A 144,179-nucleotide genomic window follows, 5' to 3' on the forward strand; every position below is an offset into this window, starting at 1 on the left:
CTCTAGCCACCCCGAGCCACATGCAAGCGCCTCTTCCCTTACCCGCTGCAGCAGCACCTCAAGAGCATCAGACATGGTGAGTGACTCCTTGCTTTCTTCTCCCTCTAGTAACATATTAACATAGTAACATAGTTCATAAGGTTGAAAAAAGTTCCATCAAGTTCAACCTATATCCATAATGAGTCCCTACTGAGTTGATCCAGAGGAAGGCAAGAAACCCTCATACTAAAGGTAACAATTCCTTCCCGACTCCAAATATGGCATCAGAATAAATCCCTCTCCAGACATGTTCCCTGTCATGTACCCCTACACTCCTATTCTGTCCATCCCGGGGTTGTCTTTGCGATGAAGACACAAGGGGAGATTTATCAAAACCTGTCCAGAAGAAAAGTTGCCCAGTTGCCCATAGCAACCAATCAGATTCTACAATCAGACCTCTACAAAATGAAAGAGACAATCTGATTAATTTCTATGGGCAAGTTTTCCTCTGCACAGTCATTGATAAATCTCCCACACACTCTTTAGCAAAGTTTCAAGCATGGAGGAATTCCACTGGCTGGATGTGCTTAGTATGGCACAGGCCTTAAATGGGTATTCCGCCCCTAGACAAAGGATAGGGGATAAGATGTCAGATCGCCGGGGTCCCACTGCTGGGGACCCCGGGGATCGCTGCTGCGGCACCCCGCTATCATTACTGCGCAGAGCAAGATCGCTCTGCACGTAATGACGGGCAATACAGGGGCCGGAGAATCGTTACATCACGGCTCCGCCCCTCGTGACGTCACGGCCCGCCACGTCAATACAAGTCTATGGGAAGGGGGCGTGGTGGTCGTCACGCCCCCTGCCATAGACTTGCATTAAGGGGACGGGCCGTGATGTCATGAGGGGCGGAGCCATGCCGTCACGCTGCTCCGGCCCCTGTATCGCCCGTCATTACGCACAGAGCGAACTCGCTCTGTGCAGTAATGATGGCGGGGTGCCGCAGCGGCGATCCCCGGGGTCCCCAGCAGTGGGACCGCGGTGATCTGACATCTTATCCCCTATCCTTTGCATAGGGGATAAGATGCCAGGGGCGGAATACCCCTTTAATGATGGATGCTTTAGGGCAATTGCCCTTTCTTTCTAGACTTTTTTGTAACTATAAATGGTGTCTTATGAGTCAACACTCAAACACTGTTACTTATGTTCCCTTTTTAACCCCTATTTTACCCAGTCTGGTCTTTATTTCAGGATACTCAATTGAATACGTGTAGGACTGAAAAGACGTCGTGACCATTGCATTATTGAAAACTAATCCTCTTATTACTAGGAAAAACCCACAGAATTTGCTCCAGTTCTTTATTTCTATTTTCTATGTTCTGCCACGATGACACATTCATACAGCAGGTTCTGCACAGATAATACATAGCCTTGGAATATTGTGCATTTATATGATAAACCTTCCTACTCGTTCATCTCATAAGAATGGCTTTATGCAATGCCTTACAAATGAGTGGAGGCATGTGACATGATGATAGGGTAACCATGGCAATACTACGCATAATCCTTACATTCATCATCTGAGCATGTATGAAAAGTGCTGAGATGCCAGTTCTTTCCTAAGTTTGATGGGTGGAAGAAATTGTCTGACAAATACATAAGGCCGGTGATCATATCGTGACAGGTAATTGTAATGATCGTCCCAGACACAGCAACGTTATTAGTTTCTACTGTGATGCAACCCCAAGAGCGCCATCATCTGATGTGATACTCTGAGCACCGCCTGGATGGTGGGCAGGGTGGTGGGCAGGATGGTGGGCAGGATGGTGGGCAGGATGGTGGGCAGGATGGTGGGCAGGATGGTGGGCAGGATGGTGGGCAGGGTTCATAAAATTCTGAGATCTAAATAAAGGTTGCAGTATGTTTATAGTTTGAATCTTGTCTTCATAGCATTGGAATAATCATAATATTGAATTATTTACAAAAATATGTTTTTCAGGAAAAAGAAACAGAGCTAATTTCTTCCAAAAACAGCACCTCCCCTGTCCTCAAGTCGTGTGTGGTATTAAAACTTGGCTTTATTCATATCAATGCAACTGAGCTGCAATACCACAGAAAACCTGAGGACAGGGGTGGTGCTGTTTTTGGAAGAAATGAACTATGTTATTGCTAATTCTGGGTAACCCCCTTTAACAGGAATTTTGTTTTAACTTTTGGTGGCTGTTTTTTCTAATATTTTCTATTTTCACTTATATTTTAAATATTCCTAAGTTTTATCATTAACCTGTTAACGAACATGGACGTCTATACTCCATGTGCCCTTAACGGGGTATGGCACAGGCTCCAGACTCGAGCCCGCGTCATACCAGCTGGCCCCCAGCTGATTCCTGTAGCTGGGAGCCGGCGTTAATAGCCAACATCCGGCGATCGCCACGGGCAGCTATTAACCCTTTACCTCTCCTTCACTCCTGCCTGGCAGGACCAGGCTTTAGCAATCAATCGCAGAGCACACAGATCAATGTGGTTTTATGGGACCACAGTGATCTGTATGAGGAATCAAATGATTCCTCCTAAAGGTCCCCTAAAGGGACTTAAAGTGTAAAAAAGAAAAGTTTAAAAAAAAGATTAAAAGCACACACATTAACCCCTCCCTTATTAAAAGTTTAAATCACCCCCCCTTTTCCCAAACTCCATATAAAATATATATAAACACAATAAAAATAAACATATGTGGTATGGCCGCGTGCGTAAATGTTCAAACTATAAAAATATATTGTTAATTAAACCGCACGGTCAATTCCAAGCGTATTTTTGGTCACTTTTTATACCATAAAATAATATTAATAAACAGGTGATCAAAAAGTCTGATCAAAACAAAAATGGTACTGCTAAAAACTTCAGATAACAGTGCAAAATATGAGCCCTCATATAGCCCCATACCCAAAAAATAAATAAAAAAGTAATTGGGGTCAGAAGAGGACAATTTTAAATGTATACATTTTCATGCATGTAATTATGATTTTTTTTTCAGAAGTACGACAAAATCAAACCTATATAATTAGGGTATCAATTTAATCGTATGTATCTACAGAATAAAGATAAAGTGTTAATTAAAGATAAAGTGTTAGTTAAAATGTACTGCATAGAAACAAAAGCCCCCCAAATTTACTAAATGGCGTTTTTTCTTCAATTTTGTCGTACAATGATTTTTTTTTTTCCACCATAGATATTTGGGTAAAATGACTGAGGATTGAATGGGTTATGATTTTTAAAAGGTAAGGAGGAAAAAACTAAAGTGCAAAAACAGAAAAATGCTTGGTCCTTAAGGGGTTAAACACTGGTGCCCATAGAAGGCTTTCTGCTCCATAGAGATCACTTCTCTGTAGTCATTAAATAATAATTATAGGCAGTATTACAATCAAAGTTAAAGTTTAGTCTAAAGGGGCGACACGCCTTCTTTACCGTGAGGACTGTGAATTTATGGAACGGTCTACCTCAGGAACTGGTCACAGCAGGAACAATTAACAGCTTTAAAACAGGGTTAGATACATTCCTGGAACAAAATAACATTAATGCTTATGCAGAATTTTAAAACTACATCCCTGCCCCTTATCCCCTTACACCCTTCACTTCAATTCCCTGGTTGGACTTGATGGACGTATGTCTTTTTTCAACCATACTAACTATGTAACTATGTAACTACTAAGGTTGATGGTCTCAGCTCACTTCTTCCCCTTTCCTGCTCTTTGACCTTTGCACCGGTCACAGAGCATGCCCACAACACTCTCTCATAGAAGTCAATGGGAGAGATTTGTCAAAACTTGTCAGCTATAACATTTAAACAGTACAAGGAGCTTAATAAAATCTGTAAAAATGTAATAAAAACAGCAAAAATTCAAAATGAGAGACAGGTGGCCAAAGAAAGCAAAACTAATCCTAAATATTTTTTTTAGATATATAAATACAAAAAAAACAAGGACAGAGCATGTAGGACCCCTTAATAGTGATAATGGGGAGGTTGTCACGGGCGATCAAGAGAAGGCGGAGCTACTGAATGGGTTCTTTAGTTCTGTATATACTAGGGAAGAAGGAGCTGACATTGGACAGGTCAGTGCTGGTAACACATCATGTAATGTACTGAACTGGCTTAATGTAGAGATGATACAAGGTAAGTTAAGTAAAGTAGACATGTGCAATTCGGTTCGGCACGAATGTCTAAATTAACGAATTTTACCGTTTTCGTGCATTCGGACCGATCCGAATGCACGAAAACATATTTTGAACATTCCCGAATAGCCACGATAATACGAATACATTCGTTATTTCCCGACCCTACTGCTGTAAATAACGAATACATTCGTTATCTGTAAACGAACGTGAAGAATTCATTCTGATAACAAATATAATAAAAAGGATATAGATAGTTTGATTTTTCGGATACATTCGGTATTCGGGTACATTCGGTAAATCTTTAGTCTTTTTTTGGACTTTAGCGATCCTAAAAAATTATGGAGATACCTTTTTTATAAAAATTTCGTAGGGTATCATAAAAAAATCATAATAAAAAAGATACAGTGGTGATGGAAAAAATTGTATCTAATGAAATGTATCATTTTTATTATGAAATGTTTATTCATTTTTAAACAGGGATCAATTTATGTGAGCGGGTAAAGCACTAAAAATGTAGCCGACAATAATTAAAATGTAGTGTGTGCGTGTTTTTCACTTTTTTTTAAAACATTTTTTAGGTAGTACTACTACTCCCAGCATGGAACACACTCTTCCATGATGGGAGTAGTAGTTACCTGTACTAATTGACAGATTGCAGGGGTCCCTTGCGATCATCTTGTATAATGTATAGATGCGGCGGCTGCTCTTCTATGGTCCCCTGCACTCACGTATATGTACACATATTCATATTTCCCGCAGAGCTGTGATTGGCCAGATGGTTCCAGCCAATCACAGCTCTCTTTGAGAAATAGGAATATGTGTATATATACGGCCGTGCAGGGGACCATAGGAGAGCGGCCGCCGCATCTATACATTATACTGGAGGATCGCAGAGGGTGTCAGGAGTGATACCCGCAGTGATCTTTCCTTTACTACAAGTACTAATACTCCCAACATGGAGTACACTCTGCTCCATGCTGGAAACTGTAGTACCTGTATTAATAGACAGATCGCAGCGGGTGTCAGAAGTTACACTCGCTGCCATATGTCTATTAATGCAGGTACTACAGCTCCCAGCATGGAGAGGAGTGTGCTCCATGTTGGGAGTATTAGTACCTGCAGTAAGGGACAGATCCCAGGGATGTCACTCCTCCTGACACCCGCTGCGATCCTCCTGATGTGAATGTCGGGATCAGCTGTTCTCAGGGCTACAGAGCCGGGAGAACAGCTGACGCTGAGCCGTAGGTATACATCGTATATCTACTGCCCAGCAAGAACTTACAGTGAGCTTGCAATGTGTATACAGTATACACATTGCTGGCTCACTTAACCCCTTGCTGAGCTGTGCGCTATGCGCAAGCCCAGCAAGGGAAGAGTTAACTTACACTGCTGGACAGTGTAGGTTAACCCTTTGGGCGGTATACACTATATACAGCTATCTATAGATAGCTGTATACAGTGTATACAGAAGACGAAGTCCAGCTTACTTCCCTCGAGTCCCGGGCGGGGTTCGTGTAGCTCCGCCCCCTAATGACGTCATTAGGGGCGGAGCTACAGAAGGGAACAAGGCTAATTAATCTGAAGCTCTGTTCACATTGTACGTTATGTATAATGTGAACAGACCCTTCTGGCAGTGTCTACCCAGACAGGGAGACTCCAGCTGTTGCTAAACTACAACTCCCAGCATGCCCAGACAGCCAAAGGCTGTCTGGGCATGCTGGGAGTTATAGTTTTGCACCAATTGGTGGCTCCCTGTTTGGGTAGACATTGCATCATGGGTGCTCTCCCCAGCGGACAGCGGCAAAAATGTCATAACCAATTTTTTGTGTTTTTTTCTTCTCGTTTCAGATCCGTGTATGCAGAGGATTACTGCGGATTCGATGGATTACGGCGGATTATTTATTTTTTCCTTTAATAAAATGGTTAACGAGGGCTGTGGGGGAGTGTTTTTTTAAATAAAATAATTTTTCCAATGTGTTGTGTTTTTTTTTTTTTTATTGAATTTTCAAGGTTAGTAGTGGACGCTGTCTTATTGACGGAATCCATTACTAGGCCAGGGCTTAGTGCTAGCCCCAAAAACAGCTAGCGCTAACCCCCAATTATTACCCCGGTACCCACCGCCACAGGGGTTCCGGGAAGAGCCGGTACCAACAGGCCCGGAGCGTCAAAATGGCGCTCCTGGACCTAGGCGGTAACAGGCTGGCGTTATTTAGGCTGGGGAGGGCCAGTAACAATGGTCCTCGCCCACCCTGGTAACGTCAGGCTGTTGCTGTTTGGTTGGTATCTGGCTGAGAATGAAAATACGGGGAACCCTATGCGTTTTTTTTTTTAATTTAAATAAGAAAATTTAAAAAAAAAAACGCATAGGGTTCCCCGTATTTTCATTCTCAGCCAGATACCAACCAAACAGCAACAGCCTGACGTTACCAGGGTGGGCGAGGACCATTGTTACTGGCCCTCCCCAGCCTAAATAACGCCAGCCTGTTACCGCCTAGGTCCAGGAGCGCCATTTTTGACGCTCCGGGCCTGTTGGTACCGGCTCTTCCCGGCACCCCTGTGGCGGTGGGTACCGGGGTAATAATTGGGGGTTAGCGCTAGCTGTTTTTGGGGCTAGCACTAAGCCCTGGCCTAGTAATGGATTCCGTCAATAAGACAGCTTCCGCTACTAACCCTGAAAATTCAATAAAAATAAAAAAAAAACACAACACATTGGAAAAATTATTTTATTTAAAAAAACACTCCCCCACAGCCCTCGTTAACCATTTTATTAAAGGGAAAAAAAATAATCCGCCGTAATCCATCGAATCCGCAGTAATCCTCTGCATACACGGATCTGAAACGAGAAGAAAAAAAAACACAAAAAATTGGTTATGACATTTTTGGCGCTGTCCGCTGGGGAGAGCACCCATGATGCAATGTCTACCCAAACAGGGAGCCACCAATTGGTGCAAAACTACAACTCCCAGCATGCCCAGACAGCCTTTGGCTGTCTGGGCATGCTGGGAGTTGTAGTTTAGCAACAGCTGGAGTCTCCCTGTCTGGGTAGACACTGCCAGAAGGGTCTGTTCACATTATACAAAACGTACAATGTGAACAGAGCTTCAGATAAACTAGCCTTGTTCCCTTCTGTAGCTCCGCCCCCTAATGACGTCACCACTAGGGGGCGGAGCTACACGAACCCGGCCCGGGACTCGAGGGAAGTAAGCTGGACTTCCTCTTCTGTATACACTGTATACAGCTATCTATAGATAGCTGTATATAGTGTATACTGCCCAAAGGGTTAACCTACACTGTCCAGCAGTGTAAGTTAACTCTTCCCTTGCTGGGCTTGCGCATAGCGCACAGCTCAGCAAGGGGTTAAGTGAGCCAGCAATGTGTATACTGTATACACATTGCAAGCTCACTGTAAGTTCTTGCTGGGCAGTAGATATACGATGTATACCTACGGCTCAGCGTCAGCTGTTCTCCTGGCTCTGTAGCCCTGAGAACAGCTGATCCCGACATTCACATCAGGAGGATCGCAGCGGGTGTCAGGAGGAGTGACATCCCTGGGATCTGTCCCTTACTGCAGGTACTAATACTCCCAACATGGAGCACACTCTGCTCCATGCTGGGAGCTGTAGTACCTGCATTAATAGACATATGGCAGCGAGTGTAACTTCTGACACCCGCTGCAATCTGTCTATTAATACAGGTACTACAGTTCCCAGCATGGAGCAGAGTGTGCTCCATGTTGGGAGTATTAGTACTTGTAGTAAAGGAAAGATCACTGTGGGTATCACTCCTGACAGCCGCTGCGATCCTCCAGTATAATGTATGAAAGCGGCGGCCGCTCTCCTATGGTCCCCTGCACGGCCGTATATATACACATATTCCTATTTCTCACAGAGAGCTGTGATTGGCTGGAACCATCTGGCCAATCACAGCTCTGCGGGAAATATGAATATGTGTACATATACGTGAGTGCAGGGGACCATAGAAGAGCAGCCGGCGCATCTATACATTATACAAGAGGATCGCAAGGGACCCCTGCAATCTGTCAATTAGTACAGGTAACTACTACTCCCATCATGGAAGAGTGTGTTCCATGCTGGGAGTAGTAGTACTACCTAAAAAATGTTTAAAAAAAAAAGTGAAAAACACGCACACACTACATTTTCATTATTGTCGGCTACATTTTTAGTGCTTTACCCGCTCACATAAATTGATCCCTGTTTAAAAATGAATAAACATTTCATAATAAAAAAGATACATTTCATTAGATACAATTTTTTTCATCACCACTGTATCTTTTTTATTATGATTTTTTTATGATACCCTGCGAAATTTTAATAAAAAAGGTATCTCCATTATTTATTAGGATCGCTAAAGTCCAAAAAAAGACTAAAAAGATTTACCGAATGTACCCGAATACCGAATGTATCCGAAAAAAACAACACGAATACCCGAAAATATTGCCGAACCGAAATTTTTTTCCAAAACGAAAAAACGAAACGAAATTAAACGAAAATTTTTCTAGTGCACAAGTCTAAAGTAAAGTAAATGTAAGCAAATCTCCAAGACCGGATGTACTACACCCAAGAGGTCTTAGAGAGGTAAGTTCAGTAATATCTGTACCCTTGTTCATGATATTTAGAGATTCTCTGGTGTCTGGTATTGTGCCAAGGGACTGGCGCAAGGCGAATGTGGTGCCAATCTTCAAGAGGGGCTCTAGGTCTTCGCAAGGCAATTATAGACCGGTAAGTTTAACGTGCATTGTGGGTAAATTGTTTGAAGGACTTATACGGGATTACATACAGGAATACATAGGGGATAATAGTATTATAAGTGATAGCCAGCATGGGTTTACTAAGGATAGAAGTTGTCAAACCAATCTAATTTGCTTTTATGAAGAGGTGAGTAGAAGCCTTGACAGAGGAATGGCTGTGGATATAGTGTTTCTGGATTTTGCTAAAGCGTTTGATACTGTCCCTCATAGACGTCTGACAGGTAAGTTAAGGTCTTTGGGTTTGGAAACTTTAGTTTGTAACTGGATTGAACACTGGCTCATGGATCGTACCCAGAGAGTGGTGGTCAATGATTCGTACTCTGATTGGTCCCCGGTAATTAGTGGTGTACCCCAAGGTTCAGTACTGGGCCCGCTGTTGTTTAATTTATTTATCAATGATATAGAGGATGGCATTAACAGCTCTGTTTCTATCTTTGCAGATGACACTAAGCTTTGTAGCACGGTACAGTCTATAGAGGATGTGCATAAGTTACAGGATGACTTGGATAGACTAAGTGTCTGGGCATCCACTTGGCAAATGAGGATAAATGTAAAGTTATGCATCTGGGTACTAAGAACATGCATGCGTCGTATGTCTTAGGGGGATTAAACTGGCAGAGTCACTGGTAGAGAAGGATCTGGGTGTACTTGTAGATCACAGACTACAGAATAGCATGCAATGTCAGGCTGCTGCTTCCAAAGCCAGCAGGATATTGTCATGTATAAAAAGAGGCATGGACTCAAGGGACAGGGACATAATACTCCCCCTTTATAAAGCATTGGTACGGCCTCACCTGGAATATGCTGTTCTGTTTTGGTCGCCTGTCCATAAAAGGGACACTGCGGAGTTGGAAAGGGTGCAGAGACATGCGACTAAACTAATATGGGGCATGGAACATCTTAGCTGTGAGGAGCGATTAAAGGAGTTACAATTGTTTAGTCTTGAGAAGAGACGTTTAAGGGGGAATATGATAAATGTATATAAGTATATAAATGGCCCATACAAAAAATATGGAGAAAAACTGTTCCAGGTTAAACCCCCCCAAAGGACGAGGGGGCACTCCCTCCGTCTAGACAAGAAAAGGTTTAGTCTAAAGGGGCGACACGCCTTCTTTACCATAAGAACTGTGAATTTATGGAACAGTCTACCTCAGGAACTGGTCACAGCAGGAACAATTAACAGCTTTAAAACAGGGTTAGATACATTCCTGGAACAAAATAACATTAATGCTTATGCAGAATTATAAAACTACATCCCTTCCCCTTCTCCCCTTACACCCTTCACTTCAATCCCCTGGTTGGACTTGATGGACGTATGTCTTTTTTCAACCATACTAACTATGGTTAATGAGCTGGTCCTGGCATATTAATGAGCTGCTTTATATTCTTCTTCACAGAATTCTTAATGGAGTGCTAAATGGATTAAAACTCTTCACGTCAAAAGTTTCATGCCAAAGCAGCACAAGAACCTTTGAAAATGTGGGGAGAGAAAAAAAAGTGTAATTAATATTGTTGTATGTGTATATATATATATATATATATATATATATATATATATATATCATCAAAATGTGAAGGATGTGATTAGTTTGGTGACAAAAGAATATAGGGAGGTATCAGCAATTTGCATAGGCCTTTATACACTGCTCAAAAAAATAAAGGGAACACTAAGAGAACATCCTAGATCTGAATGAATGAACTAATTTCCATTGATAATTTGTGTGATTTTGTTGTCAGCACATTCAACTATGTAAAGACGAAAGTATTTCACATGATTAGTTCATTCATATCTAGGATGTATTATCTTAGTGATCCCTTTATTTTTTGAGCAGTGTATCAGCAACTTGCTGATACCTCCCTATATTCTTTTGTTACCAAACTAATAACATCCTTCACATTTTGATGATGTCTTAACTCTTTTTGGTCTCCAAAATTTGTTCCTGAATGCAGTGTGTGGGCTTCTGTGTTCACGCCCGCCCCCTCAATGAAAGTCTATGGGAAGGGGGCATGACGGCCATCACACCCCCTCCCTTAGACTTGCATTAAGGGGGCGGTACATGACATCACATGACGGGGTAGGACATCACAAGGGGGTGGGCGTGAACACGGAAGACTGCACACAGCGTTCAGGAACTCAATGTTCCAGATGCTGGGGAGCGGACTAACCCTTTAAAACAAGTCAAAATGAGGCTCAGTAGTGTGTGTGGCCTCCACGTGCCCATATGACCTCCCTACAATGCCTGGGCATGCTCCTGATAAGGTGATCTCCTGAGGGATGTCCTTCCAGACCTGGACTAAAGCATCCACCAACTCCTGGACAGTCTGTGGTGCATGTGAGTGGATGGAGTGAGACATGTGTAATGTCCCAATACAGAACATAGTCCTGTACTACACTTAGGCCCTGTCAGGTTGAGTCCCTCAGTGACCTGGGGGCTCTCCTGCAGTGTCTCCCCTGCTGTTAGTACAATTTTATTTATTGTAATAGGCATATATTCGGTATGCTAATGTATAGACAGTATGGAGAACTAATGTAATTGTCTAAAGGACCTTTGAGATGTCACATGTTATGTTTATGTTACCCAGAGAGTCACCAGCTTAACACATGACCCGCAGCTTGACCTATGGGCTTCTAGTTCAACCCCCCTTTATAAGGAAGGGAGGTGCTGCAATCGCTCTCTTCTCCTCTCTTCTCTTTTGGCGCTCCTCCTACTGGGGTACAGTCAAGACCAGAAGTCTCTGTGCTAGTGTCCAGTTACCTGGAAGGCCTCAAATCTACCTTCACCTCCAGTAAGTCATGTCTGCTGTTGCTACCTACAGTCCAGTCAAGCCTAAAGTCAATACCTAAAGTCCATTATAAGTATAATTGGTCCTAGCAAACTGTGAGGTCCTTCTGTGTTCCTGGCCACCTCTCTGGGATTCTGGCCGAGCTGTACAGACTATAACAACTGTCTGACCTCAGTAAATCCTCTGTTAAACCATAAACTGGTCATGGACTCTCATTTCACTGCCTAGCCATTGGGATAGCGGAGATATCATTTGGGTGGTTCCAGATATCCAAAAATCACTCACGAACATTAGGGGTTAATAACATCTTGCCCCTGGGGTTAATACCATCTGCCCCATCCACCAACACCGCTGCACCAAATTATCCCGCCATTCATCGTGGCTCATCACACATAATGTCCCAGATGTGCTCAATTGGATTCAGGTCAGGGGAAAAGCAGGCCAGTCCATATCATCAAAGCCTTCCTCTTGCAGGGAAAAAACAATCACCTCCAAGGAAGGGTGGAACTCAGGTGCTGAGGGACCAGGCAATTTTCAGGACAACATAACATTTATTCCCAGTATGCGACGTGTTTCGCGCATAAGCGCTTCATCAGCAGGAACTGCTGACACACTCCAGCCACATGAGGTCTAGCATTGTCTTGCATTAGGAGGAACCCAGGGCCAACCGCACCAGCATATGGTCTCACAAGGGGTCTGAGGATCTCATCTCGGTACCTATTGGCAGTCAGGCTACCTCTGGCAAGCCCATGGAGGGCTGCCCCCCAAAGAAATACCACCCCACACCATTTCTGACCCACCACCAAAGCTGTCATGCTGGAGGATGTTGGAGGCAGCAGAACCTCCATGGCGTCTCCAGACTTTGTCACGTCTGTCACATGTGCTCAGTGTGAACCTGCTTTCATCTGTGAAGAGCACAGGGCACCAGTGGTAAATTTGCCAATCTTGGTGTTCTCTGCAAATGCCAAACGTCCTGCAGGGTGTTGGACTGTAAGCACAACCCCCAGCTGTGACGTCGGGCCCACATACCACCCTCATGGAGTCTGTTTCTGACTGTTTAAGTGGACACATGCACATTTGTTGCCTGCTGGAGGTCATTTTGCAGGGCTCTGGCAGTGCTCCTCCTGCTCCTCCTTGCACAAAGGCGGAGGTAGCGGTCCTGCTGCTGGGTTGTTGCCCTCCTATGGCCTCCTCCACGTCTCCTGATGTACTGGCCTGTCTCCTGGTAGCGCCTCCATGTTCTGGACACTACGCTGACAGACACAGCAAACCTTCTTGCCACAGCTCGCATTGATGTGCCATCCTGGATGAGCTGCACTACCTGAGCCACTTGTGTGGGTTATAGACTATGTCTCATGCTACCACTAGAGTTAAAGCCCTGCTAGCATTCAAAAGTGACCAATGTTACGCACCTGTATGTGGGGCTGTCACGAACTGGATGTGGATCCTTCCCCTGTCTGGTTGATGACTCGAACCGTATCGGGGAGCGGAGTCTAAGGTGCCGCTGGTCTTCACCAGAGCCCGCCGCAAAGCAGGATGGATTTGCAGCGGCAGGCGACACCCAGGTCGCTACCCCCGACACGGCACGACCACACAGGTAACTGGGCAAGGCGAGGTACAGGAGGATGAGGCAGAGGCGTAGTCAACGTAGCAGAAGGTCAAGGCAGGCGGCAAAGGTTCGGAGTCAGTAAATGTAGCAGGAAGGTCTGGAACATGGGCATGGCAAAAACAGGCTATGGGAACTCTTTCTCTTAGGCAAAGAGCACTGAAGATCCGGCAGGGGTGTGTGGGAGGTGCAACAATTTATAATGTGCTGTTCAGGTGCATTACTAATTATGGGCACACTGGCCCTTTAAATCTCAAAGCACTGGCGAGGGCGCGCTCTAAGGGATGGGGCCACGCGCACCGAGGCTGAGAGGAAGTAGCAGGAGCGCGGGCCGGGACCCGCATGCGGGCGCGTCCCGCGATGCGAATCCCGGCCCCGCCGAGAGACGGGGATACAGGGATTCTGCGCTCCCGGCCCGGTGCTTGCGGCCGGAGTGCAGAGTGTAACAACCAAAACATCAGCCAGGAAGCATAGGAACTGAGGACTGGTCTGTGGTCACCACCTGCAGAACCACTCCTTCATTGAGGGTGTCTTGCTAATTGCCTATAATTTCCACCTGTTGTCTGTTCCATTTGCAGAACAGCATGTGAAATTGATTGTCAATCAGTGTGACAGTGTAATTTCACTTGGAGTTACATTGTGTTTTTTAAATGTTCCCTTCATTTTTTTGAACAGTGTACAAGTCCTGACAGCATTTACACAGCTTTACAAAAAAATACTGAACTGAAGCAGAGTGCTCTATGATCAGCTAGCTTCAGGTTTAGGGACTTTTCATTGCCATTCCTTTTACTAAGTGTTTTTCAGTAAAGTGATTTTGCATTTGCGGAGCATTAAAGAAAGCCATTCACTTCTTCTCATGGTTGTTCACAAATAAATAAATAAATAACAATAAAAAAAAAACTTGCACTTTTCCTTGTATACGACTACCGTATATACTCGAGTATAAGCCGAGTTTTTCAGCACGATTTTTCGTGCTGCAAACACCCCCCTCGGCTTATACTCGAGTGAACTCTCCGCCCTCAGTGGTCTTCAACCTGCGGACCTCCAGTTATTTCAAAACTACAACTCCCAGCAAGCCCGGATAGCCATCGGCTGTCCGGGCATGCTGGGAGTTTTAGTTTTGAAACATCTGGAGGTCCGCAGGTTGAAGACCACTGCGGCCTTCGTCATCATCCAGACCCCCCCCCTTTTGTTTTGTACTCACCTCCGCTCGGTGGGAAGGAAGGGTGAGCTCGTCCTGGCCATCTGTGCTGCAGGGACCGTCCGGTGGGGAGGGATAGTCGTTCCGGGCTGTCCATCTTCACCGGGGGGCCCCTTCTCCGCGCTTCGGGTCCAGAATAGTGACGTTGCCTCGAAGACGACGCACAGGGACGTTCATAAGCAATATCCCTGTGCGTCGTCGTCAAGGCAATGTCACTATTCTGGGCCCGAAGCGCGGAGAAGGGGCCCCCCGGTGAAGATGGACAGCCCGGAACGACTATCCCTCCCCACCGGACGGTCCCTGCAGCACAGACGGCCCGGACCAGCTCACCCATCCTTCCCGCCGAGCAGAGGTGAGTACAAAACTAAAGGGGGTGGGGGGGGGGGGGGTCTGGATGATAACGAAGGCTGCAGTGGTCTTCAACCTACGGACCTCCAGATGTTTCAAAACTACAACTCCCAGCATGCCCTGACAGCTTTTGGAACATCTGGAGGTCCGCAGGTTGAAGACCACTGTTAAAGTTAAATCAGACATTGACAACCGGTGATGATGAAGGGGGGGGGGGGGATGGATGACAGGTGATGATGATGAAGGAGGGTGTGGGATGATGACAGGGGGATGATGACAGGTGGTGATGATGAAGGGATGATGATGAAGGGAGGGATGATGACGGGGGGATGATGACAGGCGGGGATGATGAAGGGGGGGATGATGACAGGGGGGGGATGATGACAGGGGGATGATGACAGGTGGTGATGATGAAGGGGTGTGTGGGATGATGACAGGGGGATGATGACAGGCGGTGATGATGAAGGGGGGGTGCGGGATGATGACAGGGTAATGATGACAGGCGGTGAAGATGAAGGGGGATGATGAAGGGGGGATGATGACAGGGTGATGATTAAGGGGGGAGATGATGACAGGCGGTGATGATGAAGGGGGGATGATAAAGGGGGGGAAGATGACAGGGTAATGATGAAGGGGGATGATAACAGGCGGTGATGATGAAGGGGGGATGATGACAGGGTGATAATGAAGGGGGGGGATGATGACAGGGTGATGATGATGAGGGTGTTAATGACGGGGTCTGGATGATGACGGGGGTCTGGATGATGACAGGGGGGGTGATGAAGGGGGATGAAGAAGGGGGGAAGATGACAGGGTAATGATGAAGGGGGGATGATAACAGGCAGTGATGATGAAGGGGGGATGATGACAGGGTGATAATGAAGGGGGGGATGATGACAGGGTGATGATGATGAGGGTGTTAATGACGGGGGTCTGGATGATGACAGGGGGGAATGATGTATTTCCCACCCTAGGCTTATAGTCGAGTTAATGACTTTTCCGGGGTTTTTGGGGTTAAATTTGGGGCCTCGGCTTATATTAGGGTCGGCTTATACTCGAGTATATACGGTATATGTATATGGGCTGAGTTTACACAGTTTTTTAAACCAAACCCAGGAGTGGAACAAACACAGAAAAAAAAAGAAAAGATTTGCACTGTTTTCTTTGTGTCAGTTCTACTCCTGGTTTTGGTTAAAAAATACTGAGCAAAATGCAGTGTGTGAACATAATCTTAAAGGGGTACTCCGGTGGAAAACATTATTTTTTTTTTTTTTCAAATCAACTGGTGTCAGAAAGTTAAAAAGATTTGTAAATTACTTTATATTTATGAATCTTAATCCTTCCAATACTTATCAGCTGCTGTATGTTTCACAGGAAGTTGAGTAGTTCTTTTCTGTGTGACCACAGTGCTCTCTGCTGACACCTCTCTCCATTTTAGGAACTGTCCAGAACAGGAGCAAATCCCCATAGTAAACCTCTCCTGCTCTGGACAGTTCCTGAGACAGACAAAGGTGTCAGCAAAGAGCACTGTGGTCCGACAGAAAATAATTCCAACTTCCTGTGGAACATACAGCAGATGATAAGTACTGGAAGGATTAAGATTTTTAAATAGAAGCAATTTACAAATGTGCTTAACTTTCTGGCACCAGTTGATTTAAAAAAAAAAATATAGTTTTTCTCCGGCGTACCCCTTTAAAGTAATTTACAAAGGAAAAGTGCAATAGTGTATTACTTGAAAACTACAAATGTCCTGTAACAGTCTATGGCTTTACATACGGCAGGAAAGCTGTGACATTATTCATCATTATTTCATACAAATTTTACATATTGTTAAATATTATGCCACTGTGTGCTTTATGACAATGGTTATAGTTAGGGATCGACCGATATCAGTTTTTTAGGGCCGATACCGATAATCGGTGGAGGTTAGGGCCGATAGCCGATAACTTATACCGATATTCCGGTATAAATTATCGGCTATTTATCCCCCCTCGACACCGCTGCAGAGCATTGATTTAAAGCGGGCGCTTTAAATCAATGCACTGCAGTGGCTTTTGCGGTGCCATAGGCCGCCGCCGCCACCACCCGCTTCTCTCCCCCTACCTGTCAGGGTGGTCCGGGCCATCCATCGTTCCAGTAGTGTCCGGGGGCGTTCCGGGTGGAGGGTGAACCGTCCGGGCTGTCCTTCTTCTCCAGCGGTCCTCTTCTCCACTCCGGGCGGGCTCCGGCCTAGTACGCTGCATAGACGCCGCTGCGCAGTGACGCCCGTGCGCAGCAACGCACCTGACGTCACGGCGTAGCGGCGTCTATGCAGCGTACTAGGCCGGAGCCTGCCCGGAGTGGAGAAGAAGACCGTGAGAGAAGAAGGACAGCCCGGACCGGTTCACTCTTCACCCGGAATGCCCCCGGACACTACAGCAAGGATGGATGGCCCGGACCACCCCCATTATGGGTAAGTTTAATTTTTTTTTATTGACTCGGAGGGTGGGGGAGGGGCCCGACCGGTATAGCGGTATGGGCAAAAATCCATACCGGTATACCGCCCAGCACTACGGTAGGGGGTGTGACGCGGTGCGGTGGGTCGGGGGGCAGTCGCGGTGCGGCGGGTCGGGGGGGGGGGGGGGGCGGTCGCGGTTGTGGTGGGGGCGGTGCTGGGGGGCGGGGCATTATCTGCTTATCGGCAAGGTAATTGCCGATACCGATAATGCCCAAAATCGTGATTATCGGCCGATAATATCGGCCATACCGATAATCGGTCGATCCCTAGTTATAGTTACTAACTACAGTATCTGGTAAACTAACAGTAACAACATAAAAAATAACAGGAAACTCCAGAGGGAATAAAATCCTAGCACACCGGACACCAGATTCATCCATTAAATGTATTAGTTTTGTTCCAAAATTCTTAAAATTATAAGGTAGACCAGTGTTTCCCAACCCAGGTGCCTCCAGCTGTTGCAAGACTACAACTCCTAGCATGCCCGGACAGCCTTTGGCTGTCCGGGCATGCTGGGAGTTGCAGTCGTGCAACAGCTGGAGGCACACTGTTTGGAAAACAATGAGGTGCCCCGGCCGGAGCGAGATCCCTGACAGTGACCGTTGCGTTATTGAAAACTAATCCTCTTATTACTAGAAAAAAAAACAGAATTTGCTCCAGTTCTTTATTTCTATTTTCTATGTTCTGCCACGATGACACATTCATACAGCAGGTTCTGCACAGATAATACATAGCCTTGGAATATTGTGCATTTATATGATAAACCTTCCTACTCGTTCATCTCATAAGAATGGCTTTATGCAATGCCTTACAAATGAGTGGAGGCATGTGACATGATGATAGGGTAACCATGGCAATACTACGCATAATCCTTACATTCATCATCTGAGCATGTATGAAAAGTGCTGAGATGCCAGTTCTTTCCGAAGTTTGACGGGTGGAAGAAATTGTCTGACAAATACATAAGGCCGGTGATCATATCGTGACAGGTAATTGTAATGATCGTCCCAGACACAGCAACGTTATTGGTTTCTACTGTGATGCAACCCCAAGAGCGCCATCATCTGATGTGATACTCTGAGCACAGCCTGGATGGTGGGCAGGATGGTGGGCAGGATAGTGGGCAGGATGGTGGGCAGGATGGTGGGCAGGATGGTGGGCAGGATAGTGGGCAGGATGGTGGGCAGGATGGTGGGCAGGATGGTGGGCAGGATGGTGGGCAGGATGATGGGCAGGATGATGGGCAGGATGGAGGGCAGGATGGTGGGCAGGGTTCATAAAATTCTGAGATCTAAATAAAGGTTGCTGTATGTTTATAGTTTGAATCTTGTCTCCATAGCATTGGAATAATGATAATATTGAATTATTTACAAAAATATGTTTTTCAGGAAAAAGAAACACCGAGCTAATTTCTTTCAAAAACAGCACCACCCCTGTCCTCAGGTCGTGTGTGGTATTAAAACTTGGCTTTATTGACGTCAGTGCAACTGAGCTGCAATACCACACACAACCTGAGGACAGGGGTGATGCTGATTTTGGAAGAAATCAGCTAGGTTATTTCTAATCCTGGGTAACCTCCTTTAACAGGAATTTTGTTATAAACCTGTTTTTTTTTTACTTTTGGTTGATGTTTTTTTTCCCAAGTAACTTATATTTTAAATATTCCTAAGTTGTATCATTAAACACTGGTGCCCGTCTCTGCTCCATAGAGATCACTTCTCTGTAGTCATCTCATAATAATTATAGGCAGTAGAGATGAGCGAACTTACAGTAAATTCGATTCGTCACGAACTTCTCGGCTCGGCAGTTGATGACTTATCCTGCATAACTTAGTTCAGCTTTCAGGTGCTCCGGTGGACTGGAAAATGTGGATACAGTCCTAGGAGACTCTTTCCTAGGACTGTATCCACCTTTTCCAGCCCACGGGAGCACCTTAAGGCTGAACTAATTTATGCAGGAAAAGTCATCAACTGCCGAACCGAGAAGTTCGTGACAAATCGAATTTACTGTAAGTTCGCTCATCTCTAATAGGCAGGATTACAATACAAGTTAAAACTACTAAGGTTGATGGTCTCAGCTCACTTCTTCCCCTTTCCTGTTCATTGACTTTTTGCACCGGTCACAGAGCATGCCCACAACACTCTCTCATAGAAGTCAATGGGGGAGATTTGTCAAAACGGCCAGAGAAAAAGTTGCTGAGTTCTTTCATTTTTGAAAAGGCCTCATAAAAATGAAAGAAGCGATCTGATTGGTTGCTATGGGCAACTCAGCAACTTTGGACAGGTTTTGATAAATCTCCCCCATTGAATATAATGGCCCTGATTTACTAATAGTGGAGTTTTGTTTGTGTTTTTTTCCCTACAGATATTTTTCCACGGTATTTACTGTTTCCCTACTTTTTGCTTTTTTTACACATGTTCTGATCTGTCGGGTTTTCCTCAGCTCAAATCCACCACATTTTCTGTGGAAACCTTAGTAAATATGTTGGGATTTTTCACCATGGCCCTTTTTCGGATTTTCTCAGTAAAATGGAGAGTTGGTTGAGTTTTTTCCAATTCTGGCACAAATTCTGACGCAGACAACATTTCTGTCTCACTACCCAACAACACGTGTCGGGTTTACAATAGTAAATAAGGGCCAATGAGTCTTCTCCTCGGGTTCTTTTTATTTTCCATGTGGTTTTTGCGGCAAATCTTTGACCTGCTAAAAAGCAATAGATCAGGAGAGATGGATACACCTGCAATCATGTGCAGAAAATAGAAAGAATAACAATCTATAACTAAAATAAATGGGAAAAAATTATTAAAATCTGGTTTAAATTTAAAGGGGTACTCCGGTAGAAAACTTTTTTTTTTTTAAATCAACTGGTGCCAGAAAGTTAAACAGATTTGTAAATTACTTCTATTAAAAAATCTTAATCCTTCCAGTACTTATTAGCTGCAGAATACTACAGGGGAAATTATTTTCTTTTCTCTGCTGATATCATGACCACAGTGCTCTCTGCTGACATCTCTGTCCATTTTAGGAACTGTCCAGAGTAGGAGAAAATCCCCATAGCAAACATATGCTGCTCTGGACAGTTCCTAAACTGGACAGAGATGTCAGCAGAGAGCACTGTGGTCATGATGTCAGCAGAGAGCTCTGTGTTCAAAAAAGAAAATACATGTTGTAGTATTCAGCAGCTAATAAGTACTGGAAGGATTAAGATTTTTTAATAGAAGTAATTTACAAATCTATTTAACCTTCTAGCACCAGTTGATTAAAAAAAAATATTCCACTGGAGTACCCCTTTAAAGAGGACCTTTTGTCAATCCCCCAAAAAATCAGTTTTTACCATTTTATATTCTCTGGTGCCCTAATTCAAACAGAGTAGGCAAAGCAGCTTATTAATATTCCACCGATCCTGGTTAATGAGCTGGTACTGGCATATTAATGAGCTGCTTTATATTCTTCTTCCCAGAATTCTTAGTGGTGTGCTAAATGGATTAAAACTCTTGACACATTGTCATATTTAAAACTCTTCATGTCTAAAGTTTTGCGCCAAAGCAGCACAAGAACCTTTGAAAATGTGAGGAGAAAAAAAACTGTGCAATTAATATTGTTGGAACAGAAATTACAGTATTTTTTTTTTTTATATCCCCCCCCCCCCCCCCCACCAATGTGCTCTCCAGAACACATAACCCCTGATCTGATTCCAGTAGTGTCTTAACTTTTTTGCTACACACGAGACATAGGGATTTTACTATTTGGCTGACTAACTGTACTTTTCACCGAAGAGTCGCATAGGCAGGAACTTTATTCCCACCCATTCAACATCCTAATCTCACCCTCTCAGCTTGGCATTCACTAGGTATTTTGCAAAAGTTCCTTCCCATCTGATGCTTAAATAAAAAGGAGCTATAAAATCATATAAAAAACTCAGGTCCTCTTTAAAGTGATATATTGCATATGCAGTAATTCTGTGACGCTTCTGTATAGGGTAGTTACATTATGCACCATGATCGTGGTGCCTACACACATTTTGGAGGCCAAAGAGAGTTGGGACATCATCAAAATGTGAAGGATATGGTTAGTCTGGTAACAAAATAATATAAGGAGGTATCAGCAAATTGCATAGGCCTTTATACACTGCTCAAAAAAATAAAGGGAACACTAAGAGAACATCCTAGATCTGAATGAACTAATTGTATGAAATACTTTTGTCTTTACATAGTTGAATGTGCTGACAACAAAATCACACAAAAATTATCAATGGAAATCATATTTATCAACCCATGGAGGTCTGGATATGGAGTCACACTCAAAATCACAGTGGAAAACCATACTACAGGCTGATCCAACTTTATGTAATGTCCTTAAAACAAGTCAAAATGAGGCTCAGTAGTGTGTGTGGCCTCCACGTGCCCGTATAGCCTCCCTACAATTCCTGGGCATGCTCCTGATGAGGTGGTGGATGGTCTCCTGAGGGATGTCCTCCCAGACCTGGACTAAAGCATCCGCCAACTCCTGGACAGTCTGTGGTGCAGCGTGGCGTTGGTGGATGGAGCAAGACATGATGTCCCAGATGTGCTCAATCGGATTCAGTTCTGGGGAACGGGCGGCCAGTCCATAGCATCACTGCCTTCCTCTTGTAGGAACTGCTGACACACTCCAGCCACATGAGGGCTATCATTGTCTTGCATTAGTAGGAACCCAGGGACAACCGCACCAGCATATGGTCTCACAAGGGGTCTGAGGATCTCATCTCAGTACCTAATGGCAGTCAGGCTACCTCTGGCAACCCCATGGAGGGCTGTGCGGCCCCCCAAAGAAATGCCACCCCACACCATTGCTCACCTACCGCCAAACCGGTCATGCTGGAGGATGTTGCAGGCAGCAGAACGTTCTCCACGGCATCTCCAGACTCTGTCATGTCTGTCACATGTGCTCTGTGTGAACCTGCTTTCATCTGTGAAGAGCACAGGGTGCCAGTGGCGAATTTGCCAATCTTGGTTTTCTCTGGCAGATGCCAAACACCCTGTGGTTCAGTATTAACCTTTCTTTTCTAGGTCTGTACATTTTTATTAGTCTACCTTGCAATTTTAAGAATGTTGGGAAAAATCGAATACGTTGTATGGAAGAAGCTGGGATTTTACTCCCTCGGGAGTTTCCTGCAATCGGCTGCAATGTCCTGTGCATCTAGCCGGCTCGGTCCTGGATTTACCATTTGGAGGGGTGAGCAGATAAGATTTCCTTTTTTTGCCATAACTACATAATACAGTAGTCAGTTCCATTGACCTTTTTCTCAAATGGTTTAAAAAAAAGAAGGCCAGTATTACCAGTTTTTGCTCATTTCACCTTTCCAAAAATGGAATATGAACCCCAAAACGATACAGATTATTGTGCACAGAGAAAAACTTTTTTTTCCACAGCTCCAAAAAGATGGGTGCTGGTATAGTGACAGAAAATGTAGAACAACTTCACATCGAGAACATTTTCTGACATTGTTATGGGCCTATATTTCATTTATTGCCAGAGTTATGTGACTACCTTGGCCACAAAACAGCCAAAGATCGTGGTTTCCCTGCCTACAGCGCAGCTAGAAAAAAAAAGGTAAATGTGTTCATGTTTTGACATGCAAGTTGCATCCACCCACCTGTCATAGATTTTAATTTCGGGAGTCGTAGCAACTTGCGCATTGTGTTGGGACCACTTTTACTATCATTAGCAGGCAACACTATGATCTTTGGTCAGAAAACTTGTCACGGCCAAAGTAACCTTTAGCCCTAGTCTAAAAGAAGATGTCTCATGACAGATAACCCTGTTAATATTAGACTGCTCTGACAATGGCTCCCGAAATCCCCTTTTGATTGTTCTCGGGGTATTTGCCATCAGCCGAATATTTCCACTGTAGGAGCTTAGATTGCAGCCATTCAGATGAATGGCCACATGTGTAATATATGAATGTCCAGACTCCACCAAAATGAAGGCCACTGAAAAGCATTGGCTAGAACATTGTTTCACAACCAGTGTGCCTCCAGCTGTTGCAAAATAACAACCCCCAGCATGTTCTAGTTGTAGTTTTGCAACAGCTGGAGCCACACTGATTGTGAAACACTGAATGGCAACTTCTTAAAGGGGTACTCCGTTAGAAAACAAATGTTTTCAAGTCAACTGGTGCCAGAAAGTGAAACAGATTTGTAAATTACTTCTATATAAAAATTTTAATCCTTCCAGTACTTATCAGCAGCTATATACTACAGAGGAAGTTGTGTAGTTCTTTCCAGTCTGACCACAGTGCTCTCTGCTGCCATCTCTGTCCGTGTCAGGAACTGTCTAGAGTAAGAGCAAATTCCCATAGCAAACCTCTCCTGCTCCAGGCAGTTCCTGACACGGACAGAGGTGTCAGCAGAGAGCACTCTGGTTAGACTGGAAAGAACTGCACAACTTCCTCTAGAGCATACAGCAGCTGATAAGTACTGGAAGGATTAACATTTTTAAAGAGAAGTCATTTACGAATCAGTATAATGTTTTTTTTTTTTTTTTTTTACCGGAGTAACCCTTTAATGCTTCTATTAAGTCCCAGCTCATATAAGAGTTATCCCCCATATAGAATCAGAAAGGTTTTCTTCATAACTGCTTTATTTTACAGACCAGTATATGACACAACTAGCATTTTTGTACTCGGAAAGCAAAAAAAAAAAAAAAAAAAGAAGTAAAAAATTAAGATAAAAAATTGAAAATTGTTTCAAATGTAGAATTTACAGCATTAACTTGTTAGCAGACAGACAATGAAAATCATTGGCCACATCTGGAAGGAAACAAGTGATCGAGATGAAAAGGGAAAAAACATTAATTCACAACGTCGATGGTCTCTTCTTGCACCAAGGTGTTTTCAGTTCCACCGGATTTGGAATGGTTAAAATTTATGGATCCGTACAGTTTAGCAGAGTCCTTAGCAGCAAAGGCCTTCCTCCTGTAGATTTCACCTTTCCACATGGATATCATTAATAACACTGACAACACGACCCCTCCAAGAGTGAGAAGGCAGAGTCCGGCAATCACGCACCTGTCCAAATGTGCCCCGATAATGGCGTTTTTCTTCTCTATTTTTTCCATTTCTCTAGCTGAGATGGAACCTGGATCTGATCTAGTGTCTCTCGGGAATAAGTATGAAATTATAACAAGAAGGATCCCGGTGATGAGGAACGTTACGGCACTGATGAAGCCATAGTCTACAGACTTCCCGGAAGCTTCAGAGGTGGCTTCGTCATCGGACATAATAGACACCTCTTGAATGCTATCTTGTTGGATTTCCCTGTCAGCGTTTTGATGCGTATGGCCATGGTGGCCATTCTTCAATGATGGATGGGTCCCGTGTTCTATGTTCACGTTTTCATCAACATAAGTAAAAGAGGTCTCCAGTTCTTCCACGCAGCACACCTTCCTTCTTTCCTTACCATGATCTTCTTGGGATAGTTTGGGATAGGAGACTTCGTCAGATGTCGCCAAGGATATGGACTCGTATTGATCTGGTGACAAGGCAGTGGTCACGCAGTGGTTTTCATAGCAATAGGCTTTGGGGTCTTTGCCGTTGTAGGCCCAGTCCACATTGTTGCACTCGTCGAGCCTTTGTGGTTGACCGTTGATGTGAAGAAGCTCCATGCAAGCTATGGATTTCTCTATAAATCATAGAAATCTTTAGCCATGACTCTTGAAGATCTATTGAAGAAAGGAAAACACAAATGATTATCTATTAACACATATTCTAGTTATCAGAGTTTTGGTTCATCTTTTTTTTTAACAATACATTTTTGGTTTATGGATTAACTTGATCATCCACAATAACATACAAAGGATGGACAAAGACAACTAAGGCTAGGTTCACCCTACGGAATATCTGGGCAGAATTTCTGCTGGAGATTTAGCCAGCAGCACTAGGACCGCAAGAACTGCATTGCCGTCCCCATAGACGACAATGCATTTCTGGGTAGATCTTTTGGGAGATCTGCTCAGAAATGCATTGATATCTATGGAAACGGCAATGCAGTCCACGTGGTCCTAGTGCTGCCGGCTAAATCTCCGGCAGAAATTTTGCCCAGAAATTCCACAGTGTGAACCTAGCCTAAGGGTCTATTCACATGGCATAATTTACGCTTGCGGAATTCCACCTCAAATTAAAGCCCATAGACTATGGGATTCCGCACTCCCATTCACACTTCTGAATTTCTCCTTGCGTAATTACGCTAGCAGAATTCCACAAGCGGAAATTCAGAAGTGTGAATGGGAGTGCAGAATCCCATAGAAGTCTATAGGCTTTAATTTGAGGTGGAATTCCGCAAGCGTAAATTATGCCGTGTGAATAGACCCTAAGGCTTCTGTGCAAAAACAGCATGTGAGACACTTCCTGCCTACATGCCTGAAGCCCATCTCTTTGCATATTTATATAAATAATGATTTAAAGAAACAACACATCTGATATATATTATACCTAGATAGTTTTATTCTCCCTGCATTGACATAAAAATTGACTACAAGGTTGTTGGTACACATGCATGCTGTACTAAGACGGCACGTATTTTCATCTAAAGTAAAAAAAAGAAAAACTAATTCAAAAAGGAAAAGCGTATGTAGACCAAAGTATCAAAAACTCATTAAGCTTTATTAGTACAAAATTCACAAAAATAAGACAAACACTTAAAAACACATAAAATGAGAGATACAACTCCAAATCCACAAGGGCAGGAAGGGGGGGATCTGGTCAGGGTACATCAGATTCATGTGTACATTGCCACAGGTACAGAGATAAGTAAGTATTTGGGAAATACAACAAAATGCCCAGAGTAAATAAATCAGTAAGCCAGGAAAAGGTAATAGCCCCATGATAAGGTGCATAAAGCTAAGTGGATTTCACCTGTAAAAAAATATATGTGCAGGCTGAAACTGAGGACGTTATTTTATGACGGGAGAAAGTAACGGGAGAAATAGTGCGTGGACTATTACTCCCGTTACCTCTCCCGTCACAAAATAACACCCGTTATTAATAACGGGCTGTGACGGGTTAAAACGGGTAATATAAAAATCCCATAGACTGTAATGGGATTTTGTAACGGCTGTTTAACCCGTCTGTTTGTAATGGTTTTGTTAACGGGTTGTTAACGTCCATTTTTTTCAGACAAGGATATGTGTATCGCCACCTGCCGCCCTCCGCGCTTCACTTTATTCTCCATAACCTCCGAGGACAATGACATGACATCATTTTTCTAAAATAGCCTGTGAGCAGCGATCATGCAGATACTTGGACAGCATGGCTTCATTACATCAGACGAGCATTACATCATTTCTCTCTGTACCGATTCACATTATATTCCATTCTATATGCAAGACGCTGGGCACCTTTTATTCACTCCGTACAGGACGCTCAGTACAGTTGAGCAATGTCTCGCTCTATTTTTATCACAGATGTGAGCCAAGAACATCAATATGAACACTGAGCTATACGTCTTCCTGAAATCTGTCTTGCATTTTTCTTTCATGCTTTCTGCTTAAATCCATCTAAATGGGTCTTGGCACATATTCAAAAAACACATAAAAGTGGCATATTTACCTCAAGCCTTGATGTTCCCTGGCAAATTCAGGACAAGGTTTCAATTTGATTAACATTTTTTGAAGAGACAGAGCAGAAGAAGAATAGAAAGTAAAAGCATGAGCGTACTTAAAGGGAAACTCCACTGCCTTAACCTACTTTTGGTAGTTAGTTCTGTGGCTATATGTTATTATGGCTTTTTTTCATGTTGCTAACGGTTCTGTATGTGGTGTTATACTTACCTTTTTTCCAGACCCAGAAGCTGGTTCCTTCATTTGCTTCCTGCCTTGCCTCGACCACTTTTTTTTGCTTTTCTTCCGCCGCCATCTTGCCATCGGGACGTCACCGTGGAGGGTGGTGTGTTGGAGGCCGGCCTGCCCCTCACTCCGTACGTGCCCGCCTCCCGCGCAACGGAATCCTCTGTCGTCATCAGCCTTCGGGTGTCTGGGCATGCTGGGAGTTGTAGTTTTGCAACAGCTGGAGGCACCCTGGTTGGGAAACACTGCCATAGCAAACCTTCAGGAGCTGTCCAGCACTCCGGAACTCAGCTCTGGCCATGTTAGGGTTAACAAACCCCCAGCGCATCAGGCCCGATGCTGACATCACTATGGCACATGCGCAGATGATCCTTTGGAGCAAGGACCAACTGCGCATGCGCCCATCACGGCATCTGATTCGCTGAAAGCAGCCCAATCCACATTCAGCTTAGAAGAAGCTGAAAGTAAGAAGGGTGCGCTGATGACGACAGAGGATTCCATCACGCAGGAGGCGGGCACGTATGGAGCGAGGGGCAGGCCGGCCTCCAACACACCACCCTCCACGGTGATGCCCCGATGGCAAGATGGCGGCGGAAGAAAAGAAACAAAGTGGTCGAGGCAAGGCAGGAAGCAAATGAAGAAACCAGCTTCCGGGTCTGGAAAAAGGGTAAGTAAAACACCACATACAGAACCGTTAGCAACATGAAAAAAAGCCTTAACAACATATAGCCACAGAACTAACTAACTGCCAAAAGTAGGTTAAGGCAGTGGAGAACCCCTTTAACCCCTTAAGGACCAAGGACGTACCGGTACGTCCTTGGTCCTGCTCTTCTGATATAACGCGGGGTTACACAGTAACCCCGCGTCATATCATGGCGGGCCCGGCGTCATAGTGAAGCCGGGGCCCGCCTCTAATAGCGCGCAGCGCCGATCGCGGCGCCGCGCGCTATTAACCCTTTAGCCGCGCGCTCAGAGCTGAGCCGCGCGGCTAAAAGTGAAAGTGAAAGTTCCCGACTAGCTCAGTCGGGCTGTTCGGGATAGCCGTGGCTAATCGCGGCATCTCGAACAGCTGACAGGACAGCGTGCCTGCCTCCTCGCTGTCCGATCGCCGAATGACTGCTCAGTGCCTGAGATCCAGGCATGAGCAGTCATGCGGCAGAATCGTTGATCACTGGTTTCTTATGAGAAACCAGTGATCAACATAGAAGATCAGTGTGTGCAGTGTTATAGGTCCCTATGGGACCTATAACACTGCAAAAAAAAAGTGAAAAAAAAAAGTGAATAAAGATCATTTAACTCCTCCCCTATTAAAAGTTTGAATCACCCCCCTTTTCCAATAAAAAAAAAATACAGTGTAAATAAAAATAAAAATAAACATATGTGGTATCACCGCGTGCGGAAATGTCCGAATTATAAAAATATATCATTAATTAAACCGCTCGGTCAATGGCGTGCGCGCAAAAAAATTCCAAAGTCCAAAATAGTGCATTTTTGGTCACTTTTTATATCATTTAAAAATGAATAAAAAGTGATCAATAAGTCCTATCAATGCAAAAATGGTACCGTTAAAAACTTCAGATCACGGCGCAAAAAATGAGCCCTCATACCGCCCCATACACGGAAAAATAAAAAAGTTATAGGGGTCAGAAGATGACAATTTTAAACGTATTAATTTTCCTGCATGTAGTTATGATTTTTTCCAGAAGTCCGACAAAATCAAACCTATATAAGTAGGGTATCATTTTAATTGTATGGACCTACAGAATACATATCAGGTGTCATTTTTACCGGAAAATGTACTACGTAGAAACGGAAGCCCCCAAAAGTTACAAAACAGCGTTTTTTTTTCAATTTTGTCGCACAATGATTTTTTTTCCCGCTTCACCATAGATATTTGGGCAAAATGACTGACGTCATTACAAAGTAGAATTGGTGGCGCAAAAAATAAGCCATCATATGGATTTTTAGGTGTAAATTTGAAAGAGTTATGATTTTTTAAAGGCAAGGAGCAAAAAACGAAAATGCAAAAACGGAAAAACCTCCGGTCCTTAAGGGGTTAAAGGGAAACTCCACCTTTAAAAATATAAAGAAGATTCTGCATTTTTCATATAAATGGTCTTTGACTTTTCAGCATATTTATACCAATATAATATTTAAAGTTGAAACAAAAGCGGACGGCAACTCACTAATTCACGGTGTCTTTATTAACAAGGCTGGGTGCATACAGCTGGTGCGTTCCAATAGAGCAACGTACCGCGAAACATCGCTCTATTGGAACGCACCAGCTGTATGCACCCAGCCTTGTTAATAAAGACACCGTGGATTAGTGAGTTGTCGTCGGCTTTTGTTTCTTCTATCTGCATTGGGACAGCCTTTTACTGCCTTTGGGACTGAGCACCGCTTACGGATTCAAGGCTCTGGGCAGTTACGTACCCATAGGGGGAATGGCAGAATTAGATTGGACTTAAGAGAGGTAGTGCCAGCACTTACATCTTCTCTGTGACATTCATAATATTTAAAGTGAATATAAGAAACTGAAAAATGCTTTTATTAGTTTTTTTTTCCTACTTCCCCTCCCTCTTAAACTTATCAACCCCTCTGAAAAATGACAAAAATCTGTCTGGTGAAGGATCAGCACACTGAGGTTTCAAGTTACGTGCTGCCTATAGATGTCTATTGTAGAGGGGTAGAAAGAGTGAGTTACAGATTCAAAGACATTCAGAGGTGACCGGAGAGGGTGCAGCTTAAAATGAGTGTGGCATTTCACCCCAAGGCTTGATGCACAGCTTACACTGCTCAGTACTGATCTTGAATGTCTTCCACATTGCTGCTGCTACTTCTGAAGGTGTGCTATAGAGATAGAGGGGAGCTGCAACTCCTCTTCTGTGTATGTCCAGTGTATAGGAGACATCATATCAGCTAGTCTAGACCCAATAGCTTAGGGACAACTGTAAATTTGGCACAAAGCCTGGAGAGGTAAAAAAAAGGCTAAAAATTATGTGTTCCAAGTTATATAATAGAAAGAAATAGTGCTACTCCTCATGTATACACATAACAGCATATCCCTAAAAAGCTTGCAAGAATAAAATAGATGTATCTATCCCTAGTCTTCACTAGTCACAGGTAAAGAGAACCTCTCACATTAAAATGCACTCATATCTGTAGGCATTATGTTATAGAGCATTAGGAGCTGAGCAGATGATATATACAATACAGTGCAATCTGCAGGTATGTTATAGAGCAGGAGGAGCTGAGCAGATGATATATACAATACAGTACAATCTACAGGTAATATGTTATAGAGCAGGAGGAGCTGAGCAGATAATATATACAATACAGTGCAATCTGCAGGGATGTTATAGAGCAGGAGGAGCTGAGCAGATGATATATACAATACAGTACAATCTACAGGTAACATGTTATAGAGCAAGAGGAGCCGAGGAGATGATATATACAATACAGTACAATCTACAGGTAACATGTTATAGAGCAAGAGGAGCTGAGGAGATGATATATACAATACAGTACAATCTGCAGGTATCATGTTATAGAGCAGGAGGAGCTGAGCAAATGATATATACAATACAGTACAATCTGCTGGTAACATGTTATAGAGCAAGAGGAGCCGAGCAGATAATATATACAATACAGTACAATCTGCAGGTATCATGTTATAGAGCAGAAGGAGCTGAACAGATGATGTATACAATACAGTACAATCTGCAGGTATCATGTTATAGAGCAGAAGGAGCTGAACAGATGATGTATACAATACAGTACAATCTGCAGGTATCATGTTATAGAGCAGGAGGAGCTAAGCAGATGATATATACAATACAGGACAATCTGCAGGTAACATGTTATAGAGCAGAAGGAGCTGAGCGGATGATATATAGGATTGTGGATAAATATTAAGAATAACATGTCATTTACTAATGGGAATCTCTTCTCAATTTTGTAGCCAAGTGGGCAATGCTACTCAGTGACATATACACAGATAGCTGTCAATCACTGGATAGGACCACCCACCTGACTAATTAGCCCATTTTGAGCAGAGATTTCCATAAATAAATAACTAGTTATCCTTGAACATTTCTTAAAAAACTATATATCAATCTGCTCATCTCTTCCTGCTCTATAACATGATGTCTGCAGATTGAATGGTATTATTTAAAGGGGTACTCCGGCGCTTAGACATCTTATCCCCTATCCAAAGGGTCATGATCGACAGTAATCATACCCGGAGCGAACACGCTCCGGGGACTGATTTTAAACGGGGTGCGCGTGCAAGATCATGGGGGTCCCCAGCGGCGGGACCCCCGTGATCAGGCATCTTATCCCCTGAGCTGCAATAACACACACAACCTGAGGACGGGGGTGGCACTATTTTTCAAAGTGGTATGGAAAGATGGTTTTCTATTTCTGGACAAACCCTTTAATCTGACGGGTTCTCTTTAAAAACAATTTTAAAAAATAATTAAAAACAACACAAAATCATATAAACCAACATCTCCAGGTGCAGTATTGATGTCAACACATTTCAAACCTTATACACCTCAAACCTGAACATGAGTTCATATTCAAGACCATTAAAGGAGATCTGTAGTAGTAATTTTTCAGAATCCCCTGTGCCCGGGCTGCAAAAACAAAACAAACTTTAACTCACCTTCCAACGTTCCCCCATTGTGCCGATGTTTGTGTCCCGGTCCTCCGATTCCAGTATTCTTTCTGCTTCTTGGGGACAAGGGGGTCATACTGTGCTCAGCATATCGTTGGCCGCAGCAATGTCCTGCCTCGGCCAGTGATAGGCTGAGTGCACTGTCATGTAAGGAGCCCGGGCGCCATCTTCTCCTTGCTGCCTGGGCTTGTTACATGGCAGTGTGCTCCGCCTATCACCGGCCAAAGCGGAACATCGCTGCAGCCGGCGATACGCTGAGTACAGTATGACTCATGGTCCCCAGGAAGCAGGAAGAAGACTGGCACCGGAGGACAAGGACAGCAATATCGGTGCAATGGGAAAATGTCAAAAGGTGAGTTAAAGTTTGTTTTGTTACTTTTTGCAGCCCGGGCACAGAAAAATGACTACTACAGATCTCCTCTAAGATGAACCTGTGGTAGAGATTGGAAACGTGTTGCTGTCAATAACATGGAGATTACCTGTTTATATGACTTTGTGTTGTTTTTAATAATTCAAATAATTTAAATAAGTTTTCAGCTGTGAAGACGTGTGCTGGATATGCTCATTTTTCTCTTGCACGCTCTCTTACAAGCTTGGGTAATTTCCCTCTGCACTGTCCATACCAGGTGATTCATGTGTAAATGATATTCACATGCCTAGACTGTGGTCATGTTTTTTTTTTAGCATTTTTTTAATTTTTATATTTGTGTTATATTTTGCCTTAGATTGTATCCTGAAAATTCACCTAAAACAACATATGCTTTAGGGTAGGGCCACACGTGCCGTATTTTGCTGCGTATTTGCTGCTGTGTATTTTCCTACCCATTGAAGTCAATAGGTGTCAAAATCAACTGCAGAAAATATGCAGCAGAATACTGCACTGCAGACAAAATAACTTATCTACTATTTCCAGGATATGGGACCAGGCTCTAAGTGAGGAGCAGGTGCAGTAGATGGTATGCGCTCCATTCATTTCTATAGGAGCGTCGAAAAGAACCAAGTACAGCACTCTGCATCATCGGTGCTCTCATAGAAATTAATGGAGAATGTGCCATTTACCAGTACACAACTGGCACTGCTCACTGAGAGAGCTGGGGTCCCGTCCTAGGTGGGGTCCCCTCCCCTCCCACCCCGCAATCAGCTACTTATCCCCTGCGGAATCTTCGCTTACAGAATTCCACAAGTGGATATTCTGTCTGTTGGCGGCCACCAAAATACTTGGGCGGTAGGACCGCGCGGCAATGAGCTATCACCATTGATAGCAATGCAGGACTTGCTGACTTTCGCGCAAAAAATGAACATGTTCATTCTTTGTGCGGATCAATTTCAGCGGCGGAATTGTCCGCCGTTTAAATTCCTCAGTGTGAACAGGTCTCACGGAAGACCCACATACTCTTAAGTTGCATTAGTACAGTAAAAAACAAGAGGTTGTAAAGTCAGCGCTCCCTTTAATCTCACTTTTAAATTTAAAATAATGGCTGCACCTGAAGGATAAAGGAGTGATTAAGGCAGGTAGATTTATTTGGACAATCTGAAAAAGATAACAAGCATCCGTCAAATATATTAGTAAATAAAAATAAATTGCCGCTGCTAATGGTTGCGCGTTTAATCGGCGGTTTAATTTTTTGCATCAAAAAAGTACAGAGGAGCTTTCAGACCAGGGGTTCTCAGCTTGTGGTACGTTTACCCCTAGGGGTACGCCACAGGTTGTGCGGGGGTATGCCAGTGCGCTGACAAATACCGGCCATGCATTGGTATGGGGGAATAATGGCACAGGGGGATTAAGATGGGGGGGATTATTATCCCCCCTCCCTCCATCTTAATCCCCTTATGCCATTATTCCCCACCTCCCTCTGATCCCCTTGCACCATGACTTATTTTGTCCGTGGGTATCCCTTGCGTGTAAGTTCCGCGCAAATTTACGCGCAAGGGGTACCGTGGACATACTTTCACCCTCTGGGTGGTACAGTCGCGAAAAAGGTTGAGAACCACTGTTTTAGACTCTTCATGCACAGTATAAGGTAGAGCTTTCTAGACCAGTGTTTGCAAACCAGGGTGCCTCCAGCTGTTGCAAAACTACAAACCCCGGCATGCCCGGAAAAGGCTGTCCGGGCATGCTGGGAGTTATCATTTTGGAAAAGTTGGAAGCACCCTGGTTTGGAAACACTGCTATAGACTACACTGCTCAAAAAAAATAATGGGAACACAAACAACACAATGTAACTCCAAGTCAATGACACTTCTGTGAAATCACACTGTCCACTCAGGAAGAACACTGATTGACAAGCAATTTCACATGCTGTTGTGCAAATGGAAAAGACAACAGGTGGAAATTATAGGCAATTAGCAAGACACAACCAATAAAGGAGTGGTTCTGCAGGTGGTGACCACAGACCACTTCTCAGTTCATATGCTTCCTGGTTGATGTTTTGGTCACTTTTGAATGCTGGCAGTGCTTTCACTCTAGTGGTAGCATGAGATGGAGTTTACAACCCACACAAGGGGCTCAGGTAGTGCAGCTCATCCAGGATGGCACATCAATGCGAGCTGTGGCAAGAAGGTTTGCTGTGTCTGTCAGCGTAGTGTCCAGAGCATGGAGATGCTACCAGGAGACAGGCCAGTACATCAGGAGGCATGGAGGAGGCCGTAGGAGGGCAACAACCCAGTAGCAGGACCGCTACCTCCACCTTTGTGCAAGGAGGAGCAGGAGGAGCACTGCCAGAGCCCTGCAAAATGACCTCCAGCAGGCAACAAATGTGCATGTGTCCACTCAAATGGTCAGAAACAGACTCCATGAGGGTGGTATGAGAGCCCAACCTCCGAAGGTGGGGGTTGTGCTTACAGCCCAACACCGTGCAGGACATTTGGCATGTGCCAGAGAACACCAAGATTGGCAAATTTACCACTGGTGCCCTGTGCTCTTCACAGATGCAAGCAGGTTCACACTGTGCACATGTGACAGACATGAAAGATTCTTGAGATGCCATGCCATTCTGCTGCCTGCAAAATCCTCCAGCATGACTGATTTGGCGGTGGGTAAGTAATGGTGTGGGGTGGCATTTCTTTGGGGGGGCCGCACATCCCTCCATGTGCTTGCCGGAGGTAACCTGACTGCCATTAGATACCTAGATGAGATCCTCAGACCCCTTGTGAGACCATATGCTGGTGCGGTAATGGTGTGGGGTGGCATTTCTTTGGGGGGCCGCGGTTGACCCTGCGTTTCTCCTAATGCAAGACAATGCTAGACCTTATGTGGCTGGAGTGTGCCAGCAGTTTCTGAAAGAGGAAGGCATTCATGCTATGGACTGGCCCGCCCGTTCCCCAGACCTGAATCCGATTGAGCACATCTGGGACATCATGTCTCACTCCATCCACCAAAGCCACGTTTCACCAAAGACTGTCCAGGAGTTGGCGGATGCTTTAGTCCAGGTCTGGGAGGACATCCCTCAGGAGACCATCTGCCACCTCATCAGGAGCATGCCCAGGAATTGTAGGGAGGTCATACGGGCACGTGGAGGCCACACACACTACTGAGCCTCATTGTGACTTGTTTTAAGGACATTACATAAAGTTGGATCAGCCTGTAGTGTGGTTTTCCACTGTGATTTTGAGTGTGACTCCATATCCAGACCTCCATGGGTTGATAAATTTGATTTCCATTGATAATTTTTGTGGGATTTTGTTATCAGAACATTCAACTATGCAAAGACGAAAGTATTTCATACGATTAGTTCATTCATTCAGATCTAGGATGTGTTATCTAAGTGTTCCTTAAATTTTTTTGAGCAGTGCATTTAAATGGGCACTGTCAGATACAAAAACTTTTGACCAATAGGTTTTGCAATTGCTTTCATTAGAAAACTTCCAGTATTTCGTACTGAAAAAGCCAGTCAAACAACTGCCCCCCTGCCTGCTTGATTGGACACATACTAGTCCTGCTGTGTCCATGCATCATCACCTGTCTCCTGGACACAATTCCTTGATTGACAGTTGTGAGCGCAGGGCTCACAGCTGGATGAAAAATCCTCCCACTGTCATCTTGTGTCCCGCTACTGTCAGTGAGGACAAGCTGGGAGTTGTAGTTTTGCTAATGCTAGGGGAGATGTGAGCAGACAGCATATTGAGGGAGGGGGCGGAGACCTGCACAGTGAGGCCACACCCCCTCCCTTTGAGAGGAATTCAGACTAGTGAGCTAAATTAAAAGTGTAATAAAAAAATAAACAAAGGTGCTAGACACATAAAAATTAGATGTACATGGTCAGGATTAGGTACTGAGTCATATATTTAAAAAAATGTTTTGTTGGATCTGACAGGTACGCTTTAAGAAGGTTTAGGAAGGATATAAAAGGGATAGATGCTCTCTGGACTCTGGAGCAATGGACTTATAGTCATAGTATCACAAGCACACAGGCTAAAAAGCAATCTCTGAAACTGTTCTATTTCCAGTATGTCCTTTTTTGTACTGGTACATAAAATTACACCGCATATTTAAGAGCTTCACAGCAATACAACACACATTAATTATTTATATCCCAGTCTCTTTCTCATATACATACATAAATGATGCCCTCTCTCTATATATCTATGTGTGTGTGTGTGTCTTTGTCTCTACCTCATATACATACATTAATGATGCCCTCTGTGCCTGAAGAGGAAAAAAAAAAATTATACTTAACGAGACCAGGTACCTATGATGTACAGAGCTCTCCTCTTCAGCTCTGCAGCCTATGAACCGCAGTGCTGGGATTCTGTGGCTGGCACGATGACGTCACATCATAGCGCTGGCCAGCCGTGGGAAAGCGCAGAGGCTCATAGGCTGCAGAGCTGAAAAGCCTGCTGCCTATGACAGTGAATAGAAAACTGACAGCCCGCTTTGCCATCCACGGTATTGCTTTTGCATCTAGCGAAGGCTGAGGTAACACCATAGTGGGAGATTTTTTTCACGCTTGGTGGTGTCACCCCGCCTGGGGGTGTCACCCGGTACAGTCCGCAAGAACCTAGCAATGCCGATGCTCAGCTGCAGCTGCACCAATTTTCTGCCAATGTGTGAACTTGAACTTGCCTTAAACTTGTGGATGTGACTTCATTCACCATGGCTGCTTCTAAGATATAGCATTATATGCCAAACATCTGAATAGCCAAGTAATACATGAACACACCAGATCCTACACCAAGGGTCAAGTCCTGGGGAAAAAGTGTGGGAACTCACCCAAGATTTTCACTCAATGGTTGGTGCTGTAGGACTCCTGCTTATGGGAACAGTGTTTCTGCAGTGGAAAAAGTGCAGGAACTTTGTTCTCATGTGTACTGAGCCCTGCCCTAGTCTTTGGATCAGGGAGGGAGTCCTGGGATTGGTTGTATTTCCTTGAGAAACAAACAAAATAAGATCCCGCCACTTCCCTTTCATAAGATTCCTATAAAATGGCCCCACAATATTGTCATTCAGTGTCCAGATAATACGGCCATAAAATGCCTAAATAATACTGACATACTGTATAAAAAATACCACATAGGACCAACACAATAGCACCATTTAATACCTAAATAAAGCTGCCATTCAGTGTCCAAAAATACTGCCATTAAATGCCTAAATACTACTGTCATATTGTAAAAAAAAAAAAAAAAAAAAAAATACTACATAGTACCAACACAATAGTACCATTAAATACCTAAATAAAGCTGCCATTTAATGTTAAAAAATAATGCCATACTGTGCCTAAATTGTGGTATTAATAAAAAAGTCTCTGGGGATCCAGGGCAGTAATGATATACTATGTAGGTGTGGTAACGTGGTGTGATGAGGGCAGATGTTGTTACCCTAGGGGCAGATTGCATTAACCCCTTGCATTTGTTATGCCAGGGCGTGGTTTATCCTTGATACCACCCAAAGGTATACCGCTAGATCCTGGGCTAGGCACGGGGGGGCAATAATGACTTTGACGCCAAGTTACGGATAACGGTAGCTTTACTGAGGGTAGACAGATGGTAAAGTCCATACAGTTCAGCCAGGGCCAAATGAGGTAATCAAGCACTCAGAGACCTTAAGGGCTTGCTGGGACTTGTAGTAGGACTGGACAATTTAATGCAGACCATGCTGACTTGACAGATGGCAGGGACGGACTTGACTTGACTGAAGACTAACAAAGCTATGACTGTAGCTTACTTGAATTGATGGTGGCTGCAGGACATGACGTTGAGGCCTCCAACACTCTGGACACACACACTAGGCACGACTGACCTCAGCAAAGACTTATCTCCAAAAAGAGCGAGCTAGCTCCACCCAGGGCTTATATGGGGGAGACTAGCATGGAGCCCATGGGTCACTTTTGGAGTCACCTGGTCAATGATACCTCCTGGGTAACAATCATATGACACATCACATGATAGAACTCTTGAAGCAACAAGACATTTTATAATACATTACAATGCAGAACATATGTACAGGGTGGAAACAAGTACAAGGAAGCCCAGGGGACACTGAAGGGAGGCTGCCAGACAGGGCAGCAAGAGTACGGGGTAACATCTCCCATACTGGGCCACCACATAGGTTTCTGTACCTTTGTGTGACATCATACTTTTATACATGAAGAAAAATCATAGTATTCTCTATTTAATGCTTTGTGGACACGATTTTTACCTACAAAGGTCTATGGAGACTGAACAACAGAACCTTTGTAGATGAATCCATGAGAACCCAGTACAAAAAATGCAAAAAAAAAGGATACATTAGTTACCCTTTTTGCCATGTTGTGCATTTTTATATATGGTTGTAAGGAAAAATGAAAATCAGTAAAGATTGTACAATGTTGTACACAAAAGATAAATATATAAATGTATATTGAAAAAGCAGAAAGTTTTTGTTTGATCATACAAAATATACTAGGTCACACCAACAACCAGATGACACCTTGGCTAGCATGTTACTGTTGGCATTAATAATATATCAGATCTGAATGATATACTTAATTAGCATGAAGCTTATTACTAGCACGTAAAGTTCCTAGCTGATAATGAACTATGCGGAAAAGTGTACAAATGGCAGGAGGCTCTAGTACCCTGTTGAGCCACCTCTAGCCTGGATACAAGATGAAATATGGTTTAGCATGGGGGCATACAGGTACCATATGGCATTCTGTGGCACATTTGCCCACAGATATTGCAGCTGGTCCTTCAGATCCTGCACAATCGTCAATTCCCAAATCTGCTTCACCAAAATGCATGATGGGCAATATATCTGGCAACTGGGAAGGCCAAAGAAGTGTTGATACCTGGAGGCATTTCTGGGAAACCCTTTCTGTGTGTAGGGGAGCATTATGCTGCTGGTTGGAAGCCATAAGAGACAACACATGTGCCCTCAGGACTATTTAGTTGACCAACACATGTGCCGCAACTACCTTAGAGAGGTAAGTTCAGTAATATCTGTACCCTTGTTCATGATATTTAGAGATTTTCTGGTGTCTGGTATTGTGCCAAGGGACTGGCGCAAGGCGAATGTGGTGCCAATCTTCAAAAAGGGCTCTAGGTCTTCCCCAGGAAACTATAGACCGGTAAGTTTAACGTGCATTGTGGGTAAATTGTTTGAAGGACTTATAAGGGATTACATACAGGAATACATAGGGGATAATTGTATTATAAGTGATAGCCAGCATGGGTTTACTAAGGATAGAAGTTGTCAAACCAATCTAATTTGCTTTTATGAAGAGGTGAGTAGAAGCCTTGACAGAGGAATGGCTGTGGATATAGTGTTTCTGGATTTTGCTAAAGCGTTTGATACTGTCCCACATAGACGTCTGACAGGTAAGTTAAGGTCTTTGGGTTTGGAAACTTTAGTTTGTAACTGGATTGAACACTGGCTCATGGATCGTACCCAGAGAGTGGTGGTCAATGATTCGTACTCTGATTGGTCCCCGGTTATTAGTGGTGTACCCCAAGGTTCAGTACTGGGCTCGCTGTTGTTTAATTTATTTATCAATGATATAGAGGATGGTATTAACAGCTCTGTTTCTATCTTTGCAGATGACACCAAGCTTTGTAGCACAGTACAGTCTATAGAGAATGTGCATAAGTTACAAGATGACTTGGATAGACTAAGTGTCTGGGCATCCACTTGGCAAATGAGGTTCAATGTGGATAAATGTAAAGTTATGCATCTGGGTACTAATAACCTGCATGCATCGTATGTCTTAGGGGGGATTAAACTGTCAGAGTCCCTGGTAGAGAAGGATCTGGGTGTACTTGTAGATCACAGACTACAGAATAGCATGCAATGTCAGGCTGCTGCTTCCAAAGCCGGCAGGATATTGTCATGTATCAAAAGAGGCATGGACTCAAGGGACAGGGACATAATACTCCCCCTTTATAAAGCATTGGTACGGCCTCACCTGGAATATGCTGTTCAGTTTTGGGCACCTGTCCATAAAAGGGACACTGCGGAGTTGGAAATGGTGCAGAGACGCGCGACTAAACTAACATGGGGCATGGAACATCTTAGCTATGAGGAGCGATTAAAGGAGTTACAATTGTTTAGTCTTGAGAAGAGACGTTTAAGGGGGGATATGATAAACGTAAATAAGTATATTAATGGCCCATACAAAAAATATGGAGAAAAACTGTTCCAGGTTAAACCCCCCCAAAGGACGAGGGGGCACTCCCTCCGTCTGGAGAAGAAAAAGTTTAGTCTCAAGGGGCGACACGCCTTCTTTACCGTGAGGACTGTGAATTTATGGAACGGTCTACCTCAGGAACTGGTCACAGCAGGAACAATTAACAGCTTTAAAACAGGATTAGATACATTCATGGAACAAAATAACATTAATGCTTATGAAGAAATATAAAATCCCATCCCTTCCCCAATATCGCGCCACACCCCTACCCCTTAATTCCCTGGTTGAACTTGATAGACATATGTCTTTTTTCGACCGTACTAACTATGTAACTATGTAACTATTTGGTTAACAGACTGTCATATGCAATGGTTCCCAAGATAGTCACACCAGCAGTTGGGGCACTCACCACAAGGCTTCCATACTTAAAGGGGAACTGAAGTTCAGAACATCTCATCCCCTATCCTGTGTCTGATCACTAAGGTCCGACCACTGTGACTCCCCACAATATCCTGCTCCGCACCCTGGCTCTCTCCAGGCATGGAGCAACCTTTGCTCTGTGTACAGATTATTTTCGACCACAGTAAGAATTGTTAGCCAACGCTCCCCCATATGAGAGCCGGAGATACACGAATAGGGATGAGCGAATCGAATCTGACAATTCCGAATTCGTTATGAATTTCATGAAAAATTTGCTTCTCAATTAATCCGAATATCGCTGCTATTCGATCGCACAAATTACTTCATTAAACTCCATTTAGTGAGGTCCTGGGCATCTAAGATAGCAGCTCCACATGTCAGGATATGGGGCAAGGAACTCTGGGAAGGTGGCTAGCCGGGTAGGCGGGATGACCCCAAATCACATGCAGCCTTTCAGCAGACAGCCACCCCTGTGATGTCACAGCCCTGTATAATCGACAGCCATCTTGCGGCCAATCACATCAGCATTCTATTGCAGAGAGAGAAAGAGAGAGAGGGACAGATAGCAGTGTGTTGCACAGAAAAGCATTTTTACAGCAGCGATTTACCTGAAGCCCAAATCCAGCCTAGAAACACTGATAGGGAAAGGAGAGAGAATGAGAGAGAAAGTCCAATTTTGTGTGAACTACACAGCGACTGTGTGCTGCCGAACTAGTGTGTACAACAACTGAAAAGCTAAAAGTAGCCAGCCAGTTAGGGTGAGCAGAGCACTAAAAACCATAATCACCTGCTATTAGTGCCTAATAAAGGTTGCGTAGTGGAGCATATTGTCCTCTAATAAGTTTAACCTGTGCGCTATGGTTTTGTTCCTGTTAAAATCTTAAAGGCCTAGTTACTGTGAAAGGCCAACCAAAAGTACACACCTTCAGCTGTTCAAGACAAATACTGTTTTAGGTGTAGTGGAGCGTATTGTACTCCACTCATAAGTGCATACCACGTACGTACATCTACGTGGAGTACCATTTTGTTCGTGTTAAAGTCTTAAGGGACTAGTTACTGAGAAAGGCCAGCCAAAAGTAAACACTGTTTTAAGTGTAGTGGAGCGTATTGTCCTCCCCTCATATACGCACTAATTATGTCAGGCAGAGAAGTGCTAGGACAAGCACAGAGGAGTGGCAGAGGCCAAAATTCATGAGGTGCAGGCAGAGGTTGCAGCAGACTAGGGGAAAGGGGCAGCAGGAGTCGCAGCGAGAGGCCTAATCTCCCGGTATCAGCTAGCAGTCGTTTCTCGACCAGCAACCCATCTGCCGTCATCAATTGGTTAACTCGGTCATCCACTTAATCACAAGTGCCATCTGACACCCACAGTCAACAGTCGGTGGGTTCCTCAGACACAAGCCTCAGTTGGCATGGCCCTCCCATTACCTCTGACCTATGCTGTTCCCTCATCCACAGAAGTACACTGCTCAAAAAATAAAGGGAACACTAAGCTAACACATCCTAGATCTGAATGAATGAACTAATCATGTGAAATACTTTCGTCTTTACATAGTTGAATGTGCTGACAACAAAATCACACAAAAATTATCAATGGAAATCAAATTTATCAACTCATGGAGGTCTGGATATGAAGTCACACTCAAAATCAAAGTGGAAAACCCCACTACAGGCTGATCCAACTTTGATGTAATGTCCTTAATAAAAGTCAAAATGAGGCTCAGCAGTGTGTGTGGCCTCCATGTGCCCGTATAACCTCCCTACAATGCCTGGGCATGCTCCCGATGAGGTGGCGGATCGTCTCCTGAGGGATGTCTTCCCAGACCTGGACTAAAGCATCTGCTAACTCCTGGACAGTCTGTGGTGGAATGTGGCATTGGTGGAGGGAGCGAGACATGATGTCCCAGATGTGCTCAATCGGATTCAGGTCTGGGGAACGGGTGGGCCAATCCATAGCCTCAATGCCTTCCTCTTGCAGAAACTGCTGACACACTTCAGCCACATGAGGTCTAGCATTGTCTTGCGTTAGGAGGAACCCAGGGCCAACTGCACCAGCATATGGTCTCACAAGGGGTCTGAGGAGCTCCTCTCTGTACCTAATGGCAGTCAGGCTACGTCGGGCCCTCATACCACCCTCATGGAGACTGTTTCTTACCGTTTGAGTTGACACATGCACATTTGTGGCCTGCTGGAGGTCATTTTGCAGGGCTCTGACAGTGCTCCTCCTGCTCCTCCTTGTACAAAGGCGGAGGTAGCAGTCCTGCTACTGAGTTGTTGCCCTCCTACATCTTCCTCCACGTTTCCTGATGTGCTGGCCTGTGTCCTGGTAGTGGCTCCATGCTCTGGACACTATGCTGACAAACACAGCAAACCTTCTTGCCACAGCTCGCATTGATGTGCCATCCTGGATGAGCTGCACTACCTGAGCCACTTGTGTGGGTTGTAGACTCTGACTCATGCTACCACTAGAGTGAAAACACCGCCAGGAAGCATAGGAACTGAGGAGTGATCTGTGGTCACCACTTGCAGAATCACTCCTTTATTGGGGGTGTCTTGCTAATTTCCTATAATTTCCACCTATTGTCTGTTCCATTTGCACAACAACGTGTGAAATTGATTATCAATCAGTGTTGCTTCCTGAGTGGACAGTGTGATTTAGAGGACAGTCAGCAGCTACTGCCCAGTCAAGAAGAGGTAACATCTGCCGCTTCCTCAGCTATGCGGGCAAGCAGTGATGAGGAGAGTGGCATGGGAGGTGGTGTTGCGAGCGTTCAGGCTCCTGAAGCAGACACTGTTGAGGTACCTGAGGAGGACATCAGTGACGTGCAGACACAACTCGATGACGAGGAAGCCGATCGCACTTGGAAGCCGGGTGCAGAAGGGGTGTCATCATCGTCATCATCAGGAGAAGAGGGTTGCAGGTTGCAAGTGAGCCAGCAAGGTGATAGCATGGATTGCAGAAGTGGGAAGTCTGGAGCCAAACATGCCTGAGGTAGTCCACCTGCTTCGCGGAAGCCAACCTTCCCTGGAGGTAGTGGTACAGGGGTTCCTGGAGTCAGTGGCAGTAGCAGTCGATCAGTGCGGACTTTTGGGGGGGGAAATCAGCTACTTGGCAGTGTGGCAGTTTTTCATCAAGCATCCAGAGGATGTAAACCTGGCCACATGCAATATGTGTTGGCAGAAGGTGAAGCGCAGCCGGGGTCCAATGTTGGCACACCGACCCTACGTCAACATATGCAGCGTCACCATAAAGCAGCCTGGGAGAACCGTGGCTTTGAGGTTTCAGCCAAAGCTCCACCACCTCAGCCGAAGGGAGCTGTCTGCCATACCCATCTTCTGTCGCTCCGGATGCTCCTGCTCCTCCTACTTCGAGTCAGTCATTCCACCAGCAATCCATCGGTGAAGCCATGTCCAAGAGACAACAGTATGCGCCTACTCATCCAACGGAGTAGAAGCTGAATGTGCTCCTGTCCAAGTTGCTGATGCTACAGTCCCTCCCTTTTCAAGTGGTGGACTCTGCACCTTTTAGAGAACTGATGACTTGTGCCGAGCTAAGGTGGAGAGTCCCAAGCCGTAATTTCTTTGAGAAAAAGGCAGTACCAGCCCTGCACAATTTTGTGGAACAGAAGGTTGGCCAGTCCTTGAGCTTGTTGGTGTGTACCAAAGTGCATGGCAACGATGACGTGTGGAGCTGTAACTATGGTTAGGGACAATATATGTCCTATATGGCCCACTGGGTAAATGTGGTTCCTGCACAGCCACAACAGCAACTTGGACAGGTCACGCCGATTCCGCCTCCACGCTCTCAGGTCGTTGGTCCTGTGACAAAGTGCGTCTCCGCCTCCTCATCCTCCACCGTGTCCTCAGCCTCCACGGCACAGACAAGTCTCAGTGCCCCTCCAGCATACCATGTGTGCAGGGCATGGCGGTGTCACGCTGTTCTTCACATGGTTTACCTTGGCAAACGGAGTCACACAGGGGAGGAACTGCTAAAAGTCATTCATCAAGAAATCAAATCATGGCTTACGCCAAGAAAACTGGAAATGGGAACTATGGTGACCGACAACGGGAAGAATATCTTGTCTGCAATGTGACAAGGAAGCCTGAGCCAGATGCCTTGCATGGCACACGTGTTCAATCTGCTTGTCAAGTGGTTCCTGAAGTGTTCCCCCCATCTGCAAGACATCCTAACAGTGGGAAGAAAACTTTGCATGCACTTCAGCCACTCATACACTGCAAAGCACACCCTCCTTGAGCTGCAGCGTCAGAACGGTATCCCACAACATAGTCTGATTTGCAACGTTTACACACATTGGAATTCCATCCTCCATATGTTGGACCGACTATACGTACAGATTTCTTGATGATCCAAGTGGATAGGGGGACTCCCCTGTGTAACTTTAATGTCAACCAGTGGCAGCTCATACGTGACACCTGCCGTTTGCTCAGGCCCTTTGAGGAAGCCACATTATTAGTCAATCACCAGGATTATGGGATGAACAACGTCATTCCACTGCTTTATTTCCTACAACACATGTTGGAAACGATGGCTGGTCAGGGCTGGTCACATCTCACAGCCACATGAGCCCTGTGGGGGCTGAACTGGAAGAGGAGGGGGACAGTGGAGCACAGTTTAGGTTTTGCAAAATGGGCGGTTTTTATAGTCATCTGACAGAAGAGGAGGAGCAGCAGCAGCCAGAGGAGCTAGAGGGTTGTGAGAAAGTCGATACAGGGGACCCAGAAACACTGTGGCAGTAGGCAGTGGAGATGGAGGGAGGTATTCCCTCCAAGCCACTTGCACAAGTGGCACGATGCATGCCCACTTGCTTATGTAGTGACCACCGAGTTGTCACCATTTGGCAGCGCGATGACTTCTGGCTCTCTTCCTTATTGGACCTTCGCTATCGGCACAAAATGGGGGCCTTTTCTACACCCACTGAGAGGGAGGACAAACTGACCTACTACAGAGACATCCTACGTAGTCAAATGGCCAATGCCTATCTACGCCATCATCCGTCCTCTCGCAGGTCTGACTCGGGGGGCCCTCTGCAGTCTACAGTCGCTGATGAGTACCTTTTATTCACCCGCATAGTGGAGCAACTCATCAGCAGCAGGATTTGTGACCGCAACTAGCAGAGTTTGCCCTGGAAAAGCTGTCCTGCCCCACCAGTAGTTTGCCATCAGAGCGGGTGTTTTTTTGCGTTGGGGGCCAAAGTAACCTCATCTGTGCACGAAAGATGAATCAGGCATGGATCAGCCAGGATTTCCACCCACCAATGCCAGATGGATCAGAGTAGATTGACCATGGTGCCGCACTAACACTTCACAAATATGGATAGTGCAAAACATATTTAAGGTGCTGGTCCCCATTTACAGAAATTCCCCCCCATCAGACCACAAATAAGTATTGAGGATATGCATTGGCTAAAACTTAACTTTTCTTAGGATAAAATATATGGACCCCAATTTTCTTTCTATCTAAGAAAAGGAAAAATGTGCAAAAAACACCAAGTGCCACCTACACCACCAAGTATTGATGTGATACAACGACCTCTAAAAGTTGGAAGGGAACAACGTATGGTTCATTGTAACATGTGGGGATAAAAACGTCCTCTGTAAGGCCCTACTCTTGCATTATTAATTCCCTTCTTGACAAGTGTTACTTGCCCTAAAAAGGGCAGCCCCACACAGGAACCTTTCCCTATTTCAACCTACAAACACTGCCATTTCCCAGGGTTTTTAGGTGGAAATAGGGAGAGTTTCCTGTGGGCGAGTAACACTTGCTAGGAAGGGAATAGGGCGAGAGTAGGGCTTTACCAGGGAATTTTTGCCCCCACCTGCTATTTTTTACCCCCACTTGTTCCCTTTCACCTTTTCAAGGAAAGTGTATATTATCTTTTCAAGGTAATGCATATCCTCAATAATTACTTGTGCACACTAACACTTTTACAAAAGAAACCGTTTTCTTCTGCCTACCTGCCTCAGCTTCTATTCTTATCCTGCCACCCGCCTGATGCCACACATTTGATGCCAAGTTCTCCTTTTTTCACCCACCTTCGTCACCGGGTACTGGTATTGCCACCCACCGCCGTACTCTGTCATTGGGTCACTTTCAGGACTTCGGATGCTGCTGATGCCAGCTCCATGCTGTCTCATTTTGCCACCATATGTTCTCCTCATGCTGATGCCACCTCCAGGCTGTCTCATTCTGCCACCATATGTTCTCCTCATGCTGATGCCAGCTCCAGACTGTCTCATTCTGCCACCATATGTTCTCCTCATGCTGATGCCAGCTCCAGGCTGTCTCATTCTGCCACCATATGTTCTTCTCATGCTGATGCCAGCTCCAGGCTGTTTCATTCTGCCACCATATGTTCTCCTGATGCTGATACCAGCTCCAGGCTGTCTCATACTGCCACCATATGTTCTCCACATGCTGATGCCACCTCCAGGCTGTCTCATTCTGCCACCATATGTTCTCCTAATGCTGATGTCAGCTCCAGGCTGTCTTATTCTGCCACCATATGTTCTCCTCGTGCTGGTGCCATCTCCAGGCTGTCTCATTCGGCCACCATATGTTCTCTTCATGCAGATGCCAGCTCCAGGCTGTCTCATACTGCCACCATATGTTCTCCTCATGCTGATGCCACCTCCAAGCTGTCTCATTCTGCCACCATATGTTCTCTTCATGCAGATGCCAGCTCCAGGCTGTCTCATACTGCCACCATATGTTCTCCTCATGCTGATGCCACCTTCAAGCTGTCTCATTCTGCCACCATGAGGTCTCCTCATGCTGCCGCCAACTCCAGGCTGTGTCACTGTGCCGCCATGTGGTCTCCTCATGCTGCTGGTACATTAAATAAAACTTTTTAGGTTAATCTATTTGAAGTCTTAAATTTAAATGTTAAAAAATATCTTTAATCTTTTCAATTGTGAGACCCTATTGTCTCGTCAGGCTGTTGCCACCTCCAGGCTGGGTCATTCAGCCACTATATGGTCTCCTCAGTCTTCTGCCACCTCCAGGCTGTGTCATTCCGCCACTGTATGGCCTCCTCATGCTGCCGCCAACTCCAGGCGGTGTCATTCAGTCTCTATATGTTCTCCTCTTGCTGCCGCCTACTCCAGGCTGTGTCATTCAGCCACTATATGTTCTCTTCATGCTGCCGCAAACTCCAGGCTATGTCATTCAGCTACTATATGCTGCCAACACCACGCTGTATCATTCAGCCACTATATGGTCTCCTCATGCTGCCGCCACTTCCCCGCTGTGTCATTCAGAGCTGCAACAATTAATCGATAAAAAAAAGTTGTCGATGAATTCCGATATCGAATAATCGCCCGATTCGTTGTCCACATCCAGGAGGCTGCTGCGGTCAGGCACGAGTCCAAAAAAATCCCGCAGCTGCCTGAGAAATTCACATATAACGGGGCAATCGGTTTTTCCCTGTAACTAAACTACTATAGTCTGCAGCTGTGCGCTGCAGCCTATAGCGAGCTGCGCAGGACGACAGCGTCCCGTCGTAGGCACGTGCGATGACGTCACTCATCACGCGCACCTCCGTCCTGACCGAGGATGCGGTCCAGTACCAACAATGACCGCCGAGCCCCTGAGCCTGCCGGAGCGCACATGGGGGCGGAATACAGGTAGCAGGGGATCAGAGAGGAGGGGAGGTTTGGTAATAATGTGGTACAGGAGAGGGGAGGGGGTTGGGCTAAAATATCATGACACGGGGGGCATCAGAGGAGGGGTATAATGACACAGGGCATCAGAGGGGGGGAATATAATGAAAGAGGGGCATCAGAGGGGAGGGAATATAATGACACAGGGGGCATCAGAGGGGGATAAAATGACACAGGAGACATCAGAGGGTATAATGGCACAGGGAGCATCAGTGGGGGGGGATATAATGACACAGGAGTCATTAGAGGGGGGAGGGGTATAATGGCAAAGGGAGCATAAGAGTGGGAGGGACATAACGACACAAGAGTCCTTAGAGGGGGAGGGGGTATAATGGCACAGGGTGGAACAGAGGGGGGTAATATAATGGCCCTACTTAATAAAGTGTGTGTAGTGCACACCGCTTTACCCATGGGGGTATGTGCAGAGCATTGCACCCTTGTGCCTGTAGTACAGACACAAGGGTGCAATACTCTGAACGTACCCTCCTGGGTAAAGCAGTGTGTATATAGTACATATACACTGCTATACACATGGTAGTATGTGCAGAGAATTGCATCCTAGTGTTTGTAGTACTATAGAGTCTGTACTACAGACATGGGTCAGGTGCAATGCTCTGCAGTCTGCACATACCCCGTGTGTATAGGAGTGCTATATATAAAAAAGTAAAAAAAAAAAAAAAGTAAGTAAACCGCTCCACTAATAATAATTAGCTCTCCCTTTTCCTATTGCTATACAAAAATTTTTATTTTTTACATATCTGATACTGCCGCATGGCTAACTGTCTGAACTATTAAAATTAAATGTTAGTAAATCATTAACATTTTATTTTAATAGTTCAGACAGTTACCCATACGGCAATATCAAATTTAGGGTACGTTCACACTAGTGGATTTACAGTGTATTTTACGCTGCGTATCCGCTGATGAAGGCCCGCTCTATGCTGTCTTTACATGTGCCTGCTCGTAGCGGCAAAACGCCACGACGAGCAGACACACTGCAGCGATGTGCGCGGCCACTCTCCCTGCTCTGAGCTAGGCAGAGAGCTCCCGCGATGTGTGAGTATACTGCGACTCGCACATCGCAGTGTGTCTGCACATAACGGTGTATTGCCGCTACAAGCAGGCACATGTTAAGAGAGTATACAGCGGGCCTTCACCAGCGGATCTGCAGCGAAATACGCTGCGAAAATCCGCTTGTGTGAACGTACCCTTATGCTGGTTTCTGTACAGGATCATTAATAATGATACTGTACAGCAACCGGTGTAAACGTAAAAAAAAAAGAAAAAACTCAAAAATTGCTGCTGTTTGGTGACACCACATGCTAGAAACTTTTAATATGGCCATTGTACATAATTTTTCAAGTAGAACCAGCTGAACCCCTTTTTTGGGGGGCATTTTGAATTTTTTTCCGATTAATCGATTAATCTATGAAAAAAATCGTTAGCTGCAGCCCTAGTGTTATTCAGCCACTATATGGTCTCTAATAGCGACACCTGTAATTTGCATGTGATACTGAATAACCGTATTATTTCACTAACACAGCACATTCCCTATGCGTGTTACGGCAAGGCAAAAGTGTTCTACATCCCTACTGAGGCTCTCTGTAGCCCAGATATAGCCATTTTTAATCGGCAGAATCAACATTTTCAAAAATTCGCTCATCTCTATACACAAACGCTGTTTTACAGCTTTCCCATAGAGATACATGGAGGGGTGTGTCGGCCACCGCTTCGTGCCGGGGTCGATAGTAATCTGTACATGGGGAGAGTTGCTCTGTGTATGGGGAGAGACGGGGTGCCGGGCAAGAACTTGCGGAGGGTCACAGTGTTCGGACCCCCCGCAATCAGGCACTTATGCCCTATCCTGTGAATGGGGGATAAGTTCCATACTGGAGTTCCGCTTTACTCATGACCGTTGTCGAATCCCAAACACAACCTTGATTAGTCTGTAAAGATGATTCGGTTCCAGTCTGTAGCAGTCTAGGTTTCTTGTTCATGACACCATTGGAAATGAAGGTTACATTGACTGGTGTTTTGGAGATGCTCTGACCAAGTTGTTGAGCCATCACAAACTGATCTTTGTCAAGTCCCTCAGATCCTTACGAATCCCCATTTTTCTTGCTTCCAACACATCAACTTCACAGAGCCTGTAGGTACTATCTCATAAATTTTATGTATAAAGACCCATATGCCATACAATAAGGACTATACTGACAAAATGACAAACCCTCCGAGACAAAAAATGTGCACCAAAAGGAACTGCTTCTCCAGCCATCACGTACACTTTATAACTTGAGAATATGAATTAAAAGACACATTTGACTATCTTTCTGCTGTGCACAATGTCCTCTGAGTGCTTCTATGATTTATCACACTTGTCACTGTAACTTTATGATCCATTCATTTCTAGACAAAATGATCTACCAAGGATATAAAAAATGAGGCCCCTGTCATATTTTAGTACAAGTGCTGGATAAACACTGAATAAAGCAAAAAATAAAAAATAAAATCCTCCAAATAATGTATTCACGGTGGAAGCCGCGACAGGTCTAATCAATGTTTTTATGGGTTTAATTAAAGAAAGTGCTCGGTCTGTACATAAAACATATAGCTGACACCCGCTCGCTATGTTCATTAGTGAAAGTACCTATTTCAATTCATCTTACCATGGCTATTAAATGTATAGAGGCATGCTCTTGCCCAATTACACGATGCAAAAAATTAGTAAAGACAAAAAAAAAATGCTAAAGGGATACTAAGCTTAGAAATGATTAAGAAAAAATTTAATAAAAATTGTCATCCAGCAAGGTTTTCTATGAGCCCTTAAAGGGGTACTCTGCCCCCTAGACATCTTATCCCCTATTCAAAGGATAGGGAATAAGATTTCTGATCCAGGCATTCTGTTGCTGGGGACCCCCACGATCTCCCTGCTGCACCCGGCATTCGTTTAGAGCATTGGGTGCAGTGCTGGAGGCTCGTAGCATCATGGCCATGCCCTGCTCGTGACATCATGGCCATGCCAACTCAATGCAAGTCTATGGGATGGGGCAGGATGGCCGTCCTGCCCCCTCCAATAGACTTGCATTGAGGGGGCATGGCATCACGAGCTAGGGGGCGTGACTGTGACATCACAAGCGTTTGCCTCGCATTGCTAGTTATCTGGCATGGAGCGAAGTTGGCTCCGTGCACCAGATGTCTGCGGTGCCACAGCCGAGATCTCGGGGGTCCCCAGCGGCAGGACCCCCGCGATCAGACATATTATCCCCTATCCCAGTATTTCCCAACTTGGTGCCTCCAGATGTTGCAAAACTACAACTCCCAGCATGCCTTTGGATAGGGGATAAGATGTCTAGGGGCGAAGTACCCCTTTAAACAAACAGGCCTGTAAAAAAAAAAAAAATGATACATGTCCTGTTGCTTCGCTCTTCTTAAAACCACCCAAGAGGATGGAGACTAATGAAAGGGGCGTGGTTTAGTTATTGAATACAAGGCCAGGAACAGAATATATTTGGAGGACACAGATAAAGTAAAGACTGAGACATCTTCTCTTTTTCAATCCATTCCTGTAATACCCCATGGGTGTGGACCCACTATGCCACAAGTGGCAGCCGGCAGGGCGGGCAGAATAGGGCACACTGACACTAAAGATAGTTTCAGACGCAGCAAAACTGATTGAGATGTTTATTAGCAACAGAGTGCAAGGGATGAAGCAACAGGCAAGTCCAGGCAGGCTACAGATACATAGCAGAGCAGGATGAACAACCTTGCTGAGGCCAAAAAACAGCAGGTGTGCAGACTTATAAAGGGAGTTCCTGGCTGGGATTGGAGAAGGATCCATTAGGGAATGCAGGCTGGCTCTATAAAACTCATCCATTACTCGTGTGGCCCCTAGTGGCCAGAATTGAAAATGCAGCATGAGACACATCAGAGCAGGAAGACCAGGAAATACAGCAGACATGTGGCACAGAGAATATCTCCCGACGCTGGTAAGAACAAGGACACATGGTACACTGGTGGTTGACAACCACCAGCATTACAAATCCTGACTTCTGATGTATCCAATAATTGCAGCTAAAAACCTAAACATGTGAACAATACCATAACTGGCGACCAACTAAGACGACAGCTTGGGACCCCCATCTCAGCCAGTGACTGGCTGAGCGGGCTGTCACTTCCGAAGACGAGGGCCGGGACCCGTACAGGGCTGCCATCAGAAATGTTGGGGCCCCTTACACAGTTCAAGGCTTGGCTTCCCCCTCTGATGGCTCATCACCAAGTCTGCCCCCAGTGCCTGCCCGCTATTTCACCCATCGTCCATAAGAAAAAATTTAAAACACAGGACAAGAAAACAAGAGTCCTTTAGTTCAAGGAAGGAGGAAATATCACCATAAATATTACCACCATACTTTTACTGACCAAATCCTGTAAACTAAGACCAATATTACCAATAATACCAGTATACAGGGAGGAATATTATTACCATACGGTTGCTGACCAAATCCTGTATACTGAGACCAATTTTACCAATAATAATACCAGTAGAAAAGTGAGAATAATACTGCCACACCATGACCACTACCATGACTACCACATAGTGATTGAAATAAAACCACTGAACATAGACCAATATACCCCCATACAAAGCCCACATAGTAGTGACCCGGCTCTGCAATCCCTGTGATTACAGTGCAGTTACATCTATTGACTTACAGGAGGCGTCTTCTTGGAGTGGTTCTCTTTCCTTTACTTCTCTATCTTACTCAGACCATCATGAAGTCTTCTTCCAACCATGATTCATCTTCACAGAATCTGCCAGACACCTAACATATTAGGCTCCGCACTGCTGACACCTCTGTCCATTTTAGGAACTGTCCAAAGTAGGAGCAAATCCCCATAGAAAACCTATCCTGCTCTGGATAGTTCCTAAATTGGACAGAGGTGTCAGCAGAGAGCACTGTGGTCAGGCAGAAAGGAAATTCAAAAAGAAAAGAACTTCCTGTGGATCATAACAGCAGCTCATAAGTACTGGAAGGATTAAGATTTTTTTTTATAGAAGTAATTCACAAATCTGTTTAACTTTCTGGTACCAGTTGATTTCTTTTTGATTCATTTTTTCCAGTGGAGTACCCCTTTAAGTTCCCTGGAGTACCCCATAAAAATAAATAAAAAATGCACAAACAAAAATGCTGCAAAAGCCATAACAAAAACATCACTGATAACATTATTGCTTTAGGGTGCGTTCACGTGCTATTACTAGCAGCGGGTTTCCCACTGCGAGTTACGCTACCATTGATTTAAATGGGTCCACAGACAGTCTGCAATACAGTAACCCCCCGACCTTCGATGGCCCCGATATATGATAAAATCGACATACGATGCTTTTATATGTCGGGGCCATCGCATTAACTGCTATCCAACAGCGCAAAATGCTGCTGTCTGATAGCAGTGTAATGTGCCCTAGCAGGTTCACTTACCTATCCCCGCTGCTCCGGGTCCACTTCGCGATCCTCCGGTGTCTTGCGCATCTTCTCCAGGGTCCGGGCCTTGCTTTCCGGCGTCGTTATTACGTCACTACGCACGCCGCGCCGGCGCAGCAGCGTAATAACGTCACCGGAAAGCGAGGCCCGGACCCTTCAGAAGATGCGCAAGACACCGGAGGATCGCGAAGAAGACACCGGAGCAGCGGGACAGCATCGAGAGCCCCTGGGAGACCATGGGGAGCGGTGAGGACCCGGTCCGGAGCGGCGGGGACAGGTGAGTATGAATGCACTTTTACTATTGCACGAATCCCTCAACATACGATGGATTCGACAAACGATGGGTCGTTTGGAACGAATTACCATCGTATGTTGAGGGACCACTGTAGTGTCAAATGAATGGTAGTGCAACTCGCAGCGGGTTTCTGGCAGCAGGAAACCCGCTGCTAGTAACTAGCGTGTGAACGCACCCATAAAGTATACTGATTGGATGAAGAAAGGTTGAAATATAAACTGTTATTTATGGGGCCATGTATCCTGGAGCTGGCTGTGGCAGTGACCACTGCTGGAGAAATTTGGTATTACATGTGGTCTATTCAAATATATGAGCATATTATGTATGGTCAAACCAAAGTCCCCCAAAGTGGGATAAGCACTCTACCCTGGCTCAGAAGGGGAAAAAGTTTTCGGCAGTACCCTTCCTACCTAACAAGTCATTTGGCAGGTGTTTGCTTAATATAGTGGTCTCAAACTGCGGCCCTCCGGATGTTGCAAAACTTCAACACCCAGCATGCCCGGACAGCCAACGGCTGTCCGGGCATGCTGGGAGTTGAAGTTTTGCAATATCTGGAGGGCCGCAATTTGAGATCACTGAGCTAATAGGACAACCCCTTTGAGACTAATAATTTTAAGTAGTGAACCATTAGTCAGACACTTAATATAAAAATAAAACTCAATCTGTTATTCATATTTTGCCAAAAAAATTAATAATATTGGCACCATAACAAAAGTACAAATCATTATTTATTTTTTCATTTTTAGCTTACCCTGAAATGAGATGCATATATTCCCATCCACGTACAATCTGGAATGATCTGCTTAATTCTCATAAAAATCTGAAGTAACAAGTAACGTTTTTATTTTAAAATACGGTTCATTTACGAAACTTACCTTTCCCGTACCGGCTCTTATAATTTGTTCATTTAAATTAATTTATGCAAATATAATTAACTGGATAAACATAAACCGTCACAGGTTGCTAGGCCGATGGCTTCATTACTCATTCATGATCCTCTATTTAGAGGCTGAAAACAATATCCTGCAAGAGTGAGCTGTCTAAGGCGCAGATTTCGGGACATGGCTCTTGGCAGACAGATGTGCCAGAATATATTTTTGGCCTGCAGATGCACGACGAGCGGAAATGTATTAAAGAAAGAAAAATTTACAGCCAGGGGTTAAATATCTAGAGAGATCATGTATTCTCCTTATCAATTTACGGATTCTATAATTTTATATAAATTTTATATATATATATATATATATATATATATATTACATTACATATATACATATATGTGTATATATATATATATATACCGTATACATATATATATATATATATATATATATATATATATATTATAGGTATATATATAGTTATATATATATATATATATACATACATTATACCTTAAATATATATATATATATATATATATATATATATATTACATTACATATATACATGTATATATATATATATTATTGGTATATATATAGTTATATATATATATATATATATATATATATATATACGCATATATACGTATATATATATATATATATATATATACGTACACACACATTTATATATATATACACACATTTATATATTGTTATTACAACACAAGAAATGTAAATAACTATCAAGAACTGGACCGGAGCCAGGAAGATACCAAGTCATTTTCTTTTAGGATGTGCCAGTTGTGTCGACTTTCTTAAGCCAAAGAACAGTCATATGTAAATAAATTAGAGTGGGTGGATCTATTCCATTTGTGATAAGAGGAGGGGGAGATTTATTGATGCCAAGTACTAAGCTGCGCCAATTTTTGGAAGACAGGGATAGCATCTGTCATGGAAAAATACTGTCTTAACTGAACAATATAATAATAATAAAAATAATAATAATAATAAAAAATTTTTTTAAAGAGGACTTTTGCCGTTTTTCATCATCCATGTTTAGACACCTCTCCACTGATTACTGAACTGTTGCAAAACTACAACTCCCAGCATGCCCGGACAGCCAACGGCTGTCCGGGCATGCTGGGAGTTATAGTTTTGCAACAACTGCAGGCCCACAGTTTGAAGACCATAGCTTTATTGAAATTTTCATTAATTTATACTAGGTCAGGCTTTTCACTGATCTACATGTCTATCATTTTTACCTTTGATAGTTACTCGTATCGGGCAAGAAGAGGTTAAAATAATATCTGTCATAAAATGTTTTTAATTCATTCCTGTATTAAAATCTTTTCCTATGTTCAAATATAAGCTAAGCACCGAAGACCTTCACCTTGCTCTTTGACCTTGGCTTTGTCCCATCCCCCACCTCTTCCTGCCCCCGGTACAGTATTGATCATCTTGATGCACTTGTCTCGTGTTCTCTCGGATGAATATGACTTAATGCTGAGTCTCTGCTTCCTGCTGAATGAATAACATATTCCCAGCGCTGCAGAAACAAATGCCCTTCGCTCTTCTCCTTGCGCCCACATCCTGGCCGCTCTTCTCCCTACAGATTTATGGGCCATGGCACATGACTTCACAATGGGTGACCGGTGCTAATGCCTTTTGAGCAGCGGTCCATGATGGTGGTCACCTCCCGGTCTCAGCCAGGATTTGTCGGTACAGACCTAAAGTGAATTTCTTCCCTGATTAATTATTTAAAGGGGTTTTCCAGTACTTAGATATTAATGGCCGCTTACTAGGATTGGCTTATGGGGGTCTGACCCCTGTGACCTCCGCTGACCAGCAGAATAAATTGTTCATGCAGGAGGTCATGCCGGTCAATGCAGCTCAGTCCCATTAATTATTAATGGAATCTTCTTAAAATAGACTACCGATATTAAAGGAGATGTCTCATCCAAAAAATTACTGAAAAATGTATCCTCTATGCGCAGAATAGGGGGTAAGTTTTAGATCGCGGAGGGGCCAACCGGTTCTCCCCAGGAGCGGCGTGTCATGACCCCCTCCCGAAGCGGGGGCCAACACGCCCCCTCTATATATCTCTATGGGAGAGTTGTTCGGTAAACTTCGGCTCTACCATAGAGAGATATGAAGGGGTTGTGACCCGCCGCACCCAGGGAGAGCCGGGGCCCCGTACAGAAGATTGTGGATTTTCAGTAATGTTTTGGATCAGACTGCTCCTTTAAAGTGTTGAAAAGCAACTAGAGCTCCATACTGACTGGGCAGACACATAGTTAAAACGTACCTGTCATATCACAGGAAAAATAATGCTTATATGTGTTACTCACTAGCATATTTATGCTTTACATGTCTTGTTATGTGTCTAGCTTCTATATTTGACTCATAAATTCCTTTTTTCTGCTGCTCACTCATTCTGACATCCACTTCTTAGGAAGGGGCATGTCCCAGACAAGCACTGAGCCCGCCCTCCCTCACCATGCATTCACTTCCTCCCTGAGTCTGCTGTGGTGTGCTGGGTCTTTTCATCTAATCGCTGTAGGCTGCTCTGTACACCTGTCCTCTCTATTCTCATGGAGTTTGATAGGACAGGAGTGAGCACAGAGGAGTGGTAGTCCTGCCCTCCCTTACTAAATTTTGTTCCAGCCTGTGCTTCAGCTGGGACAGAAATGATGCTGCAGTAGGGTAGGATAATGTTCTGAAGGGTATGAGGACCCCTAGTGGTGTCTTTTTATAATCTATGATTTCTATGAAAAGATAATGTTTTTTTAATGAAATATATTAGGTTAATGTTTTGCCAAGATGTGCAACATATAAAAAGTTTTTAATTCTGAAAGTGGCCATTTACAGTAAATCAGTAAATATCAAACTTATGTACTCCTTTAGCCACCCTTAGGGGGAGCATTGGAGTTGCATACTTACCCCCACCGCAATATTTGATATACATGTACATCAAATGTAAGGTCAGAAAATATAGAGTAGGCTCAGGATCTGACCCTGTTCAATACTTGATGATTGCCAGTTGCTAACTGCAGCTGACACTTGCCACCAGTGGCGAGGAGATAAAAAAAGCCTATTGTAACCCTGTAGGAGAATGTAGAATAAGCACTCTATGTGGTGCCCCAAATCAGATTTGATACTCATCTCATGAAGAACCTGTACAAAAGCATATTACCAAATTAGCATATGCCAAATAGAGGAGCTGTTGGCCATCGGGAGTGTCAAAAAGGTAACCAGAAGGGATGAACGGAAATTGATGTAGACGCTGCTCATAGGATTAATCCATGGACTTTAGGATGACAATTAGAGATGAGCGAACTTACAGTAAATTTGATTCGTCACGAACTTCTCGGCTCGGCAGTTGATGATTTATCCTGCATAAATTAGTTCAGCTTTCCAGTGCTCCTGTGGGCTGGAAAAGGTGCATACAGTCCTAGGAAAGAGTCTCCTAGGACTGTATCCACCTTTTCCAGCCCACAGGAGCACCGGAAAGCTGAACTAATTTATGCAGGATAAGTCATCAACTGCCGAGCCAAGAAGTTCGTGACGAATCAAATTTACTGTAAGTTCGCTCATCTCTAATGACAATGTCAAGTCAAGTTTATTGGCATAAAGGAGCTTAAACAAAATGTAAAATAAAATAAAAAAAGCACAATATTGCATTTGTAAAGTGAAATTCTCAGATTGAAGTATTTGTGTTTTTTATTTTATTATACACTGGCCCTGATTTACTATCATAAGCCCGACCTGTTTTGTCAGGCTGTGAGCCAGAATTTGGCACATTGCGCCACAAATTGTGTCTGTGCCAGAATTTGCACAAAAGTCCCAACCAACTCTCCATTTTACTCAGTAAACCTGAAAAGGGAGTGTAGCCACCTGAGAAAGTGGGTGTGGCCTCAAAAGAGGGTGTGTTCACAACATTTTCAAAAAAATCTGAACAAATTTACTAATGTTTCCACAGAAAATGTAGTGGATTTGAGCTCTGGAAAACCCAACAGATCAGGACAGTTGTACAAAAAAAAAAAAAGCAAAACGGAGGGAAAAGTGCAAAATGTAGGGAAACATTAGTAAATACCATGAAAAAAATACTTGTCGGAAATCAAAACCCACAATGAAAACTACACTCCACTCTTCATGGCCAATATGTTCTAACTCCAATAACTTTGATGTTGATAAACTTGACTTGAATTGGTCATACTGAAGTCCACAGACGAATCCTATGAGCTGTGCCAACATCAGTTTCCATTCCTCCTGTCTTCTCTGCAGCTGCTGACAGTGGCTTTTGCCATAGCAAAAAAAATGTATCACAACTGATCTTTCTGTGTGTGGAAATGTCAGAACCTTTCAAATATAACATTATTTATGGTGAATGCCATAAATGAAAATAAAAACCCAGGGCTGGAATCACTGTTTTTTTACTTAATTCAACTCACAAAAACACATGGATTAAAGGGGGGCTCCGAGGAAGTTAATAAAAATGCCCCAAAGCCTCCACAATACCTGTTTTGTGTCCCCTTTAGTTATCCTTGTGATTGTGCCAGCTCCTGTGGCCCCTTTTGTCTCCTGAATATTCTTTTTCTTTGCTTGCAGTCCAGACTACAACTCCCAGCAGTCAGTGTGGCTCTGTGTAATGGCTGCCAGCCAATTGCTTTTACTATCTGTGTGCATGCTGTGTTGTTGTAAACACAGCCAGCAACACATACTGTACATGTTTTTTATTTCAAATTATCCTTCCCCCCAGCAATAAATCATGCTATGCTATGAATGGCAGCAGGCAGGAATTAGATCTACAGCAGGCAAAGAGCAGCATTATGTGCCGAGGAGGGGAGGGGATGTGTGGCTGTGAAGCTAGACCCCTAGACAAGACAGAAATCATGTGGTGTTTGTCTTCCAGAGAGTGGGGCTAGTCTCAGTGAGGGCTTTGCACAAAGACAAGGTGGACCTGATTGTGACATCTTTCTCTCACTCCCTGCATGTAAGTGACAGCTGAAAGAGGGAAACTGCTCTATATAGCTAATGAATTATATTTAACCAAATGCATAGTTTAATGAGAGGAAAAAAATGGGCTATGGCTTTAGCTCTGGCCAGCTTCTTACAGGACAGTGCGCTCAGCCTATCACCGGCCGAGATGGGACATTGCTGCAGCCGGCGATATGCTGACACCGCTGTGACGTTTTGAGACTAAGAAACCAGAAGCCAGCAGCACCGGAGGAACGGGACACTGATATCTCTGCAACGGGGGAATTTAGGAAGGTGAGTTAAAGTTTTTTATTTTTTTATTTTTGCAGGTCGGGCACAGGATGAGTTAAAACATTTTAGCCGCATATCTCCTTTAAAAAGTGAAAAAAATACCCCAAAATTTTCACTAAAACACAAGTTCTGACACTGCTCCGTAGATGGAAAAAGAAAAAAGTTAAAAAAGTCTGTTAAAGTTAAAGTATTTTTTTTTTATTATTTGAAAGCAGTAAAACAAATCAAAAACTATACAGTATACATTTGGTGTCACTGTAACTATACTGATTTGCAGAATAACATTCATATGTAATTTTTAACACAAGGAAAGCTGCTTACAAAACATCTCTGTCCCCTCCAATAGATATCACAGGGTTGTTTTTTACCATTGGACGCCCCAAATATCTTTCAATTTATACACAAAGGGGGAGATTTATCATTGCTTTTAGAGCATTTTTTTGTCTATGTTTTAGCGCAGTTCAGGCGCAAGCAGCATATTTTGAGACTTTTATGCACCTTTTGATATAGACAGTTTTTTTTCTTTTTCCTACCCGTAGAACTTTTTCTTTTTGACCATGCAGTGGTCACATATTTATCATTTGCGACTTTTTGTCAAAAGTCGCTATTTTGTGCGCAAAGGTACATTTTTAGGCCCAAAGCTACACCACCTACCAGTAGGCGTGAGAATAATTTCTACCTTCCACAATTTAACCTTTAACTTCTAGTGGACAACAGTGTCCCACTCCCCTTCTATGACACGTGCTCAGAAGCTGAGTGATGGTCATAGCTGGGTGGTCCTGGCAGCTATCTGCCACCAGGACTCATCTCTAATGCCAGACATCATCGATCACGGGGATGCCCGGCTTCAAGCCCTTAGACACCGCAATCAAATTTGATTGTAGCATCTAAAATGCAAGTAAAAATATCCAGGCAGCTCTGTGAAAGTAAGTAAAAACACCTAGCCTGCCAAATTCAGGACCCGGGAAAGTGTCTACTTCCCTCCCTCAAAAGTATCTAGAAAAAGTGTATGTGGTAGAGCTTTTCCCACCACAGCAGAGCTGCGCAAAATTCATCATCCTGCTGCACCTTCTTGATAAATAAGATGCACTCTAGTCAAACCCACCACCCAAATAAACGTGGGAAGATAGAACTACCATAGACATTCTTTGATAAATCTGGGCCATGGAGTGGTACAGATGTACTAGGGCATTACTGGGTATGCTCAATGGTTAGCACACGGCTGCCCTGAAGCGACCTAGCTCACCGGATCTGGCCTTTAGGTCTGATGAGGGTAAGAACTGAGGTACTGTGCCTTGGGAAGTGGCGACCCTAGAGAGAAAGGCACTCACAGCCTCCTGACTGATGGTTTCATAGGAATTTTTATACATCTGGCCAGATGTCAAGCTGTACTCACAGAGCACATATTTTTATTTTTGTCACTGTGCCACTTTTCACATGTTGTTTTTCCCCCGGGATTGATCAGGGCGCAAGCCCTTCTGTGTGACAGGGAATCAGTGTCAGATGGCAGGGGTCCGACCATTGGGACCCCCTGATCTTTTGTACGGGGCCCCAGCTCTCCTTCTAAATGGAGCGCGTTGACATGCCCACTCTATGCAATGGTCAACATGCTCCATTTTGAAGGAGAAACGGGCCCTGTACAGGAGATCGCAGGCGATAGGGGATAAGTTTTTCTATCCCAGAGTTATCCTTTAAGTTCCTCAGCTCCCTGCAACATGGGTTCCTTTTGAGGAATGCAAACCAGATTGGCTCTTGGGCTGACACTTGGAAAGGCCCAGGTTGATACTGGATGCAAGTTAGTTCCCGCCAAGCATTGGCAAAGGGGTGACATCGATGCCGGACCCTTGCAGGTGCCTTTTAGCCTGGGGGAGAAAGGAATGGTTAATGGGGGCCTCTCTCGAAATTCTTGTGCACTCTTTTGTGTGTGACACATTTGCACTTAGGTGATAGATGCACTGCCTTGGCATAAAAAAATAAAAATAAAAATAAATTTCACCTACCAAGGCTGACTAGATGGGTACTGTTCTATAAATTATTGCAGATCTATTTGGTCATCTGCGGTTTCACATAGGTCTGCAGGTAACTCACTTTAACAAGGAAAAGAGAAATGAATCTCTGCAATAATATAATTATTATATAATAATCCAATATGACATGTGTTTCTCAATGTGCCGTAAGATTTGCTGCACATAGCTCCTGACTTTCCTATTACGGTGTAATTATCTGGTATAATCAGAGCGTCTGGCAGCTGGTGACATAGTTGTGTCATGTGAGGTCACGGCAAACGGATGCACAGAGACGCGGCCATAGGCAGATTCTGAGGTTCCGTCTTTATAATCAATGAAATGTCTGAGTGTGTTTGTGTATTTGGCCTTCAGTTGTCTTCAGTTGTCTTTTTGTTACTACTGACCTTACAATATACTGTATATGGAAATGTGGATTCTAATGCTTCTTGTGCGTGTTGTTCATCACTATTCAAGCATGAATCATCATGTGTCCTGACTTGACAAACCTTTTGCAAGGTATAATTTGGGTATTAATATAGGGGGAGATTTATCAAAACCTGTCCAGTGGAAAAGCTGCTGAGTTGCCCATAGCAACCAATCAGATCACTTCTTTCATTTTGCAGACGCCTTTTCAAAAATGAAATAAGCGATCTTATTGGTTGCTATTGGCAACATAGCCACTTTCCCTCTGAAAAGGTTTCGATAAATCTCCCGCTTCTGTACAAATACTGTATGTCTGATGTATTAATTGCTTATATATTTATGTCTAACATTTGGTGCAACTGCCTTCTCCAGGGCAATGATCAGGTATGACCCCATGAAGAGCAGAAGAACTCTTCTATATTCTCCTCTTTTATGGGATCACTATGGTACCCTCACATCCAACATTTGTATGTTTTATACAATCTTTTCCAAGGTAAGATTGTCAATGCAACCGATTGTCAATGCAACCGATCTACTAATGGAAGGTAGAAGTCGTGTGGTTCAAACTAAACAGAGTTATCTTGAAGCTCCTTTGGGCACCAAAGCACAATCTGTAAAATGGCCCCAAACTAGCATGTGCCATTTTTATTATTGTGGTCTCCTGATGTAGAAGAATGACCATTGGATGCCTTAAGACACTAGGACCCCGATGCATGTCCTACCTTTGCACCCCAAATATAGTTACATACATGGATGATGCAAGCATGGGTCTACATGGTGTGAGCAGTAGGCACAATGGTAGTGACCATGCTCATGTTATGTCACCTAGTGGTAATCAGAACAACATGGAAGAAAAAGAACATCAAGACTGGCATTTCTTACTCCTGTCTTGATGAAAAGTGCATTGGTTTCGGATGAGAATAGTCTATGGCTCTACGATGTAGATTCATTTTATATTTTATTTGCCCATTAAAGTGGAAGTAGGGAAAATATTTGGATTTGAATCCTCATTCGTATATGACTAAATGGGAATCCTATTTAGGGAAAACTATTCCTTCTCAATGCTGGTGATTGATTTGGTCTAATGCTGCAAAATCTTCTTCATGCCTTTCACATAAAGAAAACCAATTTAACCCCTTAATGATGCAGGACGTAAATGTACGTCCTGGTGAGGTGGTACTTAACGCACAAGGACATACATTTACGTCATGTAAATGACCGCAAGCATCAGAGCGAATGTCCGAAATCCATGATCGCGCAGATGTCTGCCCCTCAGATGCCATCATCAATACAGATCACGGCATCTGCGGGAGTGCGGTCAGAAAAATGCAAAAATGCTTCGGCGGCGATCCGATCGTCTGTAATGGCGGACGGAGGTCCCCTCACCTGCCTCCATCCGTCTCCTGCTGAGATAGAGCAGACCAGAGCAGAAGATAGCCGATAACACTGATCAGTGCTATGCCCTATGCATAGCACTGAACAGTATTAGCAATCAAATGATTACTATTAATAGTCCCCTATGGGGGCTATTAAAGTGTAAAAATAAAAGTAAAAAAAAATTGAGAAAAATCCCGCCCCCAATAAAAATGTAAATTGTCCCTTTTTCCCCCATTTTACTCCCAAAAAGTGTAAACATTTTTCTTAATAAACATATTTGGTATCGCTGCGTGTGTAAATATCCGAACTATTAAAATATAATGTAAATTATCCTGTATGGTGAATGGCGTCAACGTAAAAAAATAAAAGTCCAAAATTGCTGCTTTTTTTTTTTTAACATTTTATTCCCCAAATAAAAAAATGTATTAAAAGTTTTATAGTACAATCAAAGAGAAAACGTAGCCTGCACTCACCGCACAGTACGGGTATCACGGCCTCGGATTCCGGACCTCCTCGGTGACGTGGGAGTAACAGCCGCTGCTGACAGCGCTCAGAAAATGCATTTTCTGAGCGCTGTCAGCAGCGGCTGTTACTCCCACGTCACCGAGGAGGTCCGGAATCCGAGGCCGTGATACCTGTACTGTGCGGTGAGTGCAGGGTACGTTTTCTCTTTGATTGTACTATGTTTACTGAAGTCGACTCTCTGTCCTAGCACCGCCGCGGGCTTTTGAACTGAGACTCCCAGAGCTGTCCTTGGTCCATAATAGTGGATTTAGATACAAGTTGCTAGTGCCGCTGTTTTTTCTGTACTCTTGAGAAGTGTTAAAAGTTTTATATATGCAAATGTGGTATAAAAAAAAAGCACAGATCACAGCACAAAAAATGAGCCCTCATATTTCCGCTTATACAGAAACACTAATTTGGTTAAAAAGTTTGCAATTTATTTTAAGCAGTACAATAACAGAAAAGTATGTAATCATGGGTATCATTTTAATTGTATTAACCCACAGAATAAAGAAAACATGTCTATTTTACCGTTCAGTGAACAGCATGAAAACGAAAGCTTCCAAAATTTGCTAAATTGCGGTTTTCTTATCAATTTCCCCACACAAATAATATGTTTTTGGTTGCGCCATCCATTTTATGGTAAAATGAGTGATGTCATTACAAAGGACAACTAGTTGCACAAAAAACAAGCCCTCATACTAGTCTGTGGATGAAAATATATGATTTTTAGCAGGCAAAAACAAAAAGTCCTTAAGGCCCAAATGGGCTGAGTCCTTAAGGGGTTAATATCCTCATTAGAGATGAGCTAATTTTAGAAAAATTCAATTTGGCTGATTCGCCGAATTTTCCGAAAAAATTTGGTTAGGTCCAAATTTATTTGCGGTGAATCTGTATTAAAAATGGCTATTTCTTGCCTACAGAGAGCCTCAATAGTGGAGCCTCTAGAGCATTTTGGCTTGCTGTAACATGCATAAGGTGTGTGCTGGATTAGTGAAATAATACTGTTATTCAGTAGGACATGCAGATCAGAGGCGTCGCTATTAGAATCACTATTGTAGGGCTTAACAGTGACAGAGCCTGGAGGTGGCATCAGTATGAGGAGACCATATAGTGGCTGAATGACACAGCGTGGAGGTGGCAACAGCCTGACGAGACCATAGGGCCTCACAATTGAAAAGATTAAAGATATTTTTGTAACATTTAAATTGAAGATATCAAATAGATGAACCTAAAAAGTTTTATTTAATGTGCCAGCAGCATGAGGAGACCACATGGCAGTACAGTGACACAGCCTGGAGGTGGCGGAAGCATTAGGAGACCATATAGTGGCTGAATTACACAGCCTGGAGTTGGCGGCAGCACGAGGAGACCATATAGTGGCTGAATTACACAGCCTGGAGTTGGCGGCAGCAAGAGGAAACCATAGAGTGGCTGAATGACACAGTCTGGAGGTGGCGGAATCATGAGGATACCATATAGTGGCTGAATGACACAGCCTGGAGTTGGCGGCAGCATGAGGAGACCATATAGTGGCTGAATGACACAGTCTGGAGTTGGCGGTAGCAAGAGGAGACCATATAGAGGCCGAATGACACAGCCTGGAGTTGGCGGCAGTATGAGGAGACCATATAGTTGCAGAATGAGATAGCCTGGAGGTGGCAGCAACATGAGGAGAACATACGATAGCAGAATGAGACAGCTTGGAGCTGATATCAGCATGAGGAGAACATATAGTGGCAGTATGAGACAGCCTGGAGGTGGTATCAGCAGCATCAGGAGTCCTGAAAGTGACCCGGTGACATAGTGGGGCGATGGGTGGCAATACCAGTACCCGGTGATCAGATGTGTGGCATGATCAGAATAGTAGCCGAGGCAGGTAGGCAGAAGAAAACAGTCTATTTTGTAAAAGTGTTAATGTGCACAAGTAAGTATTGAGGATATGCATAACAGAAAACAAAATTTGAATATTATTCATAGGATAAAATATATGTACACCAACATTTTTGGAAATCAAACAAAAGGAAAGGTGTGCAAAAATCACCATGTGCCACCTACACCACCAAGTATGCATGTGATGCAAAGACCTCTAAAAAGTGGAAGGGAACAACGTATGGTTCATTGTAAGTGGTGGGGATTAAAAACTTCCCCTGTAAGGCCCTACTCACATTATTAATTCCCTTCCCTTTACGCGCCCTAAAAAGGACAGCCCCACACAGGACTCTCTCCCTATTTCCACCTGCAAACACTGCCATTTCCAAGCACTCTGCTTCTTACTTCCCTCATCATCCCTGTGTGATTCCTGCTCGCTAGTGCACGCGTCCCACCTCCTAGGGCACTCGTGTGCCGACTCTGTGAAATTTAAAGGGACAGTACTCATTTAATTGGTTCTTGCTACTCCATGACCCTATAAGTACAAGCCCTTCCTTTTGACCCTTGACGGATCTTTGTGCCTTACCAACCTTAGAGAAAGCATTCAGTTTGTGTCTTGCATTGCCGTGTATCTGACCTTATTGCTACGTATCCTAACTTTGCTCCTGTGCCGCCTGCCCTCTGACCTCTTGCTACGTGACCTGACCTTGCTACTGTGCCACCAGCCCTGACCTCCTGACTGCATGTTGCCTTATCCTTCCAGTGCCACTTTACACTTCAGCTGCCTGTGTGGACGAGTCTTATCAGGGGTGGCAACCTGGGTGCCGCCTGCTGCAGCAAGTCCATCCCGTGAAAACCAGTGGCACCTTAAACTCCGCTCCCTGGTACGGCCCATGTCATCATCCTCACATGTTAGCAAATCCACTACACCTCAGTCATAAAACTCTCCACATTTTTCTTGGACAGTCGAGTTCTCCTTGGGGTTACTATGGCCCCCACCACACTAAACACTGGCTCTGATGGAACTCTACTGGCCGGGCAGGACAGCTTTTCCAGGGCAAACTGTGCTAGTTGCAGCCACAAATAAAGTTTGGCTGCCCAGAAGTCCAGCGGATCTTCAAGGTGTGTTGGCATGGTCATATCAAGGTATGCCACTACCTGCTGGTTCAGGTCCTGTTCCAGGTCTACCTGCTGCTGATGAGTTGCTCCACTATGCGGATGAAGGAAGCTACTCATCAGCAACTGTAGATTCAGGCTGCTGCTGATGGAGCTGCTACGGCCCCTGCCACCCCACCCCTCCCCAGCAGCCATAACAGTGGAAGGTGAGCGCAGAGGCCCCCCCCCCCCCCGATTCAGACCTGCGAGAGGATGGACGATGGCGCAGATAGGCATCGTCCAACTGAATACGTAGGATGTATCTGTAGTAGGTCAGTTTGCCCTCCCTCTCAGTGGGTGTAAAAAAGGCCCCCATTTTGTGGCGGTAGTGCAGGTCCAATAAGGTGGAGAGCCAGAAGTCATCCCACTGCCGAATGGTGACAATTCGGCAGTCAATACGTAAGCAAGTGGGCATGCATCGTGCCATTTGTACAAGTGACTCCCTGCCTCCATCTCTACTGCATGCTACCACGGTGTGTCTGGGTCCTCTGTCTCGCCTTCCTCATAACCCTCCAGCTCCTCTGGTTTCCTCCTCTCCTGTCCGATGATTATAAAAACCGCTCATCAGGGAAACCTAAGCTGTGCTCCACTGTGCCCCTCCTCCTCCTCCAGTTCAGCCCCCACAGGGTTCATGTGGCCGTGAGATGTAGGCACCATGTCTCCAGTGCCCTGACCAGCCATCATTTCCAACACGTGTTGTAGTAAATGAAGCAGTGGAATGACGTTGTTCATCCCTTAATCCTGTCGACTGACTAATAAGGTGGCTTCCTCAAAGGGCCTGAGCAAAGGCAGGTGTCACGTATGAGATGCCACTGGTTGACATTGAAGCTACACAGAGGAGTCCCTCTATCCGCTTGGACCATCAAGAAATCGGTGATGGCTTTTCTCTGTTCGTAAAGTTGGTCCAACATATGGAGGGTGGAATTCCAACATGTGGAAACTCAAGGAGGGTGTGCTTTGCGGTGTACGAGTGGCTGAAGTGCATGCAAAGTTTCCTTCCCATTGTTGGGATGTCTTGCAGATGGAGGAGGGACAATTCTGGAACCGCTTGACAACCAGATTGAACACGTGTGCCATGCAGGGCGCATGGCTCAGGCTTCCTTGTCGTAGCGCAGAAAATATGTTCTTCCCGTTGTTGGTCACCCTGGTTCCCATGTACCAGTAAGCCATGATTTGATTTCTTGATGAATTACTTTTAGCAGTTCCTCCCCTGTGTGACTCCACATTCAGCTTCTGCGCCATTGGATGAGTGGGCGCATACTACCACCAAAAATTAGGCCTCAAGATAACTATGTATGAATGAATCAATATAACAACTTTATTGAACATATATAAGTTGGCATACAATGTTAAAAGTTTCATGAAGGCAAAAACAGTATCAAGAAAGAAAAGACGAGGGGTATATTCCAAACGTATCCAGGGCAAATAGCAGGAATGCAGGCATTGAATGTGTAAGAGCCTATATATGGGTCAATCACGGGTGGCTACATATAGAAAACATAGATGTGTACATATAAAGGCACTGGTAAACATCCTAAATAAATAGTGTAATGGAAATACCAGTATAAAAAACAAGTTGTGCACCCTTTATGGAGATACCTCACCTCAGCCCCAAATGCACATTTTCGCCTATTTGCTTCTTCAGGGGGCGCAACGAAGCAAACGGGCAAAACGTTCGTTTGGGGCTGAGGTGAGCTATCACCATACAGGATGCACAACTTGTTTTTTTATACTTGCATTCTCTCTCAATTTCTCTCCCTTCCCTATCAGTGCTTCTAGGCTGGATTTGGGCTTGAAGTGAATCGCTGCTGTAAAAAAGCTTTTTTGTGCCACACACTGCTCTCTGTCCCTCTCTCTCTGCAACAGAACGCTGATGTAAGTGGCCGCAAGATGGCTGTAGATTATATAGGGTTGGGACATCACAGGGGTGACTGGCTGCTGATACGTTGCATGCTGCATGTGATTCATGGTCATCCCACCGACCCTTGTTGCCACCTTCCCAGGATTCCTTGCCCCATGTCCTCACATGTGGATCCACCATTTTAGACGCCCTGAAGCCTGGACCATACTAAATAGAGTTAAATGAAGCAATTTGCACAATCAAATCGTGGCGATATTCACATTCGTTGCAAATAAAATTTTCCCTGAAACTCGCAAATAATTTGGATTCGGCAGATTCGATTAGCTCATTCCTAATCCTCATGTTTTGGTATCATACCCCTGATATATTACATTGTTTCTTTCCCTAAATACCTCATACCTGTTGGCTAGGTGGGGTCGCTATAGTGACCTTCGCACATGTATTTTGGGAATGTTGTTCACTTAAACATTTCTGGCTAGGGGTACATAATACTATTCACAAATTACTTGTATATCCTGTCCCGTTAGACCCTGTCAAATTTCTTCTAAATCTTCTCTGAATTGCCTAAGCAAGTTCCAGGTTAAATTATGTCTCCATGTTCTGACTGTGTCTCAATGTCTCATAGCCCAGTGGTGGCAACGTACCAAGACTCCACCCATTTCAGCATTATTGGATAGAATTAGGGAAGTTAAGCAGATGGAACATCTTTCTGCTATTATAGACCATACCATGTCTCAATTCCAGTTGACCTGGCGACCTTGGAACTTGTAGTAAGAGGAATCAGTTGTGGTCTAGATAGATTTCATGGCTCTCCATTGAACAGGACCATGCGTGTCCAAATCTTTCTTCTTTTTATTTATTTCCTTTTTTCATTTTAGTTTTGCTTTCTTTTTCTGTCCCTCTTTTTTTCTGTTATATATCTTCACATCTAATCTTTACCATCTATGTTGGCTTATCTCCTTTTACAATGAGTTATGTGTACATCCCGGGTAACATCCTAAAATAGATGTTATATAGCTAAAAGTGTACCTGTCAGATTCAACAAAAAAAACAAAACATTTTTAATATATCACTCAGTACCTAATCCTGACCATGTACATCATTTTTATGTGTCTAGCACCTTTATTTATTTTTTTATTACACTTTTAATTTAGCTCACTAGTCTGAATTCCTCTCAAAGGGAGGGGGCATGGCCTCACTGTGCAGGTCTCCGCCCCCTCCCTCAGTATGATGTCTGCTCCCATCTCACCTAGCATTAGCAAAACTACAACTCCTAGCTTGTCCTCACTGACAGTAGCGGGACACAAGCTGACAGTGGGCAGATTTTTCCTACACCTGTGAGCCCTGCACAGCTGTCAATCATGAAGTGTGTCCATGACATAGGTGATGATGCATGGACACAGCAGGACTAGTATGTGTCCAAGCAGGTGGGGGGGGGGATCCTATTGGTTTAGCCTTCTTTACAACTTATCAATCAACTCACTGAGACTTTCTACACACTACTCATCAGAAACTTGAAGATTAGAGAAGTAATATTTTCTTATCATTGTACACGAACTGTGGTTTATGTCATTCCCTGCCTGATATGTCTTGCTTCTTATTATACTGAATATATGTTTCCGCAATTTTTTTAAAATCTTTTATATGCTGTACTTTTTCTGTACTTTATTTGTTAAAAAATGAAAAATTCTGTAAAATAAAATGATAAAAAAAAAGAAGAAATACACAAAAGATTGGAGCTATAATGTTCAATATCTGACTGTATATATATGATAGACCAGGAGAAGTAGAAGCAGATTTTATATATATATATATATATATATATATATATATATATATATATAGTGCATGTTACGTTTTGGTTCATCAATGACCTTATGGTGCTGCGTAGAGTCATATCTCTAGGCAGCACCATCTTACAAATCTGTAAACCCAACGCATTTCAGATCAAGATGATCCTTTCTTAAAGGGGTACTTATCCCCTATCCAAATCATAGAAGATAAGATGTCTGATCGTGGGATCAGTGGGACCCCAGACTTCCAGGATAAACGGAGCAAACTTCGCTCCGTGTCGGATGAATTTCCATGCGGGGAGGAGGCTCGCGAAGTCACGGCCATGCCCCCTTAATGCAACTCGATGGGAGGGGGCGTGACGGCCGTCACACCCCCTCCCATAGACTTGCATTGAGGCGGCGTGGGTATGACATCACCAGTGAGGCGCAGCCGGATTGTCACGAGCCTTCGATGCTGCACTCTCTAAACGAATGAAGGGTGCAACAGGGAGACCGCGATCACACATCGTATCCCATATCCTTTGGATAGGGGATAAGATGTCCAGGGGCGGAGTACCTCTTTAAGGTATGCTATGCTCTAATGAGGAAACCGCTTCAAAGATATAATAGGGAAATATGATGGGAAAACTCCTAATATAACTCATTTACTGGACATATTAGAAACAGCACAGCTCAACTAGGCATACTAAATGACAATATAGAGACACATACAGTGGGGATCAAAAGTTTGGGCACCCCAGGTTAAAATTTGTATTAATGTGCATAAAGAAGCCAAGGAAAGATGAAAAAGTCTCCAAAAGGCATCAAATTACAGATTAGACATTCTTATAATATGTCAACAAAAGTTAGATTTTAATATGACCGATAGGACACTTCAAGGCACCACCCATAGGATCAAAGGTAAATGCAATTCATGCCGTGGCAGTATGGCTCCCTAGAAGCTGGCTGACATCTACTCGGGTGCTGACACCGTATGAATCCAGTGTTTGACATAAGAATAGCATAAGAATAAAAAGACGGAGCACTCCCTGGGATGTAGTTGCTGTGGCTTCTTTATTCATTCATACGAACAGTCGGGAGTACAGCAGTGCGGGGAGGCTGGGTATGGAGCGACGGGCCGTTCTCGCACCTAAATGAATAAAGAAGCCACAGCAACTACATCCCAGTGAGTGCTCCGTCTTTTTATTCTTATGCTATTCTAAAAGTTAGATTTTATTTCCATCATTTACACTTTCAAAATAACAGAAAACAAAAAATGGTGTCTGCAAAAGTTTGGGCCCTCTGCAGAATTTATAGCATGCACTGCCCCCTTTGCAAAGCTGAAACCTGCCAGTGTCATGGATTGTTCTCAATCATCATCTAGGAAGACTCGGTGATGTCAATCTCAAAGATTTTAAATGCCCAGACTCATCTGACCTTGCCCCAACAATCAGCACCATGGGTTCTTCTAAGCAGTTGTCTAGAAATCTGAAAATAGTTGACAAAGCTGGAGAAGGCTATAAGAAGATAGCAAAAAGTTTTCAGATGTCAATATCCTCTGTTTGGAATGTAATTAAGAAATGGCAGTCATCAGGAACAATGGAAGTTAAAGCATGATCTGGAAGACCAAGAAAAATATCAGACAGAACAGCTCGCAGGATTGTGAGAAAAACAATTCAAAACCCATGTTTGACTCCACAATCCCTCCAGAAAGATCTGGCAGACACTGGAGTTGTGGTACACTATTCCACTATAAAGAGATACTTGTACAAATATGATCTTCATGGAAGAGTCATGAGAAGAAAACCTCTTCTACGTCCTCACCACAAAAATCAGCGTTTGAACTTTGCAAATGAACATATAGACAATCCTGATGCATTTTGGAAACAAGTTATGTGGACCGATGAGGTTAAAATTTAACTTTTTGTCCAGAATTCGCGAATATTCGCGAATATAGCACTATATATTCGTAATTACGAATATATTTTTTTCTCACAGTACACATCACAGTGATCACCCCTCTCTGCTTCAGGCTTGTGTGGTGTAAAGAAGGCTCTAATACTACTGTGTGAGACTGGCCTGCAAATTTTCACATATGCGAAAATTTGCATATGCTAAAATAAAACGAGAATATTACGAATATGCGAATTTAGCGAATATATGACGAATATTCGTCCATGTATTCGCGAATATTCGCAAATTCGAATATGGCCTATGCCGCTCAACACTACTCCTGACCTCAGCATAATTGAAAATCTATGGATAGACCTTAACCCCTTAAGGACCAAGGACGTATGAGTACTTCCTTGGTCCCGCTCCCGTGATATAACGCGGGGTCCCACGGTGACCCCGTATCATAACACGGCAGGCCCGGCGTCATAGTGAAGCCGGGACCCGCCACTAATAGCGCGCGGCACTGATCGTGGTGCTGTGCGCTATTAACCCTTTAGCCGCGTGCTCAAAGCTGAGCCACGCGGCTAAAAGTGAAAGTAAAAAGTGCTGGTTAGCTCAGGGAGCTGTTCGGGATGGCCGCGGTGAAATCGCGGCATCTCGAACAGCTGTACTACAGGAGGAAGGTCTCTTACCTTCCTTCCTGCAGTCCGAGATCCAGGCTTTAGCAATCAATCGCCGAAAATACTGATCAATGCATCCCTATGGAGATGCATTGAACACTGCTAAATATAATGTTATAGCCCCATATGGGGACTATAAAATTGCAAAAGAAAAGTGTAAAAAAATCATTAACCCTTTGAATTATCCCTTCCCCTAATAAAAGTTTGAATCACCCGGCATTTCCAATAATAAAAAAAAAACAGTGTAGCTGAAAACAAAAATAAACATATGTGGTATCGCCGCGTGCGGAAATGTCCGAATTAAAAAAATATACCGCTAATTAAACTGCACGGTCAAAGGCGTACACGCAAAAAAATTCCAAAGTCCAAAATAGCGTATTTTTGGTCACTTTTTATATCATGAAAAGATGAATAAAAAGCGATCAAAAAGTCAGATCAATGCAAAAATTGTACCGACAAAAACTTCAGATCACGGCGCAAAAAATGAACCTTCATAGGGCCCTGAAAAATAAAAAAGTTATAGGGGTCATAAGATGACAATTTTAAACGTATAAATTTTCCTGCATGTAGTTATGATTTTTTTCTGAAGTACGACAAAATCAAACCTATACAAATAGGGTATCATTTAACAGCATGGACCTACAGAATAAAGATAAGGTGTCATTTTTTAGTGATGTTGCAAACATAAAATTTTCAGTTCGCGAAAGGCGAACACGAACTTCTGCAAATGTTCGCGAATCGGCGAACCGGGCAAACCGCCATTGACTTCAATGGGCAGGCGAATTTTAAAACCCCCAGGGACTCTTTCTGGCCACAATAGTGATTTAAAAGTTGTTTCAAGGGGACTAATACCTGGACTGTGGCGTGCTGGAGGGGGATCCATGGCAAAATTTCCATGGAAAATTACATAGTTGATGCAGAGTCTTGTTTTAATCCATAAAGGGCATAAATCACCTATTATTCCTAAATTCTTTGGAATAACGCGCTTTAGCCCCCTTTAGGCAGTACATAGAGCCCCCCTTTAGGCATCACATAGTTAGATCCCCCCTTTAGGCAGCACATAGATTCCCCCATATTAGGCAGCACATAGTTAGAGCCCCCCTTTAGGCAGCACATAGGTAGAGCCTCCCTTTAGGCAGCACATAGAGCCCCCTTTAGGCAGCACATAGTTAGATCCCCCCTTTAGGCAGCACATATTTAGATCCCCCTTTAGGCAGTACATAGATTACCCCATATTTGGCAGCACATAGTTAGAACCCCCCTTTAGGCAGCACTGGTTTTATTTCACAGCCAAAAAAGGTATTTTTTTTTTATTTGAATAACTGTCACACCAAATGTGATTTGCACTAGTGTGACAATGAGCAAAAAAGGTTGCCAGCGGAGTTCCCCTTTTAAGCAGAGGTCCCCAACCAGGGTGCCTCCAGCTGTTGCAAGACACACTGACTGAACTTATAGCCCTTTTAACATTGTAGTTAGTTGCTTGAAGGAACTTAAGTTTTACACTGGAGTACCCTTTTAACCAGCGGTTCCCTCTCAACCAGGGTGCCTCCAGCTGTTGCAAGACACACAGACTGATATTTGAGCTCTAAAAAGGGCTTTTTTGGGTGCTGTCCTTAAAGCAGATGTTACACTAGTGCTTTAGGAGTAAAGTGGACCCTGAATACACTACCTAGCAGCAACCTAGCTATCGCTTTCCCTATACAGCAGGAGCAGCTTCTCTGACCCTCCACTTTCTAAGCCTGCAGCATGCCGAATGAAGGTAAAATGGCGTCCGTGCAGGAGGTAGGAGGGTCTGGAAGGGAGGGACTGCTGCTGATTGGCTGTAATGTGTCTGCTGACTCTGACTCACAGGGTCAAAGTTTACCGCAATGTTAAAGTATAGGGGGCGAATCAAACTTCACATATGTTCGCCCGGCGATGCGAACATGCTAAGTTTGCCTGGAACTGTTCGCCGGTGAACAATTCGCTACATCTCTAGTCATTTTTACCGAAAAATGTACTACGTAGAAACGGAAGCCCCCAAAAGTTACAAAATGGCTGTATTTTTTCAATTTTGTCGCACAATGATTTTTTCCTGTTTCGCTGTAGATTTTTGGGTAAAATGACTGATATCATTACAAAGTAAAATTGGTGGCGCAAAAAATAAGCCATAATACAGATTTTTAGGTGCAAAATTTAAAGAGTTATGATTTTTTTAAAGGTAAGGAGGAAAAAACGAAAGAGCAAAAACCGAAAAACGCCCGTTCCTTAAGGGGTTAAAAGAGCAGTGCGTGACAGACAGCCCAGAAATCTCAAAGAACTGGAAGACTTTTGTAAGGAAGAATGGGCAAAGATACCTCAAACAAGAATTGAAAGACTCTTGGCTGGCTACAAATAGCGTTTACAAGTTGTGATACTTGCCAAAGGGGGCAGTACAAGACATTAACTCTGCAGGGTGCCCAAACTTTTGCAGACGCCATTTTTTGTTTTCTGTTATTTTGAAAGTGTAAATGATGTAAATAAAATCTAACATTTGTTGACATATTATAAGAATGTCTAATCTGTAATTTGATGCCTTTTGGAGATTTTTCCATCTTTCCTTGGCTTCTTTATGCACAGTAATACAAATTTTTACCTGGGGTGCCCAAACTTTTGATCCCCACTGTACATAACTATAATAAACGTACACAACACACAAAATATGAACATTGATTTACGTCCATACGGTGGATACTGTCTAGATACTGTGAGACAAAATACTAACCAAAGTTGGAGAATATTGGATAGAGCAGGTGTCCCTACCCCAGTTTTCATGGCCACCAACATTCTAGTTTTTTTAAGTTACTCCTTTGGAATAGGACAGGGATGCAAATCCTGGTCTGTTGGTGGCCTTGAGGACTGGGTTGGGAACCTCTGGGGTAAAGAATCAGCAGCCATTGTGTAATATAGTTTTATCAGGGCAGGATTGTGTTATAAAACTGGAAGATCTTTGCTGAAATAAAATAAAAAAATAATATTATACTTATTATACAAATACTATATTTGTAGTAACAAAAGTGGGTTTTTGTACATCATGGCTTTACTCTGTTGTTGCAAAAATACTTTTCTACATGTAAAAGTTAACCATCTCTGAGCTCTGATAGGGAACCAACTAAAATAACCCCGCTCTTTTATTCACAAACCAGACATCCAAAGTGGAACAATTTCCAACTCACCAACTGGTATACACTGGGTTGTGTGGGAAGGAAGACATCAGTCCGCAATGGAATGACATTCCCTGCCGTAGGCTTATGGCGGTATGTAGTCATTACAATCTCCAACTTATCTGTGTCAGATGCACTTATTGTTGTTGACATATTAAAGAAAGCTAGGTATAGCCATCACATTGGACGACTAGACCATGATGACAGTGTCTTTGGGACGGCCATACTATTCCAGCAACTCTGAAAAGACATTACAAGAAGGAAATATGTATTGAGTTTCCCACCAGAACACCAGTTTGCCCGCACTGAAGTGCCCATCGTGTGCAAATAAAACATGTAAGTTAGTAAAGAAAAAATTGTGGGACGACAAAACTTTCAACATAACTAGAACATAATTCACTAACCTCCATTATATGTAAAGAAATGTTAACTTACATATGACGAGGCTGGAATGCCCTAACTATGTGGTATACAGGTATAAAGGGATTCTATATCCATAGTTAAAGGATATATATAATGTACAAAATGTATCCCAACAAATTGTTTTCCACCAGAGTACCCCTTTAAAGAAGCCCTCCAGATTTTAGGGATTTTTTTGCCTATAACCTGCACACTTATCATCACCAGTCATACAACATATGTTGCTTTATTCCAGCACAGCTGTATCTATACGTGTAATCTCAGTAATTTGGTCGTGTGATCACCAGCCTGACTCCCCAAACCTTCCAGTACTTAATACGTCACAACAGGATGTCAGTTCTGAGTTCTTCTTAGGATAGGGGATAAGATGTCTAGGGGCAGAGTACTCATTTAAAGGAAAACTGTCAGCAAGTTCACCTACACTAAACCCAATACACTGGGTTATAATGTGGGTGAACAGGAGTCCATACAGGGGTCACTTACATTTTTTGTTGGGTTGCCGCTGAGTTTTCGTCCTGTAAAGTCCTGTAATGAACCCCCTTAGTTGCGCTCTGAAGGCGTGTCCCCCACCGGCAGTCATACTTTGGGTCCCGGAGGAAGGTGCCTAAGCCCGCTCCCCTTATTCACATATGCATTTTCTTCAACTCCATGTCCTAGTGACATGGAGTCACACACCCCCTGAGCGCTGCGCTCTGTATGCAGAGCACATGCGCTGAAAATATTACGCAGTTCTCACGTCCTGATCATGTGAGAGCTGTGCATCCCCGGAGAGCGCTCTGCGCAGTGTAACTGCTCATGCGCCGGGTCCTTGCTACTCCGGACCTTGACAGCAAGGGCCCGGCGCGTGCGCAGTTAGACTGCACAGAGCGCTCTCTGGGCTTAGGCACCTTCCTCCGGGCCCCAAAGTATAAGTGCCGGCAGGGGACACTAAGGGGGTGAATTACAGGACTTTACAGGACAAAAACTCGGCGCACCCCAACGAAGAAATTGAAGTGACCCCTGTATGGACTCGTGTTCACCCACACTATAACCCATTGGGTTTAGTGTGGGTGAACTGGCTGACAGTTTTCCTTTAATGAGACAATCTCTTTGAAACTTTGGAACTTAAAATTAAGTTAAATTTGAACAGAATTATATTTGTACAGTTCAATTCACACATCTCATAAGATAGTCTGCAAGGTTACCTCCATGTTATGTGGATGTGTGATGGAAATGAGCTGTGTAAATACCTTCTGTTCTAAGAAGACCTCGCTGTATTCCATCATTTATGAGCAGAGCGGTGAATATATTTTAAGTTTCTGCAAAATCCTCAGATGTCCCTGTACTACCTCAGAAGGATCCAACAACAGCACAAATATATACATGCATCCCAGGAATTGAGTTGTCCATAGAAAATAGTTACATCACTGGCCCTCATTTACTTAGAAAATCGGGTTGTAAGTCTATCTTGCTTTCTTACCCGACTGCTTTTTTCCCCTGGTATTTATTATTATGTCGCATCCTGTTTGTCGCACGTGGGTTTTGTTGGTTTTGGTTTCCAACTCCTCTGAGTTGTCAGGAAAAAATCCACAACAATTCAACAAATTCAGGTTGGAAACCTTTATAAATACGTGGGAAAGCTCAGAGATGTCGGGTTACGCCCCTTTTTCGGGTTTGGGAGAATCCACATCGGGTCCGTCGGTAAAAAATTTCGCATCGTGTCGCAGACTGGCGCATGATGTCTGCAACATGGCGCAGACAAAGATGCGCCAAAAAAAAACGACAAAACAAGTCGGGTTTACAATAGTAAATGAGGGCCACTGTGTGTGTGTGTGTGTGTATATATATATATATATATATATATATATATATATATATATATACCCTGTTCCATATATGTATACCCTGTTCCAAATTATTATGCAAATGATATTTGAGTGTCACAAAAATTTAATATTTAGTTTTTCAGTGTAACTCATGGATAAATTGTGTCTCAGGCTCTTTTTATCACTGAAAACAATCTCGTACACCTGTGATACTTAGATTGCCAGGTTAGCCCAACTTAAAGGGGTACTACCGTGCTGACAACTTATCCCCTATATAAAGGATGGGGGAAAAGTTGCCTGATCGCGCGAGGTTCCGCCGCTGCGGAACCCCGAGATCTCGCATGCATCACCCCGCTCTCATCAGGCCCCGGAGCGAACATCGCTCCGGGTCTGATAACTGCCGATCACGGGGCCGGAGTATCGTGACGTCATGGCTCCGCCCCCTCAATTTAAATCTATGGCAGGGGGCGAGACAGCTGTAAATTTGTAAATTACTTCTATTTAAAAATCTTAATCCTTCCAGTACTTATCAGCTGTTGTATGCTCCACATGAAGTTCTTTTATTTTTGAATTTCCTTTCTGTCTGACCATACTTCTCTCTGCTGACACCTCTGTCCATTTTAGGAACTGTCCAGGGTAGGAGAAAATCCTCATAGCAAACCTATCCTGCTACGGACAGTTCCTAAAATGGACAGAGGTGTCAGCAGAGAGCACTGTGGTCTGACAGAAAGGAAATTCAAAAATAAAAATAAATATGCTGCAAACACAACAAATGACAATTTTCAGTTCTTTACAACCTATAAAGTATTTTGAAACTACCTGTGCGTAATAATTTGGATCAGTGCATTGTAAGTTTTCTTTTATAAATACTGTTATCATTAATAGGTTTGTTCAATAAAATTTGATATTATATATATATATATATATATATATATATATATATATATATATAAATAACAAAAAATATATATATGCACACACACATATATATAAAAATAGTAGTGAAGTAGCACCATGAAGGGGCTTCAAGTCCTATAATATAAGTCTGCAGGTGCTCAGCCGGCTCCAACCTTGACCAAAGGAGCATCAAACAAGAATAGTCCAGCAGGAAGCATAAAGCGGCACTCCAGCAATTTCAAGATAAAAAAAAGTTATTTTATTCACCCATAGTGCTACGTTTCGACCATCTCAATGCTTGATAAAGACTCCATTGAGAGGGTTGAAACGTAGCACTATGGGTGAATAAAATAACTTTTTTTTAATCTTGAAATTGCTGGAGTGCCGCTTTATGCTTCCTGTTGGATGACTATTCCTATATATATATATATATATATATATATATATATATATATATATATATACATATATATATATATATATTTATTAATTTATATACATATAGAGAGACTTGAGAGAGAGAGAGAACTCTCTCTGCTTGTGTAGGGTACAGTTCTTGATGCCAGGGCATCGTTAACCTCCACGGTCTGAGGATGAGATAGCTTCTCCTGGGCCAAGCGCGGGGACAAGGATGATAATGACACAGATGCAAGGTTGCGGATGACTATCTTTACTGTTGCAGGAATAATTAAATCCTTGACAGTACACACTTTAGTGCAGAGGGATGTGCAGAGCGTAACCTGGGGAGTCTGTCTTCTTTCTGGGACTTGTAGTGGGTGAAACTGCAGATTAGTGATTATGGCAGCCCACGCTGGATTTAGAGACTTTCTGCTGACTGACTGAACACTTTTTTCTCCCCAATGACTCTGGGGGGCATTTATCATTGTAGGTGTAAGTGAAGCATTTTTGTGTGTGTGTGTGTGTGCTGGTTAGGTGTAGGAGAACCACATTTATTAAGTAGTCACAGAGCATTTAATACATTTTGTGCAGGTCACATTTTCTGAAATTTTACTCTTCACATACACCATAAAGCTAAGCTAAGTCTTGGCTGTACTTTAGAGACTTTTCAGTGGCTTTGCACCTTTGTTGCGCCTTTTCACAAAAAGGCGCAGTTCATTAATCCCTTCCATATCATGTGTATTGCCAAAATCAGTGGATTGCAACTCAAAACCAGCAGAAATGTGTAAACAAAAAGGCGCAAATAAACCCTGCTTGTGCATTTTTTGCGCCTTTCTAGACACAGAAAACAGTCTAAAGACAATGATAAATGTCGGCCTCTGTGCTTACTGCCAGGCTTTGAATTTCACCTGTGCGTTGGGGTTAGTGTGGCTCTGGACTTTAGGCTCTTTCTTCAGGTCTCCTCACTCTTTTCCTCAGCTCTTCCACTATGAAACTCCTTACCAGACTGAACACTGAACTACAACTGAACAGCTGTAAAAACCAATGTTGGGGGGTCTCATTGGGTCCTCAGGGTCACCTGGTAACTCTGCAGCATTCCCTTAGGAGTACAGTACATAATGTAACACAACATAACACAGGAATACAGTAGTGTTGAGCGGCATAGGCCATATTCAAATTTGCCATATTTTGCAAATATATGGACGCATATTCCTTATGTATTCGCAAAGATCGCATATTCTAAATATTCGCTGCCTTTTCTTTTTACTATGCGCCATAAAATTTGCATGCGCATTCACCACAGAATTCACATGCGCAATATCATGTGATAAAAGAGCTGAAAGAAGGGAGGGATCAATAAGCGCAAATATTTGCATATGCGAATATTCGCATATGCAAATTTTCGGGCGCTCGCCAGTCTGACACAGTAACTAATATTAGAGCCTTGTTTACACCACAAGCTGGAAGCAGGGAGGGATGATCACTGTGATGTGTACTGTGAAAAAAAATGCGACTATTCGTAATTGCGAATATTTAGCACTATATTCGCAATATTCGCGAATATGCGATATTCACGATAAATATTCGCATTGCGAATATTCGCGCCCAACAATAGAATATAGCACAGTATCATAAATTAGATCATGTAGCAATGGGCCCAACATAGAGACAGCAGTGATGCCTGAGGCAATCAACCCACAGGACAGCCTTTGGTACTGGGACACCACACACACACATATATATATATATGTATATATATATATATATATATATATATATATATATATATATATCATATACATATCCAGATACTAACAGCACATGATTTCTTATCACATTAGCACTTGTCTTATTATCACATTTTAACAGACTCTCATCTGCAGTCACCAGGATGCAGAAGTCATCACTAGGTGACATTTCACTCCTCGACACAGCGAGAATATTTATTTTTTTACTCCTTATTTCAGAAAAGGTTCTCGCACCTCATAGTGGCAAATCCGATACTAAACCCCCTGCCCCCCCCCCCCCCCCCAGGCATGCCACGGGCCTATCACCTGGAAACAGCTTGAATTATTTTTAGCAGGTGATAATAAAGCTTCACTATAATAAAAGGAGGGTGAGGGGTAGAAATAATTTCTTCTTGTTGAATTTTGTTGAATTTTTTTTTCCGTTTGATCCTATGGTAATTGTCTGTATTAGATACAATGAATCTAAGAGGATTATGGTGATATATATATATATATATATATATATATATATTGGTCCACGACCACAAGCATCTGATAGATGATTTATATAAATTCAGAATGAATGTGATAACTTTTTAAATCACTTGCCATTGAATAGTATTTCACATTCTCATGCTAGGGCAGTGTTTTCCAAACAGTGCGTCTCCAGCTATTGCAAAACTACAACTCTCAGCATGCCTGGACAGCCTTTGGCTGTCCAGGCATGCTGGGAGTTGAAGTCTTGCAACAGCTGGAGACACAATGTTTGGAGAACACTGTGTTAGAGCTTTATAAGGGTAAGCTCACACATCAGAAAATTTACTATTTTACAGTTTTATTCTTGTCCATAATCGGCAAAAAATAAATAAAAACTTTAAAAACAGCGTAAAAATAAACAAAAATACAGATTTTTCTTTTTCTAGTTATGGCCGAAATTGTGCAGGTAAAATAAAATACGTTGGTAATTATTATTTTTTTTATGTGTAAATTTACCCTAAGGCAGAGATAAGCAGTGATACAAAGAGGCTGTTTATCTCTTTCTGCTTAAGATGTCTGCTACGCATCACTTGTGCATTCTCCTGTGTCAGCCACTAATGGATTGACATGCATCGCAACTTCTGTTTTTAAAAAGAGGTTTTTCAGTAGCTTCAGTGGAAAGTCGGCAGGCTGCGTGTAGCATGGCCGGCACAATGAGTACTGTACTGTATGTATTGCAATTCATTTCTTCACTGAATGCAACAGGGTGAGCAGCGATGCATACAGTACAGTATGCATTGCCGCTCATCTCACATGTGCTCTGCTTACTAGAAGGAAGTAGGCTAGAAGAAGTCTGCAGTGCACCTACCCAGCATTGAGCGGAATCGGGTGTGCAAGATGTAACACTGCCAAAATCAAGTTGGCGGGTGTTATACAGTGACTCCCCGACCTACGATGGCCCCGACATATGATCAAATCGACATACGATGGCCTCTCAGAGGCCATCGCATGTCGATGTCAGCATCGACATACAATGCTTTTTTATATCGGGCCATCGCATTAAGTGCTATCCGGCAGCGCCAAATGCTTAAGCTGCTGCCGGATAGCAGCTTAATGTTCCCCGTGTGGTGCGGTAAGTATTACTTACCCCTCCACGATGCTCCGGGGTGCCCTCTGGGTCCAGCGCTGGTCTTCCGGTGTCTTCTCAGCCCTCTCCGATGACGTCAATACGCTGCTGCGCACATCATCCAATAGGAATGGCGTACGCAGCGGCGTAATGACGCCGCTACGCAGGCCCAGTAAGGCCTTGCGGAAGAAAGCAGAGGACCGGAGAAGACAGCAGAGGACCGGAGAAGACAGCGGAGGACCGGAGAAGACAGCGGAGAGCCCAGCGGAGGCCCGGGGACACCATCTCGAGCGGCGGGGACAGGTGAGTACAGCTTCCTATACTTTACATTGCACGAATCCCTCAACATACGATGGATTCGACAAACGATGGCTCGTTTGGAACGAATTACCATCGTATGTTGAGGGACCACTGTATATCTGTACAGTGCTATACCCCAGGTGCAACAAAACACAAAGCTGAACTGCAGCAGAACATCATAACACCAACTCAGACCTTGTGAGGATAAGAGGTTTGTAGCGGTCAGTGTGAAAACTACATGCTTTAACGATTTTTTCCTATACATAGTGACATAGAAAAAATAAATAACAAGAAATTATTCAAAGGTATGGGTGACGGTGCTCATGTTCTCATAATACATTTGTGGTGTCCCGGTACAGGACCTAGTCCTGTACCATCCTTAAGTCCCCACAGCAAGAGTCCCGTGAGTCCATAGGGCTCTCCTGCAGGGTCCCCCCCCCCTTGCTTACCTTCTTATTGTTCTTATTGTTCTTGTTGCATTGTATATATTGTGTATGCATTGTCAATATGTATAAAGTTTGTACAAATGTATAAAAGTGTTAGCCAAGTGAACCACTGTCATGTGACATACCCAGAGTTCCTTTGGTACAAAACCTACAGGCTTAGCAACCAATGGGCTTTAGTCCAGCCCCCTAGTATATAAGGCTCAAAGTAGTTAGGTCGGCACTTTGGATAACGGTGGGTGCCAGGGATAAGGAAATCCAAGGTAGGTATATAAATCCTGGCACACCAAGTTCTTTGCAAAGTGTTTCTTTATTCACATAAAGTGTACATAAACGCAGTTTATGTACACTTTATGTGAATAAAGAAATACTTTGCAAAGAACTTGGTGTGCCGGGATTTATATACCTACCCTAGTATATAAGGGGCTGTAGTCTCTCAGTTAGGTCTCTTGTTCCTGCACAAAGTCCTGTATACTGCAAATTCATCTCATCTAGGCCAAAGCCTAAAGTCCAGCAGCCACTTCTAAAATGTGAGTTACAATTCTCTCTACAAATCCAGTGACTACTACTCAGCTAAGGAATATATTAGTAGCACAGTGGCCGGCCTAAATATCTCAATAACTATAAGTCCAAGCAAGCCTGCGAGGTATCCTGTGTCCCGGTTGCCTCTGAAGGAAGTGCATAATTGTAAAGAATGTTCCCCAAACATTTCAAGTAAAAGTTCCAGTTTATTCAGAATCCTTGCTGTGGACATTCCTTTATTACAAAACCGTTTTTGGATTGGTTGACGGCGGTTACCATACCGGAATAACCACATCCTGGCGTCACGAACACTAAGGGGTTAACAACATCTTGCTCCCCAGGGTTAATACCACCAGACCCTGCTACATAACGCAACACCCCAGTCACCACACATTCTGTTTAGACAGCGTTATTGTGTGTGCTTTATTGAAGCAGAAATGAGTGAGGGCCAATAGACAGAGTCATGTAGAACAGACCCTCCCCAAAGAGATCAGGTAGATGCAGACAGACCGTTCTCTGTGTATAATACAATACAACTGTCCTGTCATCTCCTGAAAACAAACAAACAATCAATGCCTATCAATGTCTATTCACAGGATAGGTGGTAAGTGTTTGTCACTGGGGGCCTCACCGCCTGGACCCTAACAAATCACGAGAATGAAGGTCCTGTGTCTCGCATACGATTGGAGCATACATTCTATTCAAAGCCTAAGAGACTAATAGAGTTACAGAGGTGGGACCCCCTGTGATCAGGCACATCTATCCTATCCTATGGATAGATGACAACTGACAAGTGTTGTTTTTTAGAGAATCCTTTAAAATTCTACCTAATGAAGTTGAGATGACTCTGCTTACTCTGTGCCAGTCTACACAGAAAAACTGAAAATATAGGTTAAAAAAAAAAATAGAAGAATTGTTTGTTTATTGTGACTGCTCTGGTGGTCAACAGGACCCAGATGAGGTATTTTGGTGCCCTAGGCAGAGAAGATAAATGGTGACGCCTAGAAGAAAGAAGGTTCTATCATTATCACAAACAGAGATTCTTTACTGTAAGAGCAGTGAGACTATGGAGCTCTCTGCCACATGATCTTGTGATGTGATGGTTGAATGACTATTCAAGAGGGGTCTGGATACTTTTTTCGTTTTTATATTATTAGAAATTATGGATACTATATGACACACTGGTACATTGATTAATTCTGCCATATTTGAGGCCAGTAAGATTTTGTTTTCCTTTTACTACGGGGCAATTGGCATTTTCCTTACAAAAATGTTTTTTGCCTTCCTCTGGATCAACACCGTAGAGTTATGGGGGAGATTTATCAAAACCTGTCCAGAGGAAAAGTTGCTGAGTTGCCCATAGCAACCAATCAGATCGCTTCTTTCATTTTTGAAAAGGCCTCTGAAAAATGAATTAAGCGATCCGATTGGTTGCTATGGACAACTGGGCAACTTTTCCTCTGGACAGGTTTTGATAAATCTCCCCCTTAGTGTAGACTTGATGGACCCATGTCTTTTTTCAACCTTAGAAACCAGGTAACTATTAACAAATAAATCAGTATAATATATATATATATATATATATATATATATATATATATATATATAAATAAGTTTAAGATAAAAACCTGATCCCCTTGCTGCACAAGAAGAAAGAATTTTCAGCACCCAGACCTGATGCAGTGTTTCCCAACCAGGGTGTCTCCAGCTGTTGCAAAACTACAACTCCCAGCATGCCCGGATAGCCAACGGCTGTCCGGGCATGCTGGGAGTTGTAGTTTTGCTACAGCTGGAGGGACCCTGGTTGGAAAACACTGCCCTGATCGATCAAAACTGTTGACATGTCTGTACAAGAAACAAAAGTAAGGCTGGGATCAGGGCAGTGTTTCCCAACCAGGGTGCCTCCAGCTGTTGCAAAACTACAACTCCCAGCATGCCCGGACAGCCAACGGCTGTCCGGGCATGCTGGGAGTTGTAGTTTTGCAACAGCTGGAGGGACCCTGGTTGGAAAACACTGCCCTGATCGATCAAAACTGTTGACATGTCTGTACAAGAAACAACAGTAAGGCTGGGTTCACACCACGTTTTCAGCCATACGGGACCGCGTATGGTCGGGGTTAGCTAAAACCGGGCGCTCCCGTATCCCTGCCGTATGCCGCCCGTATTTAATTCATTTCAATGAGCCGACCGGAGTGAAACGCTCATTTTTGGCCCGTATGCGATTTTCCAACGGACCTAAAACCGCATACGGGCCAAAAATGAGCCGACCGGAGTCAGCGTTTCACTCCGGTCGGCTCATTGAAATGAATTACATACGGGCGGCATACGGCAGGGATACGGGAGCGCCCGGTTTTAGCTCTGCGGTCCCGTATGGCTGAAAACGTGGTGTGAACCCAGCCTAACACTTCCTGCTAGATATATAAGGTCAATGGGGAAGAATAATCAAAACCTGTCCAGAGGAAAAGTTGTCCAGTTGCCCATAGCAACCAATCAGATCACCTCTTTCATTTTTCACAGGCCTCTTTAAAAATGAAAGAAGCGATCTGATTGGTTGCTATGGGCAACTGCACCGCTCTTCCTGTGCACAGGTTTTGCTAAATCTCCCCTAATGAAATTATTTCGGATACAGTTACTGTTGTTATCCCTGTAATTTACTCCCATAGTTTTGTGTTGATATTTGTTCTTTGAAAATACAAACCATTAGAAGATGTAATATTCAGAGCTAAGCGTTCAATGAGGAATTACACCATGTAATGGAATCTATTTAGAACATCTCCAACCACAAGTGCAGGATGTGTTGGGTTTTCCATTAATTTTTTAATTAACAAATAGAGTTTTCTTGCAAAATAAAGGAGTGATCCGACTCTAACAGCCATTGTTTTCCATCTAAATGTCTGTTTTCTCCATTATATACTTTTTATTCTCTGTAGTAATGCCATAAAATCAAGATGAGAACAATAGAAATACATTGGAGGGTATCGGAAGCATTAAGACATGACTGTCATTAAAGCTAATTATCCCTCTCATAATTCTCTTTTATTATACAATTTCGTGCACCCCATTATTATAGATCTGTTCAGCGTAGATGGGCCATCAATGTGTGATCGTGGAGGTTCCACAGCCTCACTGTTATGCTGAACTAAGAGACAGCCCCTATAATGCTATTTTCAACAGGCTATCACAACCATTAAAGGGGTACTCAGGTGGAAGTTGTGAAGCTCTTTTCTGTCTGACCTCAGTGCTCTCTGCTGACACCTCTGACCATGTCAGGAACTGTCCGGAGCAGGAAAGGTTTGCTATGGGGATTTTCTCCTGCTCTGGACAGTTCCTGACACGAACAGAGGTGTCAGCAGAGAGCACTGTGGTTAGACAGGAAAGAACTACACAACTTCCTCTGTGGTATACAGCAGCTGATAAGTACTGGAAGAATTAAAGGGTAGCTACCAGCATCACTTTTTTTTTTCTTTCCCTGCCTATTACACCGATCTATCCCTAACACCCTCCCTGCCTTTAATTTTTTTTTTACATATTAAAAATGCCTTTTGTCTGCCTGGTAGTGTGCTCACAACCAGGCAGACTTCCCCAGCAGGCACCAAGTCACTGATGCCTGCTGGGGCCTACACTTCTGCCCGTAGTTCACCTATACAGGGCGCCTCCAGCTGTTTCCCCACTGCAACTCCCTGACATCGATTGGCTCTCAGGGCATGCTGGGAGTTGTGGAGGGTGGAAAAAACTGGAGGCATAGGTGAACCTGTGATGGCCGCACATACTGCTCCCCGCCACGCAGCCCGCAACTACGACCCCCCCCCCACACCCCAGCTCTGTCATGCCGCTCAACCCGCTCCCCAGCAAAAGAACAGTGACAGCAGCCCGCAACCCCCCCGGCCCCGCCGCTCCGCTCAACCCACTCCCCCTCCCCACCCCCTTAGTTCACCTATTCAGTGTCCCTCCAGCTGTTTCCCCACTACAACTCTCAGCTACAGCTCAGCTACAACTGGAGGCATACTGTATAGGTGAACACTCAAACTCCCCCCCCGCCCCCCCATATAACACATTACCTTGTCCCCGGGAGCCTGCGTGTACGCAGTGTACGCAGTGACTGAATTTCGACTCGTTGCCAGTCTTCAATGAGTCGAAATTCTGTAGTGATGTCACTGCAGAATGCATTCGGCCACTAGAAGGGCGACCCCTAGTGGCTGAATTTAAAAGTGATTTATATTTATTTATATTGAAGTATATTAGAGATATGTTGTAGTACTTAAAGGGGTACTCCGGTGAAAACCTTTTTTCTTTTAAATCAACTGATGGCAGAAAGTTAAACATATTTGTAAATTACTTCTATTAAAAAATCTTAATCCTTCCAATACTTATTAGCTGCTGAATGCTACAGAGGAAATCCCTTTCTTTTTGGAACACTGATGACATCACGAGCATTTTTTTTTACCATGACTCTGCATTGTGGGCGTTCATTGACTTCTATAGAAACCAGCAGTCAGGCTCTTAAAGAGTGCCACGTCTTACAGTGAGAGTAGAGTAGTATTGAGCCATTATGATATATAGTATTGTCTGATCACCCTAATGTGGAACTATCTTGACAATGTATGGCCAGATTATCTGGGTGCTGTGTGGTGCTATCTGGGCACTAATTATCTGGGCAATGTATATGACCTTTATCTGCCTGTTGTATGGATTATGTTGTATTATTCAAACTCTGTATGAGACTCCACTGTCTTTTATCTTATCATATAGGCAGGGCTCCAACCTAATGTATCTTGTCAATAAAGCAATATTTACAAGATACATTACATTGGAGCCCTGCCCATATGATGAATAGATAGGACAGACACTTCTTTGTACTATACAGTTTCTTGTAATCGTTACAATGTGTCCCCCCCCCAATATTATACATTAATAATTAGTGTTGAGCGGCATAGGCCATATTCGAATTCGCGATATTTCGCGAATATATGGATGAATATTCGTCATATATTCGCTAAATTCGCATATTCGTAATATTTGCGTTTTATTTTCGCATATGCGAAAAGTTACCAATGCAAAAATTTGCGCATACGAAAATTAGCATATATAAAAATTAGTACATGCGAAAATTCGCATACGCGAAAATTAGCATATGCGAAAATTAGCATATACAAATTTGCACGCCAGTCAAACACAGTAGTATTAGAGCCTTCTTTACACCACACAAGCTGGAAGCAGAGAGGGGTGATCACTGTGATGTGTACAATGAAAAAAACAAAAAAAAAAAAAAAACGAATATTCATCATTACGAATATATGGTGCTATATTCGCGAATTCGTGAATATGCGATATTAGCGAATAAAATTCGTATTGCGAATATTCGCGAGCAACACTATTAATAATGTAGTGCAGAAGTAGACAGCCATATGCAAAGAAATAGTTATCAATAAAGTTAAAAATCTTTGGGAACTATAGGACACACCTTGCTAGGTTAGGCTGGGTCCACACTACGTTTTGTCCCATACGGGAGCGCATACGGCAGGAGGGAGCTAAAACCTTGCGCTCCCGTATGTGACCGTATGCGCTCCCGTATGCCATTCACTTCAATGAGCCGACCGGAGTGAAACGTTCGGTCCGGTCGGCTCATTTTTGCGCCGTATGCGCTTTTACAACCGGACCTAAAACTGTGGTTGACCACGGTTTTAGGTCCGGTTGTAAAAGCGCATACGGCGCAAAAATGAGCCGACCGGACCGAACGTTTCACTCCGGTCGGCTCATTGAAGTGAATGACATACGGGAGCGCATACGGTCACATACGGGAGCGCGAGGTTTTAGCTCCCTCCTGCCGTATGCGCTCCCGTATGGGACAAAACGTAGTGTGGACCCAGCCTAAGGCTGCTTTCACACCATAAAATAGTCAGGCCTTGGCAGTCACAACAGGACAGAATTGAATCTGATGGTATAAGCCACACTGGGAAGGTAAAGCCAAGCAATAAAAAATAGACCAGACATGGTAAAAACAAGAGCTTACAGCTTTATAGAAGAAGTCTTTCAGGTAAAACAAGCCAATGGTGGCTGCCGCTTATGCCAATGAGTCTAATTCAGTCTGAGCCCAGTAATTTAAAGGGGTACTCCACTCATCAGCATTCGGAACAAACTGTCCCAAACGCTGGAGACAGTGCCGGAAACTCTTGACGTCATATCCCCCTCTCCATGACGTCACGTCCCGCCCCCTCAATGCAAGTCAATGGGAGGGGGCGTGACGCTGTCACGCCCCCTCCCATGGACTTGCATTGAGGGGGCGGGATGTGACGTCATGAGGGGGTGGGGATATGACATCACGAGCTCCCGGCACCGGCTCCAGCGTTCGGAACAGTTTGTTCCAAACGCTGAGCAGCGGAGTACCCCTTTAAGACTGCAGGACCAAATCTGCTTACCACCTAGGAGGTACCAAGAGTAACCTTAGCAGCTGGTCTGTACACACTGGGGGAGATTCTCAAAGATTTTTGCGCCCAAAAAAATCAATTTCCTGCCAAAAGTTTCGACAACATTTTCAAAGAGCTTTGTGCCGCGGTTTACACTCTTCACGTCAGTTTTGTAAAAGTGGGCGTGTCCCCGTATATTGTCTGCTTCACATGATATTTTCAAAGGGGTGAGAGTCCAGTTTACATCAAAAATTTCACACCAGCTTTTAGATTTTGTAGAAATCACAGAAATGGTTGTAGTTTTATTTTATTTTATTTTTTTATTTGTTTTTTTTCGGGGGAAAAGGGGTTATTTAAGTAATTATAAAAAAAATATATAATTATTATTAGTGAAAATTTTTTCTTAAAAAAAAAAAAAAAAAAAAAAAAAAAAAATATATATATATATATATATATATATATATATATATACAGTGGTCCCTCAACATATGATATTAATTGGTTCCAGGAGAACCATCATATGTTGAAACCATCATATGTCGAGTACATATGTCTATGTAAAAATGGTAATTGGTTCTGGGGCCTCGGAACCATTGTATGTTGAATACATATCTCTATGGGAAACTGCTAATTGGTTCTGGGATGACCATTGTATGTGGAGTGTATGGGGAGTGTTTAACAAACCAGGGTGCCGCCAGCTGTTGCACAACTACAACTCCCAGCATGCATGTACAGCCATTGACTGTCTGGGCATGCTGCGAGTTATAGTTTTGCAACAGCTGGAGGCACACTGATAGGGAAACATTGATGTATGGGGTGTATAGTGTGTCTATGTATTGTATGTGATGTGTGACATCGCATACAGTACTGTACAGTTCTTTAAATACCTTCAGGGGGGTCAGAATGTCCTCCATTACCATCCTGCCGACTACAGCTCTATAGGAAAGGAAGGGAAGCAGCTCATTGGATGCCTGCAGCAAGATGCTGCAGGCTATTGGCTATGGCTGCTCTGGGGGGGCGGGGCTTACACAGAGCTCACAGTGGAAGCCTCCGTGAGTTAGCAGGACAGCATGTGAGTAACAGGAGGCAGAACGGGGCACACGGGGCACATTAAACAACTATCTGTCAGTTGCTGAAGTTGTCAGCGCTGTCAGATAGCTGTTTGTACGATGGCCCGGACACACAGCAGCATCATATGTCGAGGCTGCCTTCAACATACGATGGGCTCTGAGAGGCCATCATATGTTGAAATGATCATATGTCGAGGCCATCATAAGTCGAGGGATCACTGTGTATATATATATAGTTTTTTTCTTGGTCACTGCACCTGCACTCACATTTAAAGGGGTACTCTGGTGAAAACCTTTTTTCCTTTAAATCAACTGGTGCCAGAAAGTTAAACATATTTGTAAATTACTTCTATTAAAAAATCTTAATCCTTCCAGTACTTATTAGCTGCTGAATGCTACAGAGGAAATTCCTTTCTTTTTGGAACACTGATGACATCACGAGCACAGGGCTCTCTGCTGACATCTCTGTCCATTTTAGCAACCGTGCATAGCAGATGTATGCTAAGGGCAGCATGGTGGCTCAGTGATTAGCACTGCTGCCTTGGAGTGCTTGGGCCTTGGGTTCAAATCCCACTAAGGACAAGAATAAATAAAGAGTCATTATTATAATTACATCAGCAATGAGCACTGTGCTTGTGATGTCAACAGAGAGAATTCCAAAAAGAAAATAATTTCCTCTGTAGTATTCAGCAGCTAATAAGTACAGGAAGGATTAAGATTTTTTAATAGAAGTAATTTACAAATCTGTTTAACTTTCTGGCACCAGTTGATTTAAAAGAAAAAAGGTTTTCACCGGAGTACCCCTTTAGGCTCAGAAATATTTTATTTATCCAGTTATTGCCTGTCTGGGCACTAGTAACAATGGAATATTTCGTGAGACATTTCTGCCAGAATTTTCTGGGATGTGAAATTTGGCACAAAAATCAGCAATTTTGTCTGCAAAAAAAAAATTTGCGTGAAAAAAAAAACAAAAGTCGGGTGAAGATGAATTTTCACATATTTTCATATTTTCAAAGCAGCACAAAAGACCTTTCAAAATGTGTGGAGAGAAAAAAAAAGGTGTGAATAATATCCCAGTAGTTTTTGAGAATCTCCCCCACTCTTTAAAATAAAAATAAAAAAAGGTGTAAAATTCAAAAGTCTCAAAAAATAGCCTGAGGTACAGCCAAATGTGCGACAAATATACACAGAAAAACAGCTCAAAACACAATGATAAATGCCCCTCCAAAGTTCTCCAGTTCTACCTTTAAAACACCAGCATAACAGCATGGGCAAGAAAAACACCCAAAGCCATGATGGTAAAAGCTGGAAGTATAGGAAGGGTTGGCACTCAAGTTTTTGTTGTGGTGCACGTGGATGGTAACAATGCAAATAGAAAAAGGAATCCCGGCACTCACGATAGTCTTCTGCCAAACGTAATGTGTTTATTTACACAGTGCTAAATACAAAGGACGCGTTTCAGCCAAAGCATGTCAGTCTGAATAAGGCTTTTGCCGAAACGCGTCCTTGTATTTAGCACTGTGTAAATAAACAGATCACGTTACGCAGAAGAATATCGTGAGTGCCGGGATTCCTTTTTCTATTTGCATGATGGTAAAAGCCACCAGCCTAACATGTAACAACGTGAAACATAAAGAACATTGTGGACAAAAAGAACAAACCTGGATCTCAAACACTAGAGCCAAGATAAGCGCTACCAAATCTGTGTGCTGTTTTGTAATGTTCAGTAATGTACAGTAATTTTATGTGAGCGCTATATGACATTTTGGGATGTTACCCTTAGCTCTTAGCTATCACGCCCCCTCCCGTAGGCTTGCATTGAGGGGCGGAGCGTGACGTCACACGCCGGCGCAGGTGTGACGTCACACGCCGTCGGCCCTGTAGTCGCTGGTAATCAGTCCCGGAGTGAACACGCTCCGGGGACTGATTACAAACGGGGTGCCGCGTGCATGATCCCAGGGGTCCCCAGCAGCGGGACTCCCACGATCAGGCATCTTATCCCCTATCCTTTGGATAGGGGATAAGATGTTTAAGCACCGGAGAACCCCTTTAAACAATTTCAAAGATACAATAATATGAATGTATAAGAGAACCAATATATGGTCATGGCTCAGATAGCAATCGGTGTGGTTCGTACTAGGTAAGTATATAGGTAAAGGCATGGATACACACCCTCCCAGGTACATCGGCAATGTAACAGCAAAACAAGAAAGTGTCAGGTGTCTCGTGCAATCAGAGAATGACAGTTAATAGAAAAACAATAATGACAAGTGGCCAGAGAAATTCGAGGGAGGTTTGGTAGGGTATACAGCCAGGTCCGTAGAAGTGGCATGAGAGAGAAATTGATTCCCTCAACACCGAAAGGCACAATACTTAACAAGAGAAGTGAGGAGAGGGATGGTCCATGACAGTAACTGCTGCAAGGGTAGGCGTAGGAAAGGGGGGGGAGGGGAGGGAGGGCTATGGGGTAAGGAAGGGTATATGGGTGGGAAGGTAGGCTGGGGGAGAGGGAGGACCACAAAAGAAGGAGGGGGGGGGAGCGGATCTGGGAAAGAGGCGAGACAAATAAAGAAAACAGAAGGTAAGAGGAGAGGAGGCAGAAAAAAAAGAGGGGGGGGAAGAAAGGAAGGGAGGTGAGGAGGAAGAGTGAGTACAAGAGAGAAAGAAAGAGAGAGATAGAGAAAGAGAGGAGCTGTGTAGTGTAACATCTCGGGCCTCCTGTCAATTTTATGAGAAATGCCTATGCAGCACTGTGTAAGATCCCTAGCTGTCAATAATTTAAACTTGGTCCCCTAAATGCCTGAACTGGGAGACATTCTCCTCGCTCCCTAATGTATACAACCATGAAATAGGAGATAAAGCTTCCCGCTCAGTCTCCAGCACCTGTCTCCCGTTTTACTGGATCTCGTGCTGTGGAGATAGAGCTGGAAGCATCGGGAGTACCCTTTAAGGTACGTTCCCACTTGGTGTATTTTGCTGCGTATTTGCTGCTGCGTATTTTCTAACCCATTGACTTCAATGGGAAATAAAGTACGCAGCAAATACACAGCAAAATACGCCAGGTGGGAATGCAACCTTAGGGTGCCTTCCCACCTGGCGTATTTTGTGCGTATTTTGCTGCGTATTTGCTGCTGCATATTTTCCTACCCATTGACTTCAATGGGAAAATAAAATACGCAGCAGCAAATACGCAGCAAATACGCCAGGTGGGACCGTACCCTTAGGTGTCTTCGAATGTTTCAATAAACTTGGTCCATCTGTTGACAGTCTAGTGTAAGGGCTCAATCACATTGCAAACAATTTCCATTGTCCCATTGTTTTAAAGGCTCTGTGCACACTGCAGAATCGCCCAAATAATAAACATAGTTCAATAGTTTATAAGGTTTTAACAAAGGGCGAAGGAAAGCGTTCACTTTCCGAAATGCGTAGGCTTTTTGGCCCCACGGACTACCTGTGTTGTGACGTCACACAGCAGTCTCACGTGTGGGGAACAGACCGGAGCAGAGTTTTCTGCTGGTAGAGAATTCCGCCGGCCGGGGCAGTTCTTCCAGCAGAGAAAACAAGCGGATCGCCACTCACTATCTTCACAGTATAGGACTCAGCTCTTTCTATTTACAGGACACTACATCAATAAGGAAACAGAAGGTAAGGACGAAGATTGATCAAAACCTGTGCAGAGGAAAAGTTTACCAGTTGCCCATAGCAACCAATCAGATCGCTTCTATTATTTTGCAGAGGCCTTGTTAAAAATGAAAGAAGCGAGCTGATTGGTTGCTATGGGCAACTGGTCAAATTTTTCTCTGCACATGTTTTGATAAATCTCCCCCTATATATGTTAAACTAACCTGTGATTATCTGTATGTGTCAACTGTACTAATACTTAGTGTACTGTACTTACCATTTAGCAGTTTGGATAAAATTATTAACAATTACCTATCTCTAACATATTGTTCTTGATATTTCTAAGTGTTTTTCAATACACAGCACCGTTACTAACAATATATATAGTTCATAAGGTTGAAAAGAGACCAGAGTCCAACAAGTTCAACCTTTATCCCTACTGTGTCCCTACTGTGTTGATCCAGAAGAAGGCAAAAAACCCTTATGAGACTAATGCCAATTGTCCCATACCAGGGGGAACATTATTTTGTGACCCCAAATATGGCATCAGAATAAATCCCTGGATCAACGTTCTGTCCCTATAAATCTAGTATACATAACCTGTGATGTTATTACAGGTGATCTCTTTCACAGAGTTCCCCAGGACCACCTCCTCTGGGAGAGAATTCCACAGTCTCACTGCTCTTACAGTAAAGAACCCCCGTCTGTGCTGGTGTAGGAACCTTCTTTTCTGTAGATGTAGAGGATGCCTCCTTGTTATAGATACAGTCCTGGGTATAAATAGATCATGGGAGAGATCTCTGTACTGTCCCCTGATATATTTATACATAGTTATTAGGTCTCCCCTAAGCCTTCTTTTTTCTAAACTAAATAACCCTAATTCTGATAATCTTTCTGGGTACTGTAATCCTCCCATTCCCCGTATTACTCTGGTTGCCCATCTTTGAACCCTCTCCAGCTCCACTATGTCGTTCTTGTACACTGGTGCCCAGTACTGTACACAGTATTCTATGTGTGGTCTGACCAGTACTGTACACAGTATTCTATGTGTGGTCTGACCAGTACTGTACACAGTATTCTATGTGTGGTCTGACTAGTGATTTTTACAGCGGTAGAATTATTCCCTTTATTCTTGTTCATTCTTTGGTCAGAATTCAGCCGGGATGCATTGCCGTCTATGAGATGGTGCATGTCCGCAGTGTAAATGAGCCCTTAGAGTGCACCAGCAAATAGTTGGTTTACTTTACGTCAGAATTTTGTGACAAAATTGTTGATCATTTTTGCCAAACTTGGGCTACAGCCCCTTTCCTTATAATCTCTTGCCTCTTTTTTTGGGTGAGGTGCAAAAGTGTGTAAAAAGCTTCTAAAGAGACATAGGGGAAGATTTATCCAAACCTGTGCAGAGGAAGAGTGGTGCAGTTGCCCATAGCAACCAATGATATCCTTTTTTCATTTTGCAGAGGCCTTGTTAAAAATGAAAGAAGCAATCTGATTGGTTGCTATGGGCAACTGCACCACTCTTCCACTGCACAGGTTTTGATAAATCTCTCTCATAATACATATTGGCCCTCATTTACTATTGCAATCCCGACATGTTTTGTCGGGTTTGTGTGCCAGAAATTCCATCTGCGCCAGGATTTGCACCAGAATTGAAAAAAAAAATAAATAAATAAACCCGACTAATTCACCATTTTACTAAGAAAACCAGAAAAAAAGTGCATGGCCTTCTGGAAAAGGGGGTGTGGTCACCAAAAAGGGGCATGTTCCCAACATTTTCACAAAATCCCAACATATTTACTAAGGTTTCCACAGAAAATGTGGGGGATTTGAGCCGAGGAAAACCGGACAGATCAGAGCATGTGAAAAAAAAAAAAAAGCAAAGTGTATGGAAAGGGGAAAATGTAGGGAAACCTTAGTAAATACCGTGTAGGGAATTAAAACCCACAAAAAAACCTACACAACACTCTTAGTAAATAAGGGCCATTGTGTAAATAAGGTAAGATTATTATTATTTTTATTATTTTTTGTGCAAATTGCAACAGAATTCTAGCGCATTCACAACAGTTAATTTAAAGGGGTACTCCGCTGCTCAGCGTTTGGGACAAATTGTTCTGAATGCTGGAGTCGGCGCCGGGAGCTCGTGATGTCATAACCCCGCCACCTAATGATGTCACATCCCTGCCCCCTCAATGCAAGTCTATGGGAGGGGCGTGACAGCCGCCACGCCCCCTCCCATAGACTTGCATTGAGGGGGCAGGGCACGACGTCATGAGGGGGCGGAGCTATGACATTGCAAGCTCCCAGCATCGGCTCCAGCGTTCGGAACAATTTGTTCCAAACGCTGAGCAGTGGAGTACCCCTTTAAGGACATGTGGCCAAGGTAAAGGAATCATCTATTCCTAACAAAGTGCGGGATGATGTCGAGCTATGGCAGGATGAACTCTTACTATGTAAATCCCACTTGCAGATGTTACTGTGAAGCCAATACCACTTTTTTTTATCTTTATCGTTTTTTTCATTCATTTAAATTTTTCCTAACCAATGTATCCGGATGTGTGGGCTTCACTCCTCGGGTAAATCCTCGGCTGCACCCTGCAGAGCCGGGATCTCCCCCTCAGCCGCATTATTCTATGCCTTTGATCTGGTAATGCATATTAAAGTCTCATTGGCATGCAAAATTTTCTTTGCTTTTTCTTTTTTTCCAAGTGATGTGTAGGATATTAAATCACTGTATGCGGAAGATATTAACACTTTCAGAGAGAGGAGAAATTGTCTCTTTAGTGTTGCCAAACAAGGGTGCCTCCAGCTATTGCAAAACTACAACTCCCAGCATCCCAACATAAGACAAAAAATGCTTCTTTCGGTTCCTGGAGAGAGAGACTGTATGCAGAAGATATTAACACCTCCAGGGAGAGGAGAAATTGTCTCCATAGACCAGTGTTTCCCAACTAGGGTGCCTTCTGCTGTTGCAAAATTACAACTTCTAGCATCTCAGCATCATAAAAAGTGCTTATTTTGGCTCCTCTCAAGCTTCTTCCTTCTCCTCTAAACTTTTATTTACTTTTGTAAACAAGACAAACTAGCAACGCGGAGGGATCTGACTATATATCACTGAGGGATCTGATTATATATCACTGAGGGATCTGATTATATATCACTGAGGGATCTGATTATATATCACTGAGAGAGCTAATTAAATTTAACATACTGCAAATATAAGTCTATGGAGAGAGGAGGAGTAAGGAGGGAGATGGGATGGGGAGGGGGTGCAGAGAACACAGACAAAGAGAGAGAGACTGTATGTGGAAGATATTTACACTTTCAGGGAGAGGAGAAATTGTCTCAATAGACCAGTGTATCCCAACCAGAGTGCCTCCAGCTGTTGTAAAACTACAACTCCCAGCATCAGACAAAAATTTTCTCTGCTCCTATCAAGTTTCTTCCTCCTCCACTAAACTTTCATTCACTTTTATTAAGAAGACAAACTAGCAGCTCACTGAGGGATCAGATTATATATCACATACTGCAACACTCTATGGAGAGGGGAGGGGTAAGGAAGGAGATGGGAGGGGGACTGTGTTCAGAGGACACAGACAGAGGGAAAGAAACTGTATGCGGAAGATATTAACACTTTCAGGGAAAGTAGAAATTGTCGCTATAGATTCCGTATTTGCCAACACGGGTGGCTCCAGCTGTTGCAAAACTAGAACTCCCAGCATCAGACGAAAATGCTTCTTTCTGCTCCTATGAAGCTTCTTTCCTCTCTTTCCTCATTCAATTTTGTTAACAGGACAAACTAGCAGCTCACTGAGGGATCTGTTTCTTATATATCACTGAAGGATCGGATTATATATTACATACTGCAACTACAAGTCTATGGAGAGGGAAGGGGTAAGGAGGGAGATAGGAAGGGGGAGTAAGTTCAGTTAACAAAGACAGAAAGAGAGACTGTATGCGGAAGATATTAACACTTTCAGGGAGAAGAGAAATTGTCTCTATAGACCGGTGTGTCCCAACCAGGGTGACTCCGGGTGATGCAGAAAAATACTGCTATGGACAAATGGTGCAGTAAAAATGAGAACCAAACAATGGAGCCGCTTGCAGAAAAGTCCAAAGCCTTGTGTGGTATTCCTATAGATGAAGCCAGGCCTGAAGCACATTAATATGAGTGAGGTCATCCTAAGGAGTGCATTTACCCATCTATTCTCTTCTCTTATCTTATTATTTTATTATATACCTATTATATACGTTAAGATTTTCTTCAACGTCTCCAGCCCCTTAAGTTTCCATGGTTTCGTGACCCTTCCTCTCCAGACAATTGTGATCTTTCTACCATTGACGCTTCCAATTAAGTGTAAAATATGTACAGAACGAAGCTTCCAGAAATGGCACTTTTCTATTTTACTACATCATAAAATAATACCGACACTGAAGATAAATTTGACATCTCTGGTGTATACTGTAAACCTTATTGTTAAAGTCATTTATTCAATTTATACTCCTAAGGAGCTAAGGCGCAGTTAGCATTTAGGTTACCTGTACTAAATGTCAGTGCGGAGGGGCTTGTTGCATCCCCCTGGACGCTCTGGCATATTAGGTTTGTTGTAGCCTGTAGTGCCCCCTTTCTTTGCCTGCAGGCTCTCTGTAAATGATGTTCAGAAACATTTTCACTTAATAACTAACATACTAACTAAAGATACAGAGGAGAGGGATGGGGGGGGGTGATGCCACAGGTTTAGCATATTTGTGACTCCTGTTTCATCCCTTAAAGGGATACTCCAGTGGGAAAAAAAATTTTTTACATCAACTGGTGCAAGAAATTTATACAGATTTGTAAATTACTTCTATTTAAAACATCTTAATCCTTCCAGCACTTATCAGCTGCTGTATGGTCCTGAGGAAGTTGTGTAGTTCTTTCCAGTCTGACTACAGTGCTCTCTGCTGACACCTCTGTCCGTGTCAGGAAAAAGCCCAGAGCAGGAGAGGTTTGCTACAGGGATTTTGCAGCATTTTTATTGTCATGCACCACAATTGTCACATGTATTTTTAGTCAAAAATATGACTTGTTTTACACTGTGTAAACTTAGCCTAAAATTATTGTATGTTTTGTTTTTTTACCACTTTTGGCCAGATATCTCCTTTCAGCCATAGCTGAAGAATGCCCCCAAATGTCCACATCATGTATATACAGTATCCTGTCCAATGGAAAGACCATAGGCTTAGGCATAGACTATAGGCAAGCTGATACAACACCATGCCCTAGGTGAGCTGGCTTCTCTATTGACTTGTATAGAAGCTGATACAAGTAAACACTTAAATAGGCACTGTCATGTGAACAAACTTTTCATAGGTGTAAGAACCTATAGGGTTAAAAAATTCTGACAGGTTCTTTGTTGTTTTTTGTTGCTGGGTTATGCCCGGCTGTCGGGACTGGTCAGCTGAACTTGATTGGAGCACCTGTTCTGGCTCCATATAAGCTGGCAGTCTACTCCCAGTCTTTGACTGCTAAAGAGCCCAGTTTGTACTCCTAGCTAGCTTTATACTATATCTGTTATATCTGGCATTTTGACCCTTTGGCTCCGCTCTCTGACTTTTCTTCTGGTATTAGTGTTTTTGCTACTTTGACAACTCCTGATTTTGATGTGGATAGTGGACTTTGACTTATTGTGTGTGTGTTAGTTTTGCTTCTGTTAGTCTGTCTGCTCCCTACTGTATACCTTGACCAGTGTCTGTATTATTGTATTTTATTATTTTGATAGTTGACTCCCCTCACTTGTCTAGGGAGGGACTGTCACCGTGGTTACGGACCTGTCGTCTAGGGCGGGTACGTAAGTAGGCAGGGATTGGGGAGTGGGCGAGAATGGTGTCCACAATAGGTTGATAGTACAAGTAAATATAAGAAACTTTGTATTATATCTTAGACAAAACAAACAATACTTAGTTCTCTTCTTATAAAAAAAAATGCTTCCCCACCCCCCCCAAAACCCCCACTGCTCAAATCTTCTTTCAAAACCAGCTCAACTTTGTCTTGTGTCTGCAAGACAAGCAATAAGTCTATGAAAGGGGGAAGAGGGGGCTCCGCCCACCAGCTTTAGGAGAATGAAGAGGGGGCTCTGCCCACCAGCTTTAGGGGAACTGTAATTTATAGATGAAGCCTGCAGAGCAGAAATCTGCTGAAACCATATACAAGTGATAAAATGGGAAATTGTAGTGTTGCTCCTCATATACACATAGAGGGAAGCTTATTGTGAAAATTCACTGGAAATGACAAGTAGGCCTTAACCATTTATAGGAATGCTCAATCTACTCTGCTAATCTGTTTGATCCTCATATATTAATGTATAGAACCCATTCAGCTGCACAATCCTGAAGACACTGTAGCTATAGATAAATGAGGAGCGATGATGAGAATTCACTAAAATGGTGTCGATGACAGAACTGCAGAGATTACAAGGCATGTAGCAGAGCTCATTTTTTACCGATGTAGCAGAGCTGTGCGTCCGGCAGTAGTTTATCAATCTTTTTTGGGGGTCCGAATAAAGCAATTGCAAAGAATAATTGGTAAATCTGGCTCTGCTACATCTGTAGCTCATACAATAGTTATTGAATCATAATGCCACAACACAACAGCAAGAGCGCTTTAGCTGTCAGCAGACACTAGAATTGTCGCAGTGTATCAGGGAAAAACCTGATGTCACAATATTAGAATGGGAAGGAAATTGTGACACGTCTGAGATATGGCAGGGTAACGCAATTGCAAAGATATTATACCGCTATATAAAAAAAAAGTTTTCCCAACCAGTGTGCCCCCGGCTGTTGCAAAACTACAACTCCCAGCATTCTTTGAGGGGGGGGGGCCGCACAGTTGCCCATAGCAACCAATCAGATCGCTAGTCATACTATCAATTGTATATGACATTTTTCACCAGTTTGCCCCAGGCTTTATTTCTGATTTTCAGTTGGAAATAACCCTAGTTAAGACTGTTTAATACAATAATGCTCTGTAATACCTTCCATACTGCTGCTGCTTCTGAGTTCAGTGTTTGGAGACATCATAGAGGCAAGGCTCCACTCACTAGCTCAGGGACAACTGAAAATCAGAGCTGAAGCCTGCAGAGGGGAAAACTAGATAATATAGATAATAATTTGCCCTTAATACTTCAACTTTTTAAACAGAGGTATTAGAATTGGACATCTCTGTTAAAGGGGTACTCCAGTCCTAATACATCTTATCCCCTATCCAAAGGATAGGGGATAAGATCACAGGGATCCCGCCGTCACGCCCCCTCCCATAGACTTGCATTAAGGGGACGGGATGTGATGTCACATGGGGCGGAGTCATGACATCACGATACTCCAGCCCCGTGGTCGTCACGCTGCACACTCGGAGCCTCCAGCATTGTGGGGAGCTTGCAAAAGTGGGTGCTGAATGACAGATTGCGAGGGTCCCTAGCAGCGGGACCCCCACGATCAGACATCTTATGTATTAGTGTCGGAGTACCCCATTAAGGCTTCTGGTTAAAGCGTTGCTATATTTTCGTCCAACAGCAGGATACGGGTGAAACTAAAAACTTTATATTGTTGCCGTAGACTAGCACCAATACTGACGTCATGAGTCGAACTGCCTGATGTACCATCCTGGATGTCCCATAAACTTGAATGGGGCTTCTGGGATGGAACATAAGGCAGTCCGTCTGATGATGTGAGTGTGGGGCGACACAGGCACTAGCAACATGATAGCGTGTTAGTTTCACCCATATCCTGTTGCTCTCCGAAACAGTAGTAACGCTATAAAGTAATATGCCAGACATAAAAATGTCTAAACAATCTGAAGAAATGTAAAATAGATGTAAAGATGTAAAAATATATAATGAGTAAGAACCCTAAGTTAATGACTAACCTCCAGATCATCAATGTTAGATTGGCAGAGGTCCCTTGCCAATCATTTATTTGAAGGGTCTCGGGGAGCCCCACAACCTTTTCCTTGTATCCATGTGCTCCAATTCTTGCAGGTTTGTCCCATTCGCTCAGTCAACTATTTAATGTTAATGAGTACCTCTCTTATTAAATTTTATAACCCCCCCAGTTCACTGCCCCCATCATGATAAACCACCCCTGCCTTTATTTTTTTATATTTTTTGGTTTTCTACCTTGATATTGCTACATATTTTCTGCTCAATCTCAGCCAGATTCACAGGCTGGAAAGGGGCGTTCCCCAGCAGACGTGACATCATCTGAAGCCATACAGGAGATAACTTCCTCCCTCACTCTGCTACACACAGCAAAGAGCAGTTTAGTGTGAGATGAGCTATGATTGGCTATGGCTGCACCCCCCCCCCCCCCTCAGCACTCCAGCATTTTCTGATTTTGGACTTCTGCTAGGCCAGCAGGAGTCCAAAGTCTGCGCAAGAGATGGGGGGAAATGTGCTCTGGATAAGTAGGGAGACACCTAGTGGCAGCTTTTTTAAACACAAATAAAACTTAGAAATTTAATTTTTTTTTAAACAAAGTACATTTAAAAGATTTTTTATTTACCATAAGGAGTGCAATAGCAAAAATTCGTTTTAATGACAGTGCCCATTTAATGACCTCTCTTGAGGAAAGGTCATCAATTCTGGAGAACCCCTATAAAAGGTTGAAGGAAACTGGATGATCGAGCCCGTTTGGCAATAGCCCCTTTAGCCCCCAGTCTTAGTTACTCTGAAGAAATAAACAAACTTATGTAATACAAGATTTCTCTGATTCAATTCTCGATCACATATTGACAAGAGTAAGGAAAGCAGATTTTCACCAAAAACTTCCAAAGTTGGTCCTACCGATTCTAATTCTAAGTCCAATCTACCATGTGATCCTTAAACGGGTACTTCGTTGGAAAACAATATATATATATATATTTTTAAATCAACTGGTGCCAGAAAGTTAAAGACATTTGTAAATTACTTCTATTTAAAAATCTTAATCCTTCCAGTACTTATAAGCTGCTGTATACTACAGAGGAAGTTGTATTTCTTTCTGGATTTTTTTTTTTATTCTGACCACAGTGCTCTCTGCTGACACCTCTGTCCATTTCAGGAACTGTCCAGATCAGGAGATGTTTGCTTTTGGGATTTGCTCCTGCTATGAACAATTCCTGACATGGACAGAGGTGTCAGAAGAGAGCACTGTGGTCAGATTGAAAAATTTTTTTTTTTTTAAAGAATAGAACTTCCTCTGTAGTATACAGCAGCTGATAAGTACTAGAAAGATTTTTAACTAGAAGTCATTTACAAATCTGTTTAACTTTCTGGCACCAGTTGATTTAAATTATTTTTTTTCCAGTGGAGTACCCCTTTAATCCATGTATCTTCCTCTCCCTAGTCATACAAATAGCACTTTCAGATCTATAATCCATATAGGAAACTTAATATCGGCCAGACGGGAAAAAAAACTGCAGGATCAGGATCCGTTTAACCTTCATAAATCAGATCAATGGCGGCTGTTTAAAGGAGCCACTTAAAGCAATGTCTATATATATTAGTGGTCTCCAAGCGGCGGCCCTGCAGCTGTTGCAAAACTACAACTCCCAGCATGCCCGGACAGCCGTTGGCTGTCCGGGCACGCTGGGAGTTGTAGTTTTAGCAACACAGTTTGCAGACCACCGATATTTCAAAAAAAAAAAAAAACCTTATAGTGAGTGATGACCATGAACAGAGCACATTGTCCGCGCAGTCCCAGGGGGGGGGGGGGGGGGGGAAGAGAAAGGAAGCAGCACCACATAGATTAAAGCAGACAATAAATAGAAATGTGTTTAGCCGCCTATTGTAACCCAGAGATACTGAGGATTCTCCGAGGAAATTTGATAATCCCAAGAGGGGGGATATGGCATCAGAAATAATATACAGTAATGCCAGGAATCATCATTTCTCTGGAGAACACATAGGGTTAACCCTATAGAAATGCATGCACATTGCGGTAACAGCGGAAAGTAACGCGCAAAATTAATCCTGGGTTATTATAAGGTTCTTAATACTCCAGCTCTTAGATAGGCGGAAAAGTCTATATAAACCACAATTTTGATAGCGTGCACGGTATATATGGCACATACAGTATATAATAGGAGGGGGGTATGGTAGGGACAGCATGCAGGGACCATAGACTTGGCATAAAGCTGAGGTTTTGTCATGACAGTCCACAATAGGATACTCTCTGCTACAATGTAACCATGCCCTGACTTCTCTTAAAGAGACCTCAATACTTACTCTATGGCTCGGGCTCCTGGAGCTGCTCCCAGTCCTGGTCCTCAGCCGAGGGATCGGAGCTCTCAGCACTTGTAGCCCAGGCTCTTCCCATCTAAGATATTCCAGCAGGGACGATCTGTAGCTGGGGAGTGGTTGCGTGCAAAGCCTGCTGGGAGTTGTAGTTTTAATTAGGATGCTCATGTGCTGTCTGCGCCCAGGGATGATTGACTGGGAGGAGGTGGATGTTGCAGGGGAAGTATTAAGTGTCTGGGTGAGGATGTGCTTGTGCTTGTGCAGAATAAAAGAAAGGAAAAAAAAACGTACGAGTTCTGGAAATCAGGAACACAGGAGAGATGTAGCAGAGCTGAAGTTGTTATTTTATAGTTGTTGGGGTTTTGTGTGTGTACTATGGGTTTGGTTGGAAATATATAAATAAATTACACCGTATAAAAAGTGAAAAAATTAATAAATAAGGTAAGATGCTGCGTTTTAATAAACACAACATTTTAATGCATTTAATAAGAGAGAAATATATACTGTATCAGTATATTGTGATGTAAATAAACATTTACAGGAGCTACAGTACAAAGGGAAGAAGGAGAAGAGAGACAAAGATATGAATGAGGGGGATGGATAGATATAAGATAGATATGAGATAGATATATTAGATAGATAGATAGATAGATAGATATGAGATAGATAGATATTAGATAGATCGATAGATAGATATGAGATAGATAGATAGATATGAGATAGATAGATCGATAGATAGATATGAGATAGATGGAAAGATAGATATTAGATAGATAGATCGATAGATAGATAAGAGATATATAGATATTAGATAGATAGATAGATAGATCGATAGATAGATATGAGATAGATAGAAGATAAATAGATATATAGATATGAGACAGATAGATAGATAGATATGAGATAGATAGATAGATATGAGATAGATAGAAGATAAATAGATATATAGATATGAGACAGATAGATAGATATGAGATAGATAGATAGATAACATTTTCATGTAAAGCAGCACCTCCTAATATCCAGGTGGTTGGGTGCAAGCCCTTGAACCATGGTGCTCTGGTTCTCTTTGGATATAAATGGATGTAGGCAGCACACCAAAATAAGTGAAAATCAAGTGCTTTTATTCCAAGGAAAAATGACAACGTTTCAGCGATCTAACACTGCCATTTTCAAGTGATTTACAAGTGATACAGGCGGGTTTATCCGGGGATGTATTTAACCCCGCCTGTATCACTTGTAAATAACTTGAAAATGGCAGTGTGAGATCGCTGAAACGTTGTCATTTTTCCTTGGAATAAAAGCACTTGATTTTCACTTATTTTGGTGTGCTGCCTACATCCATTTATATAGATAGATAGATAGATAGATATGAGATAGATAGATAAATAGATAGATATGAGATATTTACATAGTTAGTACGGTTGAAAAAAGACATACGTCCATCAAGTTCAACCAGGGAATGGAAGGGTAGGGGTGTGGTGCGATATTGGGGAAGGGATGGGATTTTATATTTCTTTATAAGCATTAATGTTATTTTGTTAGATAGATATGAGATAGATAGATAGATAGATATGAGACAAATAGATAGATATTAGATAGATAGATAGATATGAGATAGATAAATAGATATATGGATATTAGATAGATAGATAGACATGAGATAGATAGATATGAGATAGATAGATAGATAGATAGATATGAGATAGATAGATGGATATGAGATAGATAGATGGATATGAGATAGATAGATAGATCGATATGAGATAGATAGATAGATAGATAGATATGAGATAGATAAATAGATAGATGGATATTAGATAGATAGATATGAGATAGATAGATATGAGATAGATAGATATGAGATAGATAAATAGATAGATGGATTTTAGATAGATAGATATGAGATAGATAGATATGAGATAGATAGATATGAGATAGATAGATATGAGATAGATAAATAGATAGATAGATATGAGATAGATAGATATGAGATAGATAGATAGATATGAGATAGATAGATAGATAGATAGATAGATATGAGATAGATAGATATGAGATAGATAAATAGATAGATAGATATGAGATAGATAGATAGATATGAGATACATAGATAGATAGATATGAGATAGATATGAGAGAGATATGAGATAGATATGAGATGATAGATAGCTAGAAAGGAAGGAAGAACGAGATATGGAGAGAGGTGAAATAGATAAATAGATAGAAAACAAAGAGGAAAGCAGCAAAGCCAGGCGGGGTAAAGGTGGTGCTCGCAGGCAATATGGACTTTGGTCAGAGGTCCTCCATAGACAAAATGTTATTTAGGCGCAGAGTGTCGGCGACATGTCAATGCCAGTGTGCGCCAGGAAAATCCGACAAACCTGACATTGCACTGTGAAAAGCCTAAAAGGGGTGTGGTCTGTCACAAAGGGGGTGTGACCGACCAAAATGGGCGTGGTTTCACAACACAACCTATTTACTATTGAATTCAAAGAAAAACCTGGGGATAACTGGCTGGAAATTTCCACCTAGAAAAAGCTGGTCAGAAAATGTTCCCAACTTTTCCCCATAGTAAATAGAGAGAACTCCTGCAAGTCTGAAACATTTCCCACTAGTAAAAACCATACAAGTAAATGAGGCCCAATGAGGTGAAAAAAGGTGATTTTTTATTCCATCAGTTCAGTGTACAGTACAGCTATATTTTGTCAGCCTCACGCTGATATTTTCAAGCATGATAGGGAGATAGATAGCTATGAGATAGATGATTGATTGATAGATAGATATGAGATAGATATGAGATAGATAATACACTGCTTAAAAAAAATAAAGGGAACACTAAGATAACACATCCTAGATCTGAATGAATGAACTAATCGTATGAAATACTTACGTCTTTACAGACCTGGACTAAAGCATCCGCCAACTCCTGGACAGTCTGTGGTGCAACGTGGCGTTGGTGGATGGAGCGAGACATGATGTCCCAGATGTGCTCAATCGGATTCAGGTCTGGGGAACGGGCGGGCCAGTCCATAGCATCAATGCCTTCCTCTTGCAGGGAATGCTGACACACTCCAGCCACATGAGGTCTAGCATTGTCTTGCATTAGAAGGAACCCAGGGCCAACTGCACCAGCATATGGTCTCACAAGGGGTCTGAGGATCTCATCTCGATACCTAATGGCAGTCAGGCTACCTCTGGCAAGCATATGGAGGGCTGTGCAGCCCCCAAAGAAATGCCACCCCACACCATTACTGACCCACCACCAAACCGGTCATGCTGGAGGATGTTGTAGTCAGCAGAACGTTTTCCACGGCGTCTCCAGACTCGGTCACGTCTGTCACATGTGCTCAGTGTGAACTTGCTTTCATCTGTGAAGGGCACAGGGCGCCAGTGGCGAATTTGCCAATCTTGGTGTTCTCTGGCAAATGCCAAACGTCCTGCACAGTGTTGGGCTGTAAGCACAACCCCCACCTATGGACGTCGGGCCCTCATACCACCCTCATGGAGTCTGTTTCTGACCGTTTGAGTGGACACATGCACATTTCTGGCCTGCTGAAGGTCATTTTGCAGGGCTCTGGCAATGCTTCTGCTGCTCCTCCTTGCACAAAGGTGGAGGTCGCGGTCCTGGTGCTGGGTTGTGGGCTCCTCCAGTTCTTCTGATTTACTCGCCTGTCTCCTGGTAGCGTCCCATGCTCTGGACACTACGCTGACAGACACAGCAAACCTTCTTGCCACAGCTCGCATTGATGTGCCATCCTGGATGAGCTGCACTACCTGAGTCACTTGTGTGGATTTTAGACTCTGTCTCATGCTACCACTAGAGAGAAAGCACCGCCAGCATTCAAAAGTGACCAAAACATCATCCAGGAAGCATAGGAACTGAGAAGTGGTCTGTGGTCACCACCTGCAGACCCTCTCCTTTATTGGGGGTGTCTTGCTAATTGCCTATAATTTCCACCTGTTGTCTGTTCCATTTGCACAACAGCATGTGAAATTGATTGTCAATCAGTGTTGCTTCCTGAGTGGACAGTGTGATTTCACAGAAGTGGGATCGACTTGTAGTTACATTGTGTTGTTTAAGTGTTCCCTTTATTTTTTTGAGTAGTGTAGAGAGATATGAGATAGATATGAGATAGATAGATAGATGATAGAGATAAAAATAAATGGATAGTAAACATTTTATTTATACTTGTAATTATTTATAGACTGTCTAGTGGGTAATTATTATATCTAGTCATCTTTACCTATGTTATATCTTGGACAGCCGGATGATAAGGTGCAGTATACAATCATAAAGAAAGGGGGCATCACTTCCTTCTTCCACTTACCTATTATTCTGTGGGATGATCACACATAGTGTAGGACCTGATAAATGCCTTGTACAGTATAAGAAGAAGCCAGTTCTTTGTCCTGTTGACCTCTATTACGGTACAGAGGGTAAATAGCCCTGGAATCACATGACCACCCCTTGTTCGCTCGTGTCATGAGATTATTCTGCTATAGGTCTCTTTCACAGCAGTGCATTATGTCTGTTTTCTGCAGTCCTTTAGATCATTGACAAGATCCTCTTGTTTAGTTTTGGACTTATTTCTCACCGTTCTAATCATTATTGAAACTCCAGGAGGTGAGATGTCACATGACCGAGGGAAATTGACAGATATTTTGTCTTTCTTCCATTTGTGAATAATCGCACCAACTCTTGTAAACTTCTCACTGACCTGCTTGGCGATGGTCTTGGAGCCCATTCCAGCCTTGTGTAGTCTACAATCTTGTCCTTGACAGCTTTTTGGTCTTGGCCGTGGGGGAGAGATTGGAATCTGATTGACTGATTGATTGTATCTGTGGACAGGTGTCTTTTATACAGGTAACAAGTGAGATTATTCAAAACAAAAAGGAGAACTTTAAGGCTAGGTTCAGACTACGGAATTTCTGCCTGCATTTCCTGAAATTCCGCTTGCTAAAATGCATAGTGTAGTGAATGGGTTTCCGTTCACAAATTCACACTTCGGAATTTGTGAAGCGGAATTTGTGAACGGAAAATCCACTTGGAAATTTCCGCCTGAAGAATGGCATTGCTCTTTCTTCATGCAGAAATCCACGCAGAACACATTGCAGTCTATTGGAGACTGCAGTGTCAGTGCGGTCCTAGCGCCGACTGATTCAGTCAGCGCTGGTTGCACTGGGAATCTCCGGGCGGAAATTTTCTGCCCGGAGATTCCGTAGTCTGAACCTAACCTAAGTCTTTCATGTGTGGCTGTCACACTGTTACAATGCTCAGAAGTGGAGTCACATTTGCAAATCTTGCTTAAATGGGGGGGGGGGGGGGGGGTGGCATGTCTCATTTAGGAAGCCCCTATGGTGCCAGAGCAGAAAAAAGAAAAAAAAACACATGGCACACTATTTTTTAAACTACACCCCTCAAGGAATGTAACAAGCAGTACAGTGAGCCTTAACACCTCACAGGTGTTTGATAAATGTTCATTAGAGTGGGATGTGAAAAGGAAAAATTAGCCCTAAAATTTTTCATTTTCACAAATGGTAACAGGAGAAAATGTCACCGTAAATTTGGAAATACATTTCTTTGGAGTAAGGACATACCTCATATCTGGACGTAAACAGCTCTGCATGTGCACACTGGTCTCGGAAGAGCAGGAGCGCAGTCTTTTATATAGCTCCAGGGGCCTTGAGCTTTTATATAGGAGCCAGAACAGCGGCACCCCCCCCCCCCCCCCCTCAAAGAGCGTTACATGGGATAAATGACTAAAATGGGATACAGTGGGACGTAAAATGAAAAAACAGGTTATGTTCCCGGAATGATGACCCACAGCATAGCCAAAACTAAAAAATATGCCCACCCCAAGCCCTACGCTCTGAGTCATCATTCTGGGAATGTGATGTGTCTGGCCGTCCCTAACCTGTTGCCTCAAATGCGCACCTCGCTCGGGTGGAGAGAGAGTGCTGCGCATTTGAGGAAACATAAAAAAGTCCCTGATGATAGTGACTCAGTGACCCATGACCCATTTATGGAAAAAATACCCCCAAAGGTCTTATCAGTTTTTTTTTTTTGGGGGGCAATTTAGCGGTTTTAAAAGGTTAAAATGTACTCTGACTTGGTACATTGGGGTAAAATTATGGGAATAGGGAAAAATGAATAGGGAAAATGTTGTACTGCATGGAAGTGTGATACTCCCTGAAGCAGTTTATAATGCAGTGGCCCAGATGATCGGGGCAATTGTCCCGTTGAGTGGTGGTGTCCTTCCGTATCCCCCTCTTGTGACACACCTTCTTTCCAGTATGGGGGAATTTCTTTTTATTTTTTTTATTTTTTTAAACTCCCACCTGTCCCTGCTGACAAAAGGCACCCTGAACTACTGGACACAGGAGGACAGTTCTTCAGCCCTGAGGGGCACAGATCTCAGCAGAGGGGGGGTCCCTGGCTCCTTCTCACAGCTCCTTCTCACAGTCCCTGGCTCCTTCTCACAGAATCGCCAACTCCCCCTAGCTACAGGAAGTGATTGGCCGTGTATACTACACCACCGATCACCATCTAACTCTGGGTCACACGTAGGACCCGTATAACCGAAATCGACGCAAATCTGTTTGATTTGTGGTGATCACCGACATGGGGTTTCAGGACCCCCCCTGGGCATTGGCACGGGATGCCTGCTGATAGATATCAGCAGTCATCACGGTCAGGTCCCCGCCGGACAGATACACCCTTGGTCCTTAAGTTCCAGGTCGTCAGGGCGTACCTGTATGCCCGTGGTCCCTAAGAGGTTAATAGTGAAATCTCTTCTTTAAAGAAAAGCCACTAGTGGTTCCCATACTTACTGGAACACTTACGAGTCCTGCAGCAGCTTCACCATTGTCCATGAGTCATGGACAAGAGATAACTCATGGACCAGGCTGCAGATGGGTCTAGCGCTCTGCTGCACTTGCTCACGACCTGTCACGCTGCCTGTTGAAGTGCGATCATGGGCAGCTCACTGCTTTGTCCACCATTCACTGGGAGGGGAAAATGGGTCAGGAGATGTTGCAGCTACTGCACTGGATGGGACAGCAACCTCCAACAGATATCCACAATGTTCAGGTAGCCGTACCTGGGCGCATCCAGTGCTGGAGCCTGTGGGAGGACGCGCCCAAACCCCGCCCCCCCCCAAGGGAAGATTACAAAGACAGTGAGCAAGAGATATAAGGTATTTTTTTTTAAATAGACACCTATAAAAAGTATGTACATGATCAAGAATTGTACATAGAAAAAGCAAAAAAATTGCCCAAAGGAGTCATTTGCCAAGATATAAAATAATTTTTTTTTATTGATATGCACTAAAATTTGATACACACACATGGAGGAAAACGATACATCACAACAAGCGGCAAAACCGTATACCCTGCAGCAGGATTGGCAGTAATGGGGTATTGCACATAAATCAGTAATTAGGCGATATAGGTAACTATAGACACCAATCTACAAAGAAGCAGCATAATCATATGACTTATAAAAAGTGTAAAGTGCAAACAGGATAAGGTGCTGTATATGGATGTTGTCAGGATTCGGCAGGCTGGAGGGGGATCCTCTGTGTCAGAGAGGGATTGGCGTGGACCGTGTCGGTGGACCGGTTCTAAGTTGCTACTGGTTTTCACCAGAGCCCGCCGCAAAGCGGGATGGACTTGCAGCGGCGGTAGCAACCAGGTCGTATCCACCGGCAACGGCTCAACCTCTCTGACTGCTGAGATAGGCGCGGTACAAGGGATTAGACAAGAGCAGAGTCGGACGTAGCAGAAGGTCAGGGCAGGCAGCAAGGATCGTAGTCAGGGGCAACGGCAAGGAGGTCTGGAACACAGGCTAGGAACACACAAGGAACGCTTTCACTGGCACAATGGCAACAAGATCCGGCAAGGAAGTGCAGGGGAAGAGAGGTAATATAGGGAAGTGCACAGGTGAAGACACTAATTAAAACCCATGCGCACCGGCGCACCGGCCCTTTAAATCGCAAAGACCCTGCGTGCGCTCCCTAGGGGCAGCACAGACGGGGAGCGAGTCTGGTAAGCGGGTCGGGATGCGCACCGCGAGCGGGCGCGTCCCGCATCGCGAATCGCATCCCGGCTGGGAACATTATCGTAGCGCACCCGGTCAGCGGGTCTGACCGGGGCGCTGCGAACAGGAGAACGCTGTGAGCGCTTCGGGGAGGAGCGGGGACCCGGAGCGCTCGGCGTAACAGATGTATATAGCTATACACCTACAATAAAGTGCATGATACAAATAAAGAAATACCCACGACAGATTCAAAGATCACACAACAGCTGCAGGGACCGGGATGCAGCCACTCCAACGCGCGTTTCGGCACGCTGACCTTCGCCCGGGACTCCCGGGATCTTTGTATCTGTCGTGGGTATTTCTTTATTTGTATCATGCACTTTATTGTAGGTGTATAGATATATACATCCATATACAGCACCTTATCCTGTTTGCACTTTACACTTTTTATAAGTCATATGATTATGCTGCTTCTTTGTAGATTGGTGTCTGTAGTTACCTATATCGCCTAATTACTGATTTATGTGCAATACCCCATTACTGCCAATCCTGCTGCAGGGTATCCGGTTTTGCCGCTTGTTGTGATGTATAATTTTCCTCCATGTGTGTGTGTGTGTGTGGTGTCCCAGTACCACATTCTATACGGTACCTGTTTATTTATGGGTCCCCATAGCAAGAGTCCCTAGGACGTAGGGATCCCTGTCAGCCAATCTACCCCTAGTCGCCTCTATTCTAGTGTATAGATCTCTAATTTATTCATAGGTTAATGTAAATAGAATAACATGTGTAAATAAAAGGTTAATTACTTGTTTCCATTAGCGTTGCAGGACCTGTGGGTCATGTGACGAGGTGAACTCTATGGTATTTAGCTTAAGGACCTTTGGAGGCCCTGTGACGTAAGCAATCCCATCACACTATGTAATGGTGAATGGCAGACGTTTGGACCAATCAGATTCGCCACGCCCCCTGCCCATATAAGGGAGCGGCGGTCATGTTTCTCTCTCTTGTTCCTGGGCAAGCAAGCAAGCAAGACCTGTACAGCAGTAATCGCAGTGAGTTAGGCCTGAGCCTTGCGGCAACGGCTGAACAATTATAACTATAGAGTGTATCAATTCCCAGACACTCTGCAGCATCACCGGACCTAATAACTCCCCTAAATCCGGACGGATCTGCAAATCTCTTCCTAAATTCAGAGACTTTATGTCTAGCTCAAGGTCCGCAACTACTAACAGTCACTAAGCAACCTAAGGACTGTTTGTATGAGACTGTTACTGTGCCGTAGTTATTGCAAGCACTTCAGTAAAAGTTATTCAAGTTCAAGTTCAAATCTCTTTGTGGACCTTCAGTTATTTTATGCACCTATCGTTACTGGGAAGGGCAGCAATAGGCCGGAACACTGATTCAGCATACCAGCCCTCAGCCTGGCGTCACAAACTCTAGGGTTAACATTAACCCCTTATATACCTATACCATACCACCACTACCATACACCCCCCAAGGGCTACCACATGTGTATCTAATTTTAGTGCATATCAATAAAATGTATTTATTTTCTATCTTGGCAAATTACTCCTTTGGGCAATTTTTTTGCTTTTTCTATGTATGTTTAGTTTTGGAGTCACATTAACGGGTTGATTATTAATATGGGGAGTGTTACAGTGGTCTTTTCTATTTTTTGTACCACACACTGACTATTCTTTTCCCTTTACTTCTATTGGTCTGTTTTTCTGTTAGAATTAATGATCAGGAATTGGTGCTGAGTAACATTTTTTTTATTTTGGTGGGATCTGCCTAGGTCCACATATGTTCGGCATCCGGCATAGGTGAACTCAGCCTAAATCTCGACACAACTGATGGCAACTTGTCATCAGTTGTATGGCATCCGGCATCCATTGTCCCCTGTCTGGTGCCCTCAGGCGTGTCCAACCATTCGGCGTCAAAATTGAGACGCTGGATGATTGTGAACTGTTCTATTGAAATGAATGGGATCAGTTCTAGCATCAGTTTCCCTCGGGTGCACGTCGGAGGGAAACTATGCCGAACCCTGCACATATGTGAACCCAGCCTTAGAGAGTGTTCCTATTCTCAGCCCGTTACCAGTATAAAAGACAACTGAGAGACAGAAATCTTGCTGATTTTTAGGGAATCAAATACAAATGCAAACCAATTCATTACTTATTTAAAATTTGCTTTATTTTTTTGATTTGTTTGTTGTTGTTTTGTCTCTCACTATTTGAATGGGTACTCCCCTGGAAAACTAAATGAACAGAGGTGGCAGCAGAGAGCACTGTGGTAAGACAGAAAGGAAATTTAAAAAGAAAAGAACTTCCTCTGGAACATACAGCAGCTGATAAGTACTAGCAGCTAGCGTCTTACTGTGAGTTGCTGGACCCCTTTTCTTTGTTACTGGTATTTATTGAATTGCACTGATTCTGTCCAGGCACCACTGTTACGCAGGATAGTCTTTATGTATATGGACTACCACTATTTTTTGGGGATATTTGTGGGACCTCTAATATTTGAATTTATTGCATTTTTTTTTAACAGACCGTTAGGTGCCATTGCCACTATCTTTTTCTACTTTATATTATTAATTTACAAATCTGTTTAACTTTCTGGCACCAGTTGATTTAAATAAAAAAAATGCCAGTGGAGTACTCCTTTAAATAAACTGATCATTAAAAATATAGACTGATCAAAAAAAAAAAAAAAAAAAAAAATATATATATATATATATATATATATATATATACACACACATATATATATTGTAAGGATTCCTCCTTGGGGATTAGCTCTGGGATCGTCCTGGACACTGCCACGGGACACGTTTCCACTCAATAAACCCGCAGACAACGGTTATTCATGCAAGCCTCGCACCTTGCCAGCTTTATTTAGACAGGTTGCAGGTAAAACAAAACATAACTCAGGAACAAACCAAAGTCCTATACCGTCTGGTCACTGACTACACATATCAGCATGCCCTGACTACCATCTGGTGAGCTACCCTCAGCCAGCATAAAACATGTGCCCCTGCAACCTGTTACTCACAGTTCACACCACTTCTTCACATCTTGGACCGCTCACAGTTCGCTGTGTGTTTCCTCAACAGGGTCCGTGTGTCTCCCCCTACAGCGACATGCTGTTACCTAGGGAGAGCCCCAACTATTCTGTTTCTTTTCCTTTAAGGGTGCGTTCCCACAGGGCGTATACGCAGCGTATTTGATGCTACGCAAAATTTATGGCAGCAGCGGGAAATACGCTGCGTATCCCTTGCTCACTATACACACAGGGCTTTCTGGTGGCAGCCCTATGTGTGTAGTGAGTTTTGGAGGCGGAGCCGTGCGTCACAGACACGCCGGCATATGGCTCCGCCTCCAAAACTCACTACACACATAGGGCTGCCACCGGAAAGCCCTGTGTGTATAGTGAGCAAGGGATACGCAGCGTATTTCCTGCTGCTGCCATAAATTTTGCGCAGCGTCAAATACGCTGCGTATACGCCCTGTGGGAATGCACCCTTAAACACACTTTCCCTTCCTGATACCTCATTAATCAGGCCACAGGTGGAGCATTCAGCAGAGTTAGCAAGGGAAATACACCCTTTCCATGCCACACTGCCAATATATATATATATATATATATATATATATATATATATATATACATACAAAAAAAGAGGATTGCAGCAGCACACATTGGTCAAAAAAATTGAGGCTCTTAGCGCACTTTTTGATCAAAACGTGTCCCCCATCCACCACGGGGAGGTGGCCTCATTTAGGATGGGTAATGGCACCCTGTTTAGCTTTGCACCCCTCCCCCTTTCTCACAGGTGGAGTTTTAAATGGATCCAGCATGTCACCCAGTCAGAGGCTATATGCCCAGCAGAGGTGAGTGGATAGTTGAGTGTTAGGCTCAGAATTTGTGCTAGGTTCCCATCCAAAATGAGGCCACCTCCCCGTGGTGGATGGGGGACACGTTTTGATCAAAAAGTGCCTCAATTTTTTTGACCAATGTGTGCTGCTGCAATCCTCTTTTTTTGTATACTCTGATGCCATGGCAGTGTGCACCCGTGTATTAGGCTGTTGTGCCGGCTATCTTTCTTTTTTCTTGTATATATATATATATATATATATATATATATATATATATATATATATAAAATCTGAAATTAAGGACTTAGTTACTAAAAACATGCTAATTAGAAACTAGGAGTTGTAGTAGTTTTCTGCATTCAACCAACATATTCATTGGATTGCATGGAATGTAACACAGTGACGTTTTCCTCCAAATTAATATTTATGAGAAAGATTCCTAGAAGAAGAGTACAATATGATAATAACATTATGCCATCTAAAAAGAAGAAGGCGTCAGCTCTCGTAGGGCGGGGTGCACGGTCTCTCTCTCGGCAAACAGAAGAAAAGTACTGGAAGCGCCGGCACACGTTAAAACTCCAGGTTTATTGTAGCCATAAAATCATCAGGAATACAAAGTGAAGACAGTCAACATGCATGCATCTAAAAAAAGGACTAAACAGGAAATTTCATGCATCCCTGGGATTTCTTATACCATAGGAAAACCTCAGGATTCCCCCAGGTACAACTCCACCTAGTGGCATGCCATGTGTATATGATGCATCAATAGTCCTCAATGTCTCTGAAATCTATTTTATTAGATAGCATGATTTGTAAAATTCCTAAAGTTATAAAAAAAAAAAAATTATAAAAAATAAAAGTAAATATCTCAAAATATATTGTATATACTATGTCATATATTTATCATGCACATATGTTACATAAGTAATGATAAAAACATTGAATTTCATCTATTTTATTTTTTTCCAACTTTCCAAAACCAATCCAAATGTTTATTTTCTGTTCACATACCAAATACATGGAAGATAAAACAGAAGATGTAAAATAAAATGAAGAGAGAGCAGCTTCATATGCTCCAGCAGTGAAAGGGTTAAATGTCACCCGTCTCTTCAACAAACTATGAATAATTCGATAGTACAAATGTAAGACACTTTGTGATGTCAGACAAATTGCTTCTTTCTCCTCCTATGAAGCTTCTCCCCCCCCCCCTACTAGACTTTTTATTCACTGCTCAGTGTCGTGCTGTCTTAACAAGGTAAACTAGAAGCTCACCAAGGGATCTTATTACAGTTCAGTGAGTATTTTATTAAACAGTTTAAAAAGTTTTAATAGGTATAAAAAGTTGTCGTTACAATGATATAATAATCAAAAAATCTGTGAAATTAGTGAAATGTCGTCCACAAACTAATCCAAATCATTAAATTGTGGCCTTGCATGGAATAAGGAGCAGTACAAAATTCAGGAAAAGGAAACATATTTAAAAACCAAATAACATTGCCCAAAGGTAAAATAAATTATCAGGAAATATATATTTAAAGGTTTAACCATAGTGCCTCCTTAAAGGAAAACCGTCACTTATTTTCTCCTGCACTATCCACAGGTACTGGTGGATAGTGCAGGAGACGCTGATTAAAAGGAGCCCTACCTTGTCCGGATCTGCGTCACCGTTCTCCCGCAATTGTAGTTTTATTTTCTGTTGAAATCTTCCTGTAACTGGCATGGGCGGGGCTTTGGCGCTTAACTGGCACTGACGTAAGCCCCGCTTATGAATATTCATCCCCCCCTCTCTCCAGTTCTCCCTCTCTTCGCTGCTCCTAACTGGGGGGAGGGGGGATAAATATTCATAAGCGGTGTGCCAGTGCCAGTTAAGCGTCGAAGCCCCGCCCGTGCCAGTTACAGGAAGATTTCAATAGATAATAAAACTACAATTGAGGGAGAACGGCGGCGCAGATCCAGACAAGGTAGGGCTCATTTTAATCAGCTTCTCCGCACTATAGTACCTGTGGATAGTGCGGGAGATAACAAGTGACAGTTTTCCTTTAAAGGAAATCTGTCATCAGTTTCACCTGCACTAACCTGTTGGCACTGCTGCTGCTTCTCTGCTGGGTCCCACTGCTAGCAAACAACAGCGGAGACGCCACAAAGCTCCGCCCATGTTCCACCATGCCCCGGAAACGGAAGATACAGTGGAAAATTGCAGGAGAACCAGAGCACAGAATGGGACCAAGTAAGTTTGGTTGTCATCGGTGTCACCTGCACTACATGTCTGTACCGACAGGTTAGTGCAGGTGAAACTGATGACAGATTTCCTTTAACCCCTTAAAGGGGACTCCAGTGGAAAACTTTTTTTTTAAATCAACTGGTGGCAGAAAGTTAAACAGATTTGTAAATTACTTCTATAAAAAATTCTTAATCCTTCCAGTATATATTAGCAGCTGTATACTGCAGAGGAAATTCTTTTCTTTTGGGATTCCTTTTCTGTCTGACTTCAGTGCTCTCTGCTGACACCTCAGTCCATTTTAGGAACTGTCCAGAGTAGAATATGTTTGCTATGGGGATTTTCTCCTGCTCTGTACAGTTCCTGACATAGATAGAGATGTCAGCAGAGAGCAGTGTGGTCGTGACAGAAAAGAAATCCAAAAAGAAAAGAATTTCCTCTGTAGAATACAGCCGCTGATAAGTACTGGAAGGATAACATTTTTTTTTTTTATAGAAGTAATTTACAAATCTGTTTAACTTTCTGGCATCAGTTGATTTGAAAAAAAAAAAAAAAAAAAAAGTTTTCCACCAGAGTTCCCCTTTAACCCCTTAACCCCTTGGGCACAGAGCCAATTATGACCCTAAGGACGGGAGCATTTTTTTCAAATCTGAATCACTTTATGCATTAATAACTCTGGAATGCTTTTACTTTTAAATTTGATTCAGAGATTGTTTTTTCGTGACATATTCTACTTTAAAATTTAGCATTTTTCTAACTTTGAAGCTTTCTGCTTGTAAGGAAAAGATATATGTCTAATATATTACATATTGATTCACATATACAATATGTCTACTTTATATTTCCATCATAAAGTTGACATGTTTTTACTTTTGGAAGACATCAGAGGGCTTCAAAGTATATCAGCAGTTTTCCAATTTTTCACGAAAATTTCTAAATCAGAATTTTTCAGGGAACAGTTAAGTTTAGAAGTGAATTTGAGGGTCTTTATGTTGGAAATCAACTATGAACATGAAAACTGCACCCCTAAAAGTATTCAAAATGACATTCAAAAAGTTTGTTAACCCTAAGTTTGTTTCACAGGAATAGCAGCAAAATGGAGGAGAAAAATGAAAATCTAAATTTTTTACACTAACATGCTATTGTAGCCCCTTTTTTTCATTTTAACAAGGGGTAAAAGGTAAAAAAGCCTCCCAAAACTTGTAAATCATTTTCTCTTGAGTAAATAAAAACCTCATATGTGGATGTCAAGTGCTCTGTGGGTGCAATAGAGGGCTCAGAAGGGAAGGAGCAACAATGACATTTTGGAGAGCGAATTTTGCTGAAATGGTTTTTGGGGGGCATGTCGCATTTAGGAAGCCCCCATTATATTAAAACAGTAATTAAAAAACACTATTTTGCAAACTACACCCCTCAAGGAACGTAACAAGGGGTAAAGTGAGCCTTAACACCCCACAGGTGATTGACAAACTTTTGTTAAATTGGGACAAAAAAAATAAAAATAAAAATTCAATAAAATGCTGGTGTTACCCCAATTTTTTTATTTTCACAAGGGGTAATAGGAGAAAAAGCCCCCAAAAATGTATAACCCCATTTCTTCTGAGTATGGAAATACCTCATATGTGGATGTAAAGTGCTCTGCGGGCGAACTGCAATGCTCAGAAGAGAAGGAGCGCCATTGAGCTTTTGGAGAGAGAATTTGGTTGGAATGGAAGTTTACGTGTGCATTTACAAAGCCCCTGTGGTGCCAGAACAGTGGACCCCCCCCCCACATGTGACCCCATTTTGGAAACTACACCCCTCATGGAATGTAACAAGGGGTGCAGTGAGCATTTATGTCCCACTGGCGTAGATCTTTGGAATAGTGGGCTATGCAAATGAAAAAGTAAATTTTTACGGACCACTGCTCAAAAATTCTATCAGACACCTGTGGTGTGTAAATGCTCACTGTACCCCTTATTACATTTCATGAGGGATGCAGTTTCCAAAATGGGGTCACATGTGGGGGGAGGGTCCACTGTTATGGCACCATAGGGGCTTTGTAAACACACATGGCCTTCAATTCCATCCAAATTCTCTCTTTCCAAAAGCCCAATGGCGCTCCTTCTCTTCTGAACATTGCAGTTCGCCCGCATAGCACTTTACATCCAGATATGGGGTATTTCCATACTCGGAAGAAATGGTGTTACAAATTTTTGGGGGCTTTTTTCCCATTACCCCATGTGAAAATAAAAAAATTTGGGGTAACACCAGCATTTCAGGGAAAAATAAACAAATATTACATTTCCATGTCCAACTTTGACGAAAATTTAAAGACCTGTGGGCTGTTAAGGCTCATTATACCCCTTGATAGGGAGTAGTTTCCAAAATGGGGGTCACATGTGTTTTTTTTTTTTTTGCGTTCATGTCAGAACTGCTGAAACTATCAGCCACCCCTGTGCAAATCAACAATTTAGGCCTCAAATGTGCTCTCTTACTCCTTAGCCCTGTTGTGCGTCCGCAGAGCATTTTACGTCCACATATGGGGTATTTCCGTACTCAGGAGAAATTGCGTTACAAATTTTGGGGTCTTTTGGAAATACCCCATATGTGGCCCTGAACTGTTGCCTTGAAATACGACAGGTCTATGAAGTGGGAGAGCGCCATGCGCATTTGAGGCCTAAATTAGGAATTCGCAATAGGGGCGGACCCGGATACAAGGATGGGGCTTGTCTCCACCAAAACCCTATGGCAGTGTTTACCAAACAGGGTGCCTCCAGCTGTTGCAAAACTCCCAGCCTGCCAAGAAAGTCAATGGCTCTCCGGCAATATTGGGAGTTGTTGTTTTGCAACAGCTGTAGGTTTCTCATTTTTATTGGGGAGGGGGAGGGGTAACTGTGTAGGGGTATATGTATATTTAGTGTTTTACTTTTTATTTTGTGTTAGTGTAGTGTAGTGTAGTATTTTTAGGGTATATTCACACACGTGGGGGTTCACAATGAGTTTTCTGCTGGGAATTTGAGCTGCGGCTGAAAATTTTCCGCAGCTCAAACTTGTAGAAGGAAACTTACTGTAAACCCGCTCATGTGAATGTACCCTGCACCCTGTACATTCACACTGGGGGGGGGGCAAACCTTCCCAGAATGTACGGTCTGTCAGTGCATTCTAGGAGTTGTAGTTTTGCAACAGCTGAAGGCACACGGGTTAGAATCACTGATTTAGGAAAAAGACTCTAGCTCAGTGTTTCCCAACCAGTGTGCCTACAGCATGCACTGACAGCCAAAAGGCATGCTAGGAGTTGTAGTTATGCAACAACTGGGGAAGAACAGTTTGGACACCGCTAAGACTCTGACTTTAAACGAAAAGTCGTCAAACACCTGTGGGGTGTCACCATATCCCTTGTTATGTTCCTTGAGGGGTGTAGTTTCCAAAATATTATGCCATGTGTCTTTATTTATTTTTTATTTTTTTGCTGTTATGGAACAATAGGGGTGTCACGATTCGGCTGGCAGGAGGTGGATCCTCTGTGCCAGAGAGGGATTGGCGTGGACCGTGCTGGTGGACCGGTTCTAAGTTGCTACTGGTATTCACCAGAGCACGCCGCAAAGCGGGATGGTCTTGCAGCGGCGGTAGCAACCAGGTCGTATCCACTAGCAACGGCTCAACCTCTCTGACTGCTGAAGATAGGCGCGGTACAAGGGAGTAGACAAGAGCAAGGTCGGACATAGCAGAAGATCGGGGCAGGCAGCAAGGATCGTAGTCAGGGGCAACGGCAGGAGGTCTGGAACATTGGCTAGGAACACACAAGGAGACGCTTTCACTGGCACAATGGCAACAAGATCCGGCGAGGGAGTGCAGGGGAAGTGAGGTATAAATAGGGAGTGCACAGGTGAACACACTAATTAAGCCAACTGGGCCAATCAGCGGCGCAGTGGCCCTTTAAATCGCAGAGACCCGGCGCGCGCGCGCCCTAAGGAGCGGGGCCGCGCGTGCCGGGACAGGACCGACGGAGAGCGAGTCAGGTACGGGAGCCGGGGTGCGCATCGCGAGCGGGCGCCACCCGCATCGCGAATCGCATCCCGGCTGGGAGAGGTATCGCAGCTCACCCGGTCAGCAGGTCTGACCGGGGCGCTGCAATTGCGAGGATGTTGCGAGCGCTCCGGGGAGGAGCGGGAACCCGGAGCGCTCGGCGTAACAGTACCCCCCCCCCTTGGGTCTCCCCCTCTTATTGGAGCCTGAGAACCTGAGGACCAGACTTTTGTCTAGGATGTTGTCCTCAGGTTCCCAGGATCTCTCTTCTGGACCACAGCCCTCCCAATCTACCAAAAAAAATCTTTTTCCTCTGACCGTCTTGGAGGCCAGTATCTCCTTCACAGAGAAGATGTCAGAAGAACCGGAAACAGGAGTGGGAGAAACAAGTTTGGGAGAGAAACGGTTGATGATGAGTGGTTTAAGGAGAGAGACATGGAAGGCATTGGGAATACGAAGAGAAGGAGGAAGAAGGAGTTTGTAAGAGACAGGATTAATCTGGCACAAGACTTTGAAAGGACCAAGATAGCGTGGTCCCAGTTTGTAACTGGGGACACGAAAGCGGACATATTTAGCGGAGAGCCATACCTTGTCTCCGGGAGCAAAAATGGGGGGAGTTCTTCTTTTCTTATCGGCAAACCTTTTCATGCGGGATGAAGCCTGTAAAAGAGAATTTTGGGTCTCTTTCCATATGGTGGAAAGATCACGAGTCACTTCATCCACAGCGGGCAAACCAGAGGGCAAGGGAGTAGGGAGGGGGGGAAGAGGGTGACGGCCGTACACCACGAAAAATGGGGACTTAGCAGAAGATTCAGAGACTCTGAAGTTGTATGAGAATTCGGCCCATGGTAGAAGATCTGCCCAGTCATCCTGGCGGGAGGAAACAAAATGCCGTAAATAGTCACCCAGGACCTGGTTAATTCTTTCTACTTGCCCATTGGATTGGGGATGATAAGAAGAAGAGAAGTTTAATTTAATCTTGAGCTGTTTACAGAGGGCCCTCCAGAATTTAGACACGAATTGGACGCCTCTATCCGAGACGATCTGCGTGGGCAAACCGTGAAGACGAAAAATGTGTACAAAAAATTGTTTTGCCAACTGAGGCGCTGAAGGAAGACCAGGAAGAGGAATAAAATGTGCCATCTTGGAAAATCGATCAACGACCACCCAAACAACAGTGTTGCCACGGGATGGGGGTAAGTCTGTAATAAAGTCCATACCAATCAGTGACCAAGGCTGTTCGGGGACAGGCAGAGGATGAAGGAGACCAGCAGGCTTCTGGCGAGGAGTCTTATCCCGGGCACAGACAGTACAGGCCCGCACAAAATCAACAACATCCGTCTCCAGAGTCGGCCACCAATAGAAACGAGAGATGAGTTGCAAGGACTTTTTGATGCCCGCATGGCCTGCGAGGTGGGAGGAGTGACCCCATTTGAGAATCCCGAGACGTTGGCGTGCAGAAACAAAGGTCTTCCCTGGAGGGGTTTGCCTGATGGAGGCTGGAGAAGTGGAGATCAGACAGTCAGGAGGAATGATGTGTTGCGGAGAGACCTCTACTTCCGAGGCATCCGAGGAACGAGAGAGGGCATCGGCCCTAATGTTCTTGTCGGCAGGGCGAAAATGAATTTCAAAGTTAAAACGGGCAAAGAACAACGACCACCTGGCCTGGCGAGGGTTCAGCCGTTGGGCAGACTGGAGATAGGAGAGATTCTTGTGATCGGTGTAAATGATAACTGGAAATTTTGATCCCTCCAGCAGATGCCTCCATTCCTCAAGTGCCAATTTAATGGCCAGTAGTTCTCGATCCCCGATGGAGTAGTTTCTCTCCGCCGGAGAGAAGGTCCTAGAAAAAAAACCACAAGTAACAGCATGCCCGGAAGAATTTTTTTGTAGAAGGACCGCTCCAGCTCCCACTGAGGAGGCATCTACCTCCAATAGGAAGGGTTTAGATGGGTCAGGTCTGGAGAGCACGGGAGCAGAAGAAAAGGCAGACTTGAGCCGTTTAAATGCGTCTTCCGCTTGGGGAGACCAGGACTTGGGATTGGCATTTTTCTTGGTTAAAGCCACGATAGGAGCCACAATAGTGGAAAAGTGTGGAATAAATTGTCTGTAATAATTGGCGAACCCCAAAAAACGTTGGATAGCACAGAGTCCGAAGGGGCGTGGCCAATCTAAGACGGCAGAGAGTTTATCCGGGTCCATTTGTAATCCCTGGCCAGAGACCAAGTATCCTAGGAAAGGAAGAGATTGACATTCAAACAGACATTTCTCCATTTTGGCATAAAGTTGATTGTCTCGAAGTCTCTGAAGAACCATGCAGACATGCTGGCGGTGTTCTTCTAAGTTGGCAGAAAAAATCAGAATATCGTCCAGATACACAACAACACAGGAATATAAGAGATCACGAAAAATTTCATTAACAAAGTCTTGGAAGACGGCAGGGGCGTTGCACAGGCCAAAGGGCATGACCAGATACTCAAAGTGTCCATCTCTGGTGTTAAATGCAGTCTTCCATTCGTCCCCCTCCCTGATGCTGATGAGATTATAAGCACCTCTTAAGTCCAGTTTGGTAAAGATGTGGGCACCTTGAAGGCGATCAAAGAGTTCTGAGATAAGAGGTAGGGGGTAGCGGTTCTTTACCGTGATTTTATTAAGTCCGCGGTAATCAATGCAAGGACGTAGGGAGCCATCTTTTTTGGACACAAAAAAAAATCCAGCTCCGGCAGGAGAGGAGGATTTGCGGATAAACCCCTTTTTTAAATTTTCCTGGATGTATTCAGACATAGCAAGAGTCTCTGGAGCGGACAGAGGGTAAATTCTGCCCCGGGGTGGAGTAGTGCCCGGGAGGAGGTCAATAGGACAGTCATAAGGCCTGTGAGGGGGTAAAGTCTCAGCTTGCTTTTTGCAAAATACGTCAGCATAGTCCATATAAGCCTTAGGGAGACCGGTTACAGGGGGAACCACAGGGTCACGGCAGGGAGTACTGGGAACCGGTTTAAGACAGTCCTTGAAACAAGAAGTACCCCACCTCTTGATCTCTCCTGTGGACCAATCAAGGGTTGGGGAATGGCGTTGAAGCCACGGTAATCCAAGGAGAATTTTGGAAGTGCAATTGGAGAGGACCAAAAACTCAATTTTTTCGTGATGAGGTCCGATGCACATTAGGAGGGGTTCCGTGCGGTAACGCACGGTACAGTCCAATCTTTCATTGTTAACACAATTGATGTAGAGGGGTCTGGCGAGACTGGTCACCGGGATGTTGAACCTGTTGATGAGAGAGGCCAAAATAAAATTTCCTGCAGATCCGGAATCCAAGAAGGCCATAGTAGAGAAGGAGAAGGTAGAGGAAGATATCCGCACAGGCACAGTAAGGCGTGGAGAAGCAGAGTTGACATCAAGAACTGTCTCACCTTTGTGCGGAGTCAGCGTACGTTTTTCCAGGCGGGGAGGACGGATAGGACAATCCTTCAGGAAGTGTTCGGTACCGGCACAGTACAGGCACAGATTCTCCATGCGGCGTCGTGTCCTCTCTTGAGGTGTCAAGCGAGACCGGTCAACTTGCATAGTCTCCACGGCGGGAGGCACAGGTACGGATTGCAGAGGACCAGAGGAGAGAGGAGCCGGGGAGAAAAAACACCTCGTGCGAACAAAGTCCATATCCTGGCGGAGCTCCTGACGCCTTTCGGAAAAACGCATGTCAATGCGAGTGGCTAGATGAATAAGTTCATGCAGGTTAGCAGGAATTTCTCGTGCGGCCAGAACATCTTTAATGTTGCTGGATAGGCCTTTTTTAAAGGTCGCGCAGAGGGCCTCATTATTCCAGGATAATTCGGAGGCAAGAGTACGGAATTGGATGGCGTACTCACCAACAGAAGAATTACCCTGGACCAGGTTCAGCAGGGCAGTCTCAGCAGAAGAGGCTCGGGCAGGTTCCTCAAAGACACTTCGAATCTTCGTGAAGAAGGAGTGTACAGAGGCAGTGACGGGGTCATTGCGGTCCCAGAGCGGTGTGGCCCATGACAGAGCTTTCCCAGACAGAAGGCTGACTACGAAAGCCACCTTAGACCTTTCAGTAGGAAACTGGTCCGACATCATCTCCAAGTGCAGGGAACATTGTGAAAGAAAGCCACGGCAAAACTTAGAGTCCCCATCAAATTTGTCCGGCAAGGATAGTCGTAGGCCGGAAGCGGCCACTCGCTGCGGAGGAGGTGCAGGAGCTGGCGGAGGAGATGATTGCTGAAGCTGTGGTAGTAGCTGCTGTAGCATCACGGTCAGTTGAGACAGCTGGTGGCCTTGCTGTTGCGACTGCTGGGCGACCACCGTGGTGAGGTCGGCGACAACTGGCAGTGGAACTTCAGCGGGATCCATGGCCGGATCTACTGTCACGATTCGGCTGGCAGGAGGTGGATCCTCTGTGCCAGAGAGGGATTAGCGTGGACCGTGCTGGTGGACCGGTTCTAAGTTGCTACTGGTATTCACCAGAGCCCGCCGCAAAGCGGGATGGTCTTGCAGCGGCGGTAGCAACCAGGTCGTATCCACTAGCAACGGCTCAACCTCTCTGACTGCTGAAGATAGGCGCGGTACAAGGGAGTAGACAAGAGCAAGGTCGGACGTAGCAGAAGGTCGGGGCAGGCAGCAAGGATCGTAGTCAGGGGCAACGGCAGGAGGTCTGGAACACTGGCTAGGAACACACAAGGAGACGCTTTCACTGGCACAATGGCAACAAGATCCGGCGAGGGAGTGCAGGGGAAGTGAGGTATAAATAGGGAGTGCACAGGTGAACACACTAATTAAGCCAACTAGGCCAATCAGCGGCTCAGTGGCCCTTTAAATCGCAGAGACCTGGCGCGCGCGCGCCCTAAGGAGCGGGGCCGCGCGTGCCGGGACAGGACCGACGGAGAGAGAGTCAGGTACGGGAGCCGGGGTGCGCATCGCGAGCGGGCGCCACCCGCATCGCGAATCGCATCCCGGCTGGGAGAGGTATCGCAGCGCACCCGGTCAGCAGGTCTGACCGGGGCGCTGCAATTGCGAGGATGTTGCGAGCGCTTCGGGGAGGAGCGGGGACCCGGAGCGCTCGGCGTAACAAGGGGCTTCCAAAATGCGACATTCCCCCCCAAAAACCATTTCAGCAAAATTCACTCTCCAAAATCGCCCCCTTCCTTCTGAGCCCTCTACTGCACCCAAATAGCACTTTATATTGACATATGAGGTATTTCCTTACTGGAGAGAAATTGGGTTACACATTTTGAGGGGCTTTTTTCCCTTTTACTTGGGTCTACAAGAACATGTTAGCGTAAAAAAGAGATTTTGAATTTTCTTCTTCACTTTGCTGCTATTCCTGTGAAACAGCTAAAGGGTTAAAAAAAACTTTCTGAATGTCATTTTGAATACTTTGAGGGGTGCAGTTTTTATAATAGGGGTCATTTAATGAAGGCCCCTCAAATTTACTTCAAAACTGAACTGGTCCCTGAAAAATTCAGAGTTTGAAAATTTTGTGAAAAATTGGAAAATTGCTGCTGAACTTTGAAGCCCTCTAATAATGCAAACATAAAGTAGACATATCGTATATGTGAATCAATATATAATTTATTTGGTATGTTTATTTTCCTTACTAACAAAGAGCTTCAAAATTAGAAAAAGTCAAAATTTTCACATTTTTCATGACATTTTGGCATTTTTCACTAAGAAATGATGCACATATCGATGAAAATTTACCACTATGTTAAAGTAGAATATGTCACGAAAAAACACTCTCAGGATCAAATTCATAAGTAAAAAGCATCCCAGAGTTATTTATGCTTAAAGTGACAGTGGTCAGATGTACAAAAAATGCTCTGGTCCTTAAAGCCCTTAAAGCCCCTGTGGTGCCAGAACAGTGGACCCCCCACATGTGACCCCATTTTGGAAACTACACCCCTCACATAATTTAATAAGGGGTGCAGTGAGCATTTACACCTCACTGGCATTTGACAGATCTTTGGAACAGTGGGCTGTGCAAATGAAAAATTACATTTTTAATTTTCACGGACCACTGTTCCAAAAATCTGTCAGGCACCTGTGGGGCGTAAATGCTCACTGCACCCCTTATTACATTACATGAGGGGTGTAGTTTCCAAAATGGGGTCACATGTGGGGGGGGGGTCCATTGTTCTGGCACTATGGGGGCTTTGTGAACACACATGGCCTTTAATTCCGGACAAATTTTTTTTTCAAAATCCCAATGGCGCTTCTTCTCTTCTGAGCATTGTAGTGCACCCGCAGAGCACTTTCCATCCACACATGGGGTATGTTCTTACTCAGAAGAAATGGGGTTACAAATTTTGGAGGGCTTTTTTCCTATTTTCCCTTGTGAAAATGAAAAATTTAGGGTAACACCAGCATTTTAGTGAAGAAATTTTTTTTTTCTTCTTCCCATCCAACTTTAAAGAAAATTTGTCAAACACATGTGGGGTGTTAAGGCTCACTATACCCCTTGTTACATTCCGTGAGGGGTGTAGTTTCCAAAATGGGGGTCACATGTGGGTATTTATTTTTTTGCGTTTATGTCAGAACTGCTGTAAAATCAACCACCCCTGTGAAAATCACCAATTTAGGCCTCAGATGTACATAGTGCACTCTCACTCCTGAGCCTTGTTGTGCGTCCGCAGAGCATTTTACGCCCACATATGGGGTATTTCCGTACTCAGCAGAAATTGTGTTACAAATGTTGGGGTCTTTTTTTCCTTTTACCGCTTTTGAAAGTATGGTGCAACACCAGCATGTTAGTGTAAAATGTTATATTTTTTTTACACTAACAGGCTGGTGTAGCCCCCAACTTTTCCTTTTAATAAGGGGTAAAAGGAGAAAAAGCCCCCCAAAATTTGTAGTGCACTTTCTCCCGAGTACGGAAATACCCCATATGTCGTCCTAAACTGTTTCCTTGAAATACGACAGGGCTCTGAAGTGAGAGAGCGCCATACGCATTTGAAGACTAAATTATGGATTGCATAGGGGTGGACATAGGGGTATTCTACACCAGTGATTCCCAAACAGGGTGCCTCCAGCTGTTGCTAAACTCCCAGCATGCCTGGACAGTCAGTGGCTGTCCGGAAATGCTGGGAGTTGTTGTTTTGCAACAGCTGGAGGCTCCGTTTTGGAAACAATGCCTTACGATGCGTTTTTCATTTTTAATGGGGGGGACAGTGTAAGGGGTGTATATATAGTGTTTTACCCTTTATTATGTGGTAGTGTAGTGTAGTGTTTTAAGGGTACATTTACACTGGCGCAGGTTTACGGTGAGTTTCCCGCTAGGAGTCTGCGCTGCGGTGAAAAATTTGCCACAGCTCCAACTTGAAGCAGGAAACCCACTGTAAACCCGCCAGTGTGAATGTACCCTGTACATTTACATGGGGGGGGGGGCAAACCTCCAGCTGTTTCAAAACTACAACTCCCAGCATGTACTGACAGACCATGCATGCTGGGAGTTGTACTTTTGCAACAGCTGGAGGCACACTGGTTGGAAAACCTTCAGTTAGGTTCTGTTACTTAACTCAGTATTTTCCAACCAGTGTGCCTCCAGCTGTTGCAAAACCACAGCATGTACTGATCACCGAAGGGCATGCTGGGAGATGTAGTTATGCAAAGCTGTAGGTATGCAACTACAACTCCCAGCATGCCAAGACAGCTGTTTGCAGTTTTGCAACATCTGGAGGGCTACAATTTAGAGACCACTGCACAGTGATCTCCAAACTTTGGCCCTCCAGATGTGGGCAAAACTACAAATCCCAGCATGCCCAAACAGCTGTGTGGGCATACTAGGAGTTGTAGTTTTACAAGATCTGGATGGCTACAGTTTAGAGACCAGTGTATAGTGGTCTCAAACTGTAGCCCTCCAGCTGTTGCAAAAATACAAATTCCAACATGCCCAAAGAGCTGTCTGGACATGCTGGGAGTTGTAGTTTTGCAACATCTGGAGGGCTACAGTTTGGAGACCACTGTATTGTGGTCTCAAACTGTAGCCCTCCAGATGTTGCTAGGCAACTCACCGGCTTCCGTAGGATCCAGGGAGCCGCATCGCCGTCCTCTGCTGCAGCCGATCTTCGCCTCCACCGCCGCAGATGGGTAAGTGGACGTCGGCACCGATCCTCCTCAGTTTCCCCATTCTGCCCCGCCTATTGTGGGTGGGCAGAACGGGGAAAGCAAAATGTAACACCCCCCCCCCCGCCCCCGATCTGCTATTGGTGGTCGCGTCTAGATGACCAATAGCAGGGATGGGAGGGGTGGCACCCCTGCCACCTCACTCCTATGCCTTCAGGATCGTGGGTGTCTTGGAAAACCCCGACCCCCCTTTATTTCCAGGTCACCATAGACCCGTATGACCCGGAATTGCGCAAATCGCCGGTGTGAATTAACCGGCGATTTCCCATTGATCGCCGACATGGGGGGGGTCTGATGACCCCCCCCCCTGGGCATTTGCGCGGGGTGCCTGCTGATCGATACCAGCAGTCACCCTGGTCCGGTCCCCGCCAGGTGCGCGTCAGGGACCGAAATTCCCACGGCCGTACATGTACGTCATGGGTCCTTAACTACCAAGGTCCCATGACGGTACTGGTACGACATGGGTCCTGAACATGTTAAGGTCATAATGGGCTTGGTCCTTAAGGGGTTATGGACGGACCCATTTTTTACCTTAAAGGAGTTCTCCAACTGAAATCTTTTATCCCTCCCGCTGTGCCCGGGCTGTAAAACTATACATAATAAACTTTCACTTACCTGCCTACGATCCCCCGTTGTTCCGATATCGCCGTCCCGTGCTCCGGTCCCTGTCAGCTTCCTCTTCCTGTGGGTCGGTGACTTCACTCTCCGCTCAACCTATCAGCGGCCGCGACGGGACATTGCTGCAGCAGCTGATAGGCTGAGCGCAGAGTGAAGTCACCGACCCGCAGGAAGTGGAAGAGACCGGGACCGGAGAACAGGACGGTGATATCAGAACAACGGGGGATCGTAGGCAGGTAAGTGAAAGTTTATTATGTATATTTTAATACATAGGTAATAACTTCAGAATGCTTTTTCTGAGCGGAGTGATTCTGAGATTTTTTTTTGACATTTTGTACTTTATATAAGTGGTGCATTTTTGCATTTTGACACATGCAGCATTTTTTGTGAAAAACTCGAAAATATTGTGAAAAACTGGAAAATTTCAGTTTTTAGTTTTTTATGGTGTTCACTTTGTGGTAAATGTGATGTTATATTTATTCTGTGGGGTCGGTACGATTATGGCGATACCCATTTTATATAGCTTTTTATGTTCTTTTTCCTTTTTTTTGTCCGATGCCATTGAGTGAGGGCTTATCTTTTGCGGGACAAGCTGTACATTTTATTGGCATAATTTTTGCGATGCATGCTACCTTTTGATCCTTTTCATTCCGCTATTTTCACCAAAATTGGCGAATTTTTAGCTTTTTTGTTGTTTTATGGCATTCACCTTGCTGGATAATTTACATTATAGCTTTATAGTATACGTCATTACGGACGTGGTAATAACTAGTATGTATATGATTTGCATTTTATGATAATACAGGACTTTTATTGGGAAAGGGACATTTATTTATTTATTTTTTACACTTTTATTGACCTTTTTATTATTATTATTATTATTATTATTATTATTATTATTGTTGTTGTTTTATTTTTATAGGTTATACTATGCTGCAATACATTTGTACTGCAGCACAGTATGACCTAATGAGAGGCACACACTACATTCCGTGCGATACAGCCTGTGGCTGGATTTCACAGGCTTCCGTAGCAGGCAGGCAGGAGGTCATCATCTGACTGCTGCCGTAGCAACCAACGGCGACCCGTGATCATATTGCGGCACCACCGTTGGTGAACAGGTGGAGCACCCTCCCCCTCTCAACAACATAGATGCCGTGATCAGGATTGATCATGGAATCTATGGGGTTAATGCTACCGGGACTGGTTCGATCAGGGCCCCAGCAGCTGCGGTGGGTCCCTGGCTGTGATTGACAGCCGGGTTCGCCACTGATCTCCTGAGCTGCGCGCAGTAGAGCAGGAGATTGTCAGGACATATGCATATGTCCCAGCGCTGGAAGGGGTTAATAGGATGGCCCCAATCATGGTTCCAGTCCCTATTCTACTAAGAAGTGCAGGGTGTAGCAATGTCCAATACAAAGAAACAAACACCGTACAGAAGTCAGGCAAGCAGGTCAGGACACAGTGGGTAAACAGGCACAGAACAGAACTATAAACAAAACATTGGGAATAAAGAAACAGACAGTTAAAGAGAAGTCAAATGGGCTAAGTCGAAAGCTAGAGAGCAGCGCAGTACCATCCACCACATCACTTCTGTGCATCTACAGAAAACCCCCGAAATGCTCTTAGTCTCTATCCTCCCCACCCAGCTACCTAGGGGTACTGCCCGAGTGATTTATTTCTTACTGCTAGTTGCTAAGACAGTCCCCTGGCTATGGAAGTCCCCTCTCTCACCCACCACCTCGTCCTGGCTTCAGGAAATCTCTCACTTGCACAGAATGGAAGAATTACTGGCGGATTCTAAGCGCCAACTAGACAAATATAACATGGTCTGGTACCTCTGAGTGGACTTTCTGTCCTCCAAAGACTATGAAAATCTGCATCTCTCCAAATAAGTTTTGGCGACATAGATACCCACCCGTTCCTTCTTACCTCCCTTTGTCTCCCTCCTGATACTCCCTACATAACCCTGTGATGCGATATGCCCGGACGCCATTAAGAACCGGAGTTCCTCTGACCCACAAGATACGTCTACTCGTCTTTTTAGTCCTGTACTTCTCTTCTTTTCTCTTTCTTTCTTTTCCATCTATCTCGATCCCCTTCCTCTAGCCCCACTTAACCCCCTCCCCTTACCTTTTGCTTGACAACACCATCAGTAGCAAACTAACCATGTAATGCCTCTCCTCTCCCGCCACCAGTTATTCCTGTTTATGTAGTGGAAATGTTTCCTCTTCCATTGACTCTCTGTCATTGTTTCTAACACCATTTATATTGTTCTGAGTCTATTGTAAGTGAGATACCCACTCCAACCTGAGGACTGCTACGGATGTGATGTAATGCGCCTGTTTGATTGTACATCTGTTTAAAACTTAATAAAATGTTAATATTGGAAAAAAAAACTTCAACACATGATATGGCAAAGCTGAGCCAGGGGGCAAGAAACAATCCTTTTTCACAGACGATCACTGAGAGCAGACAGCAGCCTAATATAGACTAACTCAGGAGGTGGGGTCACTTAGACCGGAGCCTATTGGCCCGACACCTGCAGCTCATGAGTGGCCAGAGCAAAAAATGATGGCTGGCCAGGTGGGATCAGTACATGCAGAATATCTATGGAGAGTTGAGGGGCAAGGAGAAATATGGGAGGGGGGGGGGGAGAGGTCAGAGAGCACAGACAGAGACACACACAGAGACTTCAAAGATACTACTATATTAGATCTCAACTCAGGGCTTGAGATTCACAATTTAGACTATTTAATAATGCTCTATAATTCCTTCCATCGGGCGTCACTAGGTCAAATCATTCTGGGCCCCTGCCCCGAATGGCTTCCATACTGATATATGGGAGCAATATCCCCTCTTTGCTGTGAGGTTGGGTATTGGAGACATCATAGAGGCTAGTCTACACTCACTAGCTCAGCTAAAAATAAGAGCTGGAGCCTGCAGAGGGAAAAATACTGTGTATAGAAGTTACATAATGGCCAAAAATAGCGCTACTCATGTACACACACACTGAAATGTTATTAAAACAGCAGGTACAATATATGTATCATATTTTTTTCAGCTTTAAAATTAAAAGGAAAAAATATACAGCAGCAAAGTATGATGTTAGTGAACAGTCTTGTAAATGAAATTAATTTGGAATCCTGTGGTTTCCATGGTAGCGTCATTTTCTGATACTGAGAGTTCAAGATTAAGTGCAACTTTATGTGACAGCCGACATTGGAATCAGCCAGATGTGTCCTTGTCATAATGTTATGTCATGGTTAAAGCATTTATTACACTGAAAAGTAGTAAGATTTTAAAAATGACTCTTTAACGGGGACCAGCAATGACAGTCAGTGAAGAGCAGAGCCTCCATATTTCTAAGGTATGTGCTGCCCGCCATCTCTCAGAGCCAACTCCAGCCCCTTAAGGACACAGCCAATGTTGGCGTTTTTGTTTTTCTCACCACCTTTTTAAGAGCAATAACTCTTTTTTTTCCATCCACAGGGTCACATGAGGCTTGCTTTTTGCATGACCCATTGTACTTTGTAATTACATCTTTCATTTTCACGTAAAATGTACGGCGTAACCTAGATCTGAGCGGTATGACCAAAAATGTGTATCACAGTATTTTTGAAAGTTATGGCGGTTCCACTGTATTTTTGGCATTTCATGTGACCTGTGGGCGCTGCTTCTCTCCCCCGCCCCCCTGGGGAACTATTCATGTTACCGGCAAGCGCTGCTCTCCTCATCCTCCTGTTAGTTGCGGGCCGCCAGCGCTGGAACGCTGTACTGTACTGCATATTCCGGTGCCCGAGCTGCAAAAATAAGCAAAATAAAGTTTAACTCGCCTTCCTACGTTCCCTCGTTGATCCGGTATCGGCCTCACACTGGGGATGGAAATGTCAACGAGCTGTCAGCATATCACCGGCCACAGGGATGTCCCGCCTTGGCGGGTGATAGGCTGAGCTCACTGTCATGTAAGGAGCCAGCCATATGTAAAGTTTATTTTGTTTACTTTTGCAGCCCGGGCACAAGAATATGTAGTACAGTACAGAGTTCCAGCACCGGTGGCCCTTAACTCACAGGAGGACGAGGAGAGTAGACATATGATTAGTTCTCCGATGTGGGGGACAGTGCAGCGCTGGGCTGTCAATTCATTGGGGGGGGAGAAGCAGAACAGCTCCCGCGGGTCACATATGATTAGTTCCCCGATGTGGGGAGAGTGTGCTGCGGCTGATAATTCATTCGAGGGGGGGGGGGCCCAACCGGTATTGGGGTATGGGAAAAATTCATATCGTGCAGGAAAAAAATTGGGTATTCGGTATGAACTGGTATACCGCCCAGCACTAACGTAACCCACAACATTTTATATTGTATAAATTGTATAAAATAGAAAAGGGTTGGCCCTTATGGCCACCTCATATAGTCCCTTTGCAAACGTGCCTATGCGTTTGCTCTCCCTCTTCAACCCCATGTCCCTGTTTCTGTTTCGCGATACCTTCCTACCTCCCTTTCTGTTCCTCCTTCCTCTCAACTTCTCTTTCTTCTCCGATTACAGGTATACTGTCCTCCGTCTGAAGTGGTTCCGGAGCGTGGTGCTGCGGGTGAGACCCCTCCGTGGTGGTGAGTTAGACTTCATCATCCCCTCCTCCAATGATGGCTGACATAAATGTAACGTCCCTCAATGTTAGGGGACTCAACACGCCCGAAAAGAGAGCCCAACTATTGTATAATCTGCACAAGAGGAAATCACACATATTAGCCCTTCAGGAAACTCACTTTCGTAGTGACCAGATCCCCAGATTCCTCAGTCGCTACTTTCCCACATGGATACACAGCACAAACCCAGACTCAAAATCAAAAGGCGTTTCACTCGCCTTCCATAGGTCCTTGCCCATCAAGATAGTAGAATCGATAACGGACCCAAATGCGAGATTTGTATTCGCCAACTGTGACCTAGCTGGCCAGAAATTAACCATTGCCTCCATTTATGCCCCCAATCACGGGCAAGTTGCCTTCTTATGCGCAACCTTAGAAGCCCTATCTTCCTTCGCCACTGGCCACATTATTCTGTGTGGTGACCTCAACATTCCACTTTCCCCCCTTACTGACACTTCCTCTGGACACTCTTATATCCCCTATCGCCAACTCAGATCCATTAAACAAAAACTACACGCCCTTCAGCTCAGCGATACGTGGCGCACAATGCACCCTCAAGGTAGAGACTTCTCCTTCTACTCCCATCCCAGAAATATTTATAGTCGCATCGACTATATTTTCTGCTCCCATCATTTCCTTCCATCAATTACATCGGCCTCGATAGGATCTGTTACATTTTCTGACCACGCCCCGGTACACCTCTCCTTCACGCTACCCTCGTTTGCCAAACCCCATGCCACCTGGCGCCTGAACGAATCCCTTCTCCTAGATCCATTATGCCTACAGGAGTTGACAGAAACGATCTCAAATTTTAACTCTGATCATGAACATGACATTTCGTCTCCTCTCATTAAATGGGAGGCGTTGAAATGTGTCCTACGAGGCGTCTTGGTGAGACATGGGTCCCGGCTTAAACGAGAAGGAGCAGCGAAGCTATCCTCCTTACTAACCAACCTCGCCTCCTTAGAATCACAACACAAACAAAACCTTCACGAACAGACCCTCAGGGATATCATTAAAGTAAGACAGGAATTGCTGTCTCTATTGAACTCAAAATATCAATATTACAAACAAATTACTGGACGCCATTTCTATGAATGGGGGAACAAGTCAGGCAAGCTACTCGCCAGAGCTTTAAGAGAAAAACGCTCCTCACTTTATATCTCATCCATCCAGAATAACAAAGGCACGCAGTCTCACCTAACCCAAGACATATTATCAGCCTTTAGACAGTACTACATGACCCTCTACAACCTGCCGACTCCACCCCCTACATCCCCAAACACCCAACCGTCTTTATCGCAATATATCTCCTCCACGGCGCTTCCCTGCCTCTCGCCTGACACCATATCCTCCCTAGAATCCCCATTCACATCAGAAGAACTTACAACAGCTATATCAGCCCTCCCGGCGGGTAAAAGCCCCGGCCCAGATGGTTACACAGCCAAATTCTACAAAGCCCTTCGTGACAACTTGACCTCTCCCCTCCTCACAGCTTTTAACTATATCTCTGATTCATCCTCTATTCCCACATCTTTCTTGAGAGCCTTCATCACGGTGATCCCAAAGGAGGGTAAGGACCCCACCCAATGTCAAAACTACAGACCAATTTCCCTCCTTAACGTAGATACAAAACTTTTTGCTAAACTTATCGCAAACAGACTGGCTACCCATATGGAAGCCTTAATCCACGCGGACCAAGTAGGATTTGTAAGAGGAAGGGAGGCGAGAGATAACACTCTCCGTACCTTCTCTGCCGTCCACTATGCTCGAAAAACCCGCTCTCCCATATTTCTACTGTCTCTCGACGCGGAGAAGGCGTTTGACCGTGTGGATTGGGGCTTTCTTGACGCCACTCTGTCTCAGATTGGGTTGGGCACCCTGATGAAGGCTCGTATAATGGCTCTCTACTCTAATCCACAAGCCCAGGTCAGAGTGAACGGCCTCCTATCCCCACCGTTTGACATTGGCAATGGCACGAGGCAAGGCTGTCCCCTATCCCCGATTCTATACATTTTGTGCATGGAACATCTGCTTAACGCCATCCGGCAAAACAAAGACATCAAGGGACTCCAGACCCCCTCGTGCCAGTGCAAATGCGCCGCCTTTGCAGACGACCTCCTATTATACCTGTCTGCCCCCCTTATATCTCTCCCCTCGCTTCTCTCCACCATACGCACATTCTCTTACCATAGCAATTACAAGTTAAATCCATCCAAAAGCGAGGCCCTCAATATTACCCTTCCTCCAGAACTGGTCAATCATCTCCGTACTACATACCCCTTCAAATGGTGTGACAGATCCCTAAAATATTTAGGTGTCCAGATCCCCTCCAACCTGTCTGATACTTACACTCTAAACTTCCCCCCGTTATTGAAAATGCTGGGGCGGGACCTTGCCAGGTGGGAGCGCAGAGACTTTTCCTGGATAGGACGGATTAACATCCTGAAAATGAATGTCCTACCCCGCCTACTCTATCTGTTCTCTGCTATACCGACACTCCTCTCACGCTCTTTCTTCAGGGAGGTCTCTGTCCTCTTCACTGGCTTTGTCTGGGCCCATAAACCCCCGAGACTCAACAGGGAAATCCTATCCATGCGCAAACTTGACGGTGGCCTGGGTCTCCCTCATTGTCTTCACTACCACCTTGCAGCGGTCCTAGCCAGAGTACTGGATTGCCACACACTTGACAAAAACAAACTCTGGATAGCCCTAGAACGAGATGCCACTTCACTAGACCCCAAAACGCTACTGTGGCTCCCTGGGAAAAAACTTCCTCCTCACCTCACCACAGACATGCCTCCAGTCACAGCCTCGATTGCACACATCAAACGACACTTCTTACCTACCCTCGCGATCTACACGCCCGATGGTCCACTGACGCCTGTTTTTGGCAACCCCCTCTTCCCAGCAGCACACTCTGCCTCTCTCTTCTTAGGAATGTCCAGGGCCGACTCCCCCACATTCTTCCACCTCCTCACGCCGACCTCCCTTAAACCACTTGATGCCCTATGTGGTGGTCCCCCTACATCTTTCACACAATCCTTCCAGTATTCACAACTGCATCACTTTTACAAGACTTCCAAATCCCCCCTCCATCTACACCGCACCCTCTCTCCGTTCGAGAAGCTATGTGTAGCCTCTGACAGGACTTTCCGTCCGATTAGCACTCTATATTCTCTCCTACTAGACTCCTTACGGACCACCCCATTACCTTATAGAAACAGGTGGGAGAAGGAACTAGACACATGCTTCTCTGACGAGGATTGGAAGAAAGCGTTACTGCAATGCCATAAACTGTCCACCTCCTGCAAAGCTCAGGAAACGAATTATAAAATACTAACTAGGTGGTACAGAGTCCCCTCCCTCCTCGCAAAATTTTACCCGGGTGTTCCTGACACGTGTTGGAGATGCGGAGAACCTGGGGGAAATATGACACATATTTGGCTGACATGTAATGCCCTGACCTCCTTCTGGTCCCAAGTCTTAGACCTCATTCATAGGCTGACATCCATACAACTCCCTAAACTACCTGGCCCCCTCCTGCTATCCATGTTCCCGTCTCCTTTACCGAAATGGCAAGCACGCCTCGCGGGCTTCATGGTCCTAGCAGCGAGAACAGTCATACCAAGGAACTGGAAATCCGCCTCCCCACCTACACTCTCATCCTGGTTTCAGGAACTCTCCCACCTTCACCGGATGGAGGAGCTCCTAGCTGACTCCAGACGTCAGGCAACGAAACATCACCTAATATGGGGCCCATGGACTGCTTTCCTATCTACTGACTCTTACAGAACATTATACACCTCACACTCCACCCACCCAGTCCAGGGAGTCTCCCGGGTGTGTTGAGTTCCCAACTCAAACTCCAGATCGCAGCCACGGGGAGGGGAACGAACCTGCTCACCGCACTTGGGAACCCACCGATGCGCTACCTGTAACACTTTGTACCACTACCATTCTTGTGCTCATATGCTCTTTTCCTACCCTCTCTTTCCCCCTTTCCTTAACTACCACTTTCTCTTTCTCTTCCACTACCCTGTTGCCTTAGTACCTCTCTTTCTTCCCTCTCTCTGAACCTCTCTCTAAACAGTTGCTATAACTTCGATTAGATAGATAGTTGTTCTAGCTCTCCACACTCACCTCTAGATACATGTCTCTCATGACTGACTTGTGACCAGCACGGCTACAATCTTGTATGCTTTCTCGCAGTCTTTATGTCAATGCAATGGTTTTATAGATCGGAGGTACCTACCTGATTACCTTTTGTAAGCATTTCAACTGATTGTTGTTTGTTACTGCACAACTGTTTATTTGTTTCTCTCAAGGAAAATAAAAATTTCTACTTTAAAAAAAAAAAAAAAAAATAGAAAAGGGTACACTGTCCTCAAAGCTGGTCTTAGATAATAAACTAAAATAAGCATAATTTAGATCAGGAATAAATTTCAATTATGAACATTCAGAGAATGCTAATAATGGTAATGAATCAGTCAGATAAAAGAAAAAACATTTGTGTCACATAAAATAATATAATTGTTAGTGAGTGCCAGCTGCAGGGCCCTTGCAGATGAACTAAAGTAGTGGTATTATTAGGAAAAGTCATATAGAGTAATAAAAATAATATTAAAGGGTACTCCAGCCCTAATACATATTATTCCCTATCCAAAGGATAAGGGATAAGATGTCTGATCGTAGGGGTCCTGCCGCTGGGGACCCCCGCAATCTGTCATTCAGCACCTTTGCGAGATCTCCACAGTGCAGAAGGCTCCAAGTGATGGCTCCCATAGACTTGCATTGAGGGGGCGGGGCGTGACATCACACGGGGCAGAGTCCGGACGTCACGATAACCCGGCCCCGTGGTTGTCACGCTGCACACTCAGAGCCTCCAGCGCTGCGGAGAGCTCGCAAAGGTGGGTATTGAATGACAGATTGAGGGGGTTCCCAGCAGCGGGTCCCCGACGATCAGACATCTTATCCCCTATCCTTTGGATAGGGAATACGATGTATTTGGGCCGGAGTACCCCTTTAAAAAATATTAAAATATAGAAAGATAATACTTGTACAGCTGTTATTAAAAAGACATATAGATAGCCGGCAGGCCTAGGGAGGGAGAGGTCGATTGCCGGCTTGATGTCAATGGCAGGTTCGTTATGTTGGCGCCGACATCACGAACCTGCCACGGACAGCAAGGCGGCAATTGACCTTTTCCTTTCCCAGGCCCGCCGGCGCTGACGACTTGTTTTGGATGCGTAACAAGTTACCGCTCTAGGTTGATGTCCTGTTCCAGATTAGATAAAATACGTGCACGGAGAGAAAAAACTCACGCTAACACACTAGGTCAAGATGGTTCTCTCTGATTTATTGTATTGTGTACACAAAAGATATATCCTTCAGTAGGGCATAGCACATTGTATAAGCATTCTAATTGGTTAGCAGACTATGTAAGCATTGCATCATATTTTCTTTGTGCCAAAAGGGGATAGTCACACAGGGTGTAATACAGGATGTAACCTCCATGTTAGAAGAATGATCTCCATTTTACATATATTATCCACAACAGACTCGCACTCCAGGAGCGACTAGGCGTCCGTGCTACCAGCCATAGAGGGTAAGTGCGAAAACTGCGCGGGACCCCGTCCAGACTACAGTGTTCCCAGTCTAAACCTGATGTGTACTGTTAATGCATAGCAATACCTGAGTGATTCATAGTGTCCAGCAAAAAGGAAGTCTTCATAGACGACACATACTGTTCACCTCCACTATTTGTAATTGCCAAGTACTGCACATTGGTGTTTGCCACAGACGAACATATGGCCATAGGAATTATATATTTATTTTAAAAACAGCTGTACATGGACAATATTAAAGGGGTATTCCAGGAAAAAAAACTTTTATATTATATATATATATATATATATATATATATATATATATATATATATATATATATCTCAACTGGCTACAGAAAGT

The 144,179-nt window shown here is 43.9% G+C and overlaps 1 protein-coding gene and 1 long non-coding RNA gene across 4 annotated transcripts; one reads left to right on the top strand and one right to left on the bottom strand.

Annotated features, from left to right (window-relative positions):
* Positions 1 to 18,095: 18,095 nt before the first annotated feature.
* LOC130272753 (uncharacterized) lies at positions 18,096 to 26,946 on the top strand. The gene is made up of 3 exons (XR_008843719.1): positions 18,096 to 18,342; positions 22,402 to 22,567; positions 26,508 to 26,946. It is a non-coding gene; the product is annotated as an uncharacterized LOC130272753 (long non-coding RNA).
* TMEM74 (transmembrane protein 74) lies at positions 23,964 to 106,872 on the bottom strand. Of its 3 annotated transcripts, none has more exons than XM_056518632.1 (2): positions 106,655 to 106,872; positions 23,964 to 25,054 (listed from the first exon to the last, which is right to left on the bottom strand). In XM_056518632.1, exon 2 carries the CDS (start codon positions 24,995 to 24,997, stop codon positions 24,185 to 24,187), a length of 813 nt encoding a protein of 270 aa, XP_056374607.1. In that variant the 5' UTR covers positions 24,998 to 25,054; positions 106,655 to 106,872; the 3' UTR covers positions 23,964 to 24,184. The 3 variants fall into 3 exon arrangements, with proteins under 3 accessions (XP_056374607.1, XP_056374608.1, XP_056374609.1); XM_056518633.1 differs by lacking the exon at positions 106,655 to 106,872 and adding an exon at positions 96,247 to 96,387; XM_056518634.1 differs by lacking the exon at positions 106,655 to 106,872 and adding an exon at positions 62,891 to 62,988.
* Between the last annotated feature and the right edge of the window lie 37,307 nt (positions 106,873 to 144,179).

The sequence above is a fragment of the Hyla sarda genome, chromosome 5, assembly GCF_029499605.1.
Source record: "Hyla sarda isolate aHylSar1 chromosome 5, aHylSar1.hap1, whole genome shotgun sequence".
Classification (NCBI taxonomy): domain Eukaryota; kingdom Metazoa; phylum Chordata; class Amphibia; order Anura; family Hylidae; genus Hyla; species Hyla sarda.

Bases quoted from the DNA above. Each gene is read 5' to 3' on its own strand.
- TMEM74 (XM_056518632.1), bottom strand. From the start codon at position 24,997: ATGGAGCTTCTTCACATCAACGGTCAACCACAAAGGCTCGACGAGTGC.